This window comes from Lampris incognitus, chromosome 2, assembly GCF_029633865.1.
Source record: "Lampris incognitus isolate fLamInc1 chromosome 2, fLamInc1.hap2, whole genome shotgun sequence".
Taxonomy (NCBI): Eukaryota; Metazoa; Chordata; class Actinopteri; order Lampriformes; family Lampridae; genus Lampris; species Lampris incognitus.
Window position 1 is genome coordinate 95,911,775 of NC_079212.1, and position 142,007 is coordinate 96,053,781.

At 43.9% G+C, this 142,007-nt stretch overlaps 8 protein-coding genes across 9 annotated transcripts; 4 read left to right on the forward strand and 4 right to left on the reverse strand.

Moving 5' to 3' along the window:
* Positions 1-3,056: 3,056 nt before the first annotated feature.
* Positions 3,057-6,976, reverse strand: ppil1 (peptidylprolyl isomerase (cyclophilin)-like 1). Its single transcript, XM_056274698.1, has 4 exons — positions 6,801-6,976; positions 6,200-6,354; positions 4,956-5,024; positions 3,057-3,318 (listed from the first exon to the last, which is right to left on the reverse strand). Exons 1-4 carry the CDS (start codon positions 6,854-6,856, stop codon positions 3,098-3,100), a joined length of 501 nt encoding a protein of 166 aa, XP_056130673.1. The 5' UTR covers positions 6,857-6,976; the 3' UTR covers positions 3,057-3,097.
* Positions 6,977-8,599: 1,623 nt separating this feature from the next.
* LOC130130908 (uncharacterized) lies at positions 8,600-19,516 on the forward strand. The gene is made up of 10 exons (XM_056300771.1): positions 8,600-8,700; positions 9,618-9,818; positions 10,286-10,413; positions 15,262-15,531; positions 15,756-16,446; positions 16,623-16,856; positions 16,951-17,161; positions 17,406-17,471; positions 17,908-17,967; positions 18,337-19,516. Exons 1-10 carry the CDS (start codon positions 8,623-8,625, stop codon positions 18,741-18,743), a joined length of 2,346 nt encoding a protein of 781 aa, XP_056156746.1. The 5' UTR covers positions 8,600-8,622; the 3' UTR covers positions 18,744-19,516.
* A 359-nt stretch (positions 19,517-19,875) lies between these two features.
* On the forward strand, positions 19,876-39,536 carry eno1b (enolase 1b, (alpha)). 2 transcript variants are annotated; one of them, XM_056275447.1, is made up of 13 exons: positions 19,906-19,954; positions 21,159-21,308; positions 21,469-21,563; positions 28,606-28,701; positions 29,382-29,440; positions 29,563-29,632; positions 30,377-30,510; positions 30,617-30,839; positions 31,218-31,415; positions 32,157-32,358; positions 32,482-32,590; positions 32,957-33,015; positions 39,163-39,536. In XM_056275447.1, the coding sequence occupies exons 3-13, from the start codon at positions 21,479-21,481 to the stop codon at positions 39,230-39,232; spliced, it is 1,305 nt and encodes a 434-aa protein (XP_056131422.1). In that variant the 5' UTR covers positions 19,906-19,954; positions 21,159-21,308; positions 21,469-21,478; the 3' UTR covers positions 39,233-39,536. The 2 variants fall into 2 exon arrangements, with proteins under 2 accessions (XP_056131421.1, XP_056131422.1); XM_056275446.1 differs by lacking the exon at positions 21,159-21,308 and having other exon boundaries at positions 19,876-19,954; positions 39,163-39,535.
* Positions 39,537-52,337: 12,801 nt separating this feature from the next.
* Positions 52,338-71,640, forward strand: rereb (arginine-glutamic acid dipeptide (RE) repeats b). Its single transcript, XM_056273109.1, has 17 exons — positions 52,338-52,530; positions 53,556-53,604; positions 54,761-54,885; positions 56,021-56,120; positions 57,300-57,398; positions 57,796-57,876; positions 58,006-58,159; positions 58,331-58,423; positions 58,661-58,857; positions 59,641-59,805; positions 62,432-62,542; positions 62,834-63,963; positions 67,318-67,522; positions 67,615-68,317; positions 68,832-68,972; positions 69,092-69,269; positions 70,014-71,640. The coding sequence occupies exons 1-17, from the start codon at positions 52,505-52,507 to the stop codon at positions 70,045-70,047; spliced, it is 3,591 nt and encodes a 1,196-aa protein (XP_056129084.1). The 5' UTR covers positions 52,338-52,504; the 3' UTR covers positions 70,048-71,640.
* An 8,858-nt stretch (positions 71,641-80,498) lies between these two features.
* On the reverse strand, positions 80,499-92,281 carry c2h1orf159 (chromosome 2 C1orf159 homolog). Its single transcript, XM_056274924.1, has 9 exons — positions 92,233-92,281; positions 91,843-91,923; positions 91,666-91,750; positions 89,156-89,251; positions 88,994-89,050; positions 83,323-83,457; positions 83,053-83,078; positions 82,877-82,901; positions 80,499-82,425 (listed from the first exon to the last, which is right to left on the reverse strand). Exons 2-9 carry the CDS (start codon positions 91,912-91,914, stop codon positions 82,322-82,324), a joined length of 600 nt encoding a protein of 199 aa, XP_056130899.1. The 5' UTR covers positions 91,915-91,923; positions 92,233-92,281; the 3' UTR covers positions 80,499-82,321.
* A 9,908-nt stretch (positions 92,282-102,189) lies between these two features.
* kbtbd12 (kelch repeat and BTB (POZ) domain containing 12) lies at positions 102,190-110,621 on the reverse strand. Its single transcript, XM_056274102.1, has 6 exons — positions 110,512-110,621; positions 108,952-110,119; positions 107,960-108,230; positions 107,638-107,788; positions 106,605-106,802; positions 102,190-106,506 (listed from the first exon to the last, which is right to left on the reverse strand). Exons 2-6 carry the CDS (start codon positions 110,016-110,018, stop codon positions 106,337-106,339), a joined length of 1,857 nt encoding a protein of 618 aa, XP_056130077.1. The 5' UTR covers positions 110,019-110,119; positions 110,512-110,621; the 3' UTR covers positions 102,190-106,336.
* A 1,120-nt stretch (positions 110,622-111,741) lies between these two features.
* Positions 111,742-119,742, forward strand: slc26a6l (solute carrier family 26 member 6, like). Its single transcript, XM_056298149.1, has 19 exons — positions 111,742-111,881; positions 112,206-112,345; positions 113,591-113,701; positions 113,794-113,975; positions 114,062-114,226; positions 114,417-114,569; positions 114,884-114,966; positions 115,084-115,231; positions 115,344-115,457; positions 116,440-116,517; positions 116,749-116,844; positions 117,017-117,123; positions 117,250-117,319; positions 117,840-117,932; positions 118,074-118,184; positions 118,321-118,749; positions 119,301-119,355; positions 119,448-119,593; positions 119,716-119,742. Exons 1-19 carry the CDS (start codon positions 111,742-111,744, stop codon positions 119,740-119,742), a joined length of 2,448 nt encoding a protein of 815 aa, XP_056154124.1.
* Positions 119,743-120,437: 695 nt separating this feature from the next.
* Positions 120,438-132,832, reverse strand: p4htmb (prolyl 4-hydroxylase, transmembrane b). The gene is made up of 9 exons (XM_056298161.1): positions 132,213-132,832; positions 132,041-132,122; positions 130,475-130,665; positions 130,283-130,379; positions 129,095-129,257; positions 128,659-128,844; positions 128,253-128,343; positions 127,952-128,075; positions 120,438-121,302 (listed from the first exon to the last, which is right to left on the reverse strand). The coding sequence occupies exons 1-9, from the start codon at positions 132,561-132,563 to the stop codon at positions 121,085-121,087; spliced, it is 1,503 nt and encodes a 500-aa protein (XP_056154136.1). The 5' UTR covers positions 132,564-132,832; the 3' UTR covers positions 120,438-121,084.
* Positions 132,833-142,007: the final 9,175 nt, after the last annotated feature.

The following is a 142,007-nucleotide window of genomic DNA, read 5'->3' on the forward strand; positions in this document are numbered from 1 at the left end:
TATTTTTGGTAGACCTCCAGACGAAATCACTACAACAACCATCCAAACCAACATGATCATGTTCACCTCCTTGGTTGCCCTGTAGGAAAATTTTCCTTTTCAATATGGAAGTCTACCCTGCCACCTTCATTTAAATCCTGGCTGCCTGATATTCTGCCTCTCCTAAAACTGGAGAAAATTAAATTTACACTGAGAGGTTCCTCCAATAGATTTTACTCTCACTGGAGACCATTGATCAATTATGTTGACCAGCTTCCCCCTGGTAGGGTGTCACAGTAATGGTGTGCCTTGTGTCTGCCTGCATCGGACGCGGGTCTCGCTAACTGCCTGCCACACGGCCCCCATATAAGATCCCTGTATCTGGGTGTATACGAGGGCTTTGCGTGTGCAGTAGTGCGCACGCTTGTCTATCCGTTTTACCTCCCGAGCTTCGGCTCTTCAGTAGTCCAGCATAACAGTCTGAATGTCGGCAACTTCCAACTCTTCTATTCTAGTGTCTGTTTATATGTCTGTATTATTATGTTTTTTGATTTTTGTTTGCTTTTGTCGCAGTGTATGAGTGCTCAATCTGAGTTCATGCTTCACGCAATGTTTCAATCTCATCAAGGTGGACTGTGGGGTGGGAATAATCTAGTGGGCTCATAGGGACCCTGGTTTGAGGGAAAGCAGGTTTAAATTTTAAAAATATGAAAATACTTATTCTTTTCTGGTTGTGCTTTTGTGTTACGCCCTTGTCATAATAAAAGATTGTAAAAAAAAGAAAAAGAAAAAAGACTACTACTTATTTACTTTGTCTGTGATTGTCATCAAATATATATTTCCAGGTCCTGTATACAGTGAATCGCCATTTAGCTTTGATTAATGTATGGCACCCATCGTCTATGGCTGACCTACACTCACCGGCCACTTTATTAGGCACACCTGTCCAACTGCTCGTTAACGCAAATTTCTAATCAGCCAATCACATGGCAGCAACTCAATGCATTTAGGCATGTAGACATGGTCAAGACGATCTGCTGCAGTTCAAACCGAGCATCAGAATGGGGAAGAAAGGTGATTTAAGTGACTTTGAACGTGGCATGGTTGTTGGTGCCAGACGGGCTGGTCTGAGTATTTCAGAAACTGCTGATCTACTGGGATTTTCACACACAGCCATCTCTAGGGTTTACAGAGAATGGTCCGAAAAAGAGAAAATATCCCGTGAGCGGCAGTTCTGTGGGCGAAAATGCCTTGTTGATGCCAGAGGTCAGAGGAGAATGGCCAGACTGGTTCGAGCTGATAGAAAGGCAACAGTAACTCAAATAACCACTCACTACAACCGAGGTATGCAGAAGAGCATCTCTGAACGCACAACACGTCGAACCTTGAGGCAGATGGACTACAGCAGCAGAAGACCACACCGGGTGCCACGCCTGTCAGCTAAGAACAGGAAACTGAGGCTACAATTCGCACAGGCTCACCAAAATTGGACAATAGAAGATTGGAAAAATGTTGCCTGGTCTGATGAGTCTCGATTTCTGCTGCGACATTCGGATGGGAGGGTCAGAATTTGGCGTCAACAACATGAAAGCATGGATCCATCCTGCCTTGTATCAACGGTTCAGGCTGGTGGTGGTGGTGTAATGGTGTGGGGGATATTTTCTTGGCACACTTTGGGCCCCTTAGTACCAATTGAGCATCGTGTCAACGCCACAGCCTACCTGAGTATTGTTGCTGACCATGTCCATCCCTTTATGACCACAGTGTTCCCATCTTCTGATGGCTACTTCCAGCAGGATAACGCGCCATGTCATAAAGCTCGAATCATCTCAGACTGGTTTCTTGAACATGACAATGAGTTCACTGTACTCAAATGGCCTCCACAGTCACCAGATCTCAATCCAATAGAGCACCTTTGGGATGTGGTGGACCGGAAGATTTGCATCATGGATGTGCAGCCAACAAATCTGCAGCAACTGCGTGACGCTATCATGTCAATATGGACCAAACTCTCTGAGGAATGTTTCCAGTACCTTGTTGAATCTATGCCACGAAGGATTAAGGCAGTTCTGAAGGCAAAAGGGGGTCCAACCCGGTACTAGCAAGGTGTACCTAATAAAGTGGCCAGTGAGTGTAGGTCATGTTATAGTTTCATTTGGATTGAAATTTTGAATTTAAGGACACAAAAAAACTCGTGTTTTATCATTTTAGTCAGGCATCTCGTGCATCTTACATGATACAAATTTTATTTGGTTAGGCTAGGAAAATGGATGATTCTTTGTTTTTAGCTACAGTGATGAATTTTTTTCTATGCTGACTGCACCTAAAGGCGGATCTTTCTGAGTACAATCGTCCATAAAATACGTAAAAGCAGATTCACACAAGTGGCAGGTGTGGTGTGGGTGGATGAGAAATGGCCAAGCATGTGTAACAGAGCAAAGAGCTGAAGTTGAGGAACATCTGCATTATCTGCCAATGGCTTTCCATAAGGGGCTGTTATGTCATGACCGTTTCCGTTTATGTGCCATTCTAGTTTTTACTCATGTGATTCCCTGCCCAGTACTTTGTGCTCCGTTTTTAAAGTGCTGTACAATTAAATTCATAACTTTTTACCAGTAATGAAAACATCCATTGTGTAACACATGGAAGACAGAATTACGTGTACACTCATATTACCAGTCCTGCTCGCATGTGAATGGAACACTTGTGCATACTTGTTATAAAATATGTGGACGTGTCTGGTTGAGAACAATCAAGATTAGGTTTCATTAAAAATGTGTTAAGTGAATACGATGAGAAGAGGTAGCATGTCTCATTTTCAACACAGAGAAGGGAAATTACATGGAATTTTCCTCTTTCCTGAAAAATCACTTTTAGGTAATATCATCAGGGGTTCCTAAATGGTACTGGTTTGAAGCAAATATGCCTCACTCAAAATGACTTGATGTGAAACGTGTCATATCAGTTATAAAGGTTATCTTAATGATAAAATGGGCAATATTTTTAACCTTTAACTCCTCAATAATAAAAAAAATGCAATTTCAAAAGACTTGAAATATTTTATTATAAAAGCCTCTCAATTAAAAAACAATGTAAAAAGTAAAATAATTTGATTCACTTAATTAGCTACATTTGACCTAAGAATTTTGATATCGTCGACGGGTCGATCTTGATTGTTAGTTTCCACCAGTCCAATGCGGTTCAGGACTCCCATCCCTTGACACACTCTTCCAAAAATAGTGTGCTTCCCGTCCAACCACTGAGTGGGTCCAAGAGTAAGGAAAAACTGGCTCCCATTAGTGTCTGGTCCTGCATTGGCCATCGCCAGAATACCTGCACCTTCATAAACACACACACACACACACACACACACACAAATGTGAGACCATTTCAAAAAAATTCCAACTTCTCTGTCATAAATCACAGAAAGTTGAATCAGTTCATCTGGACACAGCGTTTGAGAGAAATATTTCATCACTCATCTAAGGGACTTCTTCAGTCTCAAGTGACTGCAGGTATCCAGCTGAGACTAAAGAGGTCACTTGGATGAGTGATGAAACATTCCTCTCAAACATGTCCAGATGAACTAATTTAACTTTGTGATTTTCTTACCTGGGTTATTCAGCATGCTTAACAACTCCCTGTTATAAATATATCACCATAAACTCAGTGTCTCATGTGCAGATAAAAGCAGAAGTTAGTGAGCAAACATTAGCAGATCGTCTTCCCATATGGTTGGTTCTAATCAAAAATATATTTCTAGAGGAAAGATGTTGGCTATATATGGATACTAGTTCTTCAAATGTTGCCCATAGAAGTTGGCAGAATTGCAATTCAGTTTTTTTTAAACACTTAAATAAACCAAAGGATTTGGAGATACACTCTCAAGGAACTCAACTATATCTATGTTGGCAACTTTCTGATAGACTGTTGGTATGTTTGATTAATCTTAAGTGAAGTTTAGTTGATATTTAAACCACCCACAACTGAAATCCCACCTGCAAATCAAAAAAAATTCTGGGTGTAGGCCCATTTATTAATTAATGTAGTCATAAAAAAAAGCCAAGATTGGAGAATCGTAGCATCGTTAATCTTATCTCATTGATTCTTGGGTCTTTCAAATAGGGCCACGTGTATTCACTGATGACATATGAAGAATAGCAAGTCAATAATGCTGGTAAGTATCCTTGAATATGGGAGCCAAAAAGAACCACCGCCAAGTCCCGACATGACATTTGTGACAAATATGAATCTTTGTGAAATTCATAATAAACAAAAAGAGCTTTAAAAAAAAAAAGAAGACCAGCTCAATAAGTCTTAATGCATGCTCAATAATCCAGAATATCATAAATTTGAATCAGTTCATCTTGACACAACATATATTGGGAAAAATGTTTCCTCACTCATCTAAGTGAAGTCTTCAGTCTCAACTGACTGCAGGTATTCCCATCCTTATAAACAATACAGTTGCATAACGATCCCAAATAACGATCGGTTTTTTATGAAAATTGCTGTGAGCATTAACTAGAGTTACAATGGCCATGTGTACTATTCACAGAAGATTGGGGAATAGTTGCAATCACAGCACTGTAAGATGCCGACAGAAGTATTCTTAGCCCCCACCCGTTCAAGGATGGTCGTTCCCTCTTCACACAGATGGCCTCTTTGACTTCCCGTTCAAACCAGCATTCCCCCCTTCAAGGATGTGCACATCCTCATCCTTGAAAGAGTGGCCACTGGCCTGTAGATGGGCGTAGACTGTGGAGTCCTGGCCTGACGCATTAGCTCTTCTGTGTTGTGCCATCCTCTTTGTTTTGTATTGTTTATAAGGGAGGGGATACCTGAGTCAGTTGAGACCAAAGAAGCGATGAAATGTTTCTCCCAATAAACGTTGTGTCCAGATGAAGCGATTCAACTTTCTGATATAGACCAGCTCAATACTTTCTCCCAAAAATTGTGGCTTTCACTGGGTTTACCTGTGAATTTTAACTCCAGATGCAGTTCATCTTTAAACTGTTTACCATATACGGAGGCTCCACCTCGCCCTAAAGGAACACAAACATCACCAAAAACCAAAGATAAGTTGTCACAGATCCTGAACCTTCATCATATTGCTAAACAAGAGTGACTATTAAGCTCAATTTAAAAACACAACACGTGTTTTTACAGTTAAAAGTCAGTGTTCCTTCTATGTTGCCCTTTTCAATTCCGTCATAATTGTAAAAATATATCACATGTGCATGTAACGTAGGAAAAGGAAAGAAAAATAGCATACAGTATTCTAACCTCACTGGAGGCTGCAAGACTACATTACATGTGAGATTAATGAATCTATATTGACAATGTGAAAAATGTCAGGCTGTTAAAACTTGTAAGTTGAGCTGGAACCAGCTGTCTATTTCTGTAGTTAGATAACGCTTCAAATCAGAAAAAAATAGTTACAGAGTGCAAATAACTACTTTCCGCCTAACTCTATGTAATAACTATTTTTGCACTATTTTCCTGTATATTGCAAGAATCAGAATCGGAATACTTTATTCATCCCCGAGGGGAAATTGGGTATTAACATGAAGTCTGAGGTGTATGCGCCTCGTGCTCTGGAGCTACATTGCAAAGCATTCTCACCTACCATAACACCAAGTCTGAGGTGTATGTGCCTCATGTGTTCAGTGGCACCCCCAGAAATGTTTCATAGGGGTGGCAAAATGGGGCCACTGAAAATCTTGGGGTGGCACACCAAAACCAAAAGCCATGACTGAATTTCGGGAATTCTATGATGCTGTTGTAGTATACTGTATAGGCTAGTTGAAAACTGTCAATATGAGAGTTAAGAAAAATATACATTATTGATTTAAATGAACAGCACCTAATGTAAAATATCAGATAGAAGCATATTATGCATAATCAGAAGCATATTCTGCATATGCGACTCGTGGCTGGGGGGCCAGCGGGGGGGGGGGGCAGGGATAGTATCAGGGTGGCCGTGGCCACCCCTGGCCACCCCTGGGGGACGCCACTGCATGTGTTCTGGAGCTATACTGCAAAACATTCTCACCTACCACTATAATGACTGGCGGGGACTTACTGACTGTCTGTCCCAAACACCTACTACCTCCCCATCATATTTATCTCCAGTATCTTTATGAAGACAAGCAACCAACCATAAGCTGGGGATAGTTTACCACGGGGTATTTTACCAGCCGAGGAATACTGAACCCACCTGTTCCCGTGGGATCTCCACCTTGCACCATGAAGTCTTTGATGATTCTGTGGAACTTGGTGTTATTGTAGTACCCTCTTCTGGCCAGCTCGGCGAAATTCTTGCAGGTCTGGGGGGCATGCTTCCAGTAAAGCTCCAGTACAACGGTCCCCATACTGCAGAGAATGGTCAGCCAGCCGTTAGCCTCAAATATTCAGTTGTCAAGCAAATTCAAGATTTCTTGAGTAACGTTGCCGATATGACAATGAAAACCTCGAGAAGTCTGACCTCGTACAGCTTGGCGCCCGACGAACAAGCGCGCAAGCGGTACCGACTAAGCCAGCTGACGGGTTAACTTTGCACAAAAGCAAACGTAGTTAAAGTGACAAAAGTGTGTCTGGAATAAAAGGATTACGTGTATCCCCCCCGTAGACATAATTCATTCTCACCGGGCTGACAGGCTGTGCTCATTTCAAACCAATGGAATAAATTTCGCTTCTCGCATACTAGCTACTTTAGCATGCGGTAGCTAACTCCGCTAGCTTCAGTTCATTCATTCTGCCGCTAATGATAGATACGGCTACCGAGCAAGCTAGCATTAGCTGGAGATGGGAAAACTTACGTCGTCTCCAGCGCCACTGTGGGTGGCTGCCATGTGTCTGGAGGTAGCCCCGACATCAAACCTCGATAAATTCCGGTAGTCTTGAAGAGTGGATTGGTAAAAAAAAAAAGTGGCAACACGCTTTGGCAGCTTAGCACATCCAGGTGTTAGCAGGTCTGCTACGACGGGGAAGCCTCTTCTTAGTGTCCTGTCCGGAGCACAGCAGCTTTTAGTGCCATCTACCGGATAAATAAACTACCACCAAATGAAATGAAACCCACGGAAAATTTACGTCGCCTAACAATTGTACGTTTCGTTTAATAATTTGTATAACATTGTTTTTGTATTTTGTATAACTTCATGAGACCAACTATTAACCACAATTTCATGAACCTGTCTTATTATGCAGCTTGTATTATCTCAGTTTTATGTAAAAAAGAGAACAGATGAAGCAATCATTGAATCTAGTAACATAGAAGAGACACATGTAGGAACCCAAAATATATGATCTCCCTGTACACAGTGTGTCAACAAAGAAAGAATTTCCAAAAGGAGTGGGGAAATCTTGCGTCTCCGGTTCCTTCACAACCAGCTTTTTCTTTGTCCCCAGCTCAGATACACTCAGTTTTTCAATTATTAAAAAAAACAAACGAAAATGTCAAATGACTAGTGAACCATTCAAATAGTTCAGTGGAAAATTGTGAGCGGCAGCTGGCTGCTTGGTACATTTTATTTGAAATTATTTAATTCTGTACATCACTGTTGGGTTTCTGGTGAGTCCACATAAATCCCGAAAAATGTTTAGCATATCATGAAATAATTGACAACATAGAAATGGCATTTTGAGAGAGAGAAAAAAGTGAGGATTATGAGAGGGATTTCAAGGATGAGATATGAAGGGGGTGAAGGGGTGAGGGACTTCTGCAAAATCTTCTGCACTCCTCTTGAACAGAAGAGACAGAGACAGAGACAGACAGACAGAACTCCAACTGAAGTCTTTGTTTTTTCTTTCTCACCCATATCTAAGGTGTCAGCTACATACTATCCCATACAGGTGTAATAAATTGAATAAATCAGGAGGAAAATAGTTTGTAGTTCTCGGTTAGGACGTCGGACAGAGCCCCTTGTTGTCGTGAATTTACATGCTCTGGTACGACAGGTGGCGGTACCCATCTTCTATGTTTGGTTTGTGATCAGCCAGTGGAGTGATAAACAGGAGGAGGAAGAAGAAAAAAGCGAAAGAAGAAGTGGGCAATTGGTTTATTTTATGCCTTCTTTGTATGGTTTGTGTACATGTTTTACATCTGTTGTCGTGTCTGCTCATTGTTTTGATTATAGAGGATGAAAGTTTAAAAAAAAGTGGAAGCAGAAGCACGAAACCAATACGCGGCGAGTTCGTTTCCGGTGACAGACTGTTTCGCCTCGAGACGCCCTGAACTAATTTCATTGGTTGCCCCAACTGCTTCTGCTTCTGCTTCTGCTTCTTCTTCTTATTCTTCTTCTTCTTCTCCTCCTTTTTTTCTTCTCTTTTGGATTATCTATCGTACCCTTACAGCTAGGTCTATCTATCGGTTTATCTGCTCAATGAAAACGTTTTGGCTAAAAAAATGTAACTGTGAGTCTTTTTTGCATTTGTGACAAAATATATAAACATTATCTCTGATAGCTGATTAAACATCTTTTAGGGGGGGGGAAAAACTTCTTCTTCTTCTTCGATTTCTTAGGTGTTGTCGCCACCTTCTGGAACTAGCGCTTTACTGATCGCCACAACCGCTTTCGTGAGGATAAATAAAATTCTCTTCTACCAGTTAGCTACTTGTTGATGTTGACATTTTGACTGAACATGACTTCGTGCCTGCACTGCCAGCAGTCAGGAAAGGGAGAGGGAGGAGGAGGGACAGGAGAACGTCCACTTTTGGAAGTTAGGACTTAAGTTTGTTTGACAGATATTAGATGAAACGGTGCCAGCTAGCTAACGCGATGCTAGCTAACTGAGGTTACACTATCATTCAAAAGTTTGGAATCTTCTGCCACAAAAGCTTAATTGCGTACAATCAAATAGCTGAGGGGGCTATATTTTTTGAATGATTTTTCATGCTTTTATGTTGTTGGACAGATTGATTAGATGAAATTGCCATAGTTAACTAACTGGATGTTAGCTAACTAAGGTTACACTATCATTCAAAAGATTGGAATCGCCTGCCACAAACGCTTGATTGCGTACAGTCAAATGGCTGAGAGGACTACTGTATATTTTTGAACTGTTTTTCGTGCTTTTTAGGTTGTAGGAAGTCCTCGTCAAATGGATGTCATTTTGTGTGAAGGGTTTGCAAAAATAAATTTGTACACGGAGAACAAAACGCTGCACAATAGTTCAACCAGACTAACAGCTGAAAGGGCAGGAAGAGCCAAAGTTGCCTCTGGGCAATAGTTAAATAAGAATATAAGAAATCAGTAGTCATTGGTAAAATAAATAATATTTACCGTTAGAGCCCAATTGCACTTTTCTGGACTGGGAAACGTTCAAGGGTCTTTTGGGGGGGGGGGGGTTACGACAGTATTCTCCCGTCATGCAACATCAACTAAAAGGAAGTTTTATTCACAGAGTTATTCTTTTGGGGGTGAACACTATTTAAACTGTAAATAATACATTTGTTGCATGAGTTATACTGTTTTTATATATGTTAAAATGGCCGTTATTGAAGGAAAGGAGAAAACCATCAATATAACAGCTGAATCCAAACTTTTAAATGGTAGTGTCTGTCCTAACCTTAGCTACAATCTAACTATAAGGTTACGCTAGGTATAGACATTTATGAAAATGCTGTTTTCTTTCAGAAACTATTACCTGAGGGATATGTCCATTTGGTGTGCTCCTATGTGGAGACGGCACAGGCTCAGTTTAGGGCACATATTAAACTGAGAATTACCTCAGAAGATGAGGTTCATAAATGGCTGGAAGATTTCCAAACCTCATCTGGGCTGACTTGGAGAAAGTCTAAAACATATCCAAACACTGGACGTTACAATGCTTACAGGGTAAGTTTCCCAGATAACCTACACAACCAAGAAGGCTGAATGCATTCAATTTGTTACAAGTCGATATAGCTTCAAGCCAGTGTTTTGTTGTAGCCAGATTTAATTCACATTTTCTTGATGAATCCAGCCTACTTGAAACAGTGTCGTGACCACAAAAAGGCCTAAGGGATACAGCCTACTTATTTTACTGTATTCTATTTAAAAAAGTTAAAGTATAAACATGACCTGATAATGACCTAAACTGATAAGCTGATAATTAATAAAAGGTTAACAAAAAACCATGGAAATAGCAGTGCGGACCAGCAGTATAATAAGTTATGATTTAGGCAATAATAACACACAATAAGTGCATATTGTAGCCTTCTTGATTATGGAGATCCACTGTGTACAATATCCCTAGAAAACCTGCAGTGTGCAGCCAGTTTGTTTAAACGTTCATTAATTGCAACTTTATTTTTGTGTCTTAGGTGGACTTAAGGTGTCAGCACAACACCTTTCCCAAAACAGTTGGGAAAAAGACCAAAAATACATCATGTGCTGCCACCATGTACTTGGTCCTGAAAAGGCACACATACAGCCAAAACAGGAAGTCAAGGTAATTAAGATAAGATAGTACTTTATTCATCCCCTGGGGTAGATTATTTTATCACAGTAGCTATATAAATACAAAAAACACCTACATATAAAAATACAAACACCATGATATTTTGATATTGTTCAGGATCCTAATATATAAAAATGTAATTAAGAAGTTGGTGACAGGCATGGGTGCATGTCCATGAATACTGGGATGGCATCCAGCGCTTTACCTGTGCACCTGTCCATAGGATTAGTGGTTGTGTCAGGAAGGGCATCCAATGTAAATTTTTGCCAAATCATTATACGGATTGACAAGACCATATTGGATCAGTTGAGGCTCCATACAGGATCGGTCGAGACCCGGATTAACAACAGCCACCATTGGTGCTGTGCCCTTGCAGGGTACCGATGAAAACTATAAAATCCGCTGAGAAACAGGGAACAAGCCAAAAGAAGAAGCAGAAGTTTCTAAGAAGGCATTATCTAGAAATGCATTACTGTCTAATTGACCTTGGTAAAAAAAAAAAAAGATTGATATACCGACAAAGAATTAGTCCGTCAATAAAGATGCTATTCTTCACAAGTGTAATGTACATAAGGTGTAATAGTCTGGTCAGTTAAGGGCAAATATGGGGTCAAGGCTGCAAAAAGTCATTCACATTTGAGCCAATGTTTTTCTGTTAATTTAGGGTCCAATAAAGAAAAAAATGCAAGGAGCCCAAAATTTTAGGTGGGGGAAGTCTCTGAAATGGACACGCCCACTTTTTAGGCCTGGAAATCAGTATCTCGGCTCCTGAATGTCGCAGAGAGCTGATCATGGGCTCAAAAGAAGCAGAAGCACCACATTTATATAAGCATTATGAACAAACATATACCCCAAAACCTTTACTTTTTCAGGTATTTACAAAAAACTAATTTTCACTGGTCACATACATGGCCACGCCCACTTTTTAGCCCTGGGACTATATCTCAGGCTCAGCTCTCGGGGGTTGCCCCGAGTTGATATTGGGCTCAAAAGATGTGGAAATAACTATTTATATTAGTGCTCTGAACAAATATACTGTATGCCCTAAAACCTTCACGTTTTGAGCTATTCATGAACATGTTCTTTTTTCCATTGAATTGATCAGCAGCATGCAATCAACTTTAGCCAAATCTGTGCAAGAAGGCTATACAGTTTGTTTGAGTAAAAGTGTTACATCTACTCATGGAGTGCTAGTATTCAAGTTGACTCTTTGTTATAAGAGGAGGAACCCAGTAACCACCAAAGAAACAAAGCAAACCATGTGAGGTCCAAAAAAATCTTTATTTTAACCTCACACATCCCATCAGACTGGATTCAAACACTTGCTGAGGCACTTGCAATAAATGAGACATTTCATCCCTCTGCCAGCACAAGAACATGAGGTACACTTATTAGATCTGCAACTACACACCCCTGTTACTTGAGACAATGTATCTCTTGTGGAAACTGTGCTCCACTTGACGAAGAGTTCCTCTCCTTCGGTAGTCCAACCCCATTCAATGACAGGGGGACAAGGGAGTTGTAGCAGGCTGTTTCCCCACAGCCATCCTGCCTGGAATGTAGCTCTCAACAGATGCTGTAGAAGCGCATCCTGACTTGGGGGTAGGTCTCTCAGCTCATCATTAACTGAGTGCTTGAACAGCTGGAATCTGAGCTCATCTATACTGACACAGTTGTACAGTCCAGTCTTGTTGTACCAGCTCATTACCCAGGGCTCAATAACTTCCATGCTTTCCTTAACTGTCTCGATACTAGGGCAGCAACTTAGTCCTCTCAAAGCAGCAGTGAGTTCTGTGGACTTACTGTGGTTTATCCAGGCTTTGTATTGAGCAGTCTTTGAGTGGCCAAAGAAGGCGCTCACAGAATCACAGCCACTAAAAGAATGGAACACAGGCATGGCATCGGCCACATCTCCACCAAGCTTCTTGTGTGCTTCTGTGATTGAGTAGAATTGGCGTTTGCCAGGAACTGCAAAGTCAACTATAAGTTGCAAGTCATTACATACTGATAGGAACTGTGTAGTGAACCCTAGTAGGATGACTACCACATCGGAGTCGACTGTTCTAACTGTAACTGACTTGATCCCCTTGTTTAGCATGTGCATCACATGGCAAACGATGCGGTTGTCAGCCTCCTCAAGCATATCTATGCTGTCATAAAGCTGGATCTCGAAGCTTTCGCCGAAGTTTGCAAGCACCTTTCTGCCGTAGGTGATGCTGAACTCCTTGTCCCAGTTCCACGCTTGTGCCTTAGCAATCCTGGCGAACATTAGATTCAGGGCTACTTTGTTGTCTACATTAGACAGAAAAGCTTCAAAGAATTGCTTAGATTCTGGCATGGTGTCATTCTCACTGAAAGCCATCTGTGAACTACCTGCTGATCCCCGGTTCTTCCTAGTCGCAGTCTTGATACTCATATTCTGGTAGAGGTCAGCCACAATGTCAATACGATTGGCTTTCTTCTCATGACCGATCCTGGCAATGCTGTTCAACACTTTGATTACAAAGTCTTGGAATGTCATGCCTTTGGTGAGAGACTTTGCCATGATTCGTACTTGCACAGACAAATCTATCACAAGTCCTTCTGAGGATGTAGATTGAACTTGTACACCGATGTCCTTAAGAATTTGAGACTTTTGGCTATGATAAATATCTCCATCCTTTGTTGACAAGGCGTCGGGTAAACCTGAAATTGAAATGAATAGTTAAGCTAAGTGTAACTCTTGGGCTTACTGTCAAATCAATTAACTTGAATGTGAAATTGAATCAATGAATATCACTGTATTAAAAATCTGGTAAGACTTAAGTAACATCTAAAATATTTGAATAACTGACTTTATATCAATTAGTTTCACCTGTGAATTCACCACCAAATAACTTCCTTGTCTCTTCTTCTCTTGATCTGCAGGCCTCCTTCAGCTTTGCAAAGGTTCCTTTGGGTGGCTTGATTGCAGGGCTAGCGAGTTGGACTTTTGCACATGAACTTGGGAGTTTCAGGGCATTTCGTGAGATGGTTGCATTGACATCCTTCTTACTTAATACAATTCGCTCCTGCACAAACTGGTCATGCTGAGTTTTGCCGACTGTAAAGACAAAACTGGAGTCTTTACTTATGACATCTGGGAAGGGAATGGATGAGTTCAACCTCATGAACTGAGCTTCATCGAACGGGTTGGTAAGGATACCCTGGTACACCTTGAGTGTGTGGCTTGAAAATGTTTCCTTGAAGGAATCCAGCATTTCTTTGTGCCCGTGTGATGGATCTTGACCTTCGACCTCATCTAGGTAGCGCTGGATTTCGGGTAGCGCAAGTTCGAGTTTCCTGAAGAACTCTTGATCTTCCCGATTGATGATATCGACATATCCAGTGTCAGACTTGATGACCTTTATGTTATGTTCCTGCTTTTGATCACATGCAATCTTTGAGAATGGGTTGTCTCTGGTGTTTACTGTGAAAGAGCCTGAAAGAAATTCCTTGAACAAGTATGGGTGTCTCCATTTGAGCTCTTTGAGATCCTGAAGAAACACTGATGCCCATCTGGCATAGTGTGTATGATCAAGTGCAAAGAAAAGAGGAATGAGCTGCTCAAGTGCACTGATCATCATGATGAAGTTTGCCTCTCGAAAGGATCTTATGAAGATAAGAACCTTCTTGATTGTGTCAACAACATTGTTCCAGTAGTGAAACATGGGGCTGTTTTCATTGGCCACCCAGTTACTCCAAGTCAAACTGTTGTCCTCTAGACGTTTTGCCTGAAATGCTTCATCTCTCTTCTTGGCCAGCACCACAGCCAGGAGTTGAATACAGTATCTAGCCTTCTTTATGGAATTCACATCGCAGACAGCAGTTGTCAGACCTGTGATATTCAGATTAGCTGAGGTTAAGATGGTATCAAGGCCAGTTCCTTTTATCAACTGCCCAACACAGACAAGAGAAACCTTCTCAAGGTGCAGCCCACCCATGAACGCGAAGTATGAATGAGAAAACTCTTCCCCCATGGCCCACTGTATCATCTTCTTGATGGCATAAAGGGGCTGATCGGATCCACCCACTGCAACCTGGCCTGGGTTAAGATATCTTGTGTATGATACTGCTATTCTCATGACATGGAGCTGAAGACAACTAAGATATTTTCTAAACTCATGATTCGTGTGTGTATTGTGCTTCATGCTTTATAACATAGGCAGCGAATGAGATTCATGTCAAATATAGCTTTTTACAACCTTCAGGAGCTGATACGTGAAACGTGACTAGTAAAAATTAGTTTTCTTAAAATATCTGAAAAAGTAAAGGTTTTGGGGTATATGTTTGTTCATAATGCTTATATAAATGTGGTGCTTCTGCTTCTTTTGAGCCCATGATCAGCTCTCTGCGACATTCAGGAGCCGAGATACTGATTTCCAGGCCTAAAAAGTGGGCGTGGCCATTTCAGAGACTTCCCCCACCTAAAATTTTGGGCTCCTTGCATTTTTTTCTTTATTGGACTCTAAATTAACAGAAAAACATAGGCTCAAATGTGAATGACTTTTTGCAGCCATTTTGCCTTAACTGACTAGACTATAATCTATTTTCCATAGCAGTCCCCAGTTTAAACAGCATCTTGACCACCACACTGGCAGAATCCAAATTGACCCATACAACCCTGCCTTCCTCACCAGTTACTCCATTCAGCTGACATCAGCTGCTTTTATGCTGGTGTCTGAGCACAATGTTGCATAAATTATGACACTTGCCACAGTTGACTGGTAGAAAATACTGCGCATTGAATGGTTTCTAATACTTGGAAAAAGTTTGTGAACTGTTGTGATTACTAATGAATTATTCTCATTTCTCGTTTAGGTCTGGGGATCCACATATTAAGGATGGGTACCTATTGAATGTCAATCTCAGACATGAGCACAACCACCGGCTGTCGTGTGCTGACGCTGTACGGAAACGTGATGTCTCAGGCGAGACCATTGCCAAACTGAAGATGCTCTTTGAGAGTGGCCACTCCCCCTCCTCAGCACTGGATATGATCAAGTATGATCTGCAGGAGCAGGAAGGGGAAAATTACATCCACGCTGCTGCAGACCGCTCCATTTGTCCTGATGTTCATTTTTGTTACAGGTTAGGAACATGTTGAAATACAGTACTTTCAGTTTTGGAAAAGTACAATGTAAACATAGATCTATATAACATTCACTTGTACAGTTGGTCATTGGATGTACATAACATTATTACTATTACTGTTGTTATTACCACAGGTGAATTGTATGGGGTACTCTATGATATCTTAAGTATGTCTGATCCTGGTTTATGTCTTCCTTTCTTTCTTTCTCTCTTTTTTTCAGGCTTTACTACAAGCTTTTCCAGAGAGCTTATGGTTCACCGTCAGGGGAGGAGATGCTGGTAGATCTCAATGGCAGACTTTACCAGTACAACATGGTGCAAGGGGCTACAAGTGCAAAAATGGAAAAAACCGAAGACGGTCACGTGATCATTGCCATTTGTACCCCAGTCATGAAAAGAGTACACACAATGTTGAGAGAGAGTGGAGAAATCGTCTTTGTGGATTCATCGGGAAATTGTGACCGCCAGAACCACCGGATATTTCTCTTTCTCAGCCACTCCACTGTTGGAGGATTGCCATTGGGGGTGCTCATAACGACATCAGAGAGCAGCTCCACCATTACATCTGGGCTTCAGCTCCTGCAAACCCTTTTCCCTAGCGGTAGCTTTTTTGGACGAAAGCAGCCTCAAGTCATCATGACAGATGACTGCAGAGCTCTGCGGCAGTCCCTCCAGGCAGTTTTTCCTGAAGCCAGGCTGCTCCTGTGCGTGTTCCTCCAACTGCAGGCCATGTGGAGATGGTTGTGGAGTGCCCACAATGGTGTGGCTAAGCAAGACCGACTACAGCTCTTAAATTCATTCAAGAGCCTTGTCTACGCTGACTCAACCCCATTACTGACAGAGCAGTACAACCGATGTCTTGCTGACCCTGTTGCCATGAAATATCCTAGATTTCTCCACCACTTGGCAGAGGTGTGTTATCTTTCTTAAGCCTTCATATGACACCTGATCACTATACTTGCAACATACTGTAATCACCCTTCTCCATGCTGTAACTATCTTCAACCTTACTGAACGTTCCAAACTGACTACAGGTGTATGGGAGACATGAAGAGTGGGCCATCTGTCTTTGCAATGATCTTCCAAAGAGAGGGCATGACACCAACAGTATTGTGGAGAGTGTTGTCAAAGTGGTGAAGGAGAAGGTCCTCCACAGGATCAAGGCATACAATGCTACTCAGTTGGTAGATTTTGTTACCACCAGGATGGACGCCTACTACATTCGTTGTCTCACCAACATAGCAAATAACAGAATGGCTGAGCTTCCCAGAACAAAGCCTTTCTTTTATGGAAATGATGTGGATTGTGAAAAGATTGCACAGGTATGGAGTATATTTTATATTTGTGTTTTGTATTATTGTCATATGTGAAGTAAAATTGAAAATGGCAACTACATTGTTTGCATTATTTTTACAGGTAGACCAAAACCACTATGTGGTTCGAAGCGCAACATCTGAGTTGCAGTATGATGTCAACATGGTGATTGGATGCTGCACATGTGCAGTTGGAGTCACTGGTGCACCATGCAAACATCAAAGTGCAGTTTTGAAAAAGTTTGGTCATCATGAGAGCTTCCTACATGTCACCACACCTCAGATGAGAAAGCTCTACAATGAGATTGCAACCGGTGAGTTATCTTGCTTCTTCATCAAATTTAAAATCGTTAGTCACAGATTGGATGCAGTTTGTTGCAGCCATTTGGTAATTGATATATGATATTCAGGAATGGTCATTCAAGATGACTGATCTGATTCCAGAAATTGAAACTTGACCATGCCTCTGCAAACACACATGTTTGCTGAGGCATGGTCTGTGTTCTATTCTATCCACTGGTCTGTATGGGATGGTCTGTATTCTATTCTATTTACTAGGTTTGGGCAGTGCTCAGGAGGAGAGCATGGATGGGGATCCTTCAACCGCCAAATCTGGCACCTTGGGTCAGTGACATTGCATTAGACGTGGGACTCAAACAAGGTTGAATCAGTTCATCTGGATACAGTCAGCCTGAAGATGTCACTTAGTTGAATGATGAAACGGATCTGTCAATAAACGTTTCCAGATCAGCTGATTCAACCTTCTTCGATTTTCTTACCTGGATTATTGAGCAAGCATCAAGGCATTAGAAGTGGGAATTACTTTGAATAATATCCTTAATGTAATAAAGCAGCATGACTATTATTTTATGGGACTGTTGAGGACAGAGGATATACTGAAGTTTTCTACAAATAGATTTTAAAAATCTCTCTCTCTATCTCTCTCACTCTCCTCTCTCTCTCTCTCTCTCTCTCTCTCTCTCTCTCTCTCTCTCTCTCTCTCTCTCTCTCTCTCTCTCTGTCTCTCTCTGTCTCTCTCTCTCGCTCTCTCTGCTTCTAGGTATTGAAGGCATTTTGCCAGAGGCAAGTGACTGCACCATTGTGAATGCCAGTCCACAAGGTAAAATCAGTTACAATCCTTTCACACCAGCAATGCGGGGTTTTTAAAACCAACTCGCCCCACTAAGGCCATTCATACTCACCGTTTATACTGACAGAGCTTGGGCACAAACATTATCTATTGATGTGGAAAGTGGAGCCGGTTTGCCTTTGGTCTGAAAAGGGGCTATAGCAAAAATGCTTTCTTGCATGTAGTACGTAAATCCCAGCATGGCAATTAATCAACGTCGTGCAACTTTGAAAAGTGAAAAATATGGTTAATACAAACTTGATGTGCCAGTATTTTCTATTGACTGTATTACATTCCTTTTTTAATGATTCCCAAAATAATTTTATTAAGTTTTATTGGTGTTTTGTGTTTTACTTAAAGGTACATCAGGAGAGCACCTTGAGGAGATGATCCAGCAGGTCTGCAGGAGTCTTACAGATAAACTAAAAGATGACCCCCAAGCCTTCACAGCACCGATTCGCACCTTTCTAGGAACCTACAATAAAATGAATGATAGCTCCCTCATGTCAGCTCTGCATTGTTTTGGTAAGGTGCCACAGGTGAAATTAAAAAATCTGCAGTCTTCAAAAATGATTGGCGTACAACCAACAGCTATTGCCAGAAGAAAGGTGGCACTAGGGGGAAGACGAACATTGATACCTGGACAACCTCCAAAATGCTCAAGGAAGGAGCATCCGTATTCAAAAAAACAACAGCGCAGGAGAAGTGCACCTCATTCCATGTTAAAATGTGTAGAGGAGAACACATCTCTCAGTGATAATCACTAGCGCAACTGCAGTGCACCTCACCTTCCCCATCCCCATCCTCACCCTTCCCATTCCTTCCCAGAACATGGACATTCAACTGCAGTGCACCTCACCCTTTCCATCCTTTCCAGAGGATGGACACTCAACTGCAGTACACCTCAATGCTCCACTCCACTGGAGCTATTTTTGCACATAGTTACATGCCTAAAGTTTTATGTCTATAGTTATAGAAGAGGATACCAGTCATTGAAAATATCAAGACAGTTATAAACTGGCTGTGAATGTTTATGAGGTACATTATACCACAAGTTCAGAAATGAATGGGAGGTTGAGGCAAAAATGCCCTTGAAAATTCAAAAAATATCCGTGAAATTAAAAATAACTCAATTTGGAGCACCCTTATTTGCGTTTCACCCTGTTCATATCACTATTTCTAAATATGCAATATAACTGTATTATTTAATAGTTCAATAAAATTGCTCTGGAAAAGGACCAAAATGAGCATAAAAGTCAGCTCATGGGGGCAAAAAATACCCCTAGCAAAGGAGTTACTGTTACTTGTAAACGTTAACATCTTTTTGATCATCAAGCCTTGTTGTTTTGAACGGAGGCTGTGCATCTTTCATTCGGTTTGAGTGTAAAAGGTGTGCAAATATTTAAACCAGAGCACTGATGCCAGCAGGAAGATGCGAGGTTTTGCCATTTTCCCTAAGGTTTCTTGCTTGTATGTTTTATTCTATCTGCTGTTTGATATTAAAGCTTTTTCAATGTGAAATGAATACATGAAATATGAAATAAAAATGTGTGATATAAAATATGAATTGTCTGCTTACGTTTCTCCTTTTGGTAGAATGATTAGATTTCTATTAGGAATTATTAATATTAAAATGGTGTTCTGCTGCACTAGTATTATGTTGAAGTATTTTAATATACCTAATAATACTGGTGATGATGATGATGATGAAGTTTATTTATATAACACTTCATAAACCACGAAGACGCTAAACGTATTTAATGTAACTATTGTTCAACTGTAGCGTTCTAAGAACGCAACATAACGGATGCCGACTGCCGCAAACCCCTAAAGAAGAAGAAGAAGTGGTTGGGGTGACCAATGAAATTAGTTGAGGGCGTGGTCAAGGCAAAAGAGTCCGTCGCCATTCTAGGACACGGAAACTCGCACGTCGACGCAGCCCTTCTGTCACCTTGGTCTGATAGCTGCAATACATTAGGTACGAAAAAGCTTAATTGTTCTGTCACCACGCGATATATGATTTCTTTCTTCGCTATCTTTTTTAATCACTAATCTGTTTATTTTAACTGTACATAGCCAGCTAACTCACAATGAAAGCTATAACATTGATAACAGCTTGTCAATGATACCTGAGTAAAATTTGTAGTTTATTAGCCAACTAACCAACTGCTCCGGCTTTATATTTAGTGTCACTTAACAGCAAACGTTTCCTTCACATGGAACAGCGAAGTTGGCTGACGGCAGTCCGTTCATTTAGATTTTAATTATTTCGGACTTAAGCCTGACCTGCGCCAGTTAGACCCTCTCCGTTACAAACAATACTTTTAGGTTAATATAACATCAAGTAATGCTTGTTAAAATGTTCAAGATGAATGTGGTGGGGGCTCCATTTCTTGGCAGATTTTCAATATTTGCGAAACATATTTGCTGTTGTCGAACTGGAACGTTGGACTTCAGATGTGCAGCGGATTATTTTTAAAATATCCAGTGCGCGTCTTTGATTGTAATCACGCGTCGACAACCGGATACAACCATCTTTTTTTCCGATTGCGTCACCAGGGGCCGCTGTTGAAACCTGAACGCGCGCCAGCGTTACTGTGACTCATAGGCACGTTAGAGGGGGGGGGGGGTTCTCCACATTTGTAAGGCCCCCCAAAAATAATACTTATATTCTTAATCAAAGTTTCGATGAGCATTTTTATCCTAACGTTTCTGGAGCACACAAGTTACCCCTTCATTGATTATTAATCACCATTGTTTAGATTCTTTTGCCTTGGTTTTAATGAATTGAAATCGTCTAAATCTGTCATACACCACGTGTGTAAAACCATGTTGGTCTGCACTAGCCTCTTTCTGTGTGCCATTTTTACATTTTAGGACTCGGAACATGGACTACGTTTTTCTAAATATTTTGTTTTCTGTCATCCCCACCCTATGTGCAAAAGCTCCTTGTGTAGCCTTTTAGTTTACTAACTAGTTTTTTGTTGACAGCAGAGGAAGGAGGGATTAATGGAGGCTCTCATGAGGTGGAACATGTGAGAGCAGTCTTGTTGTGGCAAATGTGGGAATTGTCTAGTATGTTCACAAGCATTAGATTGGGCCTCTGGTTTGACATGCACATAACTAATATTAAAATAATACAGGCTATAACCACAACTGGAATTTTGCCCTGACATTGACAGAACTGCTGCATCCCCACTGGTCATGTGATTAATCAGATGAGGAAGACTTAATCCAATTAGGATACAAGATAGGTTGTATGCACGACTAAGCTTACAGTCAGGTCAGGACATTCTCGTGAGTAATCCTAAAGGAGGAAGGAGTGTAAAAAGGTAGGCCCAGACCATTTTAATGAGTTTTTGTTGAAAGATTTTTATTTGCATGATTCTTCTCACTCAAGCCAAAGTGGACAGAGGTTACAGGAGCTTTGGAGTCTTGATCATGGTATCCCCAGACAGTAGCAAGATCATCTAACTTCTGTCTCTCTTCAAGGTCCTACACCATGTCCATTGTCAAGATCCATGCCCGGGAGATCTTTGATTCCCGCGGAAACCCTACTGTAGAAGTTGACCTCTACACTGAGAAAGGTACATTTATTACCTGTGTAAGGAGCTGTTGATACCACAGTAGACAACTAATACTCAATTTTTGTGTACTTGAAATAACCTGTTCCAATGCACCTCAATAAGAGATTTCTTTTCAGAATGTTATATATTCATGTAAATTGAGTGTTATTTCACTGTCTTTTTTTTTTATTTTATTTTTTTTTAGTTAAGATTCTTTACTGTATGTCCACAGGAATGATTCAAATTTGTTGCTTGTTTTCAATAATTTCGTTTAGGGGTTGGCCAATATTTATTTATTTTTAAAAAATTTTTCAGGGCCAAAACCGATTAGTTGTAATCAAGAAGACCGGTAACCGATATTTTGGAACCAATATACATTTGCAGTAAAAATACAAATCTTGGTGTCAAAATTTAGAATAAAACAAACTCTTAACAAAACTTAGTTGAAATGCCTTTAAGCATATGTTTAATTAAAAGAGAACTTTTCAACATTATCTTAAATCATCAACAAATGAACATGTTAATTTTCGCTATTGCATTAAATTTAGCTTTGCGAGACTCAACATTAGCTTACGTTATTATGACCATCAGCAACGTATAACATGTAAAAAAAAAAACAACTCATACGGGTGAGTAATCTAACATTCGCAATATGGTAGCTAAAATAAATTCGTTGGACTGGCACCAACGTTACTCAAAGATACACCTATTGCTCCATAAATAGTTAACTGTATATCACTGAAACAAAGTGCATTATTTGGGCATTTTCAGTAGTGTAACTGGGAAACTGGCATGCTTGTCATCACAGAAATAGGTCATCGAAATCAAAATAGGAATAGAAATCAGTCTGGCGACGGCCGCACCTACCGTTGACTGCGTTTTTAGTGTCTTCATGTGGAGTGTGGGGAGTGGTGTCGAAGGTGTCTGGCTGGGAGAGCTGGTGTTGGATCGGCTGGGGGAGTCTGGTGTGCTGCGTTCGGTGAGCTAAGGGACCACGGCCATGCCGGAGCTGCACCCGAGGAGGAAACACCAAGGGCGGTCTGACAGGATGTGGAAGTAGGGCAGGCTAAGCTAACTGCTAGCCCATGCAGACCAGCAGTTCCAACAGTCATCCTGTGTTCGTTCTCTTGGACAGTGATTCTTTTTTTTTAGTTTGATATACGTGTTCTTGTAATTTTTGGATGTATTTTTGTCTTTGCGTTGCACTGCTGTGGGCCGGGGGAAACGGTATTTCTTTTCATTTCATGTATGCAGGTACATAAAATGACAAATAGTGTTCCTGATTCCGGATAAGATTATGGTGTTTTTGCAACTTCAGCATAAAGGATTGTGATGTTTGTCGCAACTTGGGGAATATCTGCTGCCTTACCTTTGAAACACAGCTCTGCTCGCTCACCGGAGCTGCTCCAGTCTGCAAATGTATTCCTCTGTGACATAGTAGCCTTCAGTGTTGATAGGCTATTACTCATGATGTGTAACCAATCAGGTAGTGCTGTGGGCAAGGCAAATTTATTTGTATAGCACATTTCAGCAACAAGGCAATTCAAAGTGCCTTACATAAAAGGCATTAAGAAAAGCAACATAAGGTAATAAAAATACTTTTAAAAACAAATAAGAGTAAAAGTTACAGTGCAGTGTAAGATGATAATCAAAATCTACAGAAACAATTGGCCGTGTCTGCGGATGTTACATCAGATGTGGGTGGGTGTCCTGGTTGCTGCACTAGCGCCCCCTCTGGTCGGTCGGGGCGCCTGTTCGGGGGCGGGGGGATAACGTAATCCTCCCTCTCCCCCTGGCAAAACTCATCACTGTCAGGTGAAAAGAAGCAGCTGGCGACCCCACATGTATTGGAGGAAAGATGTGGTAGTCTGCAGCCCTCCCCAGATCAGCAGAGGGGGTGGAGCAGAGACCGGAATGGCTCAGAAGAGTGGGGTAATTGGCCAAGTATAGTTGGGGAGAAAAAAGGGGGGGAAATAATAATAATTTAAAAAAGAACAGAGTTGCACCAGACCTGCAGTATTCTGGGAGTTTGTTCCAGATATGCGGTGCATAAAAACTGAAAGCTGCCTCTCTATGTTCAGTTTTGACTTTGGGGACAGAAAGCAGGCCTGTCCCAGATGATCTGAGAGGTCTAGATGGTTCATAGTGTAGCAGAAGACCAGAAATGCATTTTGGCTCTAAACCATTCAGTGCTTTTACAAACCAAGAGTAGAGTTTTAAAATCAATTCTTTAACGAACAGGAAGCCAGTGTAAAGACCTCGGAAATGGAATGATGTGATCCACCTTTTTTTTAAGATTTTTTTTTTCTTAAGATACCTTTAAAGACACTGTTACAGTTGTCGAGTCGACTGAAGATAAATCCATGGACAGGTTTTTCCAGACCCTGCTGAGACATAAATCCTTTAATTTTTATATATTCTTCAGGTGATAGTAGGCTGACTTTGTAATTAGCTTATGTAAATTATGGTCTGAGTGCATGACTACACTAAGTTTTCTGGCTTGGTTGTGGTTTTTAACATTACACATGGCTGCTGAATGCTGACTTTTTATCGTTCTTTCTTGATTCCAAAGACAATCACTTCAGTGTTCTTTGTTTAATTGAAGAAAATTCTGAGATATCCAATCATTGATTTGTTCAATACATTTATTCACTGCTTGTATGGGATTATAGTCCCCTGGTTATATGGTTATGTAAATCTGTGTGTTGTCTGCATAATTATGGTAACATTTTGTTTTCCATAATCTGAACTAGTGGGAGCATATAGATGTTAAAAAGAAGCGGCCCACACTCAGATTTGTAATTCCCTATAGACACAAAGTAGTCCCTGACCTTTATGTAGGATTCAAACCAGTTTAGTGCTGTGCCAGAAAGTCCCACCCAGTTTTCCAATCGGTCTAGTAATATGTTGTAGGTGACTGTGTCAAATGCAGCCCTGGCATCCAGTCATAACAGGACTGAGAGTCTGCCACTCTGTGTTTAAGTTGATGTCATTAAAGACTTTAACAAGAGTAGTCTCAGTGCTGTGGTCAAAATCCTGACTGGAAGACATCAAAACTGTTTTGGTCGAAATCCTGACTGGAAGACATCAAAACTGTTTTGGTCGAAATCCTGACTGGAAGACATCAAAACTGTTGTTTAGTGCCAAGAAGTTGTTCAGCTGCTAAAAAACGTCTTTTTCAATGATTTTACTTAGGAACGGGAGGTTTGATATGGGCCTATAATTGTTCATCAGTGAAGTGTCTAGAAAAAAAAAGAATAATTATTCTATTTTTAAGATTGGCTCAATGGACTGTGGTTTTCAGAGCCTGTGGGAGGAAACCTGAGAGAAGAGATGTGTTAATAACCTGTCGAAGATCTGAGGCCATGCCGTTAGAAACATTTCTGAAAAAGCCTGTTGGCAGAATATCAAGGCAGCAGGAGGAGAATTTAAGATGTTGAGTAATGTCCCTCGGTTTTTAGGTTGATGTGATCAAATTGTGTCATGCTATTTGAATTGATTTTAGGTGGACACAAGGACAACACATACCCTGTACCTAGTACAGAGGCACTGACTACCTGTCTAATTTTCTGAATTTTGTCATTGAAGAAGGAGGCAAATTCATTGTAGGCCTTGGTAGATAGAAATTCAGAGGCTACTGCCGCAGGAGGGGTTGTTAGCCTGTCAACAGTAGCAAACAAGGCATGTACATTATTATTATTTTTGGCAACGATGTCAGTGAAGTAGACTGCCTTGCATTTCTCAGTTCCAAATTATAAATGCGCAGTCTCTCTTTATAGATGTCATAGTTAATGGTAAGATTTATTTTTCACCGCCTGCATTCAGCTTTACGACACTCTTTTTTTTCTGTTCTGACCAGCATGTTACATCTCCATGGAGATCTTTACTTACCAGAGACCACCTTCACCGTAGCATGTGCAATGGCATTGATAACATCTGTAATTTTAGAATTGAGATTATCTACAAGTTCATTGACTGAGACACAAGAGAGGGCGGGTGTGGGAGAGAAAGTCTGAATAAATATTTCACCGGTGCTTACAGTGATATGCTGTTTTGTGATTACCTCTGTTTGAACATTTGTGTGCACGGAGATAGTACTCTCGCAGAAAACACAGGAATGATTGGAGAGAGTGACATCAGTCACCACAAACTTAGCAATGTTCAGACCCTTGGAGATAGTTAAGTCCAGTGTGTGCCACTTGTGTGTGGGCTCCATCACATGGCGAGTCAGTCCATACTTATCAAGAACACAACAGTTTTTTAGTTCCTCTGTCCTGGGGGTTGTCAGCATGGATGTTTAAATCACCAGCAATAACTACACAGTCAAAGTCAATGCAGATTATAGACAGCAGTTCAGTTAAGTTATAAAAATTTTGCATTGTATTTAGGTGGCCTATACATATTTAGAAATATAACTCGAGAAGAGGAATTCAACTGAAGAGCCACATACTCAAAAGAAGCAAAATTTCCATTAGATATCTTCTTGCATTGGAGAAGATCATTCGCTCAAACTGAAGTTGGCAGGGGTTGACTCAATAAGAACAGTAGCACTGTTATCTTGGTCTAAAGTTTCAGTTAGAAACAAAATCGAGATTGTGCTTGATGATAAAATCATTGATTAAAAATGTTTTTCCTGCCAAAGACCTGATGTTTAGTAACGCTAAATTTAGTGTGTTTAGAGTATTATCTGCCCTTCTTTTATTTTTTTATTTTTTTTTGTGACAGGCTCCGGCTGCTGGGGTACAGCTGGAGTCAGATTAGATAAAATAGCTGTGTGCTTTGTGCAAATTTGTCCTTCTTGAAGCTGGCCAGGACAGGGATTGCAGACTTTGGAGCTGGTCCTCGCTGTCTGGTGGGCTGTATCAGCAGCAGTGGGTCCATACCCAGTAAGCAGAGGGAGACGTGAGCTGAAAGGAGGGTGGGGTAAGGACCCAGTCAGTCCTAGTAGTCGGTATGCCCTGTAATGCTGACTGCAGGGAGTTTGCTCTTGGTTTGTTTGGATAAGTGGGAACTTTTGGTGCCACATAGTAACATCTCATCAATCCCTTTTATCTGCGTCCGTAGCTTTTATGAGATATCTCTTGAAGGGGGGGGGGGTGATGATCAATCCATGGTATTGTCCTTGTTTTCCTGGGTAGAAAAGATTGCTCTGCTTTTCCCAGATTTTCCTGATCCTTTCCAAATACCAGCAGTGGGGTCCTGGAGGCCATAGGTTAAGTTGGCAGTAAGTATGTGGAGCCCCACTCTGTTTAACTGAACGCTGTCTATTTTGAAACAGTTTCATTGTTCCCAGAACAGGCTGAAGTTGTCAGTCAAACTCAGTTTTTGAGCAGTGCATGGGGAGGAAAGCCAGGTATTTAATGCTAGCAAGCGACTGAAATGTTCAATTCCTTTCCCTAGAGTGGACCAGGGAATAGTCTCCTCATAGTCATCGGCATGGAGCTCATTAGATCTGAAAGCTGCTTCGCAACACGCTTCATGTCCCTGGTTCTTATTGTCAGCTGGTTCTGGGACATCAGCTTGGGAAGCAGCAATCAGAGTGTCAAAACGTTTTTCTTCCTCATGTACTTGGTAGAATATAGAGATTATTTTTTCAAGCTCTGTGATTTTCTGGCTGAGTGTGGCACAGCTGTTGCATTCAGCGGAGGGAGAAGAGAGGGGAGACATTTTTCACACAGTAAAACATAGCATCCAGCTTTCCAGCTTCTGAGAGTATAAACCTGGTTCATGCTGTCTTCATCTTTCACTGAATAGCATTGCTATTTGCTGTTATCTCAGGTCTCTTCTATTGTAATCACAACTACCTCCAAACTTGTTTCTGTCAAGTCAATTTCATTTGTATAGCCCAGTATCACAAATTACAAATTTTCCTCAAGGGGATTTACAGCAACACAACATCCTGTCCTTAGACCCTCGCATCGGATAAGGAACAACTCCCTAAAAACTCTTTAACAGGGAGAAAAAATAGGAAGAAGCCTCAGGCAGAGCAACAGAGGAGGGATCTCTCTCCAAAGACGGACAGACATGCAATGGATGTTGTGTTTACAATATTTACAGAATACAACATTGAAAGAGGATAACAGAATTATAATATAGTTATAAGATATATGAAGAATATGATGAGGAGGATGCCAGGCAGTGTCCAGACACCGCTGAAACACTGGAACTTGATACTGTCAAGTTGTCTCCTGACATTCAATTGACATTATTCATTATTTCATTTGTCAATGGGTCGTCGCCCCTAAGTGAGTGTCAGTACCTCCCTGAATAGGATCACTGTTTGCTGTTATTTCATGTCTGTCCTATTGTACAGTAGAATTAGCTTCAACTTGATTCTGTCAAGATGGCAAATTGTTTCCTAACATGCAATTGACATTCTTCATTATTTCATTTGGCAATGAGTCGTCACCCCTAAATGAATGTCACTACCTTCAGACGTCTTTCCATCAGACGTCTTTTGAAGCCTCAATCTAGTTAACATACTCCAGTGCCTCAAACTTCGATTTATCCACATTAATTCTTCACATTCCATGACCAGAGGTGAAAACAATCTCCACAACGAAAAGCCAGTCTAGTTCCCAAGGGCAGCGGGACTCGTGTTTCAGCCTCAGAGCTGTGGACAGACGGTCTCTTCTCTTCAAAGAGATGAAATCTGAAAACTCAGTGAAAACCGTAGTCACTTCTCTAATAATCAAGTTGTTAGAGTTGAGTACTGCTCATGGAGAAGAAGCAAAAAGTAACAAAAAAGCAGGAAAACTTGGAAAATCAAAGCACAAAGCAGAGAGCAAGAGCAGGATGGCACATTGCTCGAGACCACATAGTGGTGACTACAGAGAGAGGCGGTTGCATCTGAGTCAAAGTAGCACATTTTTGAATTAACTTGTTTTATCGGGAATCAGATAAAAAGAAATAACAATTCCAATAATCGTAAAAATGCTGAATATTGGAGCCGATAATCGACCAGGCCGATAATCGGTTGACCCCTAATTTCATTTAGTTGGGTTTATTATTGTGGTGGAAATAGTGTCATTATCATCAGTGCATTTCTGTTTGCATTTCCCAGGGCTCTTTAGGGCAGCTGTACCAAGTGGTGCATCCACTGGTATCTACGAAGCTTTGGAGCTTAGGGACAACGACAAGTCACGTTACCTTGGGAAAGGTTTGTGCAATTTTGTACTTGTTTCTTTGGTAACCAAAGGTGGTGGCAGAATTGGAGGTTTGAAGTTTGATGTTTATTTGTTAACTACAAATGAGCTCTCATTATGTGTATCTTTTTAGTGTCAACCAAAATGAATTTTCTTTAAAGCATCACTTTATCTGCTATTCGCACGGTATCTTAATGCTTTACCCTCTCTCTTCCACTTTGCCAGATGTGAAAGGGTCTGAGTAAGTTAGTGAGATCTGTCCTGCTTAAATCAGATCTAAGGTTTGTCTGTAGTCCAGTTAGTTATGCAATCATGATGACATGGAGAATGCTCTTTGAATTCTATGTGATGAGATGTGGTGCATCAGCAAAGCATGTGGGTCAGACAATATACACACTAAAGCTAATTATGCAGCCTGAGGACTGATTCGCTGTCAAATCAGAATGTTCCGGCATGTTAATCTGTGCTGTGATGGACGTTTTTATGCTGTCTTAATTGTAGCAAAATAGCAGGTTAATTTGTGAGCTCCATTTAAGATAGCCCCATAATCACCTTAACTGTTGCATGTCACCTTTTTCAAGTTTATTCATCAACAGAAATTGTGCATGATTTATGAATCCCGTGGCTTTATTGCTCCTACTTTTGGACAGTTGTTTGTTTGATTAATTATAACACGCTATCTTCCCTGTCGCAGGCGTTTTAAAGGCAGTTGAAAACATTAATTCAACTATTGCCCCTGCGCTTGTCGCCAAGGTAAGAAGCTGTAATTAATGTTTATCTTGCGGAGTTGTTCAAAATCCAGTGGAATTATATTTGAAAATAATGCCTTATTTGTGATCCCAAAATAATTAATGTATTGTGCTCCCTTCTATCAGGATGTGTCTGTGGTTGATCAAGAAACAGTTGACAGGATGATGCTCGAGTTGGATGGTACAGAGAACAAGTGTAAGATAAGATAATCACACAAAGGTGATGTGAATGATCAGTAACATGATTAGAACTGTTCTGTACATGATGGTTGATGTAGCTCTCTTTGTATATACTCTTTTGATCACCATCATATTAACGTAACTGACAGCCTTGTTTCTATTACAATTTAAGTTGGGTAATACATTGTGAATCACTTCCTAATGTAGTGATCGCCGTGGGTCCATCAGGACCTTAGCATATGGCCACTCCTATGCAAATGTGTCTGCAGCAGCACCTTCTCGTGGTACCTCCTGTTTTCAAAAAGTCTGCTGCGGGGGCGACCAGGTTCCCGGCAATATAACCGGGTGGGTCGATTGGTCTTGTTAGCCTTGGTTGGCAGCCGTTTTAGGAGAAGGACAACTCTGATTTGTAACCTCCACTGCCTTGTGGGTATACTCGTCTACGAGAAAAGCTTCGGGAAGAAACCCTGAGGAAAAATCTCCATTGTCACTCATCTCGCTAGTCTTGCCACTGGTAGTAGGTGGTCTCGGGCGAGAGAGTGCGGTTGATGATGCACAACTCTTCCTCACTTTAATCATTGCGCAAGTCATCAGTCATCCATCACAGGATGACTAGATGGACCTCGTTGCTGCGACGGACGAATAACAATAACATTGTGAATACCGTAAAAAAAAGTTTTTTAACAATTTAATGACATTTTGTTCTACAGCTTTGCAAGTGTTATCTTTTTGTCTTTTTTTTTTACTCTCATTATTACAGCCAAACTTGGTGCAAATGCTATTCTGGGTGTGTCGCTTGCTGTTTGTAAAGCTGGTGCAGCTGAGAAAGGAGTGCCCTTGTATCGTCATATTGCTGACCTTGCAGGAAACCCGGAGGTCATCCTGCCTGTGCCGGTAAAATGAAAATAAACACATCAGAAACGGGACATTATTTTAGTTTTATTCCGTTCAGCCTTTTTATCATGTAATTGCGACTCTAATCTCTCATCCCACATTCCAGGCCTTCAACGTGATCAACGGTGGATCTCACGCAGGTAACAAACTTGCTATGCAGGAATTTATGATCTTGCCCATCGGTGCTAGCACCTTTAAGGAAGCCATACGCATTGGAGCTGAGGTCTACCATAATCTGAAGAACGTAATTAAGAAGAGGTATGGCCAGGATGCTACCAATGTTGGGGATGAAGGTGGCTTTGCTCCAAACATCCTTGAGAATCAAGAAGGTATGAAACAATGGCAGTTTTATTTAAGCAAACAATATTTGTGTGATTTTTTTTTTTTCATCTATATTCAGACAGCACCCGTCGCTGCAACAGAGACATGATTGCCATCTCCTTAAATTGAAGGTGTAGGGCCAACAGTAGCTGTCTTTGCCATAATGAAGCATTTCAATGATCTATGAATCAATGCCGCAGCTTGTACTATAACCAAACTTAAAACAAATTAACAGCCAATCACACCATTCATGTGGTACATAGTAAATACTGCACAACACTGAGATGCACACTGAGATGCACACAAAACCTTGGGTGTATACCTTGATTCTTTTAACAAAACTATTTAGATATTTACTTTTATGCTGTTTTTATGTTTCCCTGTAGCTCTTGAGCTGTTAAAGGAGGCCATTGCTAAAGCTGGATACACAGATGAGATTGTAATTGGCATGGATGTGGCAGCATCAGAATTCTACAAGGATGGGAAATACGACCTGGACTTCAAGTCGTTTGATGATCCAAGCCGTTACATCACCCCCGATGAGCTGGCTGACCTTTACAAGAGCTTTGTCAAGGATTATCCAGGTAACAACCAGACACTTTCTCTTTTTACCTACTGTTTAACACCAAAGTGTCCGGGTTTATATATAGGTATGGCTGAGATAAAGAAAACGGGCATAATCTGTCACAGTAAAACCCCAGCGGTTCTATACGGGTATGGGAAACATCTTGTGGAGAAAAAAAGTCAGTCCATTTATGTCCCTGCTCTGCTTGGCAAGTCTTATCCCAGGGAGTTTTGGCAAATCACCCCATTTCTCCAATGCCAATCAATCTCTCTTGGAATAATTGACAGGAACTATAATTTTAGTTATCAGTTCATTTTGTATTTGAATGTTTACTCCAGTAAAATTATACTCCAAGGATCTCTCAATAGGCAGAGCACATCAATCCCTCCTTTAACTTGATAAAATCCTAAAAACTAAAAATCTAATCACTCCTATTTAGCAATTCTAAGTCATTAACATGGGTATTATTCCTTGTCCAGTAATGTTCTTATTGACAAGAATGCCCCATAGATAAGGCGTGGACTATTCCAGTTCTATTCCATATTCCATATATCTTGCTTAATAGTCAGATGTTATCGCAAACGAGTATATAAGATTTTGAAATGACATGGAAATAAGCGTTTCCCTCCATATCGTGAGGATGGAGGGCTGCATATGCATATGAACTCGAGATCTGAATTAGAGCAGTATATGTTATCTATTGCTATAATTAATCAAAAAGAAGAGGTTGCGCTGTAGAAATCTAATTTCTCTTTTACAGTGGTATCCATTGAGGACCCCTTTGACCAGGATGACTGGCAGGCCTGGACCAACTTCACAGAGACCACAGATATCCAGGTCGTCGGTGATGATCTCACAGTCACCAATCCCAAACGCATCACCCGGGCTGTTGAGGAAAAGGCCTGCAACTGTCTCCTGCTCAAAGTCAATCAGATTGGCACGGTTACTGAGTCAATGGAGGCGTAAGTGAACACTAATAATTCCAGTTTATTATTCATCGGCTATTCAGATATTGCAGAAATCAAGTAATAATCTTGAAATTGACAAATTCCACCTCCCAACAATTGTCATCCTGCATCTTGTAGTTGTAAGATGGCCCAGGCCAATGGCTGGGGGGTGATGGTCAGCCACCGGTCTGGAGAGACAGAGGATACCTTCATAGCTGATTTGGTTGTTGGCTTGTGTACTGGACAGGTGAATAAAATAACATTAATAACATGGATTATTCTGTGAATGAATTTTTTTTAATAAGGTAAATGGCACAATATTTTCAATTTACAGATTACTTATATTTGTCAAGTGTACCATTTTCAGAAATGGAAAATGTATTTCCTTTTTATGAAAGATTTAGAAAAGCATTAAAAAAAACCATCTTAGGCCTAATAGCCCAAAAGGCATTGTTAAGCAATTTAATGCCACATTTAGCACAAAGACTAACAAAGAGATGGAAATGCCACTGATAAAATTGTTATAAAGAAATCCACATTTATTCCTGTCTAGTCTGAGTAAGTAATTTAACCCAGGACCTATTTTAAAAATATGGAATTTTTACTCTCACAGATCAAAACTGGTGCACCCTGTCGCTCTGAGCGTTTGGCCAAGTACAACCAGATTCTTAGGTAAGCCTCGTCTATTAGTTGTCGCTGATTTTGCAGATGTGTGGTGCGTTTGTTGATAAATTAAAGTGTCTATAGACAACTTTTCAACTCCCCCCGCCCCGTAGTGTTTCCAAGGGTTTTTATTGTTTGCGCCACTGTCACAAAGACAATCGGATCACTTTTCTGTTTAGTAGCAGCCTGGCTACTGTCCAAAGCAAGAAACAACCGTAACAATTCCAGTTTGAACTAGAAACCCCGATCTCAGTGCTATGATAAGGGCAGAGTAAAACATCTGGTAGTATTAATAAGTAGGCAGGTTGTTTTACTTCCTGATCCAGTAGAAATAATGGTAACGGAATGCTGGTTTGGAACCCTCTCAAGTCCTGGGTGTTGTATCGAACTCTTGTTTCCCCCGTCAAGATCTGTTCCACCCTAGCCAGAGTTCGATACAGCACTTGGAATGCTTGATTAACCTTAACCTTACCTCAGCCTAACCCTAAGCTTAACCTAACGCTTACCTTAACCTAATTGTAACCTGTATCCACGTGAACACTTTCATCTTGCTAGGGGGAAACAGATCTCAATGGGGAAACAGAGTTCAATACAACACCGGCGCTTGCTCCGAGTGAATGCCTGTCCGAGGTTCACTCTTGTTTTACCTCTGTTTCTGTCACTCTCCCTCGTCACCATCTTTGTCTCCTCCGTAAGCGGGCTTCTTTTTCTCTTGCCAGGTAGAGTTTCCACTGTCACTTCGGTTGTTCCACCATCCGCCATTTCCACTACTGGGGATAGTTGTACTGATAACTACCGGGGAAAACAAAAGCGCTATCCTTTCCCCATTTTGGTTTCACAATTGTTGACGCACTTCCTATGTGCCGTAAATTGAGCCTTTGTTTTCCTGTGAGATCGTATCCGGTGGCAGACAGAATTTGGTTCCCTATAAGCCTTAACGCAAGGCTTACAGGGAACCAGTCTAGATGCTGATGGTGTCATTATTCTATAGCCATTGCACTGTGCAATCAACATTTACTTCATAATGATAAATTAAAAGACAAAAAGTTGTCTACTTCCACTTTAATTAGAATATGGCTTTGCACTTATTGCTGCCAGCCCCAGCAAACACTTGAACATTTTCAATGACAGTGCATTACAATCTATTAAAACTTACATATTACTTTTTAACTCTTGATTTGTCTTAAACGTCTTTTAAAATGCTGATTTCCTGATGCATTATTTTCTAACAAGAGTTATGCATGTTTCGGTTGATCTTTATTGTCATAGGCCTACAGTAAGTAGTGAGTTTTGTAAGTTTATTGAAATGCAAAGAAATTAAGATGAGAAGCAAAATTGGAGGGATTGCGTCCCAAAACCAGAAATCAAAGTGCAGTTAGTATATAAAAAAAAATTTTACAAGCCCAAAAAAACAAACAAATTATGACCAAAATTGGATACTTCTCAAACTCTGTGTACTTTCTTCATCTCTCAACACATGCAGTCACATATGGATATTGTAATCATATTAATCCCAGGAGTTTCAAGAATATTATCCATGCTGCAACCTGGTGTTTTTTTTTGGTTTTTTTTTTGGACAACCAGTTGGTGAAGAAGTGCAGTTGCATTTATGTTTGCGTTCTCGGTTTGGGTTTGTATTCACACAATTTCCAAAGCTTTTCCTGCACAAAACTTCAAGGGACAGGATGAGGGCAGGATTTTTCAGTCTTGTGGCTCCACTGCTCTGTTAGATCATGGACTGTTGCACAGTTACAACTGGAAATGTTCAGGTCAGTCAGGATCCATGTGTTAATCAGGATCCATGTGAGTGGCTTGCATTGAACTCACGGCGTCACAGCCAGCCACTGCAGTTAGTCAGTCATAATGGACAGCTCATTGTCAAATACTTGTCAGAGAAATCTGGCTTACTGTGTTGGTTTAATGCCACTTTGTGTATGCTAAGCAGAGTTGGGGTAGTCACTCGAACATTATTTTCTAATTACTTTCTCTCAATTGTAATGGAATTATTATAGTCATTATTTCCTGTGAAAAGCCTTACACTGCTCATTTGACTTACTATCTAGAACCCATATAAATCCTCACTGTATGGTGCATGTTTATCATCATCTTGTTCCTTTTTTCAGGCTATAGCATCTTTTGCACGCAGTAAAGTACAATGCCTCATTCAGTAGCCTGTCAGTCCAAGAAAGCTTTTATTGTGGCAGGGGTATTCTCAAGTCTTTATAAGCTCAGGTTCCATGTCAGCGTTATAGTTGTCCAAATAACTTGCACAAGTTTTTTTTCTGTCCGACAGCGAGAACTTTTCTGCCAGTCACAGGAATCCTGTTCAGCATCTGTCTGATAGACAGTGATTGTACTGTAATCCATGGGTGTTAATATGGCACCCTCTTCTGGTTGTTTGATGTAAATTCCTCTGCGTGCTCAGGTTAAAATCGATTGCTGTTTGTGAAATAATCTCCAACAGTTAGCACATTTTTTTCCTTTTTAAGTGACTTCATCCAGTATAGAAATACAGGTGACGTCTTCCTCTTTCATTCATCATAGCCTAGCTTTAAAGTATTATAAAGGCTAATTGGGCAGCTCCAGGCATTAAATGGTGCAGTGCTGGCCCAGTGCCTCCAATGTACTGTTTCTTGCTAGCTTGTTGCTGACATAGGCCGTAGCAGGTCATTGGTTTAAACCAAGATTAAGTCATCTTGTGAAGTTTAGTCAAACGAATGAACGTAGCCTAGACTTAAACGTTGGATGCTATATCCATGTGATCCTGTTCCTATAGATATCATTTCATTCAACACAGGAGGCAATTTCATGAATACTACAGGTGGTTTACATCAGATTAGCTTGTATAGCATTCACAAAATAGCATTATGGCAAAACAGCAAGTCAAGTGTCTATGATAAATAGTGGGCCGTCTGTCTGTATATTGTTAAAGTGAATTAAATCGGGAGTCCATTTGTCATATGACTAATTACCTGCTGCGACTAGCTGTGATGGGATGACTTTAGTGTGCGCCACAGACATGTACGACTTGACCTAACACTTTAGGCTGTACGTCAATCAGTCCTTGATCTGAACAATAGGAGAGCAGCAAGTGCCACAAGACTGAGAAAAATGCAGCCTTAATCCCACCCCTCAAGAAATTCAGACACCAATCCCAGGGATTATGAAGAGTTGTAGTCCCTATAGCGGTTTAAAATTCAAATTAAAAATCTGGTTTATGCAAACACTGTTTAGCAGAATGTACTTAGTCGATTTTTTGAAGTACATGCACTTTTCAACGGTTTTGAAATTTTGCAATTTTGCACACTTTACTACTTAATGTGTATGCCTTACCGTTATGTGTATTTCTATGTGTTGATTGCATTGTATTTGTGTAAATCGGGCATGTGACTGTCTTTACTAGTAACCTACCAAAGGACTGCAGATCAAATTTAGCTTTGAGCGAAATCTGGGGGGTGTCCAGGTAGCTTAGCAGTCTGTTCTATTGCCTACCAACACAGGGATCGGTGGTTCGAATCCCCATGTTACCTCCGGCTTGGTCAGGTGTCCCTACAAACACAATTAGCTGTGTCTGCAGGTGGGAAGCTGGATGTGGGTATGTGTCCTGGTCGCTGCACTTGTGCCTCCTGTAGTCGTTTGGGACACCTGTTCAGGGGGGAGAGGGAACTGGGAGGAATAGCGTGATCCTCCCACGTGCTACGTCCCCCTGGCGAAACTCCTCACTCTCAGGTGAAAAGAAGCAGCTGGTGACTCCACATGTATCAGAGGAGGCATGTGGTAGTCTGCAGCCCTCCCTGGTTCGGCAGAGGGGGTGAAGAGGTGACCGGGACAGCTCGGAAGAGTGGGGTAATTGGCCAGGTACAGTTTGGGAGAAGGGGGGGGGGGCGAAATCTGGTCGAAAGAAAGATGCACTTCACCAACATCCAGTAGTAAAAACCAAGAAAAACAGATATGCATTTGCATGAGTAATGTTTTTGAAACTCAAGAAAATAATATTAAAATATCAATATGTGATTGCATGTGTTCAGATAAATAAAATTTACATGAATTTGAGAGCTCTTTAATTTTAATTGTAATTTTTTGTCCACTTACAATTTTTCTAGACTTATCACACTTTGCAATGGGCGTAGTGGGATACAGTGCCCTCATTTTTGTTTCTCATTATTTATTCCATACTACAGTTGTTTTCATGTTCACTCTTGAGAAATGTGTGTCATGCTTTGTTCGGACATTGAAAAGTCCAAAATGTTTACAGATTCGGGGACAGCCGTTGAATTAATGTCGTCATTTCAATATGACCAAGTGACATTGTGTTGATAATGACTTCTTGACATCTGATGGCTTCAGTGTTACCAACTCTGTATGCTTCAAGTTAAAACATTTACATTAACTTTGTTTTGTAATACAGTGGATATCAAAAGTCTACACACCCCCGTTAAAACGGCAGGTTTTTGTGATTTAAAAAAAATGAAATCAGGATTGATCATGTCTTTTCCCACTTATTTTTAAATCGCAACATATAAAAATAAAGTGAACAAATAAAGTGAAAAACAGACATTTTAGGGAAAAGTAAAAATAGAAAACTTACAATAAATAACTGGTTGCATGAGTGTACACAACCCTAAACTAATAACTTTGAGGCTCCTTTTGATCTCATGATGGCCCTCAGTCTTTTTGAATAAGAGTCTATCACTTGGCAATATTTTCCCACTCTTCCTTGCAAAGACGTTCTAGAGCCGTCAAATAGTGAGGGCGTCTCCTGTGCACAGTCCTCTTCAGGTCACCCCACATATTTTCTGTTGGATTCAAGTCTGGGCCATCCTAAAATGCTGATCTTCTTCTGTTGAAGCCATTCCTTTGTTGATTTTGGCGCTATGCTTTGGGTCGTTGTCATGCTGAAAAGTGAAATTTCTCTTCAGCTTTCTAGCAGACGCCTGAACGTTTTGCACCAAAATCGACTGGTGTTGGGAGTTATTTATGATTCCCTCCATCTTGACTAAAGCTCCGGTTGCAGTTGAAGAAAAGCAGCCTCAGAGCCTGATGCTGCCACCACCATGCTCACCGTGGGTATGGTGTTATTTTTGTGACGAGCTGTGTTTTTGTGCCAAACATACCTTTTGGAATTATGGCCAAAAAGTAAAATCTTGGTCTCAAACCACAGCATTTTGCTACATGGTTTTGGGAGACTGAATGCATCTTTCCGCAAAATTTAGCCGGGCTTGGATGGGGCCCCCCCCCATGTGAAAAGGCTTCCATCTTGTACTACCATTGTCCAGACATATGAAGAATACAGGAGATTATTGTCACATGTAGGGAGCAACCAGTACTTGTCAGAAGCTCCTGCAGCTCCTTTAATGTTGCTGTAGGCCTCTTGGCAGCCTCCCTGACCAGTTTTCTCCTTGTCTTATCAATTTTGAAGGGATGTCCTGTTCTTTGTGATAACACTCTTGTGGTATATTTTCTCTACTTGTTGATGATTGTCTTCACTGTGTTCCATGGTATATCTATCCGTCCATCCATCAATCCATTATCCAAACCGCTTATCCTGCTCTCAGGGTTGTGGGGATGCTGGAGCCTATCCCAGCAGTCACTGGGCGGCAGGCGGGGAGACACCCTGGACAGGCCGCCAGGCCATCACAGCCTAATGCCTTGGAAATCCTTTTTGTACCCCTCTCCTGATCGATACCTTTCTACAATGAGATCCCATTCATGCTTTTTAAGCTCCTTGTGGATGGCTTCTGCAGTTGAATGCAACCAAGATGTCAGGAAAATCCTACAGGAACAGCTTAACTTTATTTGGGGTTAATCACAGTCACTTTAGTTGATGGCAGGTGTATACTATCTAACATGAGTTTGAATGCGATTGGTTAATTCTGAATACAGCCGCATCCCCCGTTATGAAAGCGTATGCACAGTTATGCAGCCAGGTTATTGTATTTTTTTCCCTAAAATCTTTGATTGTTTGACTTTTTTTTATAGACTGCAATTTAAAAAAAATGGAAAAACTTCTTGACATGCTTTATCTTGGTTTCATTTTTTTACATCACAAAAGCTTGCCATTTTAACAGGAGTGTGTAGACTTTTGATATCCACTGTAGGTCTGCCTGATGATATTTAAAGGGATAAACTAAGTTTGAACTTTCTCTTTATATGTAGAATTGAAGAGGAGCTGGGGGACAAGGCTCGCTTCGCTGGGAAAAACTTCAGAAACCCGTTGATTAATTAATTAGAACTTTCTATGCACAAACAGGTTCATATTTGCATACATACCAACACATTAGATGAGAATGTAAAACTAAATATTTAAGGGAAGTTGTCTGAATAGAACTGTCCCCAAACTTACCATAACTGTTAGTTTGTAGCGATAATAAAAGAACTGTAGTTCTGTTTAGGTCTGTTGAAATGATGTGTAGGCTTAATATTTATTTACGTGATACTTGTTTACAATACTGACAAAACTGTAATCAATGGAGCTGGAAGAGGCACAATCAATAAAAAATTGCTTGATGACACAATGTACTGTGATTTTTTTTTTTTTTGTGAATATCACCTGTTTACAACTTATGTATTTAGACAGTATACTGATGTCCTTGCTGTCGACCCTTTGAGGAAAAGCTTTGTGACCTCTGAAGACTTTGAGTTACATCTTGCACTGGCTGGTGAAATTTGATATGAATGATAGAGATACTCTATTTCAATCCATCAGCAATGATTCGAACAAATACTAATATCCCATCTCTTTTCCCCTAGTCACGTGGTACACGCTACTGTTATCCCTTGTCCCCACTTCTCTTCTTACTGGCAATTGAGCCTCTGGCAATCGCTATAAGAGCTCACCCTGTTTTAGAGAGTGTTATGGTTGAACAGGAAAAACATGTCATTTCGCTATATGCTGACGATATTATGTTGTACTTTACCAATGTGGTATTGTCACTCCCTGCCCTTTGCACCCTATTAGATGAATATAGCTGCATCTCTGGATACAAAATAAACGCGTATAAAAGTGTGATAATGCCTCTCAATTCAGCTGCCCAAGAATTATCAAGGGAAAACGTTCCCTTTTGCTGGTAATTTTATAAGCTTTGTTATCTTGGTCTACAGATACCCGATCAATTAGATTGTAGCAGGATGAGGAAAAACACGAGACGAAGGCGAGTTTGAACTTTATTCCTCAGCTCCAAAACCAAACTGAAACAGGAACAACCCTGCACCAGAGAGTCCCCAGCTCACAGCCCTGTTGGGTGAGAGGCATAGCCCCTAGTGTCTGCCACAAGATCAAAATTTCCCCCTCAACTACGACCCCATACTTATAAAAGTGGAAATAGATCTGGAAAGATGGAAGTCTCTACCTATAGTATCCCTAATTGGACATATAAACTGTAAAAAAAAAATGAATATCTTACCCAAATTTCTTTGTTTCCAGCACTTCCAACACCAATCCCAACAGCCTTCTTTAAAGATTTAGATAGATATCCAGATTCCTGTGTAAATGTGATGGTAAAGTCCCTAGAGTCAAACTCAAAACCCTCTGCTGGCTGCCCCACTGAACAAGGAGGGCAAAACCTATACCTGACTTTCAGTTATACTATTTGGCTGCTAAATCTAAAGCCATTTGGACATGGATTAAAAACATAGAACACGCTCCAGCATGGAAACAAATTAAACAGTCTCATACAGCAGAAGTGCTGTCAGGTATTCCAGTTTTGTTTTTGTTTTTTACTCCTATCACAATCAGAAAAGCATACATACATCTAAAATATGGCATGAAATTAAAGTTTGAAAGTGTCTGCACAATATACAGATCTACCCATTCCATTTTAATCCTGTTTTACCTGGGGCATTGAGAGATTGCACTACCAGAGACTGGTATAACAGAGGTATACGTACATTTTGGACGTCTATATGACCATAACAGCTGAAATCATTTGAACAATTGAGATCCTATTTTGAGCTTCCTTCAGCACACTTTTTTAAATATCTGCAAGTTAGAGATTATATTAGAGTACAACGGGGTGGGAAACTTGCCCCTTTAGAGGATCTACAAATAGTTATTCTGATGCAAGAAAAAACATGATTCTAAAGGTTTTCTATCCTTTGTCTATAACAGACTCATGAGCCTTACAGAAAGTAAAGTTCTTAATGCAAAGGTTAAATGAGAAATGGACACTGACTATACTTTTGATGACTGAATGGAAGCTGTCAATCGTTTGGATAGCTCTCAATCATTTTCCTGTAACAGTCGACACAAACACCTACAGTTTAACCTTATACACGGTATACTGGACACCAACGTCGCCATAAAATAAGTAATAGCTATCCAGAATATTGTCCTAGATGTAAGACTGAAACAAGGACTGTTTTACATGTGTGTCTGACATTCTTCTGTAAGAAGTCAGGTTGTTGAGAATCAAATCAAATCAATTTTATTTGTATAGCCCAATATCACAAATTAAAAATTTGCCTCAGTGGGCTTAACAGCAACACAACATCCTGTCCTTAGACCCTCTCATAGGATTAGGAACAACTCCCTAAAAAAAACCCTTTAACAGGGAGAAAAAAATAGGAACAAACCTCAGGGAGAGCAACAGACAATGGATCTCTCTCCCAAGACGGACAACGTGCAATGGATGTTGTGTTTATGCAATTTACACAATACAACTTTGAAAAAGGATAACACAATTATAATGGACTTATAAAATTTATGAAGAATATGATGCGCAGGATGCCAAGCAGTGTCCAGATGCCAAAGGATGTAAAAAGAAAATGTGATGAGGGGAATGGCAGTGTCCAAGTGGCGACCACCATCACCACAGAGACCTAGGAGGAGAACCGACTGCACGTGCACACAAGGGAGACTCACACGACACCATTCATAGACAGAAAAAGAGAAAGGAGAAGACATCATTCAGAGAGAGAGAAAAGACGTGAGAGAAGAGAACAGTTTGCAATAGTCATTAGTCATAATCAATTAAGTCATCAAATAGTTATAATCTATACTCTATAATCTCGTCGGCAGAGCAGTGGTTGGTAAATTCATTGAGACGGAAAACTGACCTGCCATGCAGTACAGGTTGTGAAGCACTCAACTTAAAGACAACTAATTGTAAGGTAAGGCAAAAAGATGAGTTTTAAGTTTGGATTTAGAGGACTCAAAAGACTGATTGTCTGATGGCAGCAGGCAGGTTATTCCACAAGAACTGGGCCTGATAGGAAAAGGCCCTGCCACACTCTGACTTCTTTTTAACTTTGGGTACACACAGGAGCCCTGTATTTTGAGAGCGAAGAGCTCGAGATGGAATGTACGGTTTAAAGAGATCAGATAGGTAAGGTGGGGCAAGCCCATTTAGGATTTTATAAGTCAGCAGAAGCACCGTGTATTCTGATCTAACATGGATAGGAAGCCAATGAAGGGAGTCAAGAATTGGTGTAATATGGTCAAATTTCCTAGATTTAGTTAGGATTCTAGCAGCATTATTGTGAACCATCTGAAGACTTTTAGTACTAGCATTTGGCAGACCTGAAAACAACATTACAGCAATCAAGTCTGGATGAAACAAATGCATATATTAGAGTCTCTGCGTCAGCCGTGGAGAGAAAAGACAAAATTTTAGCTATGTTACATAAGTGAAAAAAGGCAGTTTTGGTGCTTTATTTAATGTGCTTATCAAAGGAAAGGCTGAGATCAAACGTAAAACCAAGATTTTTGGCTGCCACACTTTGTGAAACCACAGAGTTGTCAATTGTTATCGTTACTTGCTCAAATTGTTGTCTGTGTCTAGCAGGGCCAGCATCTTGGTTTTATCCGAATTTAAAGCAGAAAACTAAGTGACATCCAGTTTTCCCACAGTAGCCAAGCAGGCCTCTAAGTTAGCCATTTGAGTATGATCATCAGCCCTTATAGGCACATACAGCTGAGTATCATCAGCATAGCAATGGAAATGTATTTCATAACTGCATATAATTTGGCCAAGAGGTGTAATGTAAAGAGAGAAAAGTAGAGGGCCAAGAACTGAGCCCTGAGGCACACCATATTTAACACCAGAAAATGTTGATATAATATTACTATAGCAGACACAATGTGTTCTTCCAGATAAGTAGGACTTAAGCCAAGAGAGAGCTAAGCCAGAGACACCAAAATTACAATTTAATCTATCTAATAGTATACAGTGATCAATGGTGTCAAAGCTGCACTGAGGTCCAGTAGTAGAAGCACAGAAGTGGAATCAGAGTCCATAGCTAGTAAAAAATCGTTCACCACTCTGATCAGAGCAGTTTCAGTGGAGTGACAGGGCCTGAAAGCCGATTGAAAAGGTTCATATATGTAGACTGTTTTCTTTTATATGCGACGAAAGTTGTTGATACACAACTCTCTCTAGTACTTTAGAAAAGAACGGAAGATCAGGGACTGGTCGATAGTTATTAAGAGACCCGGGATCGAGGTGCGGTTTTTTAAGTAGAGGTTTAACCACGGCTTTCTTAAAACTGCTGGAAACAATGCCACTAGTAAGTGATAAATTAACAATGTCTAGCATTGTACGTCCCAGAAAAGGCCAGAGGTCTTTAAAAAGTTTTGCTGGTAAGGGGTCAAGTAGGCAAGCAGTTGGTTTAGAAGCTGACATGAACTTAGTCAAAGTATCAAAAGAGATTGTCTCAAAAGCTGTAATAACTGGGACTGTCAGTGACTCATTGTATAGATATGAATTTGGTAAGACAGGATCTGCATAAGTAGCTGGAGTTGAAGAACTAATTTTGTTTAAGATTTCATCAACCTTACTGCAGAAAAACTCTAGAAATTCATGGGCCGTAAATGGGGAGCAGCTAATAGACGTCTACTTTTTAGTAAGTTTAGATACAGTGTCAAAGAGAAATCTGGGGTTATGTTTATTAATATTGATTAAGTGAGAGGGATACACTGCGCCAGTATTGGTTGTGGTTGCTATAGTTACCAAGCCTCCCTTCCGGTCTGCCTGCAGCTGGGCTAGCTCAGACACAGTTGTGCTAGCTAAGTGGGCAGCATGGCGACACACAGAGCACCGACGCAGTGGTGTTTAACAAAGACCGAGACAGTGAACTCTTTTGCGAACTGGCGTCAGAACCTGCTTTATATACTGTCGCTCGATGCCGGGTTTGCCCCCTTCCTGCACGATGGCGTGGAGTGGGAGAAGAAGTCTAAAATGTCCCCTGTCCGGGCATTCACAGATGACGGTGAAGATATTTCCACGCCCCGACGTCGCCGTAAAGAACAGAAGGTAGCCATGTTAGAGCTAATGTTGGGACAGATAGCCAATTATTGTCCTGTAATCTCTCGTCACAGCATAGTCAGGAACTCCACATCTATTGACAGCATATGGCAAGCTATTCGTCTACATTATGGCTTTCAGTGCATCGGGGCTGTGTCTGAACTCTCCAAGTCAAAGCAATCCATGCCTGTCCGGACAAGGAGGTTATGTCCCCTTTGTAAATGTGCCGGCAGGCCTGATAATCACTTCCTCAGCAAATGTTCCTTTCTGCCCCCCCAAGATAACATGTACATGGCAAAGTCGCGCCAGGTTTTTGGAGAGCAGATCGAGACTGATGATGAGGTAGAGGAGTGCGTTAGTGGGCAGCCAGCGCCATCTAGTGGTGTGAAACGTGTACTTATCAAACAGTCCCCTTACCGCGATGCCTTCCATGGACACTGCCCTGTTCGTCTCACCGTTGATAATGGGGCAACAGGTAACATGATGAGGGCCTCATGCGCGACCAGGCTGGGCATCACCATCACAGGAAGTACGCAGTCTGCATTCCAAGCAGATGGCTCGTCCCTTGTGAAAGTATTGGGAGAAACACGGACACTCTTTTAGAGAGATGGCCATGACCTCTATTTTGAGGGCCTCGTCGTTGAGAATCTCGAATCTGAAATCCTGGCTGGAATTCCCTTTATGGAAAAGAATGACGTCTCCATCAGACCAGCCAAACACCAAATCTGCATGGGCGAGGATACATACCGCTACGGCACCCTCCAAACACCGATGGACAGGCACGCCATGCGGCGCGCACACGTGCTCCGCACTCCGGATAAATCTACTGTGTGGCCAGGGGAGTACATCGAGCTCGAGCTGCCTCCTGAGCTGTGCAATGTGGACAGTGAGCTGGCTGTTGAACCACACGTCAATGTCTCATGTGACCAGTCTGACACACAGCAGTGGCCTGCCCCAACTTTGCTATAGGGTGTGCCCGGGAAGATCCGTGTCCCAAATCTCACTGGCAAGCCGCGGCTGGTCCAGAAAAGCCACCACCTATGCTGTGTCCGTACCACATAGTTCCCGTCACTCAGTGACGCCGCTGTGCCAGCTGATCCCCCCAAACCGGCCCCGACGACCATGTCAGCCTTGTCCTCTGACCTTGTCGCTCTGGACCCAGATAACATCATGCCTGCTGACATCAGAGATGAGTTCCGCGCCCTGCACAGAGAGTTTGATGTAGTGTTTGATCCCCACTTTGAAGGATATAACGGCGCTGTGGGTCCGTTCCAGGCCAGGGTGAACATGGGACCTGTCCTACCTCTGCCCTTCACCAACAGGTCGGCCTGGCTTGCCATACAGGCAGAATACTCTGACCTCAGACGGAGTCTCATTGACGATGAGCGCAGAGACACTCTCAGGGATGCTTTAACCCGCTTATGTGTGGGTCTGTGCCCTCTCGACGGCCCCTTTGCTGTGATCAGGACTGACCCTGCCCCTGGTTTTGCTGCATTGGCAGCGGATGGGGCCCTCGCTATGCACAGACTAGTTGTTGAGGTGGGCAACGCCAAGAATGTCAATAACAACCCAGTGGCGGAGAAGGCTGTTCAAGAGATTCAGGGGGAAATTCTTCGTCTCGAGCCTAACTATAGGGCTGTTACTCCCCTGTTACTCTCTGTCGCTACGGCCAACCTGAACAGTCATGTTAGGTCGCGTAGATTGTCTGCCCATGAAATGCTGCTTCAGCGTGACCAGTTCTCCCATAGGCAGTTGCCTGTGGTTGACCAGGACCTCATCTTGAAACAACACTCGGAGCATGTCATCAACCATCCGTACAGCATGGAGTCAAAGGTGCCCTCTGGTCGTGTGGCCGTGCCTCCCGCCATTCGACCTGGTTAACTGGTGTACCGGTATGGTGACCGGAATAAGTCAAAGGCGCGTGACAGGTACCTCGTCACGAGCGTGGACGGTTCATGGTGCAATATCCAGAAGTTCACGGGGTCTCAACTCCGTCGCACCTCCTACAGGGTCAGGCTTGGTGACTGCTACAAAGTGGAAGGTCCCTCTACGGCCTCTGAACCCCTCGCGGACGATTTCGCGTCTGATGAGGAATTGCACAACCCTGCCCCGCACTGCCCTGACATACCGCCAGCCATTGCCGAGCCCCCACCTGCACCTTGCCTGCCTTGTGATAACAATATGAGGCTGGGGGATGAGACTGTGCCTCCCGTCGAGGTCGAGCCTGGAGGGAGCTCCCCTGGCTAGTGTGTGCCTGCTCTTGCACCTGATGCTGCACCTCGACGCTCGGAGCGTCGCCGGCGCTTGCCGCGGCATTTAGAGGACTTTGAACTTTAGGCCAGTTGGTTGTGTGTACTGGTGATAATGTTTTGTCTTACCTTACAGGTCTAGTTATATAGCCTGAGCTGTGATGTTGCCTGGTGTTCTGTGGTGTTATTGTTGTACTGTGTGAAGGGGGGGGGTCTTTCTTTTGGAAAAAAAGGGGTGACGCCAGTATTGGTTGTGGTTGCTATCAAGCCTCCCTTCCAGTCTGCCTGCGTTGCAGTCTCGGTTGTTCTTCCTATTTTGACTAAATGGCTGCTGCCGCACGTTTCCATCTGCGTTGTGTGATTCATTGATGTCATCTCTCATTACTGGCACTGTTTTTTGCAGCAGATAAAGCACACTTGTATTCCAATAAACACTCATGCCACGATAGGTAAAAAACTTCCAATTTTTATTTTCGCCATTTATGTTCCAGTCTCCTGCAGGTCCGCTTAAGAGCACATGTCTCATCATTAAACCAGGGTGTAGGCCTCTTTTGTCGCCTAGCTCTGGTAGTGAGAGGTGCAACTGAATCGAGGAGATTAGAGAGGGACACATTTAAGTCACTAGTGAAATTTTAAAGTTACTGCAGTGAAAGAAGCCAAGACTTCAGGCAGCTGCTGGCCAAATGCAGCTACAGTGGAGGGACCAATGTGGCGAGTGGCAATTACATCTGTGCTGACATTAACTGGACAGGCCAATAATGCTTCAAATTTGATGAGAAAATGATCTGACACAGCAGATGTGGTTGGCAAGACATTCAGATCAGTGAAGCGTCTAGTGTGTTGGTGAAGTGCCTGTCACGTCTCACTCTCAACCTTCACCGCTGGCTAGCAGAAATGGCAATAGGAGAGCTGAGCGCATAAGTCTCTCCCTGCCAGAACATAGCCTCTCCAACACGAGCGCCTCCTCTGGTCGGTTGGGGCGCCCCCCGGATCGGCAGAGAGGGGGGCGGGGTAATTGGCCAGATACAATTGGGGAGAAAAGGGGGAATAATTGGGGGGGGGGGGTCAACTGGCAGCTGACTGATCCGGTGTTGTGACTGGCGGAGCTACTTGGTACTTTTCCCTAATAACACAGTGCTACCTAACATAAACCATTAAGCAATCAAGTACAAAATCATCCAAGAGGTGGCTGTTCAAAGACTTGCAATAATCTGAGATAGACTTGCAACACAAATGAGCAAAAAGGAGATACATACAGGAGAATGTTAGATCAGTTTTTGTTGCTGTATTTAATACACACTTGACAAAGTGGTTTGCCTTTTTTCACGATTGGTGTTTGAAAATAACTCTTCAGGATCGTGGCTTTAATTTCAGCTAGTGTAAGTAAGGTAGTGTAAATGTCTACCCCCAAACTGTTAGCCTCTAGCACGATGCGATGTAACCGTAGGCAGTGTTATGTAAGTTCATAGAAGTACTTGCCATGTTGTGAGGCCAGTCTATGTAAGTCGGATTCACTGTCAGTCAGCGTGGTAGCCTCGTGGGGCATCGTGGCCCGTTGTTTTCTGTTCCTCCCTATGGCAGAGCAGATCTGGCAAAAAGCAGTCCCGACGTCTGGGTTCCACACACCTCACGTGTCTAATTGTCTACAGTCGTACATTTATTATGATTATGATTATTATTTAATGACAGTGGCTGATCTAGAGATTTTTTCCTGGGGTGGCAAAGGGGGTGGCATGAGGTTCAAGGTGGGGAGCAATGGACATTATTCTAAACGTATTGCGGCGAACGTAGAAGCAACGACAAAGGTAACTTTGCAGCCCCTTTATTGAACTCACACAGAAACAAGAACTTACAGAGATGTGACACAATACATGTGTCTCATCTACTCGAACAACAAAGTGGTTCAGAGTTTCAGTTCCAAGGTTACACAACACAACAGAATGACAACTACAATTACACCACAACAAACAGTAATCACATAAACACGTAAAACCACATAAAACACTTACAAAACATTTAATAACAACTGACAATCTGCACGCAGTGCCTGATGGGTAAAACAGGACAATTGGCACAATTCTGACGGGGTAGCAACTTCGCTACAGTATTATTATTCAAAACTCGGATTTCATCGAATGTATTTTGTTCTCTACTGTTTGAGATGAGTTGGGTGCGGGTCTCATTGGCCTTCACCATGCATGTACATAAAATATACTTTAAAAACATATTATCTGACTTATAAATGGGGTGGCAACAGGGGTGTCCCAGAGGTGGCAGCTGCCACCCCTTGCCACCCCGTAGATCCGCGTCTGTTTAATGATCTACTACTACTACTTTCGGCTGCTCCCGTTAGGGGTCGCCACAGCGGATCATCCGTTTCCATTTCTTCCTGTCTTCTGCGTCTTCCTCTGTCACACCAGCCACCTGCATGTCCTCCCTCACCACATCCATAAACCTCCTCTTTGGCCTTCCTCTTCTCCTCTTCCCTGGCAGCTCCATATTCAGCATCCTTCTCCCAATATACTCAGCATCTCTCCTCCACACATGTCCAAGCCATCTCAATCTTGCCTCTCTTGCTTTGTCTCCAAACCGTCCAACCTGAGCGGTCCCTCTAATATAATCGTTCCTAATCCTGTCCTTCTTCGTTACTCCCAGTGAAAATCTTAGCATCTTCAACTCTGCCACCTCCAGCTCCGCCTCCTGTCTTTTCGTCAGTGCCACTGTCTCCAAACCATATAACATAGCTGGTCTCACAACCATCTTGTAAACTTTCCCTTTAACTCTTGCTGGTACCCTTCTGTCGCAAATCACTCCTGACACACTTCTCCACCCACTCCAACCTGCCTGCACTCTCTTTTTCACCTCTCTACTGCACTCCCCGTTACTTTGGACAGTTGACCCCAAGTATTTAAACTCAGATGTCTTTGTCACCTCCACTCCTTGCATCCTGACCATTCCACTGTCCTCTCTCTCATTCACGCATAGGTATTCCGTCTTGCTCCTACTGACTTTCATTCCTCTTCTCTCTAGTGCATACCTCCACCTCTCCAGGCTCTCCTCAACCTGCACCCTACTCTCACTACAGATCACAATGTCATCCGCGAACATCATCGTCCATGGAGACTCCTGCCTGATCTTGTCCGTCAACCTGTCCATCACCATTGCAAACAAGAAAGGGCTGAGAGCCGATCCTTGATGTAATCCCACCTCCACCTTGAACCCATCCGTCATTCCAACCGCACACCTCACCATTGTCACACTTCCCTCATACGTATCCTGCACCACTCCTACATACTTCTCTGCAACTCCTGACTTCCTCATACAATACCACACCTCCTCTCTCGGTACTCTGTCATAAGCTTTCTCTAAATCTACAAAGACACAATGCAACTCTTTCCGGCCTTCTCTATACTTCTCAATCAACATTCTCAAAGCAAACATCGCATCTGTGGTGCTCCTTCGTGGCATGAAACCATACTGCTGCTCGCTGATCGTCACCTCTCCTCTTAACCTAGCTTCTATTACTCTTTCCCAAATCTTCATGCTGTGGCTGATCAACTTTATACCTCTGTAGTTGTTACAGTTCTGCACATCGCCCTTGTTCTTGAAAATCGGTACCAGTATGCTTCTTCTCCACTCCTCAGGCATCCTCTCACTTTCCAGGATTGTGTTAAACAATCTAGTTAGAAACTCCACTGCCATCTCTCCTAAACATCTCCATGCCTCCACAGGTATGTCATCAGGACCAACTGCCTTTCCATTCTTCATCCTCTTCATAGCTGCCCTCACTTCCTCCTTGCTAATCCGCTGAACTTCCTGATTCACTATCCCTACATCATCCAACCTTCTCTCTCTCTCATTTTCTTCATTCATCAGCCCCTCAAAGTATTCCTTCCACCTTCTTAGCACACTCTCCTCGCTTGTCAGCACATTTCCATCTCTATCCTTGATCGCCCTAACATGCTGCACATCCTTTGCAGCTTGGTCCCTCTGTCTAGCCAATCGGTACAAGTCCTTTTCTCCTTCCTTAGTGTCTAATCTGTCATACAACTCACCATACGCCTTTTCCTTTGCCTTTGCCACCTCTCTCTTTGCTTTACGCTGCATCTCCTTGTACTCCTGTCTACTTTCTTCATCTCTCTGACTATCCCACTTCTTCTTTGCCAACCTTTTCCTCTGTATAATTTGCTGTACTTCCTCATTCCACCACCAAGTCTCCTTGTCTTCCTTCCTCTGTCCTGATGACACACCAAGTACCTTCCTAGCTGTCTCCCTCACTATTTCTGCAGTGGTTTTCCAGCCATCTGGCAACTCTTCGCTACCACCCAGTGCCTGTCTTAACTCCTGCCTGAACTCCACACAACAGTCTTCCTTCTTCAACTTCCACCATTTGATCTTCGGCTGTGTCTTCACTCGCTTCCTCTTCTTGGTCTCCAAAGTCATCCTACAGACCACCATCCGATGCTGCCTGGCTACGCTCTCCCCTGTCACCACCTTGCAGTCTCCAATCCCTTTTAGATGGTGCCTTCTACATAAGATATAGTCCACCTGTGTGCACTTTCCTCCACTCTTGTACGTCACCCTGTGTTCCTCCCTCTTCTTGAAATATGTATTCACCACAGCCATTTCCATCCTTTTCGCAAAATCGACCACCATCTGTCCTTCCACATTTCTCTTCTTGACTCCATACTTTCCCATCACCTCCTCATCACCTCTGTTCCCTTCACCAACATGTCCATTGAAGTCCGCTCCAATCACCACTCTCTCCTCCTTGGGTACCCTCTCCACCATGTCGTCCAACTCATTCCAGAATTCTTCTTTTTCATCCATCTCACACCCAACTTGCGGGGCATATGCGCTGATAACATTCAGCAATAAACCTTCAATTTCCAGCTTCATACTCATCACTCTGTCTGACACTCTCTTCACCTCCAGCACGCTCTTGACATACTCTTCCTTCAGAATTACCCCTACCCCATTTCTCCTCCCATTCACACCATGGTAGAAGAGTTTGAACCCACCTCCGATACTCCTGGCCTTACTCCCCTTCCACCTGGTCTCTTGCACACACAGTATGCCTACCTTTCTTCTTTCCATCATGTCAGCCAGCTCTCTCCCTTTACCAGTCATAGTGCCAACATTCAAAGTTCCAACTCTCACCTCCACATGCCTACCCTTCCTCCTCTCTAGCTGCCTCAGGACATGCTTTCCTCCTCTCCTTCTCCTTCGCCCAACAGTAGCATAGTTTCCACCGACACCCTGCTGGTTAACAGTACCGGTGGCGGTCGTTGGTAACCCGGGCCTCGACCGATCCGGTATGTAAGTCTTATTTATGATCCGCATATTTGATTTGGCAAAGATTTTACGCCGGATGCCCTTCCTGACGCAACCCTCCCCATTTGTCCGGGCTTGGGACCGGCACTAAGGATGCACTGGCTTGTGCATCCTCAGTGGCTGGGTTGTCTGTTATAATATGATAACGATAATAATAATAACATTAATGATAATAATAACAAAAAGAATATTGACGAAGAGTGAACACCAGTCGTGAAAAAGGCAAACCACTTGTCAAGTGTGTATCAAAATGCGGCAGCAAAAACGGATCTAACGTTCTCCCGTATGCAGACATATGGACGACTGACCCGACAAGCGTCGCAGGTCGAACAGATGATAATATTATTATATAGGGTTCATAACGGCTCGTGTTACGGTGCATTTTCGCAGTACGTTTACACATCATACTAATTGAATGTGGACGCATGTAGACGCACAGCCGGGGCGAGGATCCGCGGGCACATGCTCAGTTCGTGTGTCCACGCAGCCCGGTAAGGCTGATCGCGGCGGCTGAGGTCATTACACAGCCAGTGTGGTGGGCCTGGTAGGAGCGAGATCGACTCCCCTCCGTCGCCTCCATTTTGAATAGCGATGTAATAAGGGAATCGCATAGTTTGTATCGACCGCTGTGCCGCGCAGTGTCAACAAGCCACATCCAAACAACATCCTTCCGACATGGACGACCTGTTCAGTCCGCGAAGGTAACTTGACCAACTCGGGGAGTCGCGCTGTTTTGTTTTGTTTTGTTCCGTTTTTCCGACGTTGCCTGTCGCCGTCCGTGCTTATGTATCTGGCGATTATATCTCCAACCTTTCGGGTGAAATAGTCGGGGTGTCAGTGGTCACGAAGTTGTCTATGCTAACGTGCTAGCCAAACATCGGCGTTAGCCGCGCAGCTAGCCAGCCCCGGTTAGCATGAGGGGCATTTTCAGCGATTTCCTGCAAATTCGTCCAGCGAGACGGCCAACAGTTCGTTATTTTGCACGTTTGTTTGCAACGGTACCGTATGCACGTTTTTATATATATGCATATGTTTAAATATAAAAGCGTTAACTCAAAATATGTTTTGCGTAGCAGCGGTCGGATCACTCCAGAGATTTGACGGGCAGTGTATGTGGATTTAAATCGGCGGCCGTCGCTATGTAGGTTGTGTCAACACCATCTTGTTAGTGTCTAACGTTGACATTGTTGATGGCATACTTTCGCTTAACTACGTGCGGGAGCCGCCTAACAAGCCTCGACCTGCGCGCGCGGCGCCTCACGGGCGAGACACGGATTTCAGGTGGCGATCACCGGGGAAAAATCGGAAGCCTTTGGCGTGATCGATCAACACTTTGGCATGAGACTAGTATTTCATGCATGTAATAAGCGACCTGAACGAGATGGGCTCTCGGTGAGGGAGGGGTGGGTTATTTGGGCTGCAGAAAAACCTGTCCAGTTGAAAGCGAGTGTTGGGAGTTTTATCATAGTCTTGTTATAAGCTATATCCACCCTGATCAGGTCATACGTCTGTCGATATAGTCGTTGGTGCTAATGAGAGTGAATAGGACGAGGCCTTACGCAAGCCCACGCTGAAATGCAGTCAAACATAATGTGCACTTCCTACAACTTGATGCTGCGTTCATTTTTTTAGTAGGTCTGATCAAGTCAACGCTTTTTGATGCTGAATTTCTGTGTTGAATAATGACTCGTTTATTTAAAGCTGAACTTGATGTTTCGTTTGTCAGGAGCTTGAACAGCACTCAAGGCGAGATTCGGGTGGGACCAAGTCATCAGGTGAACTAAGCAAAACATGGTTGAACACAAGTGTTCGTTCATACCTGTTATGTCATAATAATAATAACAATAATAATAAACAAATGAATAGACATAAACCAGTTGATGGGGATTAGAATATTCAAGACACATGCTAAGGCATATGCCCTGTCAGGCTGTCCTGTGACAGACAAAATATTCCAGTTTATTTTATTTTGACCACAAAATTCACAGTTGTGAAGTCTGACATTTAGACCTCGATATTGTAAATTAAAGCAGTATGCTCAGCCCAAATATTATTTTTAGCTGTTTTCCTGCTTCTGTTCACCTTTGACTCACATGCATTTTAGACGGCAGTTTCCAAATGGACTGGCTCCTAGACTATTACCAGTAATGAATATGACTAGACCTACTATGAATTAAATCTGATCTGAGGAAAATGGCTTGTTTTCAAATACTGCAGTTTTTATCTACAGCTGATTTGACAGTATTTGTAGCATGTTGTTGTCCTTTGAAAAATAGATGCCTGAAAAGCACAATGTCTTTGCCATTGTTTTATAATTATGATCTATTACGTGTTTGACATGACTAGTTGAATTTGTAATACCAATCAGAGTGGCTTTACATCACCCTCCAAAAGTAAATTCCATTGATGAGTTGTAAGCTGTTGGCATGAACAATTTTGCAAATTGAGTGCATTGCCATATGTGCCCAGGAAAGCCATAATCAGACCACGACTTTGATTCATTTTGATCTGAGTTTGTATTGCATGTACACATATCAGTGGGGGAAAAAAATCATTTAAATATCTTGCATGGAAAAAGAATGGAAACATTCTTCAAAGCTTTCGTTACTATTGACTGCTCTACACGCCAAGAACAGGGAATTCACAGTGCTAGCGTGGATTATTTTCACAATATGATTAAATGAAAGGCTGTCAGATTCATTTAATACTAAACAATTTACTGAATACCAGATGTATCGAACTGCAAATTTACAAAATGTTTCAAGTGTAAAGATTAAGGTAATTGATTTTAGGGAAATTTTTTGTTTTATAAAATGTCAAAATATTATCAGGACACCTATTAAATACAATTCAAATTCTGCTCCTACAAGGATTTCAAAGTTTCCTCCCTGGCTTTTGCTCTCATTTGTCTTTCCTTCGGTTTCCATGCAGGCTAAGCTTCCAGAGCTGCAACCACGACCAGTACCTGGTTTGCAGACTCCGACGGAGAGTGAGGAGCTAGTATGGACGCCAGGGGTAAATGATTGTGACCTGCTCATGTACCTCAGGGCCGCCAGGTGGGTTTTTGCATTGTATTGCATGATATTATGTGGTTGTGATTTTCAGTTATTCTTACAAATACTACGATGTTGCAGCCTCTTGTGATTTGGAAGTTTCAATTATCAGTGTAGAAACATGTTTATCAACACTGATGCCTTACAGTGTTGCAATAGCCAACAGCATATAGCTGCTGGGTGTGTCTTGGAAGGATGCTTGATTAAAGATACTGCATATCAAACAATCATTAAAGGATTAGATCTGATAAGTTTAGATGCCACATTGTTTTAGGAAAAGTGGACCTGTGATTTCTGAGACTTAGCCCCAGCTGCTGCCATTTTAATCGTTCTTTTTGTAAATATGGGTGTTTCATCATCACCATAATGTCCACCTGAGGCATTTCAATTATGTAAGATGAGTTCTGATTGAAAAGACATTGCCCGTGAAAAGATTTGATTTGCAGGCACATTTATTTGATTTTTATTTATTCAGAAAAGACAATTACATCTAACAAACAAGTCTGGCGTATTCTATTACGAGGGCTCAGTTTCGTTATTTTGATCCCTAGATAGTTCAAAACAACACAAGTTATAGAGTCTCTGAAACTTGTACAGTCTTATAGTCTCTCAATAACCAACATGTCAAGATAAGAGTTAAAAGTGAACTACTTTCCGCCTTACTTGAATTCTGTGAAGCCTTGTTTTCTGCATGTGTGTGTGTGTGTGTGTGTGTGTAAAGTTTCAGTCCCGTGACTGAATAATATCTTGCTATCAGTAAACGTATTCCATGTATCTATTGAGTTTGCAATCATCATAGTCATCGTCACTGACATCAGTTACTTTAAGTAGATGGCAAGTCTTCAGTGGTTTCAAGGCTTGAGGCATGGCATAGAGATGTTATTCCCTAGCTAGGGGGTCCAGGGAAAGTTATTCTACTGTTGTTGCTGGTGACATTCATATTTTTAAATTGGTTTTGTAGAGCCTGCAGATATATAGAGCATTTTGGTTAACTGACTGCTTCATATACAGAAATTATAAAAACTGTTGTATTGCCACACTCTCAAGCCCTGTTTTCTATAAAGTAAAGAGGCCATTTGTAATGGTGTGCTTACATTTGGATTTACACTTCCACAAACTGTCTTGTCCCATATTAAAGGAGCATGGCAGCATTTGCAGGGATGTGTGATGGCGGTTCAACGGAGGATGGATGTTTAGCAGCTTCCCGTGATGACACAACACTAAATGCGCTGAACATGGTGAGAAACTGCACTTGGCTCATCAAAGAAAGTTGAATCAATTCATCTGGCTGCAACATTTATTGACAGAAACATTTCATCACTCATCTTATGCCCCTTTTCCACTACATGGTACCGGCTCAACTCGACTCGACTTTTTCGTTTTCCATTACTGGAAGTTACCGGCATTTTGGTAACTGCTACCACTTTTCTGGTACCACCTTTGTTGAGGTTCCAAAAAAAAAAACTGGAACGGGTACCAGAATCAATGCAGACCAGCTACAGTAAGGGGGTACTGTTACGGTAATGGAAAACGACACGCTGCGAGTCGAGTTGAGCCGGTACCATGTAGTGGGAAAGGGGCAATAGATGGCCTCTTTGACTCCCCGTTCAAACCAGTGTCCCTCCCTATCAAGGATGTGCACATCCTCATCCTTGAAAGAGTGGCCACTGGTCTGCAGATGGGTGTAGACTACAGAATCCTGGCCTGACTTGTTAGCTCTCCTGTGTTGTGCCATTCTTTTGGCCAGCATCTGTTTAGTTTCCCCAATCTATGAGTTGTATCCAGATGAGCTGATTCAACTTATTTTGATTTTCTTACCTGGACTATTGAGTATGCATTAAAAAATGCACTTAGGCGTCCGGATAGTGTAGTGGTCTATTCCATTGCTTACCAACATGGGGATCACCGGTTTAAATCCCCGCGTTACCTCCGGCTTGGTCGGGCATCCCTACAGACACAATTGGCCGTGTCTGCAGGTGGGAAGCCGGATGTGGGTATGTGTCCTGGTCACTGCACTAGCCCCTCTTCTGATCAGTTGGGGCACCTGTTCAGCGGTGAGGGGGAACTGGGGGGAATAGCGTGATCCTCCCACGTGGTACATCCCCCTGGTGAAACTCCTCACTGTCAGGTGAAAAGAAGCGGCTGGCGACTCTACATGTATTGGAGGAGGCATGTGGTGGTCTGCAGCCCTCCCCAGAGTGGCAGAGGAGGTGGAGCAACAACTGGGACGGCTCGGGAAGAGTGGGGTAATTAGCCGGGTACAATTGGGGAGAAAAAGCTGGGGGGGGGTGCACTTAGCTCATGTTTACCACACTTAAGGGAAATCATGAACGTCTTCTGTGAATGTCCTTGGGAGCTACAACTGGTATTGGAGCCCAAACGTATTAAGAAACGTTGATGTTTTTTTGCACATCCAGTTACATGCAAGCCATTATGATGCAGCAAAAGCTCTCCAGCGCCTGGTCAAGAAACCTGTGCCAAAGCTCATTGAGAAATGCTGGTCAGAGGATGACATGGTAAGACATCTACCAGCTAATGCCCTAGTTCAGTTTGGGCTGTTGTTTTGTTTGTTTGTTTTCTTAATGTCATCACAGAATTTTTAGGGGTAGTGAACTCCTTGCTAAGTATAACACTGGAGTGTAATTTCATTTACTGTTTGGTTTTATGTATGTAATATCTGACAGCTTGCTTGATTTTAAACTGCTTTTGATACGACTGCAGTTGCTCTTGGCCCTCACCAGATAAACCACCACCAGGAGTTAACTGCAAATAAAAAAAAAACTGTGCCTGATACTCCCATTTTATCTGGAGTCTAATTCTGCGTCAAAACTCAAGGTGAAAGTGAAATATAGCTTTTGTCCCATAACTCTTTAATAATTCCACGTCCTACTTTCTTTTTCCTCAAATCAACAGAAGCGTTTCATCAAGGGCCTAAGACAGTATGGCAAGAATTTCTTCCGCATTCGGAAAGAGCTGCTGCCCAGCAAAAAGACAGTAATTAAGCACATCCGCATTTCCTCGCGAAACTACATTTAATGCATCCGATATTTATTTTTCTTTACCCGTATTGTATCAAAAATGAACTTGTTAACACTGCCTTGAATTCTGCATTGTTGCCATCAGGGTGAACTGATAACGTTCTACTACCATTGGAAGAAAACGCCGGAGGCTGCAGGGATGAAGGCTTATCGGCAACACCGCCGACAGCCATCATCTCGCAAAGCCAAGACCCGCTCTGCGGTGGCCCCTGTGAATGCTCCATCTCGATCTCACTCAAGTAAGTAAGGGTTTCTTTGTATGCCTCGGAAGATTTTGCTGTCTTGTCAATCCGGATTTCCCAGTTGTTTCCTTTTTTGTTTTGTTCATATTTCTAAGGTAACGGGGGTGTGGTTGTCACCTTAGCTGAACTCAGCGTGGTCTTTATCTAAGCTGGTTTTTCCCCTCACAGTGGACCTCAGCTCTGCAAGCGAGGATGACCTGGACAGTGAGGACAGTGAGCAGGAGATAAAGAGCTACAGCTGCGGCCATTGTGGCACAACAAGTGAGTACTTGGTCTTTCATGGGGACTTCTTGAATTCAGAATAGTCCAGATTTTGATTGGAAGGGTTGCCCTTCAACACAATTTGAAAAACAGCTTTTAATTTCGCATTCGGCAGATTGCTTGAACAATTGACTGGGAGAGACAGGTATTTCGAAGAAGTGCATGTAGGTGTTAACACTGTACAAAACTCGTTCACCGAGCTTTTTTATTTCATTCTTCTAATTGATATTTTAACAGCTTCCAAGGATTGGCACCAAGGGGGCAGAGAAAACACCTTACTTTGCACCACCTGCCGCACATACTACAACAAGCAGGGCCGTCTCCCACCAGCACAGAAACCTGCAGACCCTCCATTCATGTTTAAACCAGTAAAAGAGGAGGAAGAGGGACACAGCGGCATGCATGGGATGAGGACCCGGCGGAGCAGGGCACCTGTGAGCCTGAGACCACATCCCTTCTCATACTACAACCAACCTTTCAACAAAACAAAAAAACACATTTCAAACTGCACTGATCTGTGATAAAATCATTTTTGTGAATGATTTTATCACAGATCGCTGTGGTTTGAAATGTGCAGTGCTTTTCACAGCTCCTGCAATTCAGTTGTCAGTTAGTCTCGCAGCTCACATAGCAGTGAGGTGAATTCTGTGTAGGACATCAAAACTATACGATGCGGCTCACTAAGAGCTCCACGAAGGGATGATTGAGTAGACTTTGTCTATGTCATTGTGTCAAACATGTTTTCATTCCAAGGATACAGGCACATTTAACAAGACAGGACAGCCGGACACTAATGCAATTTGTTTTTCTCTTAGTATAATGTAAAGTTGGGTAATTAGGTTAGGATATACTTCAAATGAGTGTCAGATTTTATCTGGCAACACAACTTATTTTAATCCTATTTCACCACAGCAGTGCTCTGAGCTAACTCTTGAAAAGGGAAATGGTTGTGGTAGTTTTTGAGATAAGGGGGTATTTTTAGCATGTTTTGTGCACATCCTATTGCGCAGACAAACTATGATTGATAACGTAGTCAGTCCAGAAATCTGATTTTGCAAACAAGCCAGGCTCATTTAATCTCATTTTCCATGATCAGAAATTTGTTTTACCAAGAGATGTAGAGCTAATATACTCAAGAAGAATAATGTCTGTTGAATACATGTATTTATGTATAAAACCTTAAAAAAAACTTCTTTTTTTTTCCTTCTTAAATCAAGCTTTCGTCTCTCAGAAGCGGCCACAAGAGACTTACGGGTTCTCCCACCAGCGAAGACCAGCAGTCTAGCAGCCAGCCTTCTCCGAGTGGCGCAAGTTCCGTGTCTAATACTTCAAGAACCTCTTCCACTGACAGTAAGAATGAGCCTGCGAAAAAGTCAAACAAGGTACACCCTTTCTTCACATTTATTTGCTGCGTGATGTATAAATAGAAGTTAGGGTCAAGGAAGGCCTTCTTAAATTACTGAGTTGTTACTTGGGAGACCAGTGGATGAATTTGCTTGTTGTCCACTGTGCACCTGTCAGCCTTGGCAGGTATTGTATACTTGTGCAAAAGAACTGGTTCGGAATGGCATGCTACGTTGAGGCTTAACATAGAAACTGTAAGCTTATTCTACTGTGTTGGCTTCTCCCTTCAAAGGTAAAACAGTGTTTTTAAAAGTCAGCTAGAGCAAACTCCTTCAGAATTGATAGACATTCAGCGGGACACACCAGGAATTTGTTTAAGTGGTAGGGTTTGACTGGTGGGCAGCACGGTGGCACAGTGGTTAGCGCGGTCGCCTCACAGAAAGAAGGTTCTGGGTTTGAGCCCTGGGGTAGTCCAACCTTGGGGGTCGTCTCGGGTCGTCCTGTGTGGCGTTTACATGTTTTCTCCGGGGGCTCCGGTTTCCTCCCACAGTCCAAAGACTTGTAGGTCAGGTGAATCAGCCGTACTAAATTGTCCCTAGGTATGAATGTGTGTGTGTGTGTGTGTGTGTGTGTGTGTGTGGACCCTGTGTGATAGTCTGGCGGCCTATCCAGGGTGTCTCCCCGCCTGCCGCCCAATGGCTGCTGGGATAGGCTCCAGCATCCCTGCAACCCTGAGAGCGGTTCAGAAAATGGATGGATGGTTTGACTGGTTTAAAAAATTTCAAATCGGTTTTATATTAAGCGAAACACCGGACTGAACCAGTATACCGAATTTTACCATGAGGTGTCGCACTTGACTCAGCAGCAGCCGCTCTCAAGTGGAGCATAATGGTGCTGAATGAAAGTGTAGCGCTCACTGACACGTCGTGTTTTTATTTCTCACAACAACCGTTCAACTTTTCTTCTTCTAAACATCACAGTATTAAATAAAATAAGTCTTCGGCCTAGTGCAATTCGAGAAAGTATCAAATAATCTAAATATCAAAATCTTGTCTGTTTTTCGGCTCACCTCTTTTTCGGCCTCGTATTTGAAATGTTGCTATAACGGCACGGTTTTAATTTTCACAGACATGAACTCTGGCATGTATCGTATCCCTCGTCACTCCCAAACAAAGTAAACAAACACACCGTGTGCGTCTTTCCCCCACCCACCTCTGCTGACATTTGATCTCCTTGCTGCTTTTCCACTGCATGGTACCAGCTCAACTCACAAATTGCACATGGCCTGTCAGACACTAGTGGCTCATAAACAAACATAATATTATGTTTATCACGTTGTCGTATCACTTATTATTATCATTACTAATGCAAAATGTCTTTATGCGTGCTCAACTAATGCAATTCAAGTTGGGTTTAGTGCCTTGACGCCGTCAGCACATCTTGCTGATGTAGTAGGCTACTTTTTGATTTGCCAGAACGTCTCATACTGACAAAAAGAGGTTCAGTCGATTTGCATGATATCAAACCGGTTTAAGCTTGCACACCGAACCGGAATGGTAAACCGGAAACCAACCCAACTTTACTTGGTGGGGTGTTCAACATGAAGAACACATGTCAAAAGATGGCATTTTGAAGTAGAAACGACTAAGAATATCAAAAAGGGATTGTCTTAAGTCGCCAAAGAGTGTCTAGATACTTAAGAGTACCTAAATTGCCAAGAAAGTAAAGCACTAATGGTATCTTATGTACATAATAAAATACTTGGAGGGCTCAGACTTTGGGGCTTTTTGAGGAATGCCAGTCACTCTAACCAAGGAGTCAGTCCTCTAAAACAAATGCTTCTGAATCCCACTACTGCTGCTCCAGCCGTTGACTATGCATCACATACTGTCTTGCCTTGTTTCCAACTTAAAAAGAAATTGAAGGGGGCGTCCAGGTGGCGTGGCAGTCTGTTCCGTTGCCTACCAACACGGGATCACTGGTTCGAATCCCCAGTTACCTCCGCCTTGGTCGGGCATCCCTACAGACACAATTGGCCGTGTCTACGGGTGGGAAGCCGAGTGTGGGTGTGTGTCCTGGTCGCTGCACTAGCGCCTCCTCTGGTCAGTCGGGGTGCCTGTTTAGGGGGGAGAGGGAACTGGGGGGAATAGCGTGATCCTCCCACGCGCTACGTCCCCTTGGCGAAACTCCTCACTGTCAGGTGAAAAGAAGCAGCTGGCGACACCACATGTATTGGAGGAGGCATGTGGTAGTCTGCAGCCCTCCCCAGAGCAGCAGAGGGGGTGGAGCAGCGATCGGGACGGCTCAGAAGAGTGGGGTAATTGGCCGGATACAATTGGAGAGAAGGGGAGGAAAAAAATCTGGATTAAAAAAAAAAGAAGAAATTTAATAGTTGTTGCCCCACAACCGGGTGTTTGAGTGTCTGATGGGCTGCATTTATATAATGTTTTTTTAAGTCTACCAACCACTCAAATCGCTTTACAGTGTATGCCTCACATCCACCCATTCGCACACACACCTTCATACACTGATGGCGGAGGCTGCCATGCAAGGTGCCAACCTGCTCATCGGGAGCAGTTTAGGGGTTCAGTGCCTGATCTAATTTTCTTTGTAATATTGATGAATAGTTATTAATAATGTGTGAATGTTGTGTTGTGTCAACAGAAGATTAAAGAGGAAGTGACATTACCAAAGACAACAAAACGTACAAGGGAGAGCGTTGTTCAGGAAACTGATGACCCAGACAAAGTTGCACCTAAAAGGCCCAAGACACAGGTGAGAGAGCAAAAGCAGCAAACCCTTATAGCTTGTTCTAATACCGAACACTACTGCTCACCTCTGCAAGTCTCCACCTACGCTAGAGACTGAATTAGGTTCTCTTTGGTTGAACTGGTGTGTCTGGTCAAGTCGTGTCAATGCCTGACAGCTGGAAAACCAGAGAGGGAAATCAAGATGTTTCAAGGGCTAAATGTTTTTGAGCTTTTTGTCAAGCCATTCCACATAATGCCAGCTGAATAATGAGATTCTTCTTTCCCTTTTTCCTTTTCTTTCTTTCTTTCACCACAGGGGTCTCGGTCAGAGGGAGAAGTAGAGGAGGAAAGTTCAGACAGCCGCAGTGCTAATGATGATGGCAGTAGTGACACCAAAGACATTGATCAGGACAACCGCAGCTCCTCTCCCAGCATCCCCAGCCCTCACCAGGGTAATGAGAGCGATTCAGACTCCTCTGCCCAACAGAATGGTCTCCCACCAGAGCCTAGTGCCCCCACTGCTGTCCCAGCAGAAACACAAATGCCGCAGACCCTACCCTCTCAGAGCCCACTCGCAGCTCCCCAGCCACCCAAAACCACGGCCTCTGCTGATCCTGTCCAGACCCCCTCTCCCCCATCACCGGATCCTCCTCAGCCTGCCTCTGCTCAACCCACTGGGTTGATAGGCTTGCACAGCCGTCCACAGCCCTCCTCTCACTCTCTGCCAGGCCCCCCACCCATCCCTTCAGTAATGAACCAGAGCTTTCCTCTTTCACAACAGTTTCCAATTCCACCTTCTGTTAGCTCTGTGTCCAATCAGCCTCTGCATCCAAATGGCCCCTCTCCTCAGGTCTCCCAGCGTCCCCCTCACTTCCCAAGGGAACCCCAGCTCCTCCAGGTTCCTCCATCTGGCCCCCAAATCAAACCACCACCTACCACTCCTATCCCACCTTCACACAAGCAGCTACCACCACACCTGTCTTCTACACCTTTCCCTCAGATGCCTTCCAACCTCCCACCTCCCCCAGCTTTGAAGCCTCTCAATTCTCTGCCCAACCAGCATCCTCCAGGTGCCCCTCCACCCCCTCTTCAGCTCATGCCGCAGTCCTTGCCCATGCAGTCCCTTTCAGCTCAGCCTCCAGTGCTCTCTCAGCTCCAGGCCCAGCCTCGAAGCAGCCATCCCTCTCACGCCCCCAGTACTGCCCCGCATGCCATCACCTCTGTTGCATCATCTGCAATGGGCCCCGTCCCCAACCTCCAGCCATCCTTCCCATCCCTCTCTATGAGGCCCCCACCCAGTGCCCCTGTGAGTGAATCACCAGTTCACATTAAAGAAGAGCCAATGGATGACATGGAAGAGGCAGAGAGCCCACCCCCTCCGCCAAGAAGCCCCTCACCAGAGCCCTCCGTTGTAAACATCGCCAGCCATGCAAGCCAGTCTGCACGGTACTGTACACTGATTGACATTACCACGAACAAGAAGCTTCTTTCTTTTTTTTTACAGTATCCATTTTAGGTTGTCTTTTATCTGGAATCGTGTGAAGTGAGACACAATGTAAGCACATTAATATAAAATGAAATACAAAACTTACAATGAAAAACAAAAACACTAATTATAGGACAACAAGCTGAAGGCAAGTATAAATTAGAAGTTACTAACTTATGCTGTCATTGGTTTGGTTTTGTTTCCTGGTTGAAAATACAGCCTCCCTTTGAACATCAGAATCAACTTTATTGGCTAAGTGTGCTTATGCATATTGGGAATTTGAACCCGGTTATTGCAGCTTCTAGTACTTACTTAAATAATTAAAAAGAAAAAAAGACAACAAAAAGAAAACCAAAAGACATAAATAGAATACCTGAGGTAAGTATGTATGCACAACAAGGTGTGTCACAACTATACAGAGATTTGTTATGGCTGAATGATTTATAACTTGTTATGCTTACATTATATAATTTACTTATTTACTAAAAATATATACTAAATATATTATCTATTATATATTACATAATTATATATTATATACTTATTTTATAATTATAATAATTTATAACCAGCATACAGCAGTTGTATTTACAATTGTACATTTGTATTGCACTTCTGATTTAAAAAGAGGGAGTGCACATCAGAGATATGGAAGTGAGACAGCTTGACGAGGGGGCTATTTACAAAGTGTCATATTTCAGAATACTTTATTCATTATGTAATAAGTGTCCATTATTGCACGGTGTTAAGTATTCATGAGAGAGATGGCCTGTGGGGAAAAAACTGTCCCTGTGTCTGGTGGTTTTGGTGCACATTGCTCTGTAGTGCTTGCCAAGGGGAAGGAGTTCAAACAGACTGTGTCCTGGGTGTGGGGGGTATGTGCTGAGTCTGTCTGCCCATTTCTGGGCTCTAGAGGTGTACAAGTCCTGCAGGGGGTTCCAATGATTTTTTTTCTGCTGTCCTTACTGTTCGCTGCAGTCTGTTCCTATCCTGTTTTGTTGTTGCGCCGAACCAGAAAGTGATGGATGTGCACAGGACAGATTCAGTGACTACGGTGTAGAACTGGCTCAACAGCTCCTGTGGCACACCAAATTTCCTCAATTGCCGCAGAAAGAACATCCTGTGCTGGGCCTTTTTGAGGATGGAGTTTATGTTGGTTTCCCACTTCAGGTCTTTGAAAATGGTAGTTCCCAGAAACTTCAAGGTCTCCACGGTTGACACAGCGCTGTTGGATATTGTGAGGGGGAGCAGTGCTGAGCAGTGTCTCCTAAAGTCCACTGCCATCGCCACAGTCTTGAGCACGTTCAGCACCAAGATGTTCTGACAGCACCAGCCGCTCAACCTTATGCCGATATGCAGACTCATCGCCATCCTGGATGAATCTGATGATCGTAGTGTCATCTGCAAACTTAAGGAGTTTAACCGCTAGGTCTATGGAGGTGCAGTTTTTGGTGTAGAGGGAGAAGAGCAGTGGGGAGAGAACATATCCCTGGGGTGCACTAGTGCTGACTGTCTGTAATTGACTTCCCCCTGCCTCACCTGCTGTTTACTGCCTGTCAGGAAGCTGATGAGCCACTGACAGATGGCGGGGGATACAGTGAACTGGGAGAGTTTGGAGGAGAGGATTTCCGAAATGAGGGTGTTGAACGCTGAGCTGAAGTCCACAAACAGGATCCTTGCATACTGTATGTCACTGGGCAGTCAAGGTGTTGCAGGATGAAGTGTAGTCCCATGTTGATTGCATCATCCGTGGGGAGGTCCAGCAGGTGTCCTGTGACATTCTTCAGGTGGGCCAACACCAGTCATACGAAGGACTTCATGACCACAGACGTCAGAGTGACAGGCCTGTAGTCATTCAGTGCTGTGATGGGGGAGTTTCTTGGGGACTGGGATGATGGTGGAGCGTTTGAAGCAGGAGGGGACTTTACACAGCTCCAGGGATCTGTTGACCATCTGCGTGAAGTTTAGAGCTAGTTGGTCAGCACAGGTTTTAAGACAGGAGGAGGAGACACCTTATGGACCCGGTGCTTTCCTGGTCTTCTGTCTCTGGAAAAGCCGGCTCACGTCCTCTACACGTATCTTGAGGGCAGCCTGAGTATGAGGGGGGTTGCCAGAGGTGTGATGGGGGCTGTTGTCATTGGGCTGGAATGGGTGAGGGGTGTGAATTTGTCCCTCTCAAACCTGCAGTAGAAGACATTTAGGTCGTCAGCCAGGTCTCTGTTTGCCTCAGCATGGGGGGATGGTCTTCTGTAGTTTGTGATGTCTCTCAGGCCCCTCCACACTGACACAGGGTCACTGGCTGAAAACCTGTTTTCCAGCTTTTCAGTGTAGCTTCTTTTAGCCATTCTGATCTCCTTTGTCAGTGAGTTTCTTGCATGTTTGTACAGGGCTCTATCCCCACTGCTGTAGGCATCCTGCTTTGCCTGCTGAGGTTGTCTTAGTTTGGCTGTGAACCATGGCTTGTTGTTGTTGTATGTTTAGAAGGTCTTGGTAGGCACACAGATGTCTTCACAAAAGTTGTCACAGTGTCCGTTAGTCGCTCAGGTTGCCAGTTGCAGCTTCTATAAAACTACAATCAGTGCGGTAAAAACAGTCGTGCAGTTCCTGCTTTGTCTGCCTTTTTTTTTTTTTGACCATTTCTTCACTGTTTTGACCACAGGCTTTGCAGATTTTAGTTTCTGCCTGTTGGTTGGAGAAAGATGATCTAAGCAATGGTCAGAGTGCCCCAGAACTGCCCGGGGGACAGCTCGATATGCATCTTTTAAGAATTGTGTTGCAGTGGTCCAGTGTGTTATCCCTGGTGGGACAATTCATATGCTCTGTATATTGGTAGTTTGTGGTTTAATTTTGCTCTGTTGAAGTCCTCAAGGATTATGAACTTGACTTGGAACATACAGTTCAAGTCAAGTTTATTTGTATAGCCCAAAATCACAGGGTAGTCCCAAAGGGCTTTATAATGAGTACAGTATACAACATACGAGTTCCTGTTTTACTTTTAATATTAGAAGACATTGTTGCCCTGCAAGGACAGCATCTATTAATTTTCTCTTCTTTTTAGATAAGCTCTCAGCTTTGGAGTTAAGTAGTACTTAACCTCTCACACATTTTGATGATTTAAATTAGCCCTCAAGTGTTGGGTAAATAAGAAATACAGACTGTTAAACGAATAATGATATTTCGTTTGCATGTACTTGTACTTGTACATGCTTAAAGCGCCTTAATTTTGGAATGAATAATTCAGTTTAAAACATTTTTTGCATCGGAAGTTGCCTTGTTTTTCAATCGTGTATGTTGTGTCTTGTTATTTCTGTTAGGTTTATCAAACACTTGGATCGTGGCTACAACTCCTGTGCGAGAACAGACCTGTTCTTCACTCCACTTGCATCTTCCAAGTTGGCCAAGAAAAGAGAGGAAGCCGTGGAGAAATCCAGGAGAGAGGCTGAGCTCAGTGCACGGCAGGAACGAGAGAGAGAGAAGGACCGGGAGAGAGAGAGAGAAAGGGAGGCAGATAAAAATGCTGTGAGTATGCTGCACCTTATTTCTTGTACTGCTGTTGTATGTCATGCGTGATATGTACCGTTGAACTTACACAGGTCCCCCTTTGATTACAGAGAGCCTCCAGCTCCTCCCATGACAGTCGCATGAGCGAGCCCCAACTGTCAGGCCAAGGCCACATCCGGTCGTCATTTGAGCAACCCCCCACCACCGTAGCTGCTGTGCCCCCCTACATTGGACCTGACACACCCGCCCTGCGCACCCTGAGCGAGTACGCTCGGCCTCATGTCATGTCCCCCACCAACCGCAACCACCCGTTCTTTGTCTCTCTGAGCCCCGGAGACCCCCTGCTGGCCTACCACATGCCTGGCTTATACAGTGCAGAACCCAGCCTGCGAGAGCGCGAGCTTAGGAACCTGAGGGAGAGGGAGCTTCGCGAGAGGATGAAGCCAGGCTTTGAGGTTAAGCCCCCCGAGCTAGAAACCTTGCATCCCTCAGCCAACCCCATGGAGCACTTCGCCCGACATGGGGCTCTGGCACTGCCTCATATAGCTGGTCCACCCCACCACTTCGCACCCTTCCATCCGGGACTAAACCATCTAGAGCGGGAGAGGATGGCACTAGCCGGACCGCAGTTGCGCCCGGAGCTGAGTTATGCCGAGCGACTCACAGCAGAACGGCTTCATGCTGAGAGGATGGCGTCCGTAGCCAGTGACCCTGCTGCTAGGCTGCAGATGCTCAATGTGACACCACATCATCACCAGCACTCTCACATTCACTCTCACCTCCACCTTCACCAACAAGATCCTCTCAATCAAGGTGAGATTGACACAAAAAAGGGAGAACACCAAGTTTCTTAAACGTAGTTTCAAGTTAGCTGGTAGGCGGTTAAGATAACTTGAACAGCCCTAAATCCCAGTTACGACCCATATAATTTTACAGTCTCAATACATTCTCATGCTCACAACAGATAAGTTGAGTAAATGACAATGCACAACACTCCCCATCCTTACACCCTCGATTTGGATGAGGAAGAACTCCACAGAAAGACTTTAATAAAAGTACATAGGAGAAACCTTCTGGGGGAGCATCAGAGAAGGGATCCCACTTCCAGATTTGCAGTAGGTGTTGAGTGGGCAGGGTAATAATGGTAAGAATGTGGTAACAGATTTACGATAACCACTCGGTGAAGTGCTTAATGACTACAAGCAGGTATGGCAATATAATGCTAATAGATATGTCAAAACCAGTTGCATGTATCTCAGCTCCGCTCGTGTAAAGCTGATCTGTATATGGGCCCTCTTGTCTTTCACTAATGATGGTTGGTCTCCAGGTTCCAGCCCTCACCCTTTGGTGGACCCCCTGGCAACAGGACCACGTCTGGCCCGGTTCCCCTTCCCCACTGGCCCAATCCCCAACCCACTACTCAATGATCTGCCTCACGATCATGATATGCTGCGCCACCCGTTGTTTGGTTGGTAGCCTCATCCAAGCCACCATACATGAATATGGAAATATACACACAGACAAAGACCCTTGACTTTTTCGCTATCAGCTTCTCTAATTTGAGCTTGTTATCTTTGCCTGTGGCAGGATCTGCATATGCACGAGAGCTGCAAGGCCCCATCCCCCAGATGTCTGCTGCTCACCAGCTACAGGCCATGCATGCCCAGTCTGCAGAGTTGCAGAGAATGGCTATGGAACAGCAGTGGCTGCATGGGCACCATCACCTGCATGGAGGCGCTCTACCTGGGCAAGAGGATTATTACAGGTAAGGTTTTTGAATCTAGGAGGGGAAAAAGTCATAGATGCAGTTTGTCGGAAATTTTTTAAATTTGCGTAACGGTTATTTACAAACATTTGTCGTGTGAGCTGTGGGACACAGATAATGTATCTATATCCAGATACATTATCTGAGCAAGTAAAAAGGCTTATTAATGCAGGGTGTAAATGCACAGAGCACTTATTGTGATCGAAATGTGATCCGATCTGCTAGACCCATCTTATCCAGCTCACATTATGATCAGATCTCAGCCAGAAACTGCCAGGCGTAAATGCGATCCATGCTTTCCTCACATAGATGAGATGCCACTGCCCAGGGAGTTGAAACGTCAGTCCTGAAGCCAGTAGTTAAATGCACTGCAGCTCAATCTGAATTTTGCCATTTACTCAGGCGTTGACATGAACTACTTCCACTATCGTGAACAAGTTGCAGTCGTAACATACATGGCAATTGCAGACACGTTTGAGGAAAAGACTTGCTGTTTCTAATTCCCTGAGTCATTAAGATGGCCTCTTCAGAGACAACTTATCTAGTTTTGACTTGTTTCTTATGACAGTGGACAAATTTGACGTCTTCCCACCCACTCACTTTCTTTCCGTAGTGCAAACACACAATGAGATCTGTGCATACAACACAGTACATACAACAAGAACACATATGTATACCATCTGATGATAAATCCCACCTATAAAATGGGGTCTTTGTTGACATGTTTTTCCCCCCTTTCTAAAGCCGTTTGAAGAAAGAAGGTGACAAGCCGTCATGAGTCCCAGATGGTGCATGCTGTAAAAACAAATATCCCTTATAGATTACTGCGTACTAGAAGAAACTTTTTGTAGTGTACTTTTTGTTTTAATATATTGAGAAAAAATAATCTTTGTGGATTTGTATGTTTGTTCCTCGTTCAGCACTTAATGGGATCATCAAACAAGGTTTGTCTGATATTTTAATATTAGTAGTTGGTAGTGTTAAAGACTTTATACTGCCTCGATTATATATGATATCTCCCCGAATTTCACCTGTTTGTGTGGGATTCGGGATGGCAGGTTTCTCCAATGCGTTAAGCTGTTTAATATGCAGTAAGATTAGATATACTAAGACAAGGACAAGATTACATCTGTCCAACTTTGAGTTGAACGTCTCCTTTGATTTCTAAATGATTCCCTGTACAGAATGACTTTGAGATCAGTGTTTGAATTACTGATTCTGAAAACCTCGCATGACTGTCCCCCCCCCCAACACTTTCCACCGATAGAGTAGCAAGTTGCAGTGTTATGTGTTTAGACCTCTGAAGCATAGTACCACATCAATTTTATTCAAAATCTGCTAAATATTTGTGTAAATCCTAAAATTTTATATTTCAAAAGTTATCTTTTCACAATGTGACCTACGCCTTTGCCCCCTCATTTTTTGAGAGTGTAAATAGTACATGTTCAATATTCTATATTATTGGGTATTATTGATATAATTGTAGGTGTGAACTCCTGATCTTCTTCCATTTGGCACAATAAAAGGTGAATTGTTAGGTAAATGCAGTATAGTGTTACGAGGTGAGAAAACTGTAGATTTGAACTATACTCCGTGTTACCCCTGACAGAAACTTGTTAAAGTATAACATGTCCACAGTGTTTTGACGAGAAGATCACAGAATAGAAAGAAATTAAACTTTGGCATTCTAACAGAATTTTAAAAAAAAGAAACTTTCAAAATTCAATATTTATGTGAAATAATATGAAAAAAAACTGTAAAGCATCGCATATTTATTTCAATAAATACTTCTGCAATGACATCTTGATCACGTTGTTTTTGCAGTTTTGAGTTTTTTCTGATAGCCGTGTTGGAGATAATATTTCTCAAAAGTAACGTTGCGTCCCACACCCACCTAACTTGTGTAGAAAGGACATGACAGTGGTTGTGGGTTATTTATTGCATACACTTAGGTAATTGCACAAATTGAGTCAAATATGGGAAATCGTGTGTACCTAGTCCCGTTTGGTAAGCAACATCTTGGGCAGCAATCATCCTTACACAACATGCATTTCTCTACAGTGACCTTACAACAACAGGGGCAAAACATTATAGATTACAACATTTCTGTTGTCAAGGGAAATCTTTTTTTGGGGGGGGTATTCCCCCCCCCTTTTATCCCCAATTGTATCCAGCCAATTACCCTGCTCTTCCGAGCTGTCCCGGTCGCTGCGCCACCCCCTCTGCTGATCCAGAGAGGGCTGCAGACTACCACATGCCTCCTCTGATACATGTGGATGTGGATACATGTAGATACATGTAGAAAAGAAGCAGTTGTCAGCTGCTTCTTTTCACCTGACAGTGAGGAGTTTCACCGGAGGGATGTAGCACGTGGGAGGATCACGCTATCCCCCCCCCCCCAGTTCCCCCTCCCCCCTGAACAGGCGCCCCAACCGACCAGAGGAGGCGCTAGTGCAGCGACCGGGACACATACCCACAGCCGGCTTCCCACCCGCAGACACAGCCAGTTGTGTCTGTAGGGACGCCCGACCAAGCCGGAGGCAACGCGGATTTGAACCGGCGATCCTCGTGTTGGTAGTCAATGGAATAGACTGCCACGCTACCCGGATGCCTATCAAGGGACATCTTAATACTATTTTCATTTTGAATATTGCCTACTCATGATTAACTCGTAAATTTGAATAAAATATAACAACAAAGGATAACAAAGGGAGCTGTTCATAAGCTAGTCTTCCAACGCATGCATACTGCAAGGACTCTCAACTGGGGTGCCGTCGAGGCCCAAATTTACACAAGTTTACCTTCCAAGTGAACATTAATCTTATCTCGAACACCTCGAGCAGAGAGAGACAAGCTAGTAGCCTCCGTCTGCTGACATAATGTTAAGTTCAAATGAAAACCCGCATAGCCTTTGTGTGTAGTTAGAAACCAGATCCGTAAATTATACCTTATTATAATTTATAGAACTGTTTTGCATGCTATTTTGTCGTGTCCCTTCAGCACGTACCATAGTATCTTACAGTATCAGTCTCAACAATCCCATAACACTACCCAGTATCTTTAACCTCCCTCTTTTCAGATCTGACATCTTCATACTGCTCAAAGGTACTCCAAGGACTGGATTTTGTGGGTACAAGTAGACATATCCTGTAGATACATTGCATTGAGTTGCCACAACATTTTAGTTTTTGTTAAAATTTATAACAACTGACTTCATGACAAACCCATATTGAGGCCAGAGTATTAACAAAACAAGAGACAGTGTTAACTTACTTTATGGTCCTTGTCAACCTACTTGAACCCAGAACTGTGAAACCGTACTTGTTATTAAGTATCTGCACACTGAGATAGATGAATGATAAATATTATGGAACTTCTCCATGGATGGACCCCGAGTAAAAGTGTTTGGACATTTTTTGTTATTGAACTGAATTTATCAGGGCTTATCTTGAGGTGGATCCTTCTCCATATACTGCCGTAGGTACTGGATAGCAGACACAGCACTCACATTTGCTAGCAGAGCTAAAAATAATTAAAAAAATGTTATTTAATATAATTCTAAGCGAATATGCCAGTTTGCCTATGGTAGAAAGTGTCCACAGTAAAATGCCCACTAATTCAATACATTTGACTCATGAAAATAGTTACAATTACAGCAAAAATATATTGTATCGATGACAATAACAGAGTATTACATGACGAAAAAATCTTTACCTGCTTTCCAGGCATCTGCAGCCTGCGGGTCATAGGATTTCAGTACCCAAGAGGCAACGGCAATGCAGACCAAGCACATATCTGACTGCTTCAGAGTAGAAAAGAGGCCCTCTTTTTCTATAAAAACAAATATATTTGACATGCCATTTTATTTAAATAGTCATATCTACGTCAACAGGAGGTAGTGCTTATATCGGTGCACAAGATGTCTCAAAATCCCACTCACTTGATAATGAAACGGTTTTTTGTATACTCTTTAGGACCCTCTGACGCACCGCTAGCTCTCTGAGGAACGGAGAAGGGAATGAGTTGATCCCTCTGTCACTAGACGTTGTGATGGCTGGGTTCAGTCTCTTGTTAGGTATCTTGTGGCCATCAGGTGGGATTACCCAAGCGTCAGACCAGCGGCACCAGCCGCTACCTTTGTCAGGAAAGTGTATTCTCCTTAATGAGAGCAAGCTTCTCCAACTGCCGGACCATCCCATCTGGTTGGTGAGAAGTCCACCTGGGGCTGCTGCTGAGGATGCAGAGTTGTTAGCAGTGATGTGAGGGTGAGGAATAATTCTGACTGGAGAGGTGTTGTCCTCTTGATTGGATTCAGTGGATACATCTTGTGGAAGGAAAAGATAGTCTAGTTCTGCGAATGTGAAATCTCTAACAGTACGATGAGAACAAGAAAAGATCGGGATGGGTTTCGCCTCCCTGCGTTGGGAATCCTGGAGGGGAGAGAGTGGCATTTCCGATCCATATGGACAGAGAGTATAGTCATACACTTTATCCACTGGCATGTCTTCTGAATTGTAGACAATGTCAGAGCTAGAGTCAATGTTTTGCTCATCTTCTGTGACAAGGTATTGAAATACTTCTGGGAAGGATATGCAGTAATTCTCATCTAGTATATCTGTGTTGGACATAATGGGTACAGGGGTTCTTGTTCCTAACATAACGCCGTCACTCACTTTCATAATTCTATCTTTGGTGGATTGACAATTGGTGGGTGATAAGGACTTGTCTGCATTCTCGAGTGTCAACTGCAAAGGCACATCTTTGAGTTGAACCTCAGTGTTGAGAGCATGAACATTGTGCATACTTTTGCTTTTGGTCATTCCTCTTGGCCATGAAGGTTCACCTAAAAGGGAAATATTCAAAGTACAGTCTTCATAATGTTGCCTTGCAAGATGCTCATTGGCAACAAATGACTCATTCCATGCAAGGTTTGGGTCCTCCTCCCCAAAGTCGTGTGTCGAGGAAAGGGAGTCGGTTGACATTTGGCTTTGTTGATTTACATCACAAGGGTCAGGAGTCGGGTTTCTACTGCCACTGTTAAACTGCAAGTATTCTTCATCAAAATCTGAAAAGGTAGAGAACTCACAGCTTGAGCGATCCGGCTTCGAGTCATCAAGATGTGTGAAGTAGCCTGAGTCAGCAGTATCTGATGTGTCCGCTAAAGCAGCATCAGGCAAAAGAAAGTCTGTAGAGTTGAGTGAAGGACTGCTATTCATTTCAGTATCTGTAACATCTACCTGCTGTCTTTCAGTTTCTTGGATATTGTTAGTTTCCCCTGGAGATGGACTTTTAGTCACCCTAAGCTGTAAAATGTCCCGTATTGTTAATTTTTCCATCTCATCCCAAAAGGCAGAGATGGCATACACCGGCCGAGTAGGGCCCAGGGAGTCAATACATGTTTCAGAACTGTTTGCCACAGAACAAGGAGTCACCATTAAATCGGGAACAACGGGAGCAGGAGAGCTATGTGGATCTCCGTCCAGGCTACCAGATGTTGACAGCTTAAAGGCTGTAGTTGATTCATGTTCTCTCAGTTCAGCTGTTTCTGGGGGCACGTGGGAAATTGAACTACGTGTAGCATTATCGGATGTGGGGTTGTTCTCTTGCGTTATGTCAGTCCTCTGACCAGATTGAAATGTCAGGGCAGGCTCAACCTGGGCTTGATGGACAGTGCTCTTATTGCATTCACTTTGCTGAGGCATCTGCTCTTGTAAGGGGGATCCCATAAGCGACGGCTGTGAATTGGTTGCTAGATAACTAGGAGGTTTGCTAGAATCTGCACTTTTTGCGTCACGGGCGTACACCTCGGTGTCCTGTGTAGTGTGAGCTTTAGCGGTCTCAGTCGACACGAAGTTATTTTCTGACGTAGTCAAACACGAGTTGCGTTGCTGAGACAGCTGTCTTATTTCCACTGGTTGCTTTTCGCTGAGGCGGTCTGTGAACACATGCTGAGGTTTCTCATCGGATTCGGTGGCTGACAGGTTGCTCCGGGAATCATAGTCGTGACCGGAGAGGAGCTCTAAGCTCTTTTCAAAATCCCCAGGCTTTGTATTTGCACCCGTGAGAGTAAATGTGTCGTGTAATGTTGACGTGGGGAGGTTTACTAGTTTTTCTGACCTTGTTGTTAAGCCGAGGGATTCACTTGTGTTACTGTCCGTGCACTGGCCTGTGGGAATTGTTTTGGTAATACGAGTCCTATCCAGTTTCTGCGAGTCGTTCTCGTCTTCACCGAAAGGCAGTGAGGTTATGTGTATTTGGGGTGATTGTGAAGAGGCTCCTGTTTGACAGCTTTCAGGGAATTCCTCAGGACTCGCCTGCTCTCCTGGGCTTCGGTATGGCTGCATTAAGTATTCAATGTCCCTCTCTTCCATAATCTCACGAGCTTTATTTATCTCCAACTCTGAACTACGCTCAAGCAAAAGCTCCTTGTCGTTGCTGCATGCGTGATCAAGGTTTCTGAAAAGCTTTTTTTTTCTTCGTTTTTTTTTAATGGAGGTGTTCGCAAGCACCCGCTGTTGGCGAGGACTGTCAGTTAATGTCACAAACCAACGTTCTTTCTCCGGTCTGACAGCAGCGCTGCTGTTTAGCTCTCCTTGGTGGCAGCCAAGTGTCTCCGGTTCCTTAATGGATGTTGAGTCAAATGTGCCGCTGTCTCTTTTGGTATACCCTTCTCTTTTCTTCAAGTTTGTTGATACTGAGATGTCATGGTCTCCATCACCGGCTGAACACTGAATATTTCTGAATTCAGTTTGCTCTGTGATGGGCATGCTGTTTTTTACGCTGTCATTTGTGACCTCTGGGATCTCTCCCACAGCATCATCTTGCACCGCCTTTGTGTTCAGGGGATTTTCTGTGGAATTAAGAAGACATAGCTCAGAGCTTCCATGCAACACGAGAGAATTTTCAGGAGTCATAGTTTTCCCCAGGAGAATACCGTCCTCTTCAACTCTGACAGTAATGTCATCTGGTCGTCCATCTTGCACACCGGTCAGGTTAACTTGCGCGGCTAGTTTTGTATCACCGGTGCAAAACTCTTCTGCCATGCTGAGTCCTGCAGCATTCGGTTGAAAGGCAGCAGTGTTGTCAACATTAGTTTGCTGTTCCTCACTCTGGCCTAAAACGGAGACTGAATGTCCTGGCCCCCCAAAGTCCTCCGAATCACTTAGGCTTGAGTTGTCAATGCTCACCAGAGACGGCTGCAGCAGACAGCATTCCTCACTCTCCTCATAGAAGCTTGTCCATTCGTCTTCTGCAATGTGCATACTGTGATCGAGGTCGTCCATTGTGGCACCTCGTATGCTCTCGTATCTGAAAACAGGCCAACATTAGAAAGTCTGCATTAGAAGGTCGCATGGCTAGGCTTTTTTTTTTTTATCCGATTTTTCTCCCTCTTTCTCCCCAATTGTATCCGGCCAATTACTCCACTCTCCTGAGCCATCCTGGTCTCTGCTCCACCCCCTCTACCAATCCGGGGAGGGCTGCAGACTACCACGTGCCTCCTCTGATACATGTGGAGTCGCCAGCCGCTTCTTTTCACCTGACAGTGAGGCGTTTCACCAGGGGGACATAGCACGTGGGAGGATCATGCTATTCCCCCCAGTTCCCCCTCCCCCCTGAACAGGCGCCCCGACCGAACAGAAGAGGCGCTAGTGCAGCGACCAGGACACATACCCACATCCAGCTTCCCACCCACAGACATGGCCAATTGTGTCTGCAGGGACGCCCGATCAAGCCGGAGGTAACACGGGGATTCAAACTGGCGAGCCCCATGTTGGTAGGCAACGGAATAGACCGCTACGCTACCCAGACACCCATAGCTAGGCATTTTATTTGGAGAAATGTCATCAATGACCCTGGTAATCTGATGGTAGTCCATGCTTCATATGATTAATATATACTGCTCAAAAAAATAAAGGGAACACATAAGCAATGCGATGTAGCTCCAAGTCAATCACACTTTTGAGATATCAACCTGTCCAGTTAGGAAGCAACACTGATTTGTGAATCAATTTCACCTGTTGGTAAATTGTCTAATTTCCACCAGGTGGAAATTAGACAATTTGCAAGACAACCCCTATAAAAGGAATGGATTTGCAGGTGGTGGCCACAGACCATTTGCCTGTCCTCATCTTTTCTGGCCGATCTTTGGTTAGTTTTTCATTTTGCTAGTGCCCTCACCACTAGAGGTGGCATGAGGCGGTATCTGCAACCTACAGAAGTTGCTCAGGTAGTGCAGCTCATCCAGGATGGCACATCAATGCGTGCTGTGGCAAGAAGATTTGATGTGTCTCCCAGCACAGTGTCCAGAGCATGGAGGAGGTACCAGGAGACAGGCCAGTACACCAGGAAACGTGGAGGGGGCCGCAGGAGGCCAACAACCCCGCAGCAGGACCGCTATCTGGTCCTTTGTGCAAGGAGGAACAGGAGGCGCACTGCCGGAGCCCTACAAAATGACCTTCAACAGGCCACTAATGTGCAGGTTTCTGCTCAAACAGTGAGAAACAGAATGCATGAGGATGGTATGAGGGCCCGACGTCCACAATTGGGGCCTGTGCTCACAGCCCAACACCGTGCAGCCGATTGACCTTTGCCAGAGAACATCTTGGTTGGCAGATTCGCCATTGGCGCCCTGTGCTCTTCACAGATGAGAGCAGGTTCACACTGAACACATGTGACAGACGTGAGAGAGTCTGGAGACGCTGTGGAGAACGTTCTGCTGCCTGCAACATCCTCCAGCATGACCGGTTTGGCGGTGGGTCAGTGATGGTCTGGGGAGGCATATCCTTGGAGGGCCGCACAGACCTCTACGTGCTAGCCAGAGGTACCATGACTGCCATTAGGTACCGGGATGAGATCCTCAGACCCATTGTCAGACCATATGCTGGTGCAGTGGGCCCTGGGTTCCTGCTCATGCATGACAATGCTCGTCCTCATGTGGCCAGAGTGTGTCAGCAGTTCCTGTATGTCGAGGGCATTGATGCTATGGACTGGCCTGCACGTTCCCCAGACCTGAATCCAATCGAGCACCTCTGGGACATCATGTCTCGTACCATCCGCCAACGCGATGTCGCACCACAGACTGTCCAGGAGTTGACCGATGCCCTGATCCAGGTCTGGGAGGAGATCCCTCAGGAGACCATCCGTCGTCTCATCAGGAGCATGCCCAGACGTTGTAGGGAGTGCATACAGGCACGTGGAGGCCACACACACTACTGAGCCTCATTTTGAATCGTCTTGAAGAATTTCCACAGAAGTTGGATCAGCCTATGTTCTCATTTTCCACTTTGATTTTGAGTATGATTCTGAATCCAGACCTTAATGGGCTAATGATTTTGATTTCCATTGATCATTCTTAGGTTATTTTGCTCTAAACACGTTCCTCTGTCTAATAAATAAAGATTTTCAGCTGAAATATTTCATTCATCGAGGTCTATATTGTGTTTTTAGGTGTTCCCTTTATTTTTTTGAGCAGTGTACTTACACTCAGAAGTGACATTATCAATGGTTAGATGTACTAAGAGTCCACATGCAAGTGAGAAAGATTAAATATTGAGTACGTGTGCGTGACTGAAACTTATCCATAATTTTTGTAACCCCTTTAATTTCCTGTACTTGACAACCATCAAAAAATATGTTTTGCTTGGGAGCAAATTGGACCATCTTGACCCTTAACTTATTAGAAAAAATCCTTTTAATTCAACAGATCTTGGGATACGTTGCTTTCAGAAAAGCACCTGTGAACGAGTGGCAAGGCAATACCAGAGCGCTGCGGTGACAGGATCATAACAGACCCCAAAATACTCGCTGTTCTTGGAGAACCAGCCATGTGATGTGATAGGAAATGTTCAGCGGTGTTGTGTCATTGCACCGCGTATCATTTTAACAAACAAACAAAACAAACAAACCCAACAGAGGCTTTAGCAGACTGGGTTCAAATGCAAAAAAAAAAAAATACAAATACAAATAAAATAAAATTACCAAATTCAAGCATGATAAAGCATTTCTCTAATTTTCATTTAGCTGTAGCCACAAGTAATCTCTTCCAAGAGATTATTTCTACACATCTTGTGTGACCAATGCAATCAGTAAGATTTTTAAATGAACCGAACAGCAAGAAATGTCTCGTCTGAAAAACATTCAAAGTGGTGGAACTCAACTCTTTCACCTTCAGGTTAGTGGTAGCTGTTGTTGTGTAATGCCCCAGCTGCCTTTATTTCAGTACTATGTGAGTTCAATATGCAAAATGCAGTTCCTTTATTACTAATGTGCTGAGAGTCATTATGTCAAAATAGGAACTTACCTGCTAGACACGGGTAAAGTGTCCAAAATTAAAGCTTTGAACGTGTTTTCCCTATGGGGACAAGGTCCTGTGCCTGTCCTTGCATGTCAGACTGGGCCTGGCTCCGGCACCGCTTATAAATAGAGTAGCGTGTCCCATCACATGGAGCCGCAAACAAATGTCCTTCCCTCGCTTGCCGGAGGTGTGATGTTTCAGATAGCAGAAATAGAAGTCATCTCACACCAACAGAGGTAAAATCAATAATATAACGTGTACACAATTAAAAAGGTCGATGGCCTTTAGTGGTCAAATGACTTTTTTCCCCCGATGGAACCGAGATTTTGCCGATACTCTGCAGAAGCATGCCGAATTGTAGGATTGTGAGTTTTTGACAAAAATGTGACTGCAAAAGTGTGGGGACATTTACTATTTACAAGATATGTGTATTCCAAATAGCTTTTAGACCCTGAATTGAACGCCCGCCACAAACGCTCATACAATAACTAGGACTTAAGGGGGAACAGGTGACTGTCAACTAATTAGGGCTATCACGAGACAGTAGGCAGCATGTTTATTTTTGTGGTGCCATATTAAGCAGAAGCTAAATTCATAATTTTTTTTACTATCCTGTTAGTACTGACAACTAATAAGGGCGAACTCTGGAATGTGGCAATAATTTATCTATATTAATAATTATATAAAATGTACAATACATTAATAAATTATATATTATTATTAATATATTTGTTCACCAATCTCAAAACAAACAATAACGTATTATTTCTGTATTAAGTAATACATATATAAAATATATGACATAAATTATATATTTATTATATTAATATTTATTCCCCACTCTCAAAACAATTTATTTATCAATATTAATTAATATATATAAAATATGACAATATATTAATAAATTATATATTATTCATATATTTATTCCCCAATCAAAACACAATGTGTGTGTGATGGTGATTCATACACAGGACCATCATTAAAATCCCACTTTTAACAGAAGAAATAAAACATCGATGGCGAAAACGAGCATTAAAGATAAGGTGCTTTACTTCTGTAAACAATACATATCTTTATGACATACTTCATGACAAAACAAGGATACTTAATATACATAATTACAAAAACAACACACTTGTATAAAACTGGGTGTGCATGAATCAAATCTTTATGAACGGCTACACAGCAAAATAATGTTTAAAACAAAAATGGTAAAGATTCTTGGAATAATGAACATTTACAAACTCTGAAGTTCATCTCTTTGATAGTATAGCTTAAAAAAAAGGCAGTAAAAAGAAAGTACCATCCAGTAAGTTTGACACAGGTAACAGAGCATGACTTTAAATTGTTGAAGGCCACGTGACATGATTCAAACGTCCGTCATTCATCACAGATGACACAAGTCACTTTTCCTGGTCGCCTTTAAAGCTCACCGTGACGTTCGAGCGCTTCTCCTCAGACAACATTTGGCAAAGGTAACAGTGATCAAGTAATATTTGCATCGCTACAGTCATGTTACAATCTGATCACGCCGCACACAGCGGCAGTGACGTCACAAACCACAAGGGGTTTCCATTCGGCAAATAAAGTGCATTTACATTTGGTAAGTCTGTCTTTTGGAAAAGGCGGGGGGGGGGGGGGACTATCACGCGTTGAGATGATCTGAACTTACTAAGGAAATTCAAGAGGCTTGCTGATTAAGGGATTATAGAACCTTAAATTTTGTGTTGAGGGATGCAATGACATGAACAAGAACGTCTGTCCTCACAACTGTAGTAGGGTACGGTGCATTATGTGTGTGTCAAGACAGACGATGAGGCATGATACATTCAGCTTGGTTGAGTGCTCGATCGAAAAATAAGTTAAAAAAAAAAGAAAAGAAAAATGTAAGGTAATTTCACAATCAATCCTAAACATCACATCTATCCTATACAGCGCATCACACCCCTCAATAAAACCCTCCACCAAAACACGTCAGAACTTCATTGGTACTCAACAGGCATGTCGGCATGATTTACTACGAGTGCAACTCATTGTTCAAAATGGCAAGCTGGAAATAAATATCACGTGTAAACAAATCCTTTAAAAGAAAAGGATTTCCCGTTAAATATTGGCCAGTGACCTTTTTTTTTTATTACAAAAACTGGGTTAAGACGGAAACCACACTACGCCGTTGGCTTGAGTCACTGATATGGTTGATGCGCGCAGGTCCTGTACATTAAAGCTCAATACAGCTTGAAAAACAGCGGAGCGAAAGGCTGCTTCCCGTCAGCCTCGTGTTCTAAAATAAAAACTATCGAAAGCTTATCTACCAAACAATGTGCGTCTTCCGCCGCACTAATCTCGCACTCACACAGCTAGCTAGGCATAGAAACTGGTCGCGTTTCACATTTTTTGACATATACCGGCATTTTGATCATCTTGTCTTGCTAGTAATTCAACGGAATCTGAAGCTGCATCAATATGTTGGACAGACTACGTAGTGATAAAGACCAACTGATATCATCTGAAGACTACTATCCATGTTTTTTTCCTCGCAAATCCCAAGGATCAATTGAAGGAGCAAGTAAAAACCCTTCACACAAGAATGCAGTAGATATATATATGTTTGATGCTTTCAGATGCAGCAGCAGTTGAGCTCCAACTTCATTATCAGTAAACTGCACCTGTCTTTTCAACCCTACATGGTTAAAAAAAAAACCAAGCTCTTTCCTGAGGCTTGCTTCCAGTCCAGCAGCTGCTACTGGAAGCCCTCCTACACATTATAGACTTTTGTGGTGGCCCCGGTGGGTATTGTGACCGTACTCAGAGTTGATGTTGCAGATGGCCGCTCTCTTCTGACATACCGTGGCTTCCTCACTTCGAAAAGAAATAAAATGGAATGGGAACCATCATAAAAATTGTGAACACAGTGACACACAAAACCCATTCTTGACTCTTCTACACACAATGGCCCCTAATTTATCTTCTTTTGGCATAGTGAGCATAGCCTTGGCAGCTATTTTCTTATACCCCATGTTCTCAGAGGAAACAGGTTATTTTTTTGTGTGTATGCAGTGAAGCACTTTCATGTCCAGTAACAAGATTTGTATGTTTACAAGACTTTCACTCATCTCAGGCAGCGCTCACCTCAAAATGTAACCATCATCAACAATAACCGTTAATAGTACCAAATAAATCCTTTCGCCACATTGGATTAATCAATAACGAGACACTGAGATATAAACTGTGAAGCAAAGTTGGACATTTTCCAAAAATGATAAGCCTTTTTTGATAGAAGAGCACAGCAAGAAGGGCACAGTACTCTTACCTGAAGATGAGGGAATCATGACAGCCTGGGGAAAAAAGAAACACAAAACTTGACAATGAACCCCTTTGTAGTGCTGTGAAGTAAAGATTGCAGTACATTGGCTTAAATAACATCTCTTATTCAAGTCTTCAAGTGTAGTGTCTAATTAGGTTTAGAACAAAAAGGTATTTACTTACTGTCTCACTTGGTTGGAATATGAAGGCTGTAACAGTACACACAAAAAGTACCAGCATTACATATTTCTTTAATGAAACACATTGACTATATAACTGTAGGGTGATGATTTACGGAGCACTTCCTACTACTACTTCAGCACTGTGCTTGTGTAGAGGTAATGAGGTGGAAATTAAGGATCAAAACGTGTCAAACATCATCACAAAGCATTTTTACAAAACCTAAACTTACATAAATAATGTCGGCGCACTGCAATAGTAAGTCTCCCTTACCTTTGTTGCGGCGGTAGAAAACACTCGGGAGCCGGTTGGAACGTTTGAGGTAGAAAAAGGAGGCGACGGTGAGAATCAGAAACAGGCTGATCAACAGAGTTCCCAGGAGGAGAGAGACCGCCACACCTGGACCTCCTGCTCCAAGACAGAGATGAGACTATGAAATGTCTGATGACAGTGGCGGATAACTTAAGGGAACGCCTGACATGTATTATTTCACACAGCGCCAACGTGCTTGTACATAACACATAAATAAGAGCAGTAGAACAAGTTCTTTAAATGATTAAGCTAGTGCAAAAGATCAGTATGTCTTTGCTTTAGGATAGGGTTCACTTTTTTGGAACCCAGACTTCACTTAAATGCTGCTGGACATTATTTATAATTGTACAGACCGATGCTTTGCTGATCGCTTCAGTATTGAGAAATGCATCACTTTATTCAGTCTTCTCACTGGGCTTCAACACTGTCCAGTGGTGCAATTCAAAACCACGAAATATCAGGAATCAGGAACACTTCATTTATCATTATTTGTTTGTCAAATATCTCCTTTTTTTAAAAGAAGCAAGAAGATTCAGCAAAGCGGTAAGTTTCTGAATATTGGTGCAATAATGGGGTTTTTTTGTCTGTACAATCCCTGACATTTTTTTTAAACAATGTCTTTATTATTTTTCAATGTACATTCGTCAGCATTATTATGCAACAAATTACATTACAAATTTTAACTTTCCTAAACAAACAAAACATGCCCCCATCCCAACACTCACTTGTTCTCTCTTAACATTTCCCTTGTATTTAGAGCCAAAATGAATATAAAACATACAGTGGTGTGAAAAAGTGTTTGCCCCCTTCCTGATTTCTTATTTTTGTGCATGTTTGTCACACTTAAATGTTTCAGATCATCAAACAAATTTAAATATTAGACAAAGATAACACAAGTAAACACAAAATGCAATTTTTAAATGAAGGTTTTTATTATTAAGGGAAAAAAAAAATCCAAAGCTACATGGCCCTGTGTGAAAAAGTGATTGCCCCCTAAACCTAATAACTGGTTGGGCCACCCTTAGCAGCAACAACTGCAATCAAGCGTTTGCGATAACTGGCAATGAGTCTTTTACAGCGCTGTGGAGGAATTTTGGCCCACTCATCTTTGCAGAATTGTTGTAATTCAGCCATATTGGAGGGTTTTCGAGCATGAACCGCCTTTTTAAGGTTATGCCACAGCATCTCAATCGGCTTCAGGTCAGCACTTTGACTAGGCCACTCCAAAGTCTTCATTTTGTTTTTCTTAAGCCATTCAGAGGTGGACTTGCTGGTGTGTTTTGGATAATTGTCCTGCTGCAGAACCCAAGTGCGCTTCAGCTTGAGGTCACGAACAGATGGCCGGACATTCTCCTTCAGGATTTTTTGGTAGACAGCAGAATTCATGGTTCCATTTACCACAGCAAGTCTTCCAGGTCCTGAAGCAGCAAAACAGCCCCAGACCATCAGACTACCACCACCATATTTTACTGTTGGTATGATGTTCCTTTTCTGAAATGTTGTGTTACTTTTACGCCAGATGTAATGGGACACACACCTTCCAAAAAGTTCAACTTTTGTGTCGTCAGTCCACAGAGTATTTTCCCAAAAGTCTTGGGGATCATCAAGATGTTTTCTGGCAAAACTGAGATGAGCCTTTATGTTCTTTTTGCTCAGCAGTGGTTTTCCTCTTGGAACTCTGCCATGCAGGCCATTTTTGCCCAGTCTCTTTCTTATGGTAGAGTCATGAACACTGACCTTAACTAAGGCAAGTGAGGCCTGCAGTTCTTTGGATGTTGTTGTGGGGTCTTTTGTGACCTCTTGGATGAGTCGTCGTTGCGCTCTTGGGGTAATTTTGATCGGCCGGCCACTCCTGGGAAGGTTCACCACTGTTCCATGTTTTCGGCATTTGTGGATAATGGCTCTCACTGTGGCTAACTGGAGTCCCAAAGCTTTAGAAATGGCTTTATAACCTTTTCCAGACTGATAGATTTCAATTTGCTTCTCATTTGTTCCTGAATTTCTTTGGATCGCAGCATGATATCTAGCTTTTGAGGATCTTTTGGTCTACTTCACTTTGTCAGGCAGGTCCTATTTAAGTGATTTCTTGATTGAGAAGAGGTGTGGCAGTAATCAGGCCTGGGTATGGCTAGAGAAATTGAACTCAGCTTTCCAAAGATGTGATAAACCACACTTAATTTATGTTTTAACAGGGGGGGGGGGGCAATCACTTTTTCCACACAGGGCCATGTAGGTTTGGATTTTTCTTTTCCCTTAATAATAAAAACTTTCATTTAAAAACTGCATTTTGTGTTTACTTGTGTTATCTTTGTCTAATATTTAAATTTGTTTGATGATCTGAAACATTTAAGTGTGACAAACATGCAAAAAAATAAGAAATCAGGAAGGGGGCAAACACTTTTTCACACCACTGTATGACAAAATCAATCGTACAATTCCATGGTACCTCAAACAAACAAAATAAAGATATACAAACCCCAATTCCAATGAAGTTGGGACATTGTGTAAAATGTAAATAAAAACAGAATACAATGATTTGCAAATCCTTTTCGACCTATATTCAGTTGAATACACTACAAAGACAAGATATTTAATGTTCAAACTGACAAACTTTATTGGGGTTTTTTTTTGCAAATATTCACTCATTTTGAATTTGATGCCTGCAACACGTTCCAAAAAAGCTGGGACAGGGTTATGTTCACCACTGTGTCACATCACCTTTCCTTTTAACAACACTCAATAAGCGTTTGGGAACTGAGGACACTAATTGTTGAAGCTTTGTAGGTGGAATTCTTTCCCATTCTTGCTTGATGTACGACTTCAGTTGCTCAACAGTCCGGACTCTCCATTGTCGTATTTTGAGCTTCATAATGCGCCACACATTTTCAAGGGGAGACAGGTCTGGACTGCAGGCAGGCCAGTCTAGTACCCGCACTCTTTTACTATGAAGCCACGCTGTTGTAACACGTGCAGAATGTGGCTTGGCATTGTCTTGCTGAAATAAGCAGGGACGTCCCTGAAAAAGATGTCGCTTGGATGGCAGCATATGTTGCTCCAAAACCTGTATGTACGTACCTTTCAGCATTAATGGTGCCTTCACAGATGTGCAAGTTACCCATGATGCCATGGGCACTAACACACCCCCATACCATCACAGATGCTGGCTTTTGAACTTTGCGCTGATAACAATCTGGATGGTCCTTTTCCTCTTTAGCCCGGAGGACACGACGTCCATGATTTCCAAAAACAATTTGAAATGTGGACTTGTCAGACCACAGCACACTTTTCCACTTTGCATCAATCCATCTCAGATGAGCTCGGGCCCAGAGAAGCCGGCGGCGTTTCTGGGTGTTGTTGATATATGGCTTTCACTTTGCATGGTAGAGTTTTAACTTGCACTTGTAGATGTAGTGACGAACTGTGTTAACTGACAATGGTTTTCCCAAGTGTTCTTGAGCCCACGTGGTAATATCCTTTACAGAATGATGTCGGTTTTTAATGCAGTGCTGCCTGAGGGATCGAAGGTCACGGGCATTCAATGTTGGTTTTTGGCCTTGCCGCTTATGTGCAGAGATTTCTCCGGATTCTCTGAATCTTTTGATGATATTATGGACTGTAGATGATGAAATCCCTACATTCCTTGCAATTGTACGTTGAGAAACGTTGATCTTAAAACTGTTGGACTATTTGCTCATGCAGTTGTTCACAAAGTCGTGAACCTCGCCCCATCCTTGCTTGTGAACGGCTGAGCCTTTCAGGGATGCTCCTTTCATACCCAATCATGACACTTACCTGTTTCTAATTAATCTGTTCACCTGTGGAATGTTCCAAACAGGTGTTTTTTGAGCATTCCTCAACTTTCCCAGTCTTTTGTTGCCCCTGTCCCAGCTTTTTTGGAATGTTTCAGGCATCAAATTCAAAATGAGTGAATATTTGCAAAAAACAATAAAGTTTATCAGTTTGAACATTAAATATCTTGTCTTTGTAGTGTATTCAATTGAATATAGGTCAAAAAGGATTTGCAAATCATTGCATTCTGTTTTTATTCACGTTTTACACAACGTCCCAACTTCATTGGAATTGGGGTTTGTACATAGACGCTTGTACACGCTTTACCTTTGTACCCTACATTCTTTAAGTACCCTGTCCTACGTTTTCCTCCTGTAAGAGCTCCCCTATAGCTTCATCTTTTATAAAATCAATGAATGGTTTCCAGATTCTTTCATAAACACCCATTTTATTTTTCAAGGTATATGTTATTTTCTTTGTTGACATACAGTGCACCATATTCTTAATCCATGTACCAACTGTAGGTGCAACAGTGTTCTTCCAGTTCAAAGCTATCAATCATTTTGCCTGCATTATAGCAAAATCAATAAATTTATATTCTTTAATTCTCAAATTGAGATCTGTTGGATACACGTGTAACAATATCATCTTGGAGTCTAGTGGGATATTTACAGACAAAATGATCATGATTGTATTGATCCATTATAATTCTGTTATCCTCTTTCAGTGTTGTATTATGTAAATTGCGTAAACACAACAACTATTGCACGCTGTCCGTCTTGGGAGAGAGATCCTCCTCTGTTGCTCTCCCTGAGGTTTCTTCCTATTTTTTCTCCCTGTTAAAGGTTTTTTTTTTTAGGGAGTTGTTCCTTATCCAGTGAGAGGGTCTAAGGACAGGATGTTGTGTTGCTGATAAGCCCACTGAAGCAAATTTGTAATTTGTCATATTGGTCTATACAAATAAAATTGAATTGATATGATCACCTCCCTCCAGAATTTCTTACTTTTGTCACACTCCCAAATACATTGTATAAATGTTCCTTGAGCCTCATTTCATTTAAAACATGTCAGGTATATTTATTCAATTTGACAGAGGTTATATAAGTCCGCATCAACCAGTTATATTGAAGTAACTTTAAATTAGTGCTGTCTGTTCGTGTCTGAGCCTTCTCACAGGATATGTTTCAGTCATTATTTGAAATGTCCTCTTAAATCTACCCTCCATGCATCAAGTTTGGATACTGAGGTCTCATTAGAGCCAAATGCAAGCCAGTTGTACATTAATGAAATCAAACCTTGTTGCAATTTTCGTTAATAATTTCTTCCAAGGATGAAAGCTCAGGAATTACCAATGACTGATTTTGCATTGAAAAAATAAAACTCTTCAATTGCAGGTATTTAAAAACATGCTTTCTTGGGATGTTATATGTTAAAGAGATTTCCTCGAAAGACATTAGAACATCTTCTTTATAAAGGTCAGATATTTTGCTTAGCCCTTTCTCTGCTCATAGTTGGAATCCAGCATCCAACTTGCCTGGTTTAAATGAAACATTGCCCCAGATTGGACTGAGTTGTGACAAGGCGTTAAATTTATTCATATATTTCTTTACCTCATACCATACATTAACCATATTAAGAACTATAGGATGGGCAGTATGTGCTCTGAGGTGTTTAAGCTTGGCTGAATACAGATATAAATTTAATGGTATCTGAATCCCTGACATTTTAATCAGACTTAGGCAAAAAAAAGTGAACCTATCCTTTAACATGACATTAATAGTATTAACTACAATAATAACAGGTTTTGAAAATATAGTCTCAATCAAATTTTCACATTACTTACCAATCTTAGGAATGACAGTAGTAACTGTTGTATGATTTTTTCTCTCCACAGTGTAATCTAGTGAGCATACATACAAGGGGAAAAAGTCAAAACCCAAAGCCATGTAATATGCAAGCTTTCTTTTGGCCAAAAAATATTCATCGACCTTCTCTCAATACTTACTGTAGCTGCAAGCTGTTAAGTTCTCCAGGTCCACCGTTGCTGAATCACAGTGTATGCAAATGGTGTTGCTGTTCTCAATGACACGCAAGTAGCATCCTAGGAATTTAAAATAAGAATGTAATTTAATTTAAAGTTTTGTTTTTTTTCTGGGAAAAGGTATAGGCCTGTGTGATAGATTTCAAGTACGGCATTCTGGCAATTATAATACTTTTGACTCAAGTTACATGTTTATACCATAATAAACCTGACAGCATTCCATTGTGGCTGCAACAGCAGCGTAATCCCTGGTTTTTAAACAGGGTATATTGCTGTCAAAGAGATACACATTCTGTTTGCAGGGATAATGTATTTTATCTTTAATTGTACGAGTTACATCTATCTATCTACCTATCTATATAAAGAGTATGAGGTTGAATTATTTGAGGTTAATTCGATTATCAATACCAATTTGGTAGTAGAGTACCAGTCATTCTAAGGCAAAGTTTACCAAACTTTAAAACAACTGTGCTTAATTACCTTCTGTTTGCCTTTCAAAACCTTATTGTTTCCTGTACTGAAGAGCCATGGGATTATAAAAACGCTCTGGCTTGTAGATAAGCATGCTTTGTTTATCGAGCCGTTTGTGTATCGTTATATTTAGCACAACCACAGAATGTCATCTTATGAAATCCCGACATGTGAACTGGGCTCAGAAAGTCACCTTGAGTATCAGACATGACTAAGGCTTTGAAGAACTTTACAGATGTGCTCCCTTGCTCACCACTTTAGCCTGGTGTGAGCCAACAGCCCATTTTACCAATTTACCACAGGACTCAAAACACCTTGCTTCTTGAGTGACAAACTGTCTGAGTGACCAAACCACCTCCACAGTTGCTCAGGGCTGCCCAGTGACCACATTTTAATGAGGTCTAAATGGAACTATGTTTATTATCCAGAATCAACATTTATGTAACTAAGCAATGGTGTGGGCATTCAAACACAGCTGGATGACTGAAGGGAACCTAAAACACAGTAGGGCATTTAAAACAATGATATCCATTTTAGTTACCATTTATTTCATCTGTCGTTGCAGAGGTTCTCAGTTAATGCCACAATCCTGCATCCAAATAGTTATCCTGATAGTAGTGGCACAGAAAACTGATAAAAACAGCTGCATGAAACTGCCTTCTCCTCTGAAGTAGCCTTTGGCATGTCTATAAGACAGCTTCTTCTTTATCTCAAAGGTTGAGGAAAACTGTTTGAGTTAATTTCAACAGTATATAGTCTAAGTAACAACATAACTTGATTAATATATTTACCACAGTGAACACAGCCTGCCTAGTAAAGGCAGCGTGCTTTCAAAATCTTAAATGTTTGGCAAGGAGTCTTGATGCATGCTCAATAATCCAGGTAAGAAAATCAAATAAGGTTGAATTAGTTCATCTGGATATAACATTGATAATAATATACGTTTATAATTTTGTAGTTTATAAATGTATCCAGATGAACTGATTCCGCCTTCTTTGAACAAGTTTGGCAAGGAGTTAGCAAATGGTTATCTATATTTTTTGTGTGAGGCAGTGCAATTGGCTGTCAATGAGGACATCCGAGATGCATTTTAATAACAGGTGTAATATAATCTGGTTTAATGTCTAGACACAATCCGGAGTTTCAGTAATGGTTTGGCCAATTGAAGTTTCTCAAAGAAACATATCACACACACACACACATGGCCATTGAAACTCTAGTTAATGGTTACGCCTATTTGCATATGAAACAGCTCATTAATTTCGATCGTTACGCAACTGTATTGTTTATAAGGGTGGGGATACCTGCAGTCAGTTTAGACTGAAGAGGTCAATTACATGAGTGATGAAACGTTTCTGTCAGTAAACGTTGTGTCCAGATGAACTGTTTCAACATTGATTTTCTTACCTGGATTATTGAGCATGCATAAAGACATATCAAACACACAGGCCCCCTCTCCTGACAACCTATCCGTAAATGCATTCTTCCATCTTTTTTCTAATCTAGTCCTCTTTCCTCGGAAGATTAGTCAAGAATTTTGACCTTTAGAATTTGAATGGCTTGTTTAACTAAAATTGGTGAGGAACTAAATGTAGCACCCCTCCTGAGTGCATTTGCAAATCATTAATGATCATTTTAACCTGTATCACCTTACTCAACCGCCTACCCATAAATACAATCCATACCATGCACTATTTTAAGTGATGGACACGTAAATGGTACTGTTTAAACTGAATTCGCTCTGGATTTTCTGAAACCAGTTAAAATCTTAACTGACCAAATACCAGCTTTGCCTTGTCAGCATGTGCTTGCCACACCCATTGTGGCAAGCACATGCTGACACTGACTGGCCACCCTCTTTAAAAGAAAGAGGCCAATCTATGAAGCACAGCAGCAAATCGAGTGATTTGATTTCATTCACATAGCTGTAAACACTCTTTTTCCTCGGGAGCTTGTTCATTCACAACCTGACACACACTCTTGAGAAGTCTACAGCTGTTTACCTGGTTCACAGCGAGTGTCGTTCGAACACGAGCTGTTCGCTTTCAGTTTCTCACCGCAGCACTCAAGTAAACTGTGACGAAGAGCCTGCGGTCGAAATGGGATCCACACATTAATAACGTCACGTTGAGCGAAACAAACAAGTTATCCAATCTGCTGTGTGAGCGTGCAGCTTCTACCTTGGTGACAGGTGTCTCGGGTCTGATGAGAATCACAGTTGCCGCAAAGACCAAAAGGAATGACAGAGCCATATTTGACCTCTTGGGAGATCAGAGAGACTTACATTAGACAACACCTAAGCATCGATAAATGGCAGTGTTACAACAGTCAGTCAGCCAGCTGCTAGCTTATTGTGCTGGCAAACACCTGTCACGGTGTTCGTGTTAGCCACACGTTAGGGGGCTCAGACAAATGGTACTCCCAAAGTTTAGCGGTAGTTAGCTTGCAAACGTACGACGTGAATTAAAAAGGTCAAATTTACTGAACGACATCAATAATCTCACATTTTCGCCCGGACTGAATATCTGAAAACTGAATATCGGGAAGCACTAAAAAAAAAAACTTCTTACCGATAAAAGTTTTGGACTCGCTTCGACGCGGACTGGCGTTAGCCGCCGGTTAGGGCCTGACGCGGTTAGTCCAGTTGTCACACGGTTCAGCTGCGCGAATGTAAACACTGGCGGGGCTCCTTTTGCCTGTTTCCGCTTTGACTTTTCAACTTAAAAGCCACATACAAAAACCTGGAGTGGGGAGAAGTTGCTTGCGGCGTTTGTAACGGAAATGATGCGGCATTCTTACAGGAATCCATATAAACATAAAGCCGTTCATCCTAAATAATTAGCATTGTATAAAAATGGATAAACATCGAATAGTTAGTAACACAGACAATGGGAAGCAGCCAGCTTGCAAAGTTGATTGATTTCGGATGAACTACCCTACTATTAGCAGACAGTGGACTGCCATTAAGGCATCGGATTCTAAACATGGCTGGAACTCTCGAGAAATGTATCTATTTATTTATTACTTGTATTATTATTAATATTTATGTTAATATGAGGTTTACATGTGGCATATCGCACTGTGGTTCATAGCAAGATACTCTATGAATTTCGTATTAAGCATCTACATACACTTCACTGAAAGTTGCCTCATGACCTTTTCAGATCAAAACAGGGTTGCTGATGACGTTGTTCAAGTTAATTTAGGTTCTAATCGGCTTTATGATTCTTGAAGAGCAAAAAGTCTAGTTGAAGATTACATTAATGTGTGGGAAAACGATGAAAGACCGCTGTTCTGAACATACTGTAGCAATCAAGTGAAATCAGAATCAGAATGAAAGAGATGTCCTTTTCAAACATTTGTATTTGAAGGGCTTTGTCATTGAAGACTCCAAAACCAAGGCTGGATTAGAATCCCTCGGGGCCCCTGGGCACTGACCCCCCCTCCCACACACACATAGCACGCCCACCCCACGCAGCCATTGAACCCCACCTTAATTGTTTTGAGATCCAGTCAAGCTGGCGTGTGAAATCTACCACACCATAATCACACACCTATTGGTCAAAGGGTGACTAACCAGTCCAGCTGAGCAGGTATAGCCATACCTGCTCAGCTGGTATAGCCATACCAACAATAGCCCAAGTACTGCCATTTCACTCACAAATCACAAGACAAGGAAACAATGGATTAAATTATCCCAAGGCAGTGTATGACTCTACAATATGGCAACATTTGTATTCACTGAAAACCATCCCAGCAGACAGCACACCAGTCATTAATGATAAATAATAAGGTGACTTGAGTAGGAATAGACTAACAACAATGCCATCCTAAGGTAATCACACAGCACAGTTGAATGCAGGTTTCAAAATAAGGCTCACTACGTGAACTGGCCAACATCACACAGAACTGCAAAAGCCAACAAATAATGGATTTGACAGACCGGCTCCAACACAGTTTAGCAGCTTCACACCACAGTGATGCTATACACGTTATGCAAACAGCATATCATGAAAAAAGGTCACGGGTAACTCCACCCCGATTTTAGCCCTCATGTGGTGGTGCATTTGGGATTCACTCGATTAGGTGTGACGAGTGAAGGCAGAGCCGTAGACTGACGTCCACCATCATGACGTCATTAATCTTGACGTCATTCATCCTCACACTCTGTGATCGCGGAAAGTTGAATCAGTTCATCTGGACACAACGTTTATTGGGAGAGAAACGTTTAATCGCTCATCTAAGTGACATCTTCAGTCTCAGCTGACTGCAGATATCCCCACCCTTATAAACAATACAGTGGCATAACGACCGAAAACGATCGGTTTCATATGCAAATTGCCATGAGCAGAATTTCAAGGCCACGTGTACTATTCACAGAGGATTTAGGAATGGTTGCAATCACATGGCGACAGATGTACTGTCAGGCCTCCCCCTCGGTTCAGGGATGGTTCCCTCTTCACATAGATGGCCTTTTTAATAATAATAATAATAATAATAATAATAGTAATAATAATAATAATAACAATAATAGTGTAAACTACTAATAAGACACGTTAGCCCCTAGCTAACGGGTCTGACCCTTTAGCCGAGCGGTTAGTGATGTCGCCTTGTGGTGCAGTACACGTCGTAACGAATCCCGCACCGGGCAAGAAACTAACCGGTTGCAATAGTAATAATAAACCAAACTTATATAGCGCTTTTCTAACACTCAAAGTCGCTTGACAATAATAAACGGCGGGGAAACAAGACAACAGATAAACACAACACAGACATACAGGGGTGGATGGGAAGGGGGGAGGCTACGAGAGGGAGAAGCGGCAGCCACACACACGAAGCCAGCAGTACTCCCCCACTTAAACAGATACAAAAGGGCAAGAAAAACAACAACACAGTAGACTCCCGTCGTCTATTCCTCTCCCGAGGTATCCACTAGTTCAGTGGCACTATTTAACCCATAGCTGGGGGCTGGTTCGTGGGCATCAGGGAATATCCACACCGCCGGGCCTGCGTACCGCACGTCCAAGGGCCAGACCTCCTCCGAGTCTCTTGTAGTTCAGCCAGGGTCCAAGGTGTACCCAGTTACCGCGTGTCGCCACGGGGAGGCGCTACATAGGGCTTGCTGTTGGAGAGGCACTGGCAGGGAGAGACTTAACGTGCTCGGCTCGCCTGTTCGCATTTCTGCTAGCCAGCGGCTTACACAGGAATGTTAGACGCACATTTTTCGACTCCCCGTTCAAACCAGGCTTCCTACCTGTCAAGGATGTGCACATCCTCATCTCTGAAAGAGTGGCCGCCGGCCTGTAGATGGACGTGGACTTCAGAGTCCTGGCCTGACGCGTTAGCTCGTCTGTGTTTTGCCATCCTCTTGGCCAGCGTCTGTTCGTCTTTGCGCATGCTCAGTAAGCAATGTTTGGTTTCCCCGATGTCCAAGTCACGGCCGGCACTGATCGGCGGGACGGCGAGCCGCGCGTGCTGGTCGGTGGGTATTTCTTGGGTCAGACTTGAGAGGAGTTCCCCTTTAAAGAGTCCAGATTGAAGCCCAGTAAGTCCGTTCAAACGCCACTCTCTTCAGCCAAGTTACATATTGTGACAGTGCCTGATCTAATGATAAAGAAATGATGTATAACATACAAACCGAAGGCGATTTAAGGCTTTGGCAGTATTGGTTAGTAAAGCGTTAGCTAGCCAGTTATCCTCTGGCATGCTAGCGTTGGCTAAACGCGATCATGCTAAACGCGATACTAGCGTTTCTTACGTTAGCTATTCCATTGTATTTATTTTTTGTCCTTCACATATAGCAGATTACCCATCTCAATGAATCCTAACGTGTGGAACATCAAAGAAATTTTGAGCATCCCCCCTATAAGCAGGTAACCGATTAATTTTTCTTAACATTGAGTATGCTGGTTTTTGCCATTTCAACTAAGTTGACGGAGACTAGGGCGGCACGGTGGCGCAGTGGTTAGCGGGGTCGCCTTACAGCAGGGGTGGGCAATCTTATCCAGAAAGTACTGGTGCGGGTTTTTGTTCGAACCAAACAGTTACACGCCTCTGTCTCCTAATCAAGTTCCTCAGCAAAGACTCCTCTGGTTGATTCATGGGGTCAGGTGTGTAACAAAAACCTGCACCCACACCGGCACTTTCTGGATAAGATTGCCCACCCCTGCCTTACAGCATGAGGTTCCTGGGTTCGAGCCCCGGGGTAGTCCAACCTTGAGGGTCGTCCCGAGTCGTCCTCTGTGTGCAGTTTGTATGTCCTCCCCGTGTCTGCGTGGGTTTCCTCCGGGTGCTCCGGATTCCTCCCAAAGACATGCAGGTCAGATGAATTGGTATTACTAAATTGTCCCTAGGTATGAATATATGTGTGTGTGTGTGTGTGTGTGTGTGTGTGTGTGTGTGTGTGTGTGCGCGCGCGCGCGCGCGTGCCCTCTGTGATGGCCTGGCGGCCTATCAAGGGTGTCTCCCTGCCTGCCGCCCAATGACTGCTGGGATAGGCTCCAGCATTCCTGCGACCCTGAGAGCAGGATAAGCGGTTCGGATAATGGATGGATGGATGATGGAGACTAGCTACTACAGAGTCATGACACATAGCTTGGTCAATGTCACTGTGTTTTCTTTGGTGTGATGTGATAACCACATTTTAGCCTGCATTTTGTTTTAATCTTCAAAAATAGCGGGATCAAAAACACCAACAGATATGTGACTACTAGTGGCCACTCCACTTCAGCAGACCCCCAGTTTGTGCTTGGGTCCCAGTTTTGGCATGAAAACTCCCAGAGTTTGTCTCAGGATATGAGTTTCTCATCCAGGAACTCCCAGCAAAGCTCTGAAGAGGTATTGCATAAATCCACTGTGCATGTTTCATCGGTGAAATGCTGACAAGGAACTTGGGTTTGTTCAAGTTCAACCTTATTGTCATGTGTAGAGTACAATGGAATTATTGTGCTATGGTTTTCCATGCCTTAACAAAAAGGACAAAGGAGCAGGCTTGTAACAAAGATGGCAACTTCACTAGTTTGATGTCGTTTTTAGGTCCAATGTGTCCAATGAAAAAGCCAGTAAACTCTACTGAAACCATCAGAAGGGTAAAAGGTGTGCATTGAGGTATTATCAATTTAGTTGGTTACTGTTTTCATGCATTTTATCCTACTGAAAGTTTATTTACAGAACCAAAATCACTTTCTCTAACTTAACACTCTCCAGGACAATTCAGCTGTATTTATATTGCACTTTTCAAAAGCAGGGTTTACAAATAGTTTTAAAACATGCACACAAACAACAAAAAAAAGGAAAATATTTACATTTTGAAAAGAAATGAATCGACTACTAAAAAGGAGCTTAAAGAGATGATTTGTCAGAAGAGTAGAGTGAAGATGGAAGGTCTGAAATGCTCAGGTAGGCTGTCCCAAAGTCAAGGAGCACTAGTTGTAAAGGCATGGTCATCTGCAGACTTGAGCCTTGATTTTGGGAGAATAGGACTGGTCTGATGATCTGGGGCTACTGAAGATCTAGGGCTACAGCCTGGCTCATAAAAAGTCAGTTATAAGCTTAAAGGCTCAGTGAAAAACTTAGTTAGAACTTGGCTGCACCCACCCCCACCCCCGCATCATTAAAGTGATTTATTGAAATCTCAAAATCAACTCTACTACTACTACTTTCGGCTGCTCCCGTTAGGGGTCGCCACAGCGGATCATCCGTTGTAAGTCTTATTTATGATCCGCATATTTGATTTGGCAAAGATTTTACGCCGGATGCCCTTCCTGACGCAACCCTCCCCATTTGTCCGGGCTTGGGACCGGCACTAAGGATGCACTGGCTTGTGCATCCTCAGTGGCTGGGTTCTCAAAATCAACTCTCACACTTGCAAATAGCCAATGTAGGGGAGGTAAACTCAATAACATGCTGTGTCTAATTTACACAAAAGCTTCTCTCACACTAGAATAGAAAAACCCAGACATTAATATAATGAAAACGAAGCAATTCATAATTGATTTTGCCATCTATCACATGTTCCCAACAAATGAAACGTGGAGTAAAGCTGCATACATATAGGTTAAGTTTATTAGTTTGATTTTACAAAACTGTACTGCACTATCAAATGTGCGAGTATCATCAACCCAAGAGAATACCATAATCATGCACCTGTTTCTTTGCATAAATGTCATTTGATCACTTGTGCCATTTAATAGGTGTTTTATATCAGAAGCACTATCCATGCAGTACAATTATTGCAAATGTTTCCTCCACACCCCAAACATCTCTAATCTCAGAAATTTTGTCACTGTTTAGGGAAGTGACCCAAAGATTTCAAGTAATTACTCGACTAAGCCTTTCCTGTTTGGAGGAGATGGGAAGGACAAAGCCAATTTACTAAAGGCTAAGGATAAGTTTGAAGAGGGCAAGAAAAAAGCACAAGCAAAAAATGAAAGGTACTTGTTTTAGTCAGGGGTACTACTGAACATCAAATTTTGGAATTCATAATTCTTATCTTCTCACTTATCACTTATTGATAAGTGACAAAAGTTACTGTTTTAAAAAAAATCTCATATCTTGTTTGCAGAGATATTTTAGCCAGGGAACAGCTACATTATCGAGAAACACTCACCAACGTAAGTCAATAGAGGAATTGATTTTGCCTAGACTTTATTCTGTATGACTTATGTTCATTATTATTATTATTTAGATGTAGAAGATAAACACTGCAAGTTTTTCAGATGCAACTGTCGATTACTGGAACAGAGAAGAACACAGCTGTGTGCAAAACAACCCTGGAGAGATTGGACGATTTTGCAAGAACATGTAAGGTTCCTTGTAAATTCTGGATTCCAAAAATGTGTGATTTAGCCACTACCCCATATGAAACTGCCTTTTCAAGAGCATGGTTGATACCAGCAACACTGGCATTTTATAAAGATGTACATTTCAGCTTCTTCACCAGTAGATGTTGCTCTTCACCCAATTATAAAACAATTTGACTGGTGCTCTTGCCCTTTAACTTTGCAAAATTTGCTATAAGAGCATTGTCAGCTAGCTCAACATACATTTTTTTTTATGTTCCTTTTCATTTATTGCAGTGATGCAAAATTTCTCAAGTATTCAGAAGGATAATTTACAGAATTTGGAGTTGCTGTTGAATGAAGTGCACCTCCAGAAACAGATGCTGACAGAAATGATGGAAAGGCTAGAAAAGGTGAATATAAAATATCTTAGTCAAGAAAATTCCTCCTTTAACCTGGCAAAATATTGTTTGCTTGTGATCGGTAATGACTCCTTATGATCTATGAATCTGCACATTTTCATTTGTTCTGTTTTTAGACTGGAGTGGCAACCAATGAACTTGGCTTATGTGTGCATGATATACAGAAGAATCAAGAGGCTTTAAGACAGGAGCTTGGAAGGGAACAAAACACATTTGAAGAGGCACTGAAACTGCTCAATACCTTGGTCTCAAGCCAACTGATCAAACCCAGCCCTGAAAGAGTAACAGATTGCGCAATCCAAACATCACCGGGGCTATTACAGTCTGTCTTCACTGCCCAGCAGAACAGCCAGTCTAAAGGCAAACAGCTCACGTGCACCCAGCTTGAGCACAGTCAGCTTGAATCACCATCTGGAACCCCCCTCGGCGGCGCCACACAGAGAAGGGGCCGAAACTTCATGAGAAGCCACAAGAGGGGCAGAAGGAGACCACTGCAGCCATCACCGAGGAGTAAGGACACTATCTGGGATGAGAACAGCCAACCTCTCACTGTTCCCGGCAAACAGAAAGTTGTCTCACCACCGTACAGGGTGCTTTGTGATTCAAACAGGATAACCAGGGTTCAACCAGACTATCTGAGTCAGCAGGACTGGGAGACCTCACAGAACGACACGGGAGATTTGATTAGCCCCATCACCTTATGGTCTGATGACAGTACCAGCTCTCTGTGCTTTGGAGGAGTTGAACCTTGCCAAGCGAAATCACCAGCTGAGCCCCAGGTCGAGATCCCAGAGAAAACCGAAGGCTATTGGTGCTTGTTTGACATAGATTGTGACTCTGACTCCTTCCTTCTAGAAGAGGAGTGAAAAAAATCCCTCTCTAATAAACTTTTGTTTTGTAATTTCTGGGGTATCAAGATAAAGCGCTATATAAATGTAATCTATTATTATTATTATTATTATTATTATTATATACTTGTCTTATTTGTTCACCAGGCTCCTCTGAACTGTTTTGGTTTATTCATAGTGTTAAAAGTGACTATATTAACATAAATAAATGTTTTTGATGAATCTTTCTTTAAGTTATTTGCTTGAGATGGAAGAACTATGGAATATTCAACAATGAATTAATGAGAAGTACATGTCTGCTTTTCAAACCTGTTATATTTTTTCAAGTGAGACTTGTTTGTGACTCAGTTACACAGTAAGTAAATGCTGCACTTACCTGGACTATTGAGGTATCAGAGGCATATGAGCCTGTTCCTTGAATGTTAACAGTGCAAGAAGCAATAATCTGAATGGAACATGGCAGAGAAAGCGCTTTATGGTTGAGGGCAGTGGGTGGGTCACTACCATGTGCTGCCCCTGTGGCCTTGTTACTCTTGAGAATATGCAAATTTTCATTCTAGCCCATGGCTATACTGGCTTATCGTTTGCTCCCTCTGGCTTAAGGCCTGTTAATTGGTGAAATTATTTGGTTGGCAGTTTGGCTGGAAGGGAAACCTGCGTATGATTGGACCTTAACGGCATATGGTTAGTAACCATTGCTTTAGGGAATACTGCCAACCATATTCCATCCATCCATTATCCGAACCGCTTATCTTGCTCTCAGGGTCGCGGGGATGCTGGAGCCTATCCCAGCAGTCACTGGGCGGCAGGTGGGGAGACACCCTGGACAGGCCGCCAGGCCATCACACAGAGCCATCACACACACACACACACACACACACATTCATACCTAGGGACAATTTAGTATGGCCGATTCATCTGACCTACATGTCTTCGGACTGTGGGAGGAAACCGGAACCCCCGAAGGAAACCCCACACAGACACGGGGGGAACATGCAAACTCCACATAGAGGACGAACCAGGACAACCCCCAAGGTCGGACTACCCCGGGGCTCGAACCCAGGACCCTTCTTGCTGTGAGGTGACTGCACTAACCGCTGCGCTACCGTGCCGCCCCAACCTTATTCTCTACCAAAAATATTTACATGAAGAAGAAAGTCCTCCAAACCAGATAAAAAGTCTTCTAAAGTGGATTTCAATAGTATTGTTTATGCTGGCCTGCTTTGACAAATGCCTTATAATGCAGGGCTGTCCACAAGGATATGGAATAGCCAGCCAGTGGGAAAAAGTAGTCGGCTAGGGGGTTCCAAAGACCTGCCCCCCCCAAGAAAAAATTTATCCGTAAAAGCCCAAAGTTGGTGGCCTCACATTCTAATGCCATTGATATACACTGATCTTAATTATTGCATATTTTAATGAGTTAGCCTACCCGGTTCTAAACATGTAGTGAATTATTGTAAAGGAGAATTAGGCTTCTCGTGCCTTCTAGCCTACACAGTCTGTAAACAGCTATTAATATTTAAAACCACACCTATTCCTGACTGATCAGAACTTTTGTAATTAAAAATCATTAGACCCTATTTATTACTTTTAATTTATTTACTGACATCTCACTGTAGGGTTGATCAAGACATGCCACAATGATGGTTAATGTATTGTTCTACTAGAAACATAAATGCACTCTTATTAAAAGATAAACAAGGTTATTTTAAGGGGGAACATATTTTTTATCCCATGTCTTATCTAGCCTTATGTATTGGTTTTACATTAAATTATATAATTTAAATTATAACATTATTATTGTTATTATTATCCTCTCATCATCGTCCTCTGTGTGGAGTTTGCGTGTCCTCCCCGTGTCTGCGTGGGTTTCCTCCGGTCCTCTGGTTTCCTCCCACAGTCCAAAGACATGTTGGTCAGATTAACCGGCCATACTAAATTCTCCCTACATGTGAATGTGTGGGCCCTGTGATGGACTGGCGGCCTGTCCAGGGTGTCTCCCCGCCTGCCGCCCAATGACTGCTGGGATAGGCTCCGGCATCCCGTGACCCCTACGCAGGATAAGCGGTTTGGGTAATGGATGGATGGATGGGAATTACACAGGCCTAGCTTTTTTACAGACTGAACTAGTTCTGTTTTCACAGCTACCAGAGTAGGAGTACTTTATTTAGCCCAGTTTTCATTTCCGACACCTATAAAGGAATCGCAGCAATTCAATGGTAGTTTTGGATTCAATTTTCTCTTGAATGTTATAGGACTTAATCCCCACCCCAGGTAACCTGACCCAGTCTTTAAAAACTACTTGGAATACATCCGGCTTGGCAGTGTGGTTGAGCTGTGTGTAGCTTGTGGAAAGGCATTGGTCTCTGGAAAGGAGACAAAAAAGGACTGTTATGCTGTTACGAGTGTGTGACACGTGTTTGGGTGGTTGACTTGTACAAACGTCATAGGGAGAAAAAAATCACAGGCTCGATAACACAACTGAGATATTCTTTAATCATTGAAGGACAGCGAACTTGTGTAGATGAGATAACTAGAACAATGAAAAACGCTTTTTTTCTGCATCAGCCATTTGCCCAACACGTTTAATATTCATTGCACTAAAAAGTTAATATAAGACTAATTCTTACTAAGAAATGCAAAAGCTGACAAGAGTGAAATCCACACCAAACCTTCCCACATAATTCCTACATTTGTAAACAACAGATTTTTAATTTGTGAACAGAACAGAAAAAGAAAAGTCACTTCATGAACGAAAGAAAACTTACAATATCTATTAGCAGATCTCAATAACAAGACTTCCAAGGAAATGCTTTTTTTACGGCAGTTTTGAGAGCTGCGTTGAACTGCCTAAATAAACTCTAGTGAACTCACAAACTACCCCCCCCCATTTCATTATTTCTCGCTGTGTTGTAAAGGTAAATCAAAATATTGAATTATGATTTAAATGGGATTTTACCTCTACACCTATTAAATATCTAACAGTATTAAGTAATGATCTATGTCAAATTGAAATAATACATAGATTCAGGGCTGTCGCAGGGGGGTGCGAGGCCCTGCTCATTGACATGCATGTGCATGAATCACGGTCTCGCGCATAGCTATTCTAGTTCTACTGCAGGCAGTTATTCTAGTTCTACTGCACGCAGCTATTCTAAACTTCGCACACAAAGTAAGTAAATTTGTGTTTGATAGATTATTTCTTTGTTGTAACAACTCTTCTTGGCAATAAATCTTATATCAGGCACCTGATTGTCAGCACCTGGGGTACCAGAAGCTCAAAACAAGAGTCAATAGCAACAGCAAAATAAGCTGTTTGACATTGGCAGAGAAGATTTGGCAAATTTTTCATGGGCACAACCCACATACTCAGCTCTGCTGCTCATCTCACAAATGCATATTCCTTACAAATGTGGCACCATTTAGAAGGGGAATAAACAGGCTTTCCAACGGTATAAGACTTATTGCCAAGAAGCATTGTTACAACAAAGATATAATCTACCAAACACACATTTCCTTACTTTTTGTGCTAAGTATATTCTACTGCAGGCATTTATTCTCGTTCTACTGCACACAGTTATTCTAATTCTACTGCACGCAGCTATTCTAGTTCTACTGCCGCAGCTATTCTAGTTCCACTGCACGCAGCTATTCTAGTTCCACTGCACGCAGGTATTCTAGTTCTACTGCAAGCAGCTATTCTAGTTCTACTGCAGGCAATTATTCTAGTTCTGCTGCACGCAGCTATTCTAGTTCTACTGCACGCAGCTGTTCTAGTTCTACTGCATGCAGCTATTCTAGTTCTACTGCAGGCAGTTATTCTAGTTCTACTGCAGGCAGCTATTCTAGTTTTACTGCACACAGCTGTTTTAGTGCTACTGCACGCAGCTGTTCTAGTTCTACTGCATGCAGCTATTCTAGTTCTACTGCATGCAGCTATTCTAGTCCAACTGCACGTGGCTATTCTAGTTCTGCAGGCAGCTATTCTAGTTCTACTGAATGCTAATCTCAGTGCAATACATTTTTAACAGGTAGAATAATGCAGCATCATCCTGCACATAGTTTCAGCTATGACTTTGCTATTATAGTCTTTCAAAAAGAAAAAAAATCAGCTGTAAAACTATTGGCTTTACATCATCAAGTCAGCTCACCTGTGACTTTATTTTGGCATGTTGAAGTATGACAGTACGTTACAATTCAATATTTAAGGTCTATAGCTTACATTTCATTCAGATTTTAGATCATTTTTCAGACTGGTCACTACACGTAGCCTACGGTCACAGTCACATGCACCCGCTAGTTTTGGACACCTACTCAGCCACCACATCTCTGGAAGTGTTGACAAACTCATCCAGCAATCCTCACAGTGACTTATGAAAGAAATTCTAACTTCTTTTTAATCTTTTTTCCTTTTCTCAGCACCCAACTCATATTTACGAAATGGGTCGAGCTCTCGTGCAGCCGACATTGTTTCCCGCTCTTCTTCCTCACAGTGAGCAGCGAGATGGAGCACGCACTACGCAACGACCCAATATCAAAAAAGTAAAACCATAATAATTTGTTGGACTTTTTTTCATGTGAGCTTGACTATGCATAATGGAATTGACACAAAGGAATTTAATTTTAGAAGAATGTTGGGTTAAGAACAGTCATAAAAAATATATATATAAAAAAAAACAACTACAGGATTGCAAGCCAGGCGCAAGGGCCTTTGCAGTCACATATTTTGCACAGCCCATGTTGCTTAGATGTCTTCAGAATTATTGAAAATAAAGACCTTAAAATTAATTGATCTGAAATCACCCCTTTGCAAAAACAGCTTAAATTGAGCCAAGCACATTCAGTTTTCATCAAAGATCACTAAATACGTCAACAAGTCCACCTATGTCGATTTTGAATACACTTATGTTAAATTGCATGACTGATAAAATCCACTGACTTGTGAGGTCTCACGGCCTTAACAGCAGATCAGATCAGTCCTGCTGTCATGAAGACCAATGAACCACCTGTAAAACTATGGGGTGAACTGGTTAGGTGGCAAAAGGCTGGTGCAAAATTAACAAAATAAAAAAAAGATTAGCAAAATCTGAACTTTCCTAGTAGCGCCACAAAATCCATCCATCCATTTTCTGAACCACTCTCAGGGTCGCGGGGATGCTGGAGCCTATCCCAGCAGTCATTGGGCAGCAGGCGGGGAGACACCCTGGACAGGCCGCCAGGCCATCACACAGGGCCAACATACACACACACACACACATTCATACCTAGGGACACTTTAGTACGGCCGATTCACCTGACCTAGATGTCTTCGGACTGTGGGAGGAAACCCATGCAGACACGGGGAGAACATGCAAACTCCACACAGAGGACGACCCCCAAGGTTGGACTACCCCAGGGCTCGAACTCAGGACCTTTTTGCTGTGAGGCGACCACGTTAACCACTGCGCCACCGTGCCGCGCCACAAAATCCATTTTAGCAAATTTAATATGAGCAAAGTAAGTTTTTAATTTTTGAAGAAAAAAAAACATCTTGAATGAAAAACTTTCTTGCTTCACAAATAGAAGAAGAAGAAAGACACTTTATTTTGTCATTGTACAGTTACAATGAATTTGTCTTCTGCATTTGACCCATCCTAATGTATAGGAGCAATGGGCAGCTGCAGCGCCCGGGAACCAACTCCAGTTCTTCTTTCCATTGCCTTGCTCAGGGGCACAGGCAGGAGTATTAACCCTAACATGCATGTCTTTTTGATGGTGGGAGGAAACCGGAGCACCCGGAGGAAACCCACCGCAGACACAGGGAGAACATGCAAACTCCACACAGAAGGGACCTGGGGCGGGCTGGGGTTCGAACCCAGGACCTTCTTGCTGTGAGGCAACAGTGCTAACCACTGGGCCACTGTGCCGCCCCAAATACGTTGAATTTATTGTGTTAGTCAAGGGAAAGAACTTCATACGATGCGTTAAAATGTGGAGGTGCATCAGAACAAATTGTCAAAATTCAAGGGGGGGGGATACTTTCTTGTTTCAGTCATCATTACTGATATACTTAATGCCAAACTACCCTTTAGTATTAAAACATTAAAAAAAAAGTTGACACGATAACACGTTTGAATATTCGTGTTTTCAATTTGAAGCCATTATGTCTGTCCATGTCAAAATAAAGCCTGAATCAACTTTACTGACAGCCTGATGTGACAAGACTACATCAACGTTTTCACCATTTACAGCAATTACCCCCCATCAGGCTCGGATTACACACAGTAGTACAATATTCCACATTTTGTCTCATTTGTGGCTTATAGTAGGCTATATGGTTGCTTGTTGAAATTATTTCATGGGGTTCGTTTCCCTATGACCATCACAGCTGCTTGCTCGGTGTAGGCTAAGCTTTGCTGTGGGTACTACACAATAGCACGAAGTAATAAAGTGACGAAAATATGTATAAAGTTCTGATTTTACCATTCTCCTCTTCCCATTACTATGAAAGTGCAAGCGACCAGCCGCAGCTCAGTATCCATGCAGTGCTTAAGTGCTGGGGGAGTGGCCACTTTTGGCCCTAATGCGTTACTTGCCTAGCAACTCTCTCTAAACAAGCAGATGTGGTAAGATTGGACAGAGGAGTCACTGACTCACTAAGTCTGCAGGTGGAGACATGAGTCCCCGAGGGTTGAGTTCTGCCACCAAGCAGACGTCATAGTTGTCATGCATAAGAGCACGCCGCGCCACTACTGTCCAACGGTTCTCCCATGGGTCCAGCTCCAAGACGTCCTTTATCAAGTCATCATGACGGTCTGAGGATCGTTTAAGGGACGGGAAAGAGATCACTTGGCAAAACAGGACACCGTCCAAAAACCACAGAAACGTGTATGGATGAACATTATTTCCCTACCTGCTCCTTTGTAGTAGCCACACGTGTATAGCTTGCCTCCCACCACTCCTGCGTTCGAGGCGTTGGTGCGTAGTGACAGCTGGGGACACGGGAGAGGGGGCCCATCCCTCCAGTAGTCCCCATCCGGGTTGTAGATCTCGACAACGTCAAGGCATCGACGAGACTGCCCGCGGTCCATACCCTCACAGCCGATGCCTCCTATCAATGGAAATATCAGCTACTATGAGTGACTAATGGGTTATTATGGATTTTCCTTTGTTAGCCTTGGTGGAGGTTTGTGCCCCCCGTGAGTGTCCCCACCCCCCTTTTCTCCCCAATTGTACCCAGCCAATTACCCCACTCTTCCGAGCCGTCCCAGTCACCGCTCCACCCCCCTCTGCCGCTACAGAGAGGGCTGCAGACTACCACATGCCTCCTCCGATACATGTGGAGTCCCCCCCCCCAGTTCCCCCTTCCTCCCCCCGAACAGGCACCCCGACCGACCAGAGGAGGCGCTAGTGCAGCAACCAGGACACACGCCCACACCCGGCTTCCCACTCACAGACACGGCCAACTGTGTCTGTAGGGACGCCGGACCAGGTCGGAGGTAACACGGGGATTCGAACCAGCGATCCCCGTGTTGGTAGGCAACGGAATAGACCGCCACGCCACCCGGACGCCCTCTCCTGAGTGCTCTTGTTACAAAAAAATGATTTATTGTCACAAAAGATGACATAAAAAAACAAACAGGCGCAGAGTCAAAGATACTAGACATGGTTCAGATGCATCCACAATATGGGTCGGATGAAAACTGTCGAGTCAAAATGCTAACTGCTGGAACACATCTGTTTTGGAGCATTTGATATAGTGTATGGGTTCTGTTTCCCTGATTCATTTAGCATCAGACCAGTGAAACATGCAAATACTTTGCCATGTCTATATGTGAGGAGAGTTAACACAATAATGAATTTCAACGAACTGGCATGCTACCATGTCTAAAACGAAAAAGAAAAAAAAAGTATTTGTGAGGTTTACGGAATGAACATGTTGTTACCTATGACATAGATTTCACCATTGAGCACCACAGTACTGCAACGGTATTTTGAGTACTTCATTGGACCCAGCTCTGTCCACTTATTTTTGTCTGGATCATACTCGAGAAGGCGGTTACTAAGGTGGTCAGGCTCATCGTCCATCCGGTGGGACTGAAGGGTTGTGGAGGAATGACAAAACACAACAGATGCACAGTCAGGAGAGAGAGAGAAGGAGGAAAACACCGATTCTGACGTATTAATTGCAGAACACAGCGTGTTACACCTGCTGAATAATCTGTTGACCACATGCACATTATACCCTTTCTCTCGTGTCCATGTTACCTGTGGAGTTCGCCCGCCCATCACATAGAGGCGACCTTTGAGCGTGACCACGCTGTGATAAGCCAGAGGCATGGGCAGTGGGGCTGCACTGCGCCAGGGTCCACCCTGCAAAGACCAGCGCTCCACACAGTTAGTGATGAGGTACTGGTTCTTCAGCTTCATCAGCCCACCCAGCAGATACACGGTGTCACCCAGTGACCCTAGTGCGAAGGAGTCGCGGTGTTCTGCTGAGGTCAGGCACTCCCAGCTACCTTGGGCCTCCACTTTGTACCTAGTAACCCCAGACAAGAATCACTGCCATATTTGAGAGTTGTATACATGCAAAGTTATGAGATATATCAGTTGTGTCCATACTAGTATGTAATCAAGGCTCAACGTTTTCGGTTGTTGCGTTTCAAAGCCATCCAGTATGCCGAATTTCATGACAAGAGGACACTGTTACATAACCTCACACAAACAGGAACAACTTGGGTCCGTGGTGGTGTAGCGGTCTAAGCGTCGGCTTTGTGTCGATGCAGTTGCCCACTGGGGACCAGGGTTCGCGCCCCGGTCCCATCAGATCCGACTACGGCCGGACTCGATGAAGCAGCAATAATTGGCAACGCTGTCTTCGGGAGGGGGGCGGAGTCGGCTTGTGTTCGTCACATGAATGCGTCTCTGTGTGTGTGGGGAAAAGCAGTGGTTTGGCCTGGAGTCGCCTTGTCATGGAAGTGGCGAGGCGGCTTCTTTGAGACTGCCAGCCGGAGAGATGCAGTTGGCGAACGCATGTAGTACGAGGGTGGGTGTTTGAACTAAAATAGGGATTGATTGGCCACTAAATTGGGAGAAAAGGGAAAAATCAGAAATAAATTTATAAAAAAAAAACAGGAACAACTTTTGGATTCGTGGAAACATAAAATCCGGGTGACAATCAGTTTAAAAATCTGGGTATTTTTTGGTGAAAATCGGTAAAAACCGAAAACACCGAGCCTTGACTGTAATGTCCGTCTTACCTGAAAATCTCCACCTTCAAATCCTTCTGTCGAGCCATTCTGCGCACGCCTGCCTCTCCAGCCACTATAATGTCATTTCCTGCAGTTACAATACCTGCACAGACATACCCAAGAGCGTCCCCGTAGCGGGGAGATGTGATGTAGTAGGTTCGGCCTGTGGACGGGGCATAGCAAAAGCTGCGTTCAGCGTAGTTACTATATCGCGACCTAATCCCACCGCTGTCATTACCGATACAGAGCAGCAGATTCGTTGTCTCCATGCCGTACCGCAACTTCAATCTGCGCGGTGCGGCCGAAGGGTGCATCATCGTGGCCTCCAGTGCTTCTTTTAGCATCTCCAGGCACTCGGCATCGGCCAGCAGGGCCGTGTTCCGCTTCATCACCTCTCTCAGATAGATGGGGTCTACCAGGGACAGACGGACCTTTCTCAGGAGCTCTGGGAGGTGCTGGCTGCGTCCCTCCTCCAGAGTGTTGTGTTTGACCCAGCGCAGGACCACATCCAGGATGGTCTCCTCTCGTGAAACGTTAAGGTCGTCGGAGCTTAGCAGCTTTCCCAGCTGAAAGGCCTCCAGATCCAAGACCTCCTCATTCTGGCAGACTTGGACAAAATGCTGCCGCAGGAAGCGCTGAGCGTGGTCAGCCAGCTCCTCTGCGCCCAGATCACGGGCGTAATAATACACCCCCAGGCAGTTGGAGGCGTCCATGTTCTCTGTCATGTGCATCTGGCAGCAGGTGAAAACGTCATCCATTTGGAGGAGGAATGCCGCAATGGAGACTCCCTGTACATTAGCGTTGGTGAGCGGGAGGTCCGAGGTGTACATGTAGTTCAAGAGCAGAGCCAGGCTGTCCGCCGGTGTGTCGCGCAGGAATATATCTCTGCTGTTGCATTCACGAAGGCCACAGGTGAACATAACACGAAAGTAGGGGCTGAAGGCGGACAGCACGACCCGGTGGCAAGGAAAGCTGATGTCCTCAGCGACCAGTACGACGTCTGTCAGATTCTCAGTCTCTCTCATCTTCCTCAACTGGTCCAAAAGGCCAAGCCCATGTTTGGCTCTACGATCCATTTTGATTCACTTTTAGATGAAGATTTTTAAATATCAAGTCAGGGTCTAGGGTTTAAAACGACCAGAATGCACTTCTGAAACAACTACCGAGGAGGTTGTCTCTGAGGAATGAAAGAGAGACAGAAGCAAGGTTAGTGCCACCTTATCACCATTGACTGTGAGCAGCAAGTTCATATTAAACTGCAGTCTTGATCATTATAAGGCATTTGCCATTACAGAGGATGATGATGATCATAGGGCAATTACTTGTTTTACCATAAAATACTGAAGAAAACAGATTTTAAGATTTTAAACCCTGATATCCTGCTGGCGCTGAACACAATAAGGCAGTTTTCTCAATCCACACAGTACATTGAACTCATTTTAATAAATTCAGGCTGAATTCCAAACTAACATTTGGATTGCTATCTATGAGCTGTCCGTTACAGAACAGGTCGGTATCCCGTCATGTCACGTGTTGACAGGCGTTCACTCCTTGAAATCATGGCCTTACCTAAACCTCAACAGCTTTGCTGGTCTGAAGAAGTCCCGCTGCTATCTCTGGTGAAAAAAAGAGTATCGTCCTGTCATGTTTTTTTTCATCAGGCCGTGTGTGTTGTTGATGTTGTTGAACGTATTAGTAAGTGGGTCTAGAAGGGGGCCAGAGACCAAGTCCCCCTCCCCTCCAGCTCCCCAACTGCTTCACCCATATGAGCAGCAAACCCAAAAATAGACTGCGCGTTAGCCAACAGTAAGTGGGTCAGATGGTCTGGTGTGGTAAAAGTATGAAATAATTTTTTAACAATAACAGTGATGAACAAATTGTGGACGATTTAGCCAACTCATAAATAGACTTTCCCTCACCATATTTCTGTGCAGTTTGCACAGAAATATCGTTCTTGTTTATTTGCCACAGTCACGTGCAGGCAGCTGTGGAATGACTGATATGAAACATTGCCCTCAGCATGGATTCAGATTTCATGATGGTGCTTTCTTAAAGGTCCAGGCAGCAAATTTGCCCATAGCTTTCAAAAATCAATACCAACCCATCATGTTCTGATGGGTTGGATAATAGACTTGCTTCACCACCAAGTACAGTTGAATTACTGCCTTTTCTCCAGAAAGGGATTCCATGCTCATGTGTGTGATGACGATCAGCTATTTTAGATTTGATCAGATGGATTATTGTTGCTGCGTAGACATCGACAGGCAATATTTAGCTCCTCTGCATTCTGGATACATCGAGAGACCCTATTCTGAGGCAGCCTTCAGTAGTGGATAAGTGGATAGGAGGTCTATTGTGGTTGGTTTAAACTAATATTTCATGGCTCATTGAGATCACTTCTGCATGCGTAAGGGAAAGGGAGGCGACATATTAAGAAATACATCCTGTGTAGACCAGATATCCGCTGCAGGTCAACAGTTAATTTTTTTCTTCTCAAAGACCATAATTGCCACGTTTTGTTTATTCCAACGAGAAAGCTGTCATAGAAAAGCCTGCTAATCATCATTTTCCAAGCAACAGCTCCAGTTTAGTTAACCATTCAGCAACGTGTTGTCCATATGCGCATTAGTCTGTGACAGAGGTCGTACTGCAGCCCTGTTCTGTGGTGGACAAAGTTTGCCTCTTGAACCATCTATCGAACTTTCTGTAAATAGAAAGTGGAAGATATCTCCTACACTTAATCTCAAAAGAGCACATACAAAAAAAAGGTCCACTATTTGCTTGGACAGATTCAGTGCCATGGGCACTATACGCAGGCCGGGGAAATACAGAGTGGAGAGGGATGTGCTGGATGAGCAGAGACTGGAGGAGCTAGCACTGAGGAAGAGCTATACTGACACTCACCCCCCTCTTACCAAACGCCTCAAAGATTCCCTAAGGTAACACAAAGTTTCTGTCTCTTCATTTCAGTGATATGAACTTTTCAATGTTTGAGGTAAGTATGACTGACTGAATAGTTTGACATCCCCTGACATCACATCTCTGCAGACCAATTACGTTGACTTGGCACCTGTGTAATTTACTGTCTTAAGAACGACTGTTAGCAAAAAGACATGGATGCTACATATCTGATCCAATCTTTGATGGGCAGGCACCAAATAAGTAGTGAATTTATTTTGATGCTTTAAAGATTTAGTTCAAAATAACTATGTGCATTGAGTTTTGCTTTCCGTGTCTCCTTGTATTCTGCAAATTGTCCCCAGATGTACAGTACCTAAGCTGAAGCATAGTGTGGTGGGCAGCTTTCCTGTATTATATTGGCTGCCCAGATACTCAATTTGGGACTATGGCATGCCCGACCTCATCTCTGGAATCAGTGTGGGCATTATGCATCTGCCACAAGGTATGACAATTGGCAATAATGGCCAATGAAACAAAACTGCTGCAAAGAAAAAAAGTGTCTGAAATGTAAGGGTTTTTCTCAATACAACTGTAAGCTTTCTTGTTTATTTATTTGACTCAGTTGATGGGTTTCTTGACCCTTAAATTTTTACATTTGTCAAAAATCCACTGTGTAATTTTAGACACATTTGAGTCATGTAGAAATACAAATTATTTTCTTCTTCCCTTGAAAATACTTAATGTGTAAATGTGTGTTTTTTTAAAGAGTAAATAAAACCTAGACCATTTTTGTGAGTTTGCTGACATCTCCAGGTTGAAAATCATGTAAAGGTTAAAAACATGTCAGGCTGGTCTTGGTACTCTGTGATGTTGGCATAGCAGGATAAACATAGCTGCAGATAATAATGTTAATAATGGATCTGTTGGGTGTAGTAGGTGTGCCAAAGAACTGGCCTTGACAGTACTATTGACCATTTTTAGCATCTGTTAATGCTGATAGATGTGCTGGTGCACCTAGATCAAACAGACCCATTATTAATGTTATTAGCTACAGCTATATCCTGCTATGCTAACATCAAAGAGTACCAAGGCCAGCCTGCTATGTTTTTAAGTTTTTAACCTTTACATGTTTTTTAACCTGTAGATGTCAGCACACTGAGACCCTGTTTACAATTGGTTTTAAAATGCATTTTGGGCGATCGGATGACAAGTGGACAGCGAGACACATTGCCGTTTACACCTGTGTCTCTTATGTGTCTCCAAATGCGGCCTGCTGACCACTTGTGATCAGATTTCGTTACTCTGAAGAAGAAGAAGAAGAAGAAGAAGAAGACGATTTCCTGTTACGTCCTTGTCGGAGACACATCAGGACGCATTAGCGTATATACTACAAAAGATATGTGGTCAAATGCGTCCCAGACCACCTCAGCAAGTGGTTTGAGTAACCGGTTCACAAACCGTTTTGGTAGTCGTTTACACTTGTATTTAGTGCTGTCCACTTGTGATCCGATCGCAAAAAAACACATTTTAAAACCAAGTGTAAACGGGGTCTCACTAAAATGGTTTACTTAAGGTTCACTTACTGTTTGATGATTATGAAGTATATACGTGCATTTTTTAGCATCTTCCTGAGGGATATTTTTCTGCCCTACTCTGTTTTAGTGTGAACATTTAATACGGCGTCATAGAAATAACCATGTTTGTCGGGTTTGAAGCAATTGTAGCAGGACCTCTCTACTTTCCACAGGTATGGCGTATGCATTGTTGGCCTCCTTGCCTCCTGTATTTGGGCTTTACACATCCCTTTATCCTGCATTAATCTACTTTTTTTTCGGGACGTCGCGTCATATTTCCATAGGTGAGTAGAGAGGAAGATATTGTGCCAAAGCTGCTCTAACCTCTTGTTTAATGTCCACGTGTTGCTCTCATTTGGTGGGGTGTTTTTTTAAGGTACATTTGCTGTGCTTAGCATCATGGTGGGCAGTGTAACAGAGAGACTAGCCCCAGACACGGCCTTCCTCAAAATGAATGGGACAAATCTTACAGCGGTTGCAGAAGTGGACATTGCTAGCAGGGATTCATACAGGGTACAGGTAGCTGCTGCCACCACTGTCCTAGGAGGGCTTATTCAGGTCTGTGCATAGAACACACCATGTGATACTTCACATATCATACTGTGTATTGCCAAAAACATGTCTTAACACGTGTTTGCTCGTAGGTGGCACTGGGTTTGGTTAAGTTTGGATTTGTGGGAACCTACCTTTCTGAACCACTGGTGCGGGCTTACACGACAGCTGCTGCCGCCCACGCGGTGGTGGCGCAGTTAAAATACATCTTTGGAGTTTCAACCACACGGTTTAGCGGGCCGCTGTCACTAGTGTATGTGAGTATCAGCAATCATAGATTGATTCCTGTTGTTTTTAATACTATAGCGGTTATCTGCACTGCTTTGATTTTCATGTTGCCCCTTCCGGCACAGTTTTATGTATCCATCAGGGATGATAGAGACGTGTGAGTGAAATCTATGAACTGTTAGCCATCAACCAACCTTGTTCTGTTTTATTTTCCCTCAGACATTGGTGGATGTTTGCTCCTTGCTGCCAAAGACCCATCTTCCCACTCTGGTGGTTAGCGTAGTGTCTGTGGTGTTTCTCATTGTGGCAAAGGAGCTCAACTCCTGCCTGAGCCCAAAGCTACCAGTGCCCATCCCAGTGGAACTCATCACAGTCAGTTGACACAAGGACTCTTTCTCTGGCCTCTGTTATGTACAAGCCATCAGTTGAGGTTATCCCCTCTGTGCTCTGTGCTGATGTTGCTGAGACAGCAGTGGAAAAGGGGCACATCAGAATCAAAAAGCTGAATCAGCGGTTTCACCAAAAGCCAGTACATTTGTGCAAGACACGGCAAAAATGAGCGACTTGTAGCTAACAACTAGGCACAATAAGTAGCGTATGATTAACCAGACTTTGAATGATTGTGTCTGATGCTCGTGCAAATGCCAACACACTTGTCTGTGTGTTAATGTGTTTTGTGGGATTAGATCGTGGCAGCCACGTTGATATCCTCCTATGCTGAGTTGAACAGTGACTACATCATCCCAGTAGTCGGGGAAATTCCTAGCGGGTAAGCGGTCCGGTTGAAGTTACTCTGTTTACTCATGCAAAGTCAAACCCTGATGAACCACAGTTAGACGCATTTGACGTATGGACTGACCTCCTTTTCCTCTCCATTATCTATCAGTCTAAGTCCTCCCAGTATACCAGATGTGAGCCTTTTTGGGGAGGTTATCAGTGATGCTTTTGCATTGGCCATCGTAGGATATGCCATATCCATATCACTTGGAAAAACATTTGCACTGAAACACGGGTACAAGGTGGACAGCAACCAGGTGAATCAGAGCTCACCTCGGATATCAAACAGATTCTGAAGGACTATAAAGCCATTTCCATATATTTTTTCTTCCTATTGTCCTTTGCAACTGTTTTCATCAACTGCTACAGGAGCTGGTGGCGCTGGGTCTCAGCAATGCCGTGGGAGGCTTCTTCCAGTGTTACTCTGTCTGCTCCTCCATGTCCCGAAGTCTGATCCAGGAGAGCACAGGAGGAAAAACTCAAGTAAATCAAAGACGCTGAAAGTCTACAGTCAGACAGTCAGTCCTGATTTGGGCTGTTTACATCCCCAGGGAAGTTCTTGGGTTTATTTGTAGAGACACGAACGGCAGGTTAAAAGTTACATGGAGACTAGAACTATGGCATTCAGTGAAATCGAAAGACCGAGTTCTCGAGTTAAGATTATTTATAGACTGAGCGGATCTTTATACAAAATCACCTTTTTTGGCGGCACGGTGGCGCAGTGGTTAGTGTGGTTGTCTCACAGCAAGAAGGTCCTGGGTTCGAGCCCTGGGATAGTCCAATCCTGGGGGGTCGTCCCGGGTTGTCCTCTGTATGGAGTTTGCATGTTCTCCCCATGTCTGCGTGGGTTTCCTCCGGGTGCTCCAGTTTTCCCCCACAGTCCAAAGACATGTAGGTCAGCCATACTAAATTGCCCCTAGGTATAAATGTATGTGTGTGTGTGGGGGGGGGGGCTGTGTGATGGCCTGGTGGCCTGCCCAGAGTGTCTCCCTGCCCACCGCCCAATGACTGCTGGGATAGGCTCCAGCATCCCTGCGACCCTGAGAGTAGGATAAGCGGTGCAGATAATGGATGGGATATCTTTTTTTAAATTTTACCTGGGAATAGCATTATCAGCGTTGGGGATATTGTTTTTACTGTATATTGCAATGCAACATTCTGACAGCAAACTCAGGGTGTAAGGTCGTAATATGTATGGGTGCAAAAAAACAAGAGAGAGTTAAGGCGGAATCAAGGAATTATATTCTGAAATTTAAGGGATGAAAACGTAGTTGGAAGCTGAAGTCCTTCCTACCTCCGCTACATGCTGGAGGTTATTTCTAGATCTAATCTAATCTAAATCTCAGAATTCATTGACATTATTCTACAACTGAATTTAAGAAATGCATGTTTCAGCCCAACAGTATTTCTTTTCACATCATTATCTGTGTTTAATGAAGAATGTGGGGTTTTTTTTTTTTTGCAGATGGCTGGAATGGCCTCAGCCGTTATAGTTCTGGTGACAATACTGAAGCTTGGTCCACTGTTCCAGGAGCTGCCGAAGGTATTATTCCCGTACTGGCAGGCTCCGCTTTTACGTCTCTTAATTCATAGGTTTTCTGTTTTGATATCATTTGGTAACAATGTTTCGAGGTGTTTCGCCCCGCCATATTTAGTTTATCTGCTTCAGACTGGCTACATATGAAATTCCCACTGGAAAATTTAAGTGATTCTATTCTGTTCTATTCTGTTCTGTTTTAAACCTTCCTAAACCCCATTGCTGTGCTTGTCTCAGGCGGTCCTTGCGGCGATAGTCTTTGTAAACCTGAAGGGGATGTTCAAACAATATTCTGACGTCATTACGCTGTGGAGGAGCAACAAGATTGATCTGGTGAGAGGATGGAGAAGCAAAGGTGTCATTTAATTTGGAAAAATGCTGGGATAAAAACACAAAAATCTATCACAACAATCTGAATAGTCTGGCGTTTTGATGTGTAGATATGCTAATAGCCCTTTGGAAGGCATGTGTGATGGAGATGATGGTGTCCCACTGCTCTCGCCAGGTGGTGTGGCTGGTCACTTGGGTGTCGACGCTGCTGTTTAATCTGGACATGGGCCTGGCAGCTTCCATCGCTTTTGCTCTGCTCACCGTTATATTCAGAACTCAGCTGTAAGACACGGCCACTTCATGCTCCAAGATTCCTCTAACAGTGAAACCGACAACCACGTTCGGTCTTGTAGGAAAATAGTGGGGACTGATTTCACAAGTTTTTGCTAATTGCATCTTATTTTTCAGGCCAACCTACTCTGTCCTGGGACAAATTCCAGATACAGAGCTCTATGTGGACATAGAGACCCACAAAGAGGTAAAAACACAACTGGGAGGGGGGCAGCGTCTGGGTAGCATAGCAGTCTATTCCGTCGCCCACCAACACGGGGATTGCGGTTTGGCTTCCCACCCTACAGACACATCTGGACGTGTCTGCGGGTGGGAAGCCGGATGTGAGTATGTGTCCTGGTCGCTGCACTAGCGCCTCCTCTGGTTGGTCGGTGCGCCTGTTCAAGGGGGAGGGGGAACTGGGGGGAACAGCGTGATCCTCCCACGCGCTACGTCCCCCTGGCGAAACTCCTCACTGTCAGGTGAAAAGAAGTGGCTGGCGACTCCACATGTATGGGAGGAGGCATGTGGTAGTCTGCAGAACCTCCCCAGATCGGCAGGGGGGGGGGGGGTGGAGCAGCGACCGGGGATGGCTCGAGAGAGTGGGGTAATTGGCCACATTCAGTTGGGGGAGAAAAAGGGGGGGCACAGCTGGGGAGAGAGAGAATGTTTTCAATAAAATGTTTCTTATACCAACTGTTAAAAATGATAACGCCAATATTCTGCAGGTGAGGGAAGTCCCGGGCATCACCATTTTCCGTTCCTCCGCCACTGTGTACTTCGCTAATGCTGATCTTTACCTCGAGGCTCTGAAAGAAAAGGTCCGTTCTCTTTCGTATTGCACAATAAACCAGCCCCCCCCCCCCGAGTCAAAGTCTTCATTTTCCGTGCCTTGCTGCGTTTCTTGAGTTGGGGTCATTATGATAATGTATGCATTTCTTTTTGACACGTGTCTGTTTTAGAGCGGGCTGGACATCAGCAAAATGATCATCTACAAGAGAAGGCAGGAGGCAAAACAGAAACGCAGAGAAAAGAGGGCCGAGAGACGGGCAAGGAGGCAAGCCAAGAGAGAGGTGATGCACTTGTAATGAAGGACATCTTTCCAGCTAGAGTTACCCAAGAATTTCACCTGCATTTAATGTAAATAAGAAAATAAGGAAAGAAAGATAGCCCTGTTGAGGAGCCGTTGTCTTGCTGCCCGCTTTACAGAGGCGAGCGCAGAGGGCGGCAGAAAAGATGGCCGGAGGGCCCGTGTTCTCCGTAGAGGAGGAGGCCGACCGCTGGAGAGACGCGTGCGTGGACAGGAACGTGGTGCATGAAGAACACCAGGTCTGGAGCGCGAGGGAGAACGGCACCGTGTTCGTCATGCCGACGACGTCTCACACGCCGGGCGGTCACTGCAGATGGGAGTACCTGAAAGGAGGCGACCCAGACGGCGCCAGCCTCGGATCGGTGTCTGAGCTGCAGGATGCGGACACCACCACCCTGGACTCCAGCAGTGAGGACACCCTGAGCCGGGACCTGGAACGGGTCTCGCTGGGCTCTCTGGGAAAGTGGACCTGGGACATTCATTCCATTATTCTCGATCTCTCCACAGCCAACTTCATCGATACAGTAGCTATCAAAACTATGAAAAATGTGAGTGGCGACACCCGTTTCGTATGGTATATCATGATTTCATAACGACATGTATGACGAACGTCCAGATAGCATCCGGATGTGGGCCACTTCAGGCAATGATGCGACACTGATGGCCTTCTTCTGGCCCTGACAAAATGGATGTGAGCCTAAAGTGGCCCACATGTATAATAGCAAATATGACCCAAATAAGCCAAATCAAATGTGGGCCTTCTTTTGGCAAAGATGCAGTGCTCTTGGCAACATGTAATCTGGATGTGACCCTGAAGTGGCCCGTGTGGTAAATATGGCCCAAATATCACAAAACAAATATGGGAAACCTTTGGCAAATACGTGGCACATGTGGCATTGCTATGGCTTGGTTCTGGCCCAGATATGGCAAACAGGAGCAGACCACCCAAGTGCCATCATTCCACGCGGTATGTGGGCCGGATGTGGGTTTCAGTTGTGGGACGGGTCCAGGCCACAGCAACTTTGCTGTCTGGGTTGGTGCTTGGACAGGCAGTCACAATAACTAGTCGTATAAGAGAAATATGCATTTATGTTGACAGATATTCCAGGATTTCAGTGAGATCGACGTAGACGTCTACATGGCCGGATGTCAGGGTAAGTGAGTTACATCCCAGATGGCTGAGGGGTATTTCACGAACAGCTGTTATAATGGTGGCATCTGTGCCTGTTACCTATTCTCCATTTAGCATCTGTGGTGGAGCAACTGGAGCGTGGCGCGTTCTTCTCCGAGTCCATTACGAAGAGACATCTGTTTGCTACCGTCCACGACGCCGTGCTGCATTGCCTTAACCACCGCGGAGCATCGTCATGCTCCACATATGAATATTCATTGGTATGTTGACAGCGGATGTCAGTATTTAATACATATTTTTTTAAAAACAGCTGCAGATCCTATTATTGCTGCTGTTACTGAGCTAAATAACTCACAACTCTCTTAAATGTGTCTTATTGCAGGAAATGCAGTGCAGCGCGAAACTTTAGGGCATGATACCAGACACCCCCACCCCACCCCTTTTGCTCCCCAATGGTACCCGGCCAATTACCCCGCTGTTCCAAGCCGTCCCGGTCGTTGCTTCACCTCCTCTGCCGATCCGGGGAGGGCTGCAGACTACCACATGCCTCCTCCCATACACGTGGAGTCACCAGCCGCTTCTTTTCACCTGACAGTGAGGAGTTTCACCGGGGGGGGGGGGTGCACGTGGGAGGATCACGCTATTCCCCCCGAACAGGCACCCCGACCGACCAGAGGAGGCGCTAGTGCAGCGACCAGGACACATACCCACATCCGGTTTCCCACCCGCAGACACGGCCAATTGTGTTTGGGGGGACGCCCGACCAAGCCGGAGGTGACACAAGGATTCGAACCGGTGACTCCCCGTGTCGGTAGGAAACGGAATAGACCGCCACGCTACACGGACGCCCATGATACCAGAAATCTTGACAGCAGCACAGCAGTCTTTCAATGACCTGCTGGGAATGTCACAAACTGTGTTGGGAATGTCACCAAGATGATGACAGGGGTTCATACCGGCGGAGTGTGATACGGTTACATGTGCATACAGAATACTGGTCTCATAGTTGGTTACTTTTGCAAGTACATTGTAAATGCTGTATAAAATGTTACGGGTTGGCCTTGTTCTTTTTTTTTATCACTGAGCGTTAAAGATTAAATTAGATTACGTTAGAGATTGAACACATGAAGCATGAATTACGACAATCAGCAAAACCTAATTTTGAAATTCGATTTAATTTTCAACGAGGGAAAGTGATCCAGTGCATTTTGAAATGGGAAACGATGACAAGGACAAGCATCAAGACAATCTATCATCTCAAATTCATTATCCCGTACTGTCAACAATAAAATATGTCGAGCGTTGTAAATAAAAAACACATGAATTCAAGGAATAAAGTGTAAGTTAACATGCATCACACAAAGTGTCCCAGAGGTTTTGTCTTCGTGGTGTGCCATTTAATTTTCCACGTGCAATTTTTGCCCGTGACGACAGAGCACAAACCTGTGTTCTGCCTAACAACATGCAAAGACGAGCTTCCTTGTCTTAATTCATTTGGTACATTTCGTTAGAGGATTTCCTTGTAACATTTAAGGGTAGCGGTTGGTTCGTAAAAATAACACTGAGTAGGAGACGAGACACTTCCAGTGTGAACGTCTCCGTTTACGGTTGCATAAACACACTGTGACCTCAGTCCCTGAATGTAACTTCTGTCTGCATACTGGCCGCAGGGGCGCTATCAAAAGGAAGCTGTGCACACAACAGCGGAAGGCTAGGTTGACATTTTGTTGATTTCTTTTTTGGTTTATGAGCTACAAGTCCTGATGGTTGTCAGGGCAGCACGGTTCAGGGTTTGGCATCGGCCCATCGTCGTCCTCGTCCTCTGGCTGCTGGGACACCAGCTGCTGGTAGCGCGCCTGTCGCTGGTAGTCCGGATCAATGTTGATCCACTTATTGGCGACCCACTTGGTGCCGCTGGTGACCATACAGCCTCCGTGCAGAGAGTATTCATCCTGCTTGCCCACCCAACCTGTGACCAAATAACACAAACAGGGACAAACAAGAGCTGATCCGGTTTCTGCAATCTTTTTGTTTAAGTGTTCAAACGGATGTTTTGGCGCCACACTCGTGTTCTTCTGGAAGTTACCCACTGAGTTGGCGGTAGAAAAAGGCAGTTAATAAGATTAGAAATGAAAGGAATAATTTTCTTGGTGTAAGGGACGAGCCTTAAATATCTAACGTAGATGTAGGCGCGTCGTATATAATGTACACTACCGTTCAAAAGTTTGGGATCACCCAAACAATTTTGTGTTTTCCATGAAAAGTCACACTTATTCACCACCATATGTTGTGAAATGAATAGAAAATAGAGTCAAGACATTGACAAGGTTAGAAATAATGATTTGTATTTGAAATAAGATTTTTTTTACATCAAACTTTGCTTTCGTCAAAGAATCCTCCATTTGCAGCAATTACAGCATTGCAGACCTTTGGCATTCTAGCTGTTAATTTGTTGAGGTAATCTGGAGAAATTGCACCCCACGCTTCCAGAAGCAGCTCCCACAAGTAAGATTGGTTGGATGGGCACTTCTTTGAGCAGATTGAGTTTCTGGAGCATCACATTTGTGGGGTCAATTAAACGCTCAAAATGGCCAGAAAAAGAGAACTTTCATCTGAAACTCGACAGTCTATTCTTGTTCTTAGAAATGAAGGCTATTCCATGCGAGAAATTGCTAAGAAATTGAAGATTTCCTACACCGGTGTGTACTACTCCCTTCAGAGGACAGCACAAACAGGCTCTAACCAGAGTAGAAAAAGAAGTGGGAGGCCGCGTTGCACAACTGAGCAAGAAGATAAGTACATTAGAGTCTCTAGTTTGAGAAACAGACGCCTCACAGGTCCCCAACTGGCATCTTCATTAAATAGTACCTGTTAGAGCCTGTTTGTGCTGTCCTCTGAAGGGAGTAGTACACACCGGTGTAGGAAATCTTCAATTTCTTAGCAATTTCTCGCATGGAATAGCCTTCATTTCTAAGAACAAGAATAGACTGTCGAGTTTCAGATAAAAGTTCTCTTTTTCTGGCCATTTTGAGCGTTTAATTGACCCCACAAATGTGATGCTCCAGAAACTCAATCTGCTCAAAGAAGTGCCCATCCAACCAATCCAACTTGTGGGAGCTGCTTCTGGAAGCGTGGGGTGCAATTTCTCCAGATTACCTCAACAAATTAACAGCTAGAATGCCAAAGGTCTGCAATGCTGTAATTGCTGCAAATGGAGGATTCTTTGACGAAAGCAAAGTTTGATGTAAAAAAAATCTTATTTCAAATACAAATCATTATTTCTAACCTTGTCAATGTCTTGACTCTATTTTCTATTCATTTCACAACATATGGTGGTGAATAAGTGTGACTTTTCATGGAAAACACGAAATTGTTTGGGTGATCCCAAACTTTTGAACGGTAGTGTACATTTTGATACTTGATCTTGAATATCGACTTGAAGTTGGTGTGGTTCTGCTTGGATATGGACAGACTCGACAATACTCTAAAATATGAAATAGTATGAAGCGTGTGATAATGGTACACGTACACAAGTGAGAAAGGGTCTGAGTTATCAATCCTGCTGTCACTCCTGCTAAGATGGACCGAGAATGTCATCCACCTTCTCTCCTTACTCTGAGTTCCAGAAGACCACCAGTTGGTAGAAAAGAAAAGCTTGAACTATTCATACCAATCTGAAAACTTTATGGCATAGTCCCCAGTCTTAATAACTTCATCTTCATTTTTCCCATAGAGATCCTCTTTTAGACAGCCTTAAGAAAACACCGGTGCCCCCTTGGGCGATAAGTGCGAACAGATCATCATCATCGGCAATCACTTGGGGTCGGGTATGACCGTCCTCCCTCTGGGTCTTCAGGTGGGCGTAGAGGCTGATCCTGGAGCCTCATAATGGGAGGATGCCTGTATGTGACAGCTTTTTATGTAGAGTGACTGATGCGCCTGCAGCCACCACACGGTCCTTGGCACGGGGTGGCCAGAGTCCAATGGCATGGAGAACCAAGACGATGGGGGACCACCCTCTGTTGCAGCCTTCATCCACCTTCACTGCCATTGTAACCTGGAGACATCTTCCACCAGTTCTGCCGTTGAGGTCTTTGTTGGATCGCGCTTCGTCTGGAACCTCCCCCTTGACCTATCCGCCTTGGGTAACTCTACCTGGAGCCAAGCTCCCGACGGCATAGCTTTTGGGATCATTTGTACATGCCAGCTTCTCCACCACGGCAAGGTGGCAATCCAAGATACAGGTACACTTGCCCATCAGCTGTGGTTATGCTCCATGCTCCACTCCTTCTAGTTTCTTATATGTGACTATTATATCAAGTAGAACAATAACTGCAGATAATTTTCTGACCTATTTGGGTTACCTGTGAGCTCTGTCATAGATAATCACATCGCTCAGGCCATCTCACTCTGCACTCTGCGAGAGAAACTCCTCTTTTTATGACAATGGAGATCTGAGTCTAGCCCACATTCCACCAATGGCTGAGGGAACTTGGACACGTGCTCCATATGGAGGGCCTTTGATATAAACCTGCCACTGAGGAAGATGTCTCCCTGAAAATCTGGAAACCGCTTCTCGAGTGGTCGAGAACCCAGCAGAAGTGAACTGACCCATACTATACCTCAAGTGCTTGACAGGATGTGATAAGGTCCTATTCATAGTATTTTATAGTCACATAGCTTCAAGACCAAACCCAGCCACTGAGGATGCACAAGCCAGTGCATCCTTAGTGCCGGTCCCAAGCCCAGACAAATGGGGAGGGTTGCGTCAGGAAGGGCATCCGGCGTAAAATCTTTGCCAAATCAAATATGCGGATCATAAATAAGACTTACATACCGGATCGGTCGAGGCCCGGGTTACCAACGACCGCCACCGGTACTGTTAACCAGCAGGGTGTCGGTGGAAACTATGCTACTGTTGGGCGAAGGAGAAGGAGAGGGGGAAAGCATGTCCAGAGGCAGCTAGAGAGGAGGAAGGGTAGACATGTGGAGGTGAGAGTTGGAACTTTGAATGTTGGCACTATGACTGGTAAAGGGAGAGAGCTGGCTGACATGATGGAAAGAAGAAAGGTAGGCATACTGTGTGTGCAAGAGACCAGGTGGAAGGGGAGTAAGGCCAGGAGTATCGGAGGTGGGTTCAAACTCTTTTACCATGGTGTGAATGGGAGGAGAAATGGGGTAGGGGTAATTCTGAAGGAAGAGTATGTCAAGAGCGTGCTGGAGGTGAAGAGAGTGTCAGACAGAGTGATGAGTATGAAGCTGGAAATTGAAGGTTTATTGCTGAATGTTATCAGCGCATATGCCCCGCAAGTTGGGTGTGAGATGGATGAAAAAGAAGAATTCTGGAGTGAGTTGGATGACATGGTGGAGAGGGTACCCAAGGAGGAGAGAGTGGTGATTGGAGCGGACTTCAATGGACATGTTGGTGAAGGGAACAGAGGTGATGAGGAGGTGATGGGAAGGTATGGAGTCAAGAAGAGAAATGTGGAAGGACAGATGGTGGTCGATTTTGCGAAAAGGATGGAAATGGCTGTGGTGAATACATATTTCAAGAAGAGGGAGGAACACAGGGTGACATACAAGAGTGGAGGAAAGTACACACAGGTGGACTATATCTTATGTAGAAGGCGCCATCTAAAAGGGATTGGAGACTGCAAGGTGGTGACAGGGGAGAACGTAGCTAGGCAGCATAGGATGGTGGTCTGTAGGATGACTTTGGAGACCAAGAAGAGGAAGCGAGTGAAGACACAGCTGAAGATCAAATGGTGGAAGTTGAAGAAGGAAGACTGTTGTGTGGAGTTTAGGCAGGAGTTAAGACAGGCACTGGGTGGTAGTGAAGAGTTGCCAGATGGCTGGACAACCACTGCAGAAATAGTGAGGGAGACAGCTAGGAAGGTACTTGGTGTGTCATCAGGACAGAGGAAGGAAGACAAGGAGACTTGGTGGTGGAATGAGGAAGTACAGCAAATTATACAGAGGAAAAGGTTGACAAAGAAGAAGTGGGATAGTAAGAGAGATGGAGAAAGTAGACAGGAGTACAAGGAGATGCAGCGTAAAGCAAAGAGAGTGGTGGCAAAGGCAAAGGAAAAGGCGTATGGTGAGTTGTATAACAGGTTAGACACTAAGGAAGGAGAAAAGGACTTGTACCGATTGACTAGACAGAGAGACCAAGCTGCAAAGGATGTGCAGCAAGTTAGGGCGATCAAGGATAGAGATGGAAATGTGCTGACAAGCGAGGAGAGTGTGCTAAGAAGGTGGAAGGAATACTTTGAGGGGCTGATGAATGAAGAAAATGAGAGAGAGAGAAGGTTGGATGATGTAGGGATAGTGAATCAGGAAGTTCAGTGGATTAACAAGGAGGAAGTGAGGGCAGCTATGAAGAGGATGAAGAGTGGAAAGGCAGTTGGTCCTGATGACATACCTGTGGAGGCATGGAGATGTTTAGGAGAGATGGCAGTGGAGTTTTTAACTAGATTGTTTAACACAATCCTGGAAAGTGAGAGGATGCCTGAGGAGTGGAGAAGAAGCATACTGGTACCGATTTTCAAGAACAAGGGCGATGTGCAGAACTGTAACAACTACAGAGGTATAAAGTTGATCAGCCACAGCATGAAGATTTGGGAAAGAGTAATAGAAGCTAGGTTAAGAGGAGAGGTGATGATCAGCGAGCAGCAGTATGGGTTCATGCCACGAAAGAGCACCACAGATGCGATGTTTGCTTTGAGAATGTTGATTGAGAAGTATAGAGAAGGCCAGAAAGAGTTGCATTGTGTCTTTGTAGATTTAGAGAAAGCTTATGACAGAGTGCCGAGAGAGGAGGTGTGGTATTGTATGAGGAAGTCAGGAGTTGCAGAGAAGTATGTAGGAGTGGTGCAGGATACGTATGAGGGAAGTGTGACAATGGTGAGGTGTGCGGTTGGAATGACAGATGGGTTCAAGGTGGAGGTCGGATTACACCAAGGATCGGCTCTGAGCCCTTTCTTGTTTGCAATGGTGATGGACAGGTTAACGGACAAGATCAGACAGGAGTCTCCATGGACGATGATGTTCGCGGATGACATTGTGATCTGTAGCGAGAGTAGGGTGCAGGTTGAGGAGAGCCTGGAGAGGTGGAGGTATGCACTGGAGAGAAGAGGAATGAAAGTCAGTAGGAGCAAGACGGAATACCTATGCGTGAATGAGAGAGAGGACAGTGGAATGGTCAGGATGCAAGGAGTGGAAGTGACAAAGGCATTTGAGTTTAAATACTTGGGGTCAACCGTCCAAAGTAACGGGGAGTGCAGTAGAGAGGTGAAAAAGAGAGTGCAGGCAGGGTGGAGTGGGTGGAGAAGTGTGTCAGGGTGCTTTGCGACAGAAGGGTACCAGCAAGAGTTAAAGGGAAAGTTTACAAGATGGTTGTGAGACCAGCTATGTTATATGGTTTGGAGACATTGGCACTGACGAAAAGACAGGAGGCGGAGCTGGAGGTAGCAGAGTTGAAGATGCTAAGATTTTCACTGGGAGTAATGAAGAAGGACAGGATTAGGAACGATTATATTAGAGGGACCGCTCAGGTTGGACGGTTTGGAGACAAAGCAAGAGAGGCAAGATTGAGATGGCTTGGACATGTGTGGAGGAGAGATGCTGAGTATATTGGGAGAAGGATGCTGAATATGGAGCTGCCAGGGAAGAGGAGAAGAGGAAGGCCAAAGAGGAGGTTTATGGATGTGGTGAGGGAAGACATGCAGGTGGCTGGTGTGACAGAGGAAGACGCAGAAGACAGGAAGAAATGGAAACGGATGATCCGCTGTGGCGACCCCTAATGGGAGCAGCCGAAAGTAGTAGTAGTAGATAGCTTCAAGACCACTGTTGTTGCCAACGCTAGTTTTTGTTTTGTCCTTTATTTTTTGCTTTTTTTTGTTCCATTTCCTAAATAATATTTACTATTTAAAAATAAGCTATTTTACTTTTCCCTTTCTGTTTGCTGATTGTTCTATTATAATTGTATATATTCTTCAATCCTTGTGCTTTGTTTACTCCGGACATTACTTTATCTATTTATATATTTATTATGTGTTTAACACAGAGTGCTGCAATTGTCATGTATACACTACCTGTCCTTAAAATATCCAATAAACTGACTATAAAAACAACTGCCCCCCCCTTTTTCTTCCCAATTGTATCCGGACAATTACCCCACTCTTCCGAGCCGTTCCGATCGCTGCTCCACCCCCTCTGCCGATCCGGGGAGGGCTGCAGACTACCATGTGCCTCCTCCAATACATGTTGAGTCGCCAGCTGCTTTTTTCACCTGACAGTGAGGCGTTTCACCAGGGGGACGTAGCACGTAGGGGGATCACGCTATTCCCCCCAGTTCCCCCGCCCTGACCGACCAGAGGAGGTGCTAGTACAGCGACCAGGACGCATACCCATATCCGGCTTCCCACCCGCAGATTGTGTCTGTAGGGACGCCTGACCAAGCCGGAGGTAACAAGGGGATTCGAACTGGCGAGCCCCGTGTTGGCAGGCAAAAAAACTGTGTTCTTAAGTGTCACTTGCAAATAAATATTGTACGAGAACATGTCAACGCCATATTGAGTGTGCTCTGTGGTGTTGTGGTTTGTGTCGGCGGTTTGTACCTCTCCCATCAGAAAGGTAGTTGTACCAGAACACGGCTGTCCCTTTGGTGGGCTTCACCTTCAGGTTACTCTTGTCACAGTTCTTCCTGGTGTCCAGCAGATCGACATTGTTCTGTATGAGAGACTAAAAACAAACGATGGCACTATGTGATACCATTAGGGCTGATCACAGGCCCATCCACTCAATGACAAAGCGGTGAGTTTACACCGATACGATACACATGCGCATTATGTACACAAAATATTCACAGGCTCCGTGGGGCACCTGTGACAATGAACAGACCCACACACAGTTACGCACCACTTCATCATAGGTCCTGTTGTCTGCCACAGGGAATGCGGTCTCCCCACCCCCCTCAACAGAGTTCAGGTAGAAGAGAACTGTGATGTACCTGGGTGTGCAACATAGATTTAAATTGACACGAAAATGCGCTGGCACACACCAACCAACAAACGCACACACAAAACAGGCACAGGCGCACGCACATTTTGCAAACAAACAGACAAAAAAAAGAAATCAAACTCTTTCACAAAGCTGACAATGCAAAGTCACACAAGGTAACGTGCCCACGATGGAATGCCAATGCAAAGGAAACGGTCCGGCAAAACACAACTTAGTAATAGACACGGGACAAATGGAGGCAGACTGATTCATTTACAGGAATTTGCATGTTGAACAGTGGTGGCTGATTCAACCCAGTTCACACCTGCAGGACGTCTCAAAAGGAGTAGAGGTGTTGGCTGCGGGTCGGGTGTGCGTGCAGGCGGTCTCAGGATAGACGGGGCCGCTGTCATGGTGGGCATGGTAGTGTCCCCCCTGCTCATAGCGAACTACCTGGAGCGGCTCACTTAGGTCCACCAATGCAGACGGTAGCCGGGTAAGGCGAGTCACCCTTTGTAAGACAGATACAGTGAAGGAATGTAGAATCCTTATGTCTCGTCTGGGACAGACATTTAACTATGTTACACTCGATTCAGATCCTGAACACTGCAGTTAGACCTGAGCCCATCAGAATCAGATATACTTTATTAATCCCCAAGGGGGAATTGAGTAATTGCTAATAATTAACTAATTGCTAGTCTCTATGGGGTAGATACTAGCTGTTTGAGCCACCAACAGGGTCGTTCGTTGAATTTTCTCACCTAGTCTTGAGATCTTGGAGGACCTGGTGCGCTCCTTTACCCTGGTATAGCCAGGTGTGTCTGCTGTTCCTCACCAGCTGGCTCCTCTTCACCCCGCGCTGCACCAGGAAACGCTGAAATGCGTCATTGCTGAGCAGCCTGAATTCTTCAAGACTCAGCAGACCTGCCCAGAACAAGAAAACACACACACTATTATTTTGCTTAGTCTCAAAGTGATGGTATCGCCTTGCATTAAAGGCCCGTCTCCGAACTGCAAAATCAACCAAGGCATAGAGGCACACGGTGACCCTGTCCATACTGGGCCGTATGTAAAGATATACAGGAACAGCATTAGATTAGGCTGTTTGTGAATCACCATTGCTCTAGATGAACAGTTTACTACAACACGTTGATGTATCCTCTATCCAAATGTGTGATCTGGGTAAACAGTGTTAAGATTTGCTTCATATTTTCATTGTTTTCACATATGACTTATCTTAATGTGAATTGTCCATCCATTATCCAAACCGCTTATCCTGCGCTGGGATCCTGAGCTATCCCAGCAGTCACTGGGTAGCAGGCGAGGAGACACCCTGAACAGGCCACCAGTCCATCACAGTGTGAATTATTTATCATCCAATTATTTATTGAATTTTATGTTTATATGTACTTTAAAAAAACAAAAACACATTCTTGGGACAGAATCGATGATATACTGACTAGTTTTTGAAATGACTGAAAATCTGCTGATCATTTTAAGCTTTAGTTCACACCAATGTCAATGTGTGTGGGAAAGATGTGAAAGCCCCTTTTCCCCTGTATCAACTGCATGTAGGCAACATACACAAACACAGATGTGAGCTTGACTTTGGACTCCGTGGGTTTCGTCTTTAAACCTATAGATTTAAGAAAAATGTTGCTTTTCAAATCGTCAGGAAAAGGAGGACATATCCATCGTCATCTGTGGAGTTGTATGTTGTGTGTTAGACAGCTGTCTCACTGATAGTGGTGGTCACACTGTCAGTGGGGAGCTCATGAGCAGGTACATGTATTCTGTATCTTTTGCATCTTGTAAATAGGTAGTTAGAGTAAACTTTAGAAAATCCAAGTACTGTAAATAAACTAATATCTTAAATACTGCTAACGTGTGTAAAACAAGCGAGTTAGACTGAACAATGTGGCTTATTAGAGAGGAGTTTCAGTTCTTACCGTTACCGTCTTTGTCGGCTTTGAGTCCTGCATAGATTTCCAGCAGATTCTCCGGTGTTAGCCAGATGCCATCTCTCACCCGGGAATGAGTCAGTATCTGTGTGACGTTCGGCAGCAGAGAGAGAAAGTGCCGGTTTAATTGAGAAGCCACCATACCACACTATTAAAGTTGGGCTTGCAGTTGACACACACCTCGTGGAGCTGCAACTGCCCATCCTGGTTGATATCAAGAAGGGTGAAGATCTCATCCGGGCTGAGGTTTAACTCCTCCGCCAGCTCCTCTTGGCCCTCCTGCACCATTAGCTGGCTCTCCATCAGGCCCTTAAGCTGCGCTAGCTGCATCACCACACGGCACTCCTCCTCCGACAGGAAGTCAGGAATCTCTGCATAAGAAACACAGAAAGACAGATAGGAACACAGGTATAGAGATAAAAACTCCTGGATCGGGCTGACTGTATGACCTTAGCAACTAATGGTGAGTACCACTGAACCCCAAAGCTTTCAGGAAGTGGCCGCTAGGCTGCATAATCTACAAGGTCAGCAGAAATGTCTTTCAGTTAGGGTTTAATATGAATCACAGCATGAGGCTATACTGTCTATGTCCAATTCAAGAGGGCTGGGCTCTAGATCCAGATGTCTCTCTCACATGAATCCAAAATGGTGGAATGAACTCCCACCTTCCATTAGGGCTGCATGAAAACTTTTCTTCTCCGGGCATTTCCATAGATGGTCTCGAAGCATGACTGTAATCTAAATTTGCAGCACTGTTCATTTAGAATCCTCCATTTCTTGCGTCGCCATCATTGATCCACCCCTTGAGTACTTAGATTAATCTTACTAGAAATGACATTCGCCCTTGGCTAAGATATGATTACTATTCTACTATTCAGTGTTCGAAGATGCCTGGAGGTTGACAGACGATATATCTGCAAATTGCCGATGTCAATGTAAATATATTAAAATCTTGGATATCCAGTTCACAAACGCATTAATCTATTAGAGTGTAGAGAGTAATCGATAGGGTAGTAAGGACGCAGTCTCAAATCCGGTCTTGAGTCAGTATTTTGAAGTTCTCGCACTCGTCTTAGACTTCGTAGCATAATGGCCTGGACTTGACTCGGTCTCGGACTGTGCAGACTCATGATCCTGTTTTAAGAGTGGTCGAGTACAAGACTTGAATTTACTTTTTTAAAACGAATATCAAACCTCCCCACCAATAAAGTGCAATCTATTTTGTTTGTTTGTTTTTTTCATCATTATTAATTCATGTATCTGGAAACAACTGGAATCTGAAACATTCCTTGCTTGGAGGAGCCGGAAAAATACCCAAAATGAATATTTCAGGGTAGTGAAATTTCAACTTTTGCTGCAGTGGTAAAACAGTTCCGGTTATGGTGTTGAAATGGACTTGCACTGTTCTGGTGTCAGTCTCTATGTACGTTTTGGCCCCATTTTGGCCCAAAGTCTTGGACTCGTCCCTCTAAAGACTTGATCTGCGGACTCTTGATCACAAGGCAAGTAATCGACTGTTATTCCTATCTTTCCATGCTTTTGTAACCGGTTATTTTCTTGCCCGTTAAGGGATTCGATACGGGGTGTACTGCACCACAAGGCGACATCATTAACCACTCGGCTAAAGGGTCAGACCCATCGCCTAGGGACTAACGTGTCTTATTAGTAGTTTACACTTTGTATATACAACCCCCCCCCCAACAAAAAACAACAAAACAATGTATTAAAGAAGTTTGTGGCCCTTACCAAACAGCAGAGGTTTCAGGCTGAGCGTCCGCATCTCGTGTACTTTATCTGATACAAGTGACACCTTTTGGACATGTCCGACCTGAAATAGAAATTACAGCTCGTGAGTTGGTATCCGGAAGTGAGTTGAGGGAACAAGTTAATAGGGGACCAGCTACCGGGGTGAACTCACCCTTATCCCGTCGATCCGCGGAAGAGACACGTCACGTACAAACTCCGGCTCTGATGGCGGTCGACGCGCTTCAGACGGCTGATGGTGATGATGATGATGATGATGGTGGTGATGATGATTACTAGCTGGAGCGTCATCGCTGGAGGCTCCCTGCCCGTCTTTGTACTGCACGTACAGCAGAAGCGCTATAACGTTGATTATGTACACGTGGAAAAACACCATCACAACCATGAAGTAGTAGCGGGAGCATACGCCGCGCTTCTGCAGGGAGACCCGCTCGCACTGCGGAGGGGTCGAGCGGGCCGACGCGGGCGTCCCCTCACCGGCGGAGCTTTCCCGGGGATCAGTCATTCTCCAGCTGCTCCGCTGGAAACTGTTCTCGTGGAGTGCCGCTCGGCATCAGAGCCCCGCAGACGTCAAGAGATCGATTTCCAAATCCGCCGGGCCCGAATGCAGCGACGTTTGTTGGCTGGTCATAATTAACGCTGGCTAACAAGTTGACTGACAGCCATCCAGCTGAATGAATTTTCTCAAATGTCTTCTGTTTGCTCTAAGAGAGCAGTGTCCACCACAAAAATTGAAAAAAAATTTTTTTTCTTTAGATGTAGTTTGGTGGTAGAATGACGTTTTCGGCTTTGACGTGAAGTATATTCACGTTTTTTTGGGGGGGGGGGGTGACCCCGCGTGGTCTACAGCCGCAGCCGCGCCGCCTTGTTTACGTTGCAGTGGTCCGGCAGCGGCGGCAGCATCAATGCGCAGTGCGCATCGAGCCGACAGACCACTAGACACATCCACAAGCAGCATCGGGTGTGCTCACGGTCGGGGGGCTCGAACGATGCGTGCAGCGTCGGCTGAGTCTCGTATTCATTATTAGAAACCGCAGGTTGTAAGATTGTGCTACGAGAGAGAAACGTGCGCCATGTTTCACTATTTACACACCACCGCCACGGTGCCCCGCCGCGCAGCCACAACACGCTGCCACGCTGACGGCGCACGGAGAAGCGCCTCTTGTGCAATGCTGCCCTCTGGTGACGTACAACGACAATAGTAGCGCTTAAATTCCTCAAATCAAGTCAGGTTCATTTTATCGTATAGCCCAATATCACAAATTACAAATTTGCCTCAAGGGGCTTTACAGCAACACAGCATCCCGTCCTTAGACCCTCGCATCGGATAAGGGACAACCCCCCCCCACACACAAAAAAAACCTTTAACAGGGAGAAAAAATAGGAAGAAACCTCAGGGAGAGCAACAGAGGAGGGATCTCTCCCGAGACGGACAACGTGCAATGGATGTTGTGTTTGCACAATTTACTGAATACAACATTAAAAGAGGATTACGGAATGACAATGGAATTATAAAATGTATGAAGAATATGATGCGCGCAGGATGCCAAGCAGTGTCCGGACGCCACCGGAACTGCCCAGGACCCAAGCCACGCGACCTCGCGACGAGACTGGCTGTTTGTTTTCGATCCCTCCTCTCTCTTCTGCGCAACACGATAACACTAACTTGTGAGTTTTTCTCATTCTGACTTTAATCTCGGAATTTATTTCAGAAATTTTTTCTCAGAAATTCTGGCTTTAAATTCAGAATACCCCCTCGCGCAAGTCCCCTCTGAGAGAGAGAGAGAGAGAGAGAGAGAGAGAGAGAGAGAGAGAGAGAGAGAGAGAGAGAGGCAGAGAGAGAGAGAGAGAGAGAGAGAGAGAGAGAGAGAGAGAGAGAGAGAGAGAGAGAGAGAGAGGCCAGCACTGCATTCCAAACAAAGATTACGATAAATCAGGCTATAAAACAAAGCAATAACAATAATTTGAAACGTTGGAACGCTGAAATCAAACCTCAAAACAAACTAGAAGTCTATCGGGCCCTAAAAACAAACTATGATTTGGAAGAACACCTCTTAACTGTCAGAGACAGGAAGCAGCGACAGATCCTCACCAAATACAGGCTCAGTGAGCACAGTCTAGCCATTGAAAAGGGGAGACACAAAAAGACGTGGTTGCCAAAAGAGCAACGAACATGTGGTCAGTGCATGACAGATGAGGTGGAGACAGAGGTGCACTTCCTCCTTAAACGTGACAAATTTGAAAAGGAACTGGAACATGTGACTCCAGAGTAGCAGGAAATGGACGACGCAGGTAAGCTGCGGGCTGGTCCTGGGAGGGGGGCCAGAGGCGAGCATTGCAGCAAGATTTATATTATCTTACCACAACCTGAGAGACAGTGGGTGACGGCACCTATTGCTACTGTTGTTGTTTAATATCATAATCATTGTTGCTGTTATTATTATTGTGGCGGACACTAGGGGCTATGCCTCTCACCCAGCAGGACTGTGAGCTGGGGGCGTGGTTTACGTTCCCGGGCTCGCCGGGGCAGGGTTGTTCCTGCTGCAGTTGGTTTTTGGAGTTGAGGAATAAACATCAAACTCGCCTTGGTCTCATGTGTTTTTCCTCATTCCTGCCACATTGGTGACCCCGAATTGAACATGTTTGGAGCAGAAGATGTGTGTGAATCCACTTCGGCCACGCCGCCCCAACTCTCTCAGCCGGCCGTTCTCGCCGCGGCTGTGAAGCTCCCAGAGTTCTGGCAGAGCGACCCGGCCTCGTGGTTCCAGCATGTCGAGGCTCTGTTCCACCTGCGTGGAATCTCCGCGGACGACTCCAGATACTATCTGGTCGTCGCTGCGCTGGATCAGCAGTCCACACGCCGGGCCATGCAGCTGTTGCGCGCCCCTCCGCAACACGATAAATACGTCGCCCTCAAACATCTTCTGCTCCGGAGGTACAGCCTATCTGCCGCAGAGAGGGCAGATAGGATCCTTTCCCTATCCGGTTTGGGCGACGGGACGGCTGTGGATCTCATGGACAATATGCTGTCGCTGCTAGGCTCAGACGAAGGCGGGTTCCTTTTCCCGCACGTTTTCTTGCGCCAGCTCCCGTCTCCTGTGCGCGCGGCTTTGGCTAACTCCCCGTGTCTGGCCGCTGGTGACTGCCGAGGTTTGGCTGAGGAGGCCGATCGGGTCCTGCTGGCTACCAGACGGTTCTCTGTGCAGAGTGTGGCATCGGAGCCTCTGCAGCCGACGTCGGAGGACGCGGACCCGGCAGTGGTGGCTGGAGTGACTGCCGGAGACGGCGCGGGAGAGGCCTCTGTTTCCTCCACAAGCGGTTCGGCGGCAAGGCGAGGCGCTGCGTCCCTCCGTGCACGTTTGAGACGGCGGGAAACTCCAGGGCCAGCGCTCAGTAGCAGCTGTGGGCGCTGGCGGACGTAGTGAGCTGCTCTTCATTAAGGACACGATGTCAGGAAGACGGTTTCTGGTGGACTCAGGCTCGCAAAAGAGCCTACTCCCTCCTGCTAAGACAGACAGGTCGGCCGAAGGCGGCAGCCCACAGTTAAGTGCAGCTAACGGTTCGTCCATTGCGACGTTTGGCACAAGGTTGGTGACTGTTTGCTTCCACGGGCGCCATTTTGAGTGGGACTTTGTAGTGGCCGCCATTACTGTTCCTATTATCGGCGCGGAATTTCTGTGTGCTAATGGTCTGCTGGTTGATGTTTTAAACCGCCGTTTAATTGATGCTGTGTCTTTCGCCACTGTTCCGTGCGAGACAAGGGGAGCCGGGCCGTTAACACACGCTAACTTTTTAGCATTAGGGGATGTTTTTCAGCGTTTGCTGGCGGATTTTCCATCGGTGACTACGCCTGCCTTTTCCACCGCGGTTATTAAACGCGGGGTAGAACATTTCATTCCCACTCTGGGACCACCAGTTTTTGCGCGCGCGCGCGGCGCCTCGACGCAGTAAAATTGGCTACAGCTAAGGAGGAGTTCGCCATCATGGAGCGTCTGGGTATAGTGAGACGTTCCAACAGCCCGTGGGCCTCGCCGCTTCACATGGTGCCCAAGGCGGATGGGTCGTGGCGGCCTTGCGGCGATTTTCGCCGCCTGAACAACGTCACCGCCAATGACCGCTATCCCATCCCACACATACAGGACTTTTCCATACGCCTCGCAGGTACCACTATTTTCTCTAAGGTGGACCTGGTGCGCGGCTATCATCAGGTTCCCGTGCGCGCAGAGGACGTGCCCAAGACCGCAGTGATCACCCCGTTTGGGCTTTTCGAATTCATGCGCATGCCTTTTGGCTTGAAGGGGGCAGCGCAAACCTTTCAGACGCTGATGGACTCGGTGTTGCGTGACCTTGATTTCGTGTTTGTTTATCTCGACGACATATTAGTGGCCAGTCCGTCAGCTGACGAGCACCTGGCGCACCTGAAACAGGTTTTCCGTCGTCTGGACGAACACGGCCTGATAGTCAACCCGGCCAAGTGTCAGTTTGGACTGCCGGTGATTGACTTCTTGGGTCACCGCATTTCGCCGCAAGGCGCGGTCCCGTTGCCTTCTAAGGTGCAAGCGGTGGCGGAATTTCCCCGCCCGGTCTCTGTTAAGGCATTGCAGGAATTCTTGGGAATGGTGAATTTCTATAACCGTTTCCTCCCTCGCGCTGCCCACCTCCTTCAGCCACTTTACGAAGCCCTGCGGCTTAAAAAGGCTAACGACCCTGTCGAATGGACTCCCGAACAGGTCCAGGCCTTTGACGGAGCTAAGTGCGCCCTGGCTAACGCTGCCCTCCTCGCCCATCCCACACCCACGGTGTCCATAGCTTTAACAACCGATGCGTCTGACATAGCCGTGGGGGCTGTGGTTGAACAGCGTGTGGCGAATGCGTGGAAGCCACTCGCATTTTTTAGCCGCAAACTGCGAGATAGCGAGCGCAAATACAGCGTTTTTGACCGGGAGTTGCTGGCACTGCACCTTGCAACCCGGCATTTCCGCTTCCTGCTGGAGGGTCGCCCATTCACGGCTTATGTGGATCATAAGCCGCTGACTTTTGCCATGTCCAAGGTGACTGAGCCGTGGTCTGCTCGTCAACAGCGCCACCTAGCGGCGATCTCCGAGTTCACAACGGACATTCAGCATGTGGCCGGGAAGTCCAACCCTGTTGCTGATTGTCTGTCGCGTGTGCTTGTGTGTCCTGTGCACCTCGGTGTGGATTTCTCCGCTATGGCTGCCGACCAGCCCAGTGACCCGGACGTCCTTGCCCTTAGGTCAACGCGTACCGGTCTCAAGCTAGAGGACGCTGTGATGCAGGAAGGCAGTCCTGCCCTCCTCTGCGATGTCTCCCCCGGCCGTCCCCGCCCCGTTGTTCCAGTGGCCTGGCGCCGTCGAGTTTTCGATTCGATTCACTCCCTCTCGCACCCTGGAGTTCGGGCATCGGTGAAGTTGGTCGGTTCCAAGTTCGTCTGGCCTGGCCTCCGCAAGGACGTCAAGGGGTGGGCAGCTGCATGTGTAGCGTGCCAGCGCGCTAAGGTCCACCAGCACACTAAATCGCCCCTGGAACCGTTTCCGATCCCGGCCAGACGTTTCGACCACGTGCATGTGGACCTGGTGGGCCCTCTACCTTCTTCACAGGGTTTTACGCACCTGCTCACAATGGTAGATCGGACCAACAGGTGGCCAGAGGCTGTCCCTCTATCCTCCACAACATCCTCGGATGTTGCACGCGCTTTTCTTTCCTCCTGGGTCGCCCGTTTCGGCTCTCCGTCAGATATCACCTCAGACAGGGGCCCCCAGTTCGTGTCAGAGCTTTGGTCGGCACTTGCGCGATCCTTGGGTGTGCAGGTACACCGCACTACCGCGTATCACCCTCAGGCTAACGGGTTGTGTGAACGTTTTCACCTGTCGCTCAAGGCAGCGCTGCGCTCTCGGATGGTAACTGGGTGGATCGTTTACCTTGGGTTATGCTCGGGTTGCGTTCGGCTCCTAAGGAGGACCTCGACGCGTCACCCGCTGAGCTGGTGCTCGGTCAGCCACTCCGCGTCCCTGGGGAATTTTTGCCTGGGAGTTCCGCTCCTCGACCCCGTCCGGCCGTTTATCCTTTTTTGTCCGACAGCACTCGGGTTCCAGGCCCCTTTCACCACTGTTTTCCGCGGTCGTTCGTGCCTGCGGAGCTCATGTCGGCTCGTTTTGTTTTTGTACGGCATGATGCTCACCGCTCACCCCTCCAACCCCCATACGATGGCCCATTTCGGGTTCTTGAGACGGGTCCTAAGGGTTTTGTGCTAGATATGGGTGGGCGTAGGGAGCGTGTCACGCTTGATAGGCTTAAACCGGCGCACAGGGTGGCAGGCGAAGTTGTGTTTCCGGCCCAGGTTCCCCGTCGGGGTCGTCCTCCTTCCAGGACCCCGGCAGTGTCTTCACGGGTTCAGCTTTCTGCTTCTCAGCCGGCTTTGGACTGTATTTCACCTACTGTTTCGGCTGAGGGACGGCGCAGCCGTTATGGCAGGCTGCTTAAGCCTCCAGTGAGACACTAAGTTTCTTTCCAGGAGTCCCTTCTGGGTGTTCGGGGGGGGGGGGGCTGTGTGGCGGACACTAGGGGCTATGCCTCTCACCCAGCAGGACTGTGAGCTGGGGGCGTGGTTTACGTTCCCGGGCTCGCCGGGGCAGGGTTGTTCCTGCTGCAGTTGGTTTTTGGAGTTGAGGAATGAACATCAAACTCGCCTTGGTCTCATGTGTTTTTCCTCATTCCTGCCACATTATAATCATTGTTGTATTGTGTTGTTGTTGTTTTACATGCTTTGGCAATATGTACACAAACGTATGTCATGCCAATAAAGCACATATTGAATTGAATAGAGAGAGAGAGAGAGGGCGTTTGCCTTGAGCGTCGTCACAGCGCGCTGCGCAAAGTTGGGCGCAGGAGCGATGGGACGGTGACAGTATGTGGGCGTGACTGGAGGTGGGCGTGACTGAAGGTTGCTCCAGGCCGCAGCCGGACCATATTGGCGCTTTGCACGGCGCAGCGGAAAGTGTTCGGAAAGAAAAAACGTTCGGAGGATGACGTAACTTCCCCCTTTCTGCTCGCCATGGCGCGGCGCAAGCCATTGGAAATAATGGGTTTCGGAGCGAGGTGGCGCTGTTGTGTCTGAAAGCTGGAGTTGGAGGAAATGGAGACAGGGATGTGAGTGACATCACGAATAAAGGCATTTGATCTCACACAACTGCGTTATTAGCTTGTCACAGCTTTTAGAGAGCATCACATTACAAATCCAAAGTGATCAAGCATTACACGATCATTGTGGTCTCGTGCTGAGGGCCTTTCCTGCCTACTGGGTGGCCATTCAGGGCGCTGAATTGTATAGTCATCCTGTTGGAGCCTCTCCATCTCAAGTTGTGACTGTAGTTTCCTTGTATTGATGTTTGAGCATTGAGCTACTAGCTGCTTCTGAGTCCGTTTGGAAATAGGTCTCCTACTGGTTCATAGCTCCCACATACGACTCATATAGCCCCTCTCCTGGGGCCTGCTGTTATAGTAGTGTTCCATCAGTTCCAGGTTCTCAGCCCTTGGCTATCTTGTTCCAGTAGCCCAGCGGTGGCTAACCATGTGCCATGGAGAGCCATGTGTATGCAGGTTTTCATTCCAGCCGGACTCCACACCAGGTGATTTCACTGATTAGCAACCCTTCAACCAAAGAGGGAGAATGTATCAGTAAAATCACCTGGTGTGGCGTTGGGTTGGAATGAAAACCTGCATACACATGGTTCTCCATGGCACATGGTTAGCCACCGCTGCAGTAGCCCATTTCTCACCAGGTCGTCCTGGTTCCCCAACACCTGATGCGGACCTTGTTAACAGATGTTCGAGCTGGTATGACTCTATTTTGTGTTATGCTCACTCATATCTGAGGTAGTTGGCTTGTATAGCATTAGGAATCGGAGCCATGGACTCTTACTGGAGACTCGTCCCAACTGGGTTTTGAACCCCTGATCTCTGGCAGGCGAGCCAGCGTTCGGTATCCTGCTGCTCAGTAGGTACAAACACTGACTTTCCTGCCGAAGATCGGGGGTTGAAACCCCGGTTGGGACGAATTTCCAGTAATAGTCTGTGGCTTAGACTCCTAATGCTATACAAGCCAACTACCTCAGACATGAGCGAGAGTACACACACACAAACACGTATGTAAATAATATTCAGTGTTTAAAAGTCTGTATGGAGGAAAGTGACAGTGACAAAGTGTCAGTGCTTACGGTTCTTAGTATACACCGTGTAAATTATTGATGTTGAGTTTAGTGTCCTTATGGCCTGGGGAAAGAAACTGCTCCTGACTGTCTCTGTGCTGGCCTTGTGGCTGCGGAGGCATCTGCCTGACCGCAACAGCTGAAACAGTCCATTATTTGGATGACGGGGATCCATAGTAATCCTTTTAGCCCTGGTCCTGCACTGCCTGGTTTATAAGTCCTGTAGGGGGTTGAGTTTAGTCCTGGTGTGCCATGGTTGTGTTGTTTGGGTTTCCAGGGCTCACCGGTCCTGCCATTTCTGTTACTGCCCCTACTTTGCTTACCTGTTCTGTATTCCCTCATTGGCGTGTCATTTCTGTTCCTGCCCTGCCTTGCTCACCTGTTTCCCTAATTGGCTCTCCAGCAGTTATTTTCCCCCGGGTTGCCCTGACTCTTCGTTGGATTGTTCTGTTAGCTTTTGTTAGCTGGGTGCTTCATGCCTTGTCCACAAGTCTTCCTTGCTGTTTGTACCTGCCACTCCGGTTTTTGTAAGTTTATTTCCTTCATTAAAGCATTGCTCTAGCCCAGCCTGTCTCCATTGTCTGCATTTGGGTCCTCGGTTCCTGTTCCTGGCGTGAAATGGTGGTATGCTCAGTCGACTGTACCACTCTTTGCAGAACTTTTTCCTCTTGAGAGGTACTGTTCCCATACCAGGCAGTGAGGCACCCTGCTAGGGTGCTCTCAGTGGCACCAGAATAAAATGTTTTCTGGATCTGTGGGGAAACACTGAACTTCTTCAGTTGCTTAAGGTGACAATGACATGGCCTTGCCTTTTCCACCACTTACCTGAAACTGCGACCCCAATAAGGATAAGCGGCTTGGATAATGGATGGATGGCTGGTACCTGAAACTGCTCACTCTCTCTATTGGGACCCTGTTGATTTAGAGTGGGATGTAGATTCTCTGTGTCTTCCTGAAGTCCACAACAAGCTCCTTGATTTTGCTGACATTCAGGGAGAGGCTGTTGGCCTGCCACCACAGTGACAGATCCTCCGCTTCTTACAGACAGGCCGTCTCATCATTGCTGGAGATCAGGCCCACCACTACAGTGTCATCGGTAAACTTAACAATGGTGTTGGAGCTGCTCATGGCCACACAGTCATGTGTGTACAGAGAGTACTCCAGCGGACTCAGGACACAACCTTGAGGGGGGCGGGGGGGGGCTCTTCTGTTGAGGGTGAGAGAGGTGGAGATGTAGCTAGCAATAAACCCTATCCTGCTGGTGAGAATGTCCATGACCTTTCTGATAGCTTTGCACCTTTTTAATCTACTGTCTGTTTGTCTCTCTTCTCTATCTCTGTTCTATTTGCATGATTGCTTTGAGCATATGAGCCCCCCCGCCCCCATTGCATATAGGCTCTCTCTCTCTCTCTCTCTCTCTCTCTCTCTCTCTCTCTCTCTCTCTCTCTCTCTCTGTCTCTCTCTCTCTCTCTCTCTCTCTCTCTCTCTCTCTCTCTCTCTCTCTCTCTCTCTCTCTCTCTCTCTCTCTCTCTCTCTCTCTCTCTCTCTCTCATTGCTTTCAGTCCAGGATTGGAGGTTCTGCTGTGTGGGGACAAAGTCTTTGCTTATGTTGCATCCCATGTTTCCCACTGACCCGGGCCTTCTGCATCCCGGCGACTTCTGCTACTCCCTTTTTTCCTTTTTCTCACAACCGATTCTGCACCATTTGTGTTCAGTCTCACTCA

Excerpts from the sequence above, each read along its gene's own strand:
- ppil1 (XM_056274698.1), bottom strand. The coding sequence starts at position 6,856 with ATGTCGGGGCTACCTCCAGACACATGGCAGCCACCCACAGTGGCGCTG. Across the intron at positions 5,025-6,199 it reads TGGAGATCCCACGGGAACAG|GGCGAGGTGGAGCCTCCGTA; the intron begins GTGGGTTCAGTA and ends GTGTTCCTTTAG. Across the intron at positions 3,319-4,955 it reads TCTGGAGTTAAAATTCACAG|GTGCAGGTATTCTGGCGATG; the intron begins GTAAACCCAGTG and ends GTGTTTATGAAG.
- rereb (XM_056273109.1), top strand. The coding sequence starts at position 52,505 with ATGGACGACCTGTTCAGTCCGCGAAG. Across the intron at positions 54,886-56,020 it reads ATGTACCTCAGGGCCGCCAG|GAGCATGGCAGCATTTGCAG; the intron begins GTGGGTTTTTGC and ends CCCATATTAAAG. Across the intron at positions 59,806-62,431 it reads CTGCGAAAAAGTCAAACAAG|AAGATTAAAGAGGAAGTGAC; the intron begins GTACACCCTTTC and ends TTGTGTCAACAG.
- c2h1orf159 (XM_056274924.1), bottom strand. The coding sequence starts at position 91,914 with ATGGCTCTGTCATTCCTTTTGGTCTTTGCGGCAACTGTGATTCTCATC. Across the intron at positions 83,458-88,993 it reads TACTGTCATTCCTAAGATTG|GAGGTCCAGGTGTGGCGGTC; the intron begins GTAAGTAATGTG and ends GTCTTGGAGCAG. Across the intron at positions 82,902-83,052 it reads TATTCCAACCAAGTGAGACA|GCTGTCATGATTCCCTCATC; the intron begins GTAAGTAAATAC and ends TTTTTTCCCCAG.
- kbtbd12 (XM_056274102.1), bottom strand. The coding sequence starts at position 110,018 with ATGGATCGTAGAGCCAAACATGGGCTTGGCCTTTTGGACCAGTTGAGG. Across the intron at positions 106,803-107,637 it reads TGGTGAAATCTATGTCATAG|GAGGCATCGGCTGTGAGGGT; the intron begins GTAACAACATGT and ends TTCCATTGATAG. Across the intron at positions 106,507-106,604 it reads TGGCTACTACAAAGGAGCAG|ACCGTCATGATGACTTGATA; the intron begins GTAGGGAAATAA and ends AACGATCCTCAG.
- eno1b (XM_056275446.1), top strand. The coding sequence starts at position 21,479 with ATGTCCATTGTCAAGATCCATGCCCGGGAGATCTTTGATTCCCGCGGA. Across the intron at positions 32,359-32,481 it reads GTTACTGAGTCAATGGAGGC|TTGTAAGATGGCCCAGGCCA; the intron begins GTAAGTGAACAC and ends TGCATCTTGTAG. Across the intron at positions 32,591-32,956 it reads TTGGCTTGTGTACTGGACAG|ATCAAAACTGGTGCACCCTG; the intron begins GTGAATAAAATA and ends TTACTCTCACAG.
- slc26a6l (XM_056298149.1), top strand. The coding sequence starts at position 111,742 with ATGGGCACTATACGCAGGCCGGGGAAATACAGAGTGGAGAGGGATGTG. Across the intron at positions 114,570-114,883 it reads TCCCAGTGGAACTCATCACA|ATCGTGGCAGCCACGTTGAT; the intron begins GTCAGTTGACAC and ends TTGTGGGATTAG. Across the intron at positions 115,458-116,439 it reads GCACAGGAGGAAAAACTCAA|ATGGCTGGAATGGCCTCAGC; the intron begins GTAAATCAAAGA and ends TTTTTTTTGCAG.
- LOC130130908 (XM_056300771.1), top strand. The coding sequence starts at position 8,623 with ATGACTTCGTGCCTGCACTGCCAGCAGTCAGGAAAGGGAGAGGGAGGA. Across the intron at positions 9,819-10,285 it reads GACGTTACAATGCTTACAGG|GTGGACTTAAGGTGTCAGCA; the intron begins GTAAGTTTCCCA and ends TTTGTGTCTTAG. Across the intron at positions 17,968-18,336 it reads TGTGAATGCCAGTCCACAAG|GTACATCAGGAGAGCACCTT; the intron begins GTAAAATCAGTT and ends TTTTACTTAAAG.
- p4htmb (XM_056298161.1), bottom strand. The coding sequence starts at position 132,563 with ATGACTGATCCCCGGGAAAGCTCCGCCGGTGAGGGGACGCCCGCGTCG. Across the intron at positions 130,380-130,474 it reads GGCAGTTGCAGCTCCACGAG|ATACTGACTCATTCCCGGGT; the intron begins GTGTGTGTCAAC and ends AACGTCACACAG. Across the intron at positions 121,303-127,951 it reads CTACCTTTCTGATGGGAGAG|GTTGGGTGGGCAAGCAGGAT; the intron begins GTACAAACCGCC and ends ATTTGGTCACAG.